General features: G+C 39.0%; 6 protein-coding genes and 2 non-coding genes across 8 annotated transcripts; 5 read left to right on the top strand and 3 right to left on the bottom strand.

The window, feature by feature from the left end:
* Positions 1 to 16,233: 16,233 nt before the first annotated feature.
* LOC134649339 (uncharacterized) lies at positions 16,234 to 31,148 on the top strand. The gene is made up of 7 exons (XM_063504050.1): positions 16,234 to 16,751; positions 25,005 to 25,302; positions 26,827 to 26,923; positions 27,709 to 27,816; positions 28,949 to 29,056; positions 30,624 to 30,683; positions 31,107 to 31,148. The coding sequence occupies exons 1-7, from the start codon at positions 16,241 to 16,243 to the stop codon at positions 31,146 to 31,148; spliced, it is 1,224 nt and encodes a 407-aa protein (XP_063360120.1). The 5' UTR covers positions 16,234 to 16,240.
* A 5,110-nt stretch (positions 31,149 to 36,258) lies between these two features.
* On the top strand, positions 36,259 to 49,483 carry LOC134649333 (uncharacterized). The gene is made up of 7 exons (XM_063504039.1): positions 36,259 to 36,774; positions 46,493 to 46,790; positions 47,219 to 47,315; positions 47,621 to 47,728; positions 48,198 to 48,305; positions 48,702 to 48,761; positions 49,415 to 49,483. Exons 1-7 carry the CDS (start codon positions 36,288 to 36,290, stop codon positions 49,454 to 49,456), a joined length of 1,200 nt encoding a protein of 399 aa, XP_063360109.1. The 5' UTR covers positions 36,259 to 36,287; the 3' UTR covers positions 49,457 to 49,483.
* A 1,840-nt stretch (positions 49,484 to 51,323) lies between these two features.
* Positions 51,324 to 58,167, bottom strand: LOC134649332 (3-hydroxyisobutyryl-CoA hydrolase, mitochondrial). The gene is made up of 5 exons (XM_063504038.1): positions 58,114 to 58,167; positions 56,729 to 57,263; positions 55,942 to 56,216; positions 55,088 to 55,229; positions 51,324 to 51,475 (listed from the first exon to the last, which is right to left on the bottom strand). The coding sequence occupies exons 2-5, from the start codon at positions 57,261 to 57,263 to the stop codon at positions 51,324 to 51,326; spliced, it is 1,104 nt and encodes a 367-aa protein (XP_063360108.1). The 5' UTR covers positions 58,114 to 58,167.
* A 4,797-nt stretch (positions 58,168 to 62,964) lies between these two features.
* LOC134649910 (U6 spliceosomal RNA) lies at positions 62,965 to 63,068 on the bottom strand. Its single transcript, XR_010097005.1, has one exon. It is a non-coding gene; the product is annotated as a U6 spliceosomal RNA (small nuclear RNA).
* Positions 63,069 to 69,739: 6,671 nt separating this feature from the next.
* On the bottom strand, positions 69,740 to 69,843 carry LOC134649909 (U6 spliceosomal RNA). Its single transcript, XR_010097004.1, has one exon. It is a non-coding gene; the product is annotated as a U6 spliceosomal RNA (small nuclear RNA).
* A 916-nt stretch (positions 69,844 to 70,759) lies between these two features.
* On the top strand, positions 70,760 to 71,825 carry LOC134649804 (peptide deformylase, mitochondrial-like). The gene is made up of 3 exons (XM_063504634.1): positions 70,760 to 71,137; positions 71,218 to 71,338; positions 71,616 to 71,825. Exons 1-3 carry the CDS (start codon positions 70,802 to 70,804, stop codon positions 71,807 to 71,809), a joined length of 651 nt encoding a protein of 216 aa, XP_063360704.1. The 5' UTR covers positions 70,760 to 70,801; the 3' UTR covers positions 71,810 to 71,825.
* A 703-nt stretch (positions 71,826 to 72,528) lies between these two features.
* LOC134649344 (neurexin-4) lies at positions 72,529 to 141,007 on the top strand. Its single transcript, XM_063504056.1, has 27 exons — positions 72,529 to 72,671; positions 73,039 to 73,152; positions 74,690 to 74,886; positions 77,715 to 77,856; positions 78,273 to 78,476; positions 79,179 to 79,345; positions 80,431 to 80,607; positions 86,048 to 86,209; positions 87,031 to 87,250; positions 88,437 to 88,581; positions 89,031 to 89,137; positions 89,969 to 90,094; positions 106,101 to 106,195; positions 111,130 to 111,244; positions 112,736 to 112,915; positions 123,509 to 123,646; positions 124,235 to 124,371; positions 124,973 to 125,124; positions 126,607 to 126,707; positions 128,221 to 128,316; positions 130,116 to 130,256; positions 130,750 to 130,929; positions 133,380 to 133,513; positions 135,354 to 135,561; positions 137,423 to 137,557; positions 138,939 to 139,030; positions 140,885 to 141,007. Exons 1-27 carry the CDS (start codon positions 72,605 to 72,607, stop codon positions 140,981 to 140,983), a joined length of 3,831 nt encoding a protein of 1,276 aa, XP_063360126.1. The 5' UTR covers positions 72,529 to 72,604; the 3' UTR covers positions 140,984 to 141,007.
* Positions 73,039 to 74,473, top strand: LOC134649340 (L-aminoadipate-semialdehyde dehydrogenase-phosphopantetheinyl transferase). Its single transcript, XM_063504051.1, has 2 exons — positions 73,039 to 73,152; positions 73,544 to 74,473. Exons 1-2 carry the CDS (start codon positions 73,138 to 73,140, stop codon positions 74,456 to 74,458), a joined length of 930 nt encoding a protein of 309 aa, XP_063360121.1. The 5' UTR covers positions 73,039 to 73,137; the 3' UTR covers positions 74,459 to 74,473.
* Positions 141,008 to 144,179: the final 3,172 nt, after the last annotated feature.

Below are 144,179 nucleotides of genomic sequence, written 5' to 3'. Positions count from 1 at the left end.
CTAAAATATTATAAAATGCATTTTATACGAGCCAAGATTGTAATAAGTGAGGCAATAAATGAATTGCCATTTAAGTAATGTACAGGAGAAGATATGGTTTCTGCGTTTTTCAACAGATTGTTTTAATGTGAATGGAAACTCTCTTAATATATATTTTAAAAACGTATGTAATAAGATCAAGAACAATTAAGTTATTGACTAATTTAATTATATTTATTCATTAACTTATGAATGCTTTACGTCATAAACAAAAACGTATCTTACACTCCAAGGTCACGAGCGCAAGCGAGCTAATGTCAACCTTACTTAAAAATGTGAAGAATACTTTTATAGCGTACGCCACAAAACGTATAACTAAACGACAGAAACGAACAACTGTTCGTGGCGATGTTGGCAGTGTTGGCACGACTAGCTACGAATGCTACGATGCCTGTAAGTTTTCTTGCCGGTCAAAAGGCTATAAAGCAGGTTCATAACCACAAAAGGAGGAGAGAGAAGGGCATTAAAGTGACTTATTGTGAAAGTAAAATAATAACTGCATATAGATTAAAAGTTCAGTAGTGATGAGGAAAATATGTATTGTTGTAATAATTGTGAAATTCGGTGCGGTTCTTCTCGGGGCTGAGGTTAACGTTTCTTTCCGAACCGGTGGTAGCATGTCATGTACAAACATATTTTCAAATAAAATTAAATAAATAAATATCAAAATGAAATTAAAGGAATTAACCTATCAATTACCTATCAATTAAAGAAACAACTAAAATTGAGTTATTGTACAGCAGTAGCTGACATAAAATAATTAAAATAAAATAAAACAAAATTATTTATAAAGGAGAGATGTAGTATATGCGCAATAAAGGTGTTTATGCGATCTACCCTCTCCGACACTTCATTGACAGATGCCGCGGTGGACGGTGGGTCGCACGGCACATAAGTACTAAGTAACTTGTTTTATTAAGCCACCCTGTGTCACAATCGGAGAGCATACGCTACAGGTACCTATCTGATAGAATGTCGTAGGGCGGCGTATATGAAACGCCTCGCCTTCTTGTACATCCAGGTAGTTACATACACCAAATCTTTGTTTTCGATCGAACACTTGTAATATAAAAGGAAAAGCTGCACATGAGCATTCGAAAATTTGAATAAACGGTAAAATACACAAGATAACCTCAAATATATTAAGTGATGGCTTATTATTAACCGGGCAGCTAAAATATTGAACACGAACTTTCATTGGGCATATAATAATATAATTGTGCTGTGCATTAATATTTTAGCGCGAAAATAGTAATAGTTATTTGTACAACAAGAGATCAAAGTTTGATATTTCTTCGAGTGCTTATTTTGAGTCCCGTGCAAGCGAAAGATTCTATAATTCTATAGAATCTTGGGCGTAGTAAGGGACTCAAAAGCGCACGAGATGTAAATAACTTTGATCTCGTGTAGTTCACAAAACTTTTCACCTCAGCAGTGAGAACATATTAGACAACCTGAAAAATGTAATCCTCCTTCATCACTTACCTATTCACGCATGCTTTCTTAAGATATGCTAACAATTAAGTTGAATTACCACAATCAAACACAAAAACAAAACGTAGTAAATTTCAGTTAAATAGGTAATATATGGAAACAACGACATGATGACAACAACGACACACAATTGATTGACACTTCAATCGACAACTTTTTTTTGTAAAAAAAAACATTGTAGGTAAGATACGGTCCGAATTGTGGATACTTACTATTTGTAAACTATAGTAGAGATTCTTAAAATTATAATTATTTATTTTACGTGATATTCTGTGTATTTTTTGAGTTCATTATTTTAATCGTACAATAAATAACGTAAAATATAGTGTTCTTATCAGTTTTTATGAAATCTTAAATTTTATTTTCATTAATTAATTATTAAGAATCCATACTCGTATGTATTTTGGAACGATGCGTTCTGACGTTTTTCGGGGGTCTATTATAAACCGTCAATGTACTGTTGAATGTAGTTTGAACTTTTTTTGTCTTTCTTTTTGCTAAAGACGTGAAAGGGACAGAGTAATAGAATCCAAGTATTTCGAACTTGTATTAGACCCCGCATGTTGAAATGATATTTGAATATTAAGGTCACTTGAATGTCATTTTGTCTTACTCAGTGAGCAAAATGCGATTTTGCTCACTGTTTTTAAGTAGCAAAGTACCCTTGTTCGAGCTGCTGAGGTGAAAAATATATTTTAGCCTCAAATATAAGCATCATATTATTAAAAAAACTGGCAGCAAAATCAAGCCACCCAAAAATATTATAGGGAACTTAAAGTGATAGGTTGGCGTCTAAAATAATAAATTGGCAACTAATATTGTAAAGCGAACATAAAATTTAGTTGTCATCTAGTTGTTCACACCTAAGTAATCAACTAATCATAACTGAGCATATCGTTTCAGCTAGGTAGTATTTTAACACGAAAGCAGTTAAATTTAATGAATATTGGTCACTTTTTACACAAAACACCTCAAATTAATTTATCAATACGCAATGGTCAGTAGGTATATTTATAGTCGAAATTTCTAATCATGAAACGCCTAATGACCATTATACATTATACCATTAGATCTTTCAATTTTTAATTACTAATTTCAATAGTTACCACTTAGAGTTAGAGTCAACAGATAGGTGCGATGACGAGCGAAGCGAGGAGGAGCGTGTTAGGTTGACCGTGTAACGTAAAGGACCCTATAATGGACGTGGAACCGGTAATGGGACATAAAACCACAAATCCTCTAAAATAAGTATGTAAAAGTAGTTTATAAACACTGGCAACATTTTACCATAAATAAGAGTCATAGAGCTGTTTAAGTTTGACTTTTTATTAATTTCGGTTAATTTTTAAGAAATTGGCGCCAACCCAAAAGTTGTCGTGTCACTGGAAAAAATAACCAGTAAGAATTCTTAACAACTTCGCTAAGAGAGGTGAGTTCATATATTAAATTGTAATTAATGATTACTTGGTGTAAACTAGAATGTGTTTTGTTAATTGCATTTACCATGAGATAAGGTATACAACACATTATGTTGTGACTCTAGAGATGTATAAAAAATAGTGGTATTTTGCCCAATCCCATTATAGGAGCTGTAAAACTGCATACCTCCTATGATGGGATAATTTACATAATTATGCTTGCCATGGCGTAATTTCATGTTTAAACAATACAGAAGTATAATGTAGTTACTCGTACGAACTATGTCAGGAGGTCTTCTCGGACTTCGGATAAATTAATATCGTTTTTACAAAATTTTATTTAACTTGCCCTGTTAGTTTGTATACAGGGTGGATTTTCTTTTTGGGTCAGTGAGGGCAGCTACCAGATCCCGTGCTGCGACGAGAAAACGGTCTTAGAAAACCTTCCCTCGATTTCAAATTAATGAAGATTGGCTTTTACAGATTTCGGAAAAAACATACAGGGTGCGAGAAAAAGGTAATTTTTGACAATCTTTTTTTTTGATGCCAATCGATCCCATTCCTATTGAGGATCAAAAGCTTGTATGGAACTAAAAAAAAATTTCCGGCTAGAAAAGCCACAAATCGAGGAAAACTTTTCCCATACAATTTGTATGAAAATTAAAACTTTTATTTTTCACATGCTATTTTTCTATGCCAATTGATTCCATTTTTATCTAGTATCAATAGTTTCTTTGGGGTTCAATATCTTGTTCCCAAATTAACTCAATGCATTAATTTCTGTCTAGAAAATGGCATTTTCCCCGATACTTTAAAAGTAGCTAGAGTGACGCCTATTTTCAAGTCTGGAAATAAAATGGATCCTGGAAACTACCGACCTGTCTCCGTGCTTCCTATTATCTCAAAAATTTTTGAAAAGATTATTTATAGCCGTCTAAACTCTCATTTAACACAAATAAATTTTTTATTCAAAAGACAGTATGGTTTCCGGACGAAGTCCAGCACGCTATCTGCAACAATTGATCTCGTAACGAAATTAAAAGAAAATATTGATACAAAAAAGATATCACTAGGCATATTTATCGACCTAAAGAAAGCGTTCGATACAGTTAGCCATTCAATACTTTTGGAGAAACTTACAAATGTAGGTGTTACTAATACTGCATACAAAATGTTTGAGTCATATTTAAACAACAGGACCCAAGTTGTCAAAATTAACAACCATATTAGTTCTCCTCAACAAATCAAATGTGGCGTCCCACAAGGATCGATTGTCGGGCCACTTCTTTTTTTAATATATATTAATAGTATCTGTGAGTTGAAATTACATGGAGAAATCAGTTTGTATGCGGACGATACTTGTATATTTTATTTCGGATCATCGGTCGACGATATTGAAAAAAGGGCACAAGAAGATCTTAATACCCTCCATGCCTGGTTTCAAGATAATCTACTTACGATAAACATACAAAAAACAAGCTACATACTTTTTAAAGCAAAAAATAAAAAAATTAATGAGGACTTACAGCTCGTTATCGATAATACACCAATAAAAAAATCAACGGAAGAGAAATACTTAGGACTGTTGCAGAATGGAGTTTTAGTCTGTATAGCAACATTTAAAAAGTTGTCCTGTCAACTGTCTTCTTGGAAAATTATATCTTTCGTTTAATACGCACATATTGTATTTTAATTCATTTATTTACTTATTTGGACCCCATGGCCCACGACTTGACCTTTAACATGGTCCTTCGAGCCGGATAACTTTGACCAATGACAGGTAAGTTTTTGACTAAATCAAAAGAGATGCATTTAATTCTAATCGTGGCACAGTAAATTTCTTGTCTTTAGATGCAATGCGACTCTTAGAACAAAGAAGCGACATAGTTACTTTGCCATGCTTGTCAGTGACTCTTAAATAAATTGCGGCTCCATATGCAGAAATTGAGGCATCACCAAATGCTACTAGCTGAGCAGACTGAATGTCATCAACAGTAACATTTCGTTTTATTTTAATTTCTTTCATTGTCTGCAAATCATTGTAAAATTCAAGCCATTCTTTTAGTAAAATAGGCGTGGGCACCGAGTCCCAGTCGGTACAAGATTGAGCCAATTTTTGCATGAAATGTTTACTAATGAAATGTTGCCACAAACTGAAATTGATATTTCAAAAATTGAGATCCCTGACAACATAACGTTAGCCGATGACTCCTTCCATATTCCAAGTGAGATAGATATTTTATTGGCTGCAAATATCTTTTTTCAGTGCCTGTTGTCGCAGCCTGAGGAGCTGCGCGATCCTGATGCCGCACCCAGCTTGGTTCACACACAGTTTGGTTACATAGTAGGAGGGGATGTCCCATCTTCTATTCTTAAACGACCTGCTGTTTCTCTTTTCTGTCACGAATGTCAAACTGATGTACGCAATACTATGTCTAATTTTTGGCAAACAGAAAAGGTACCTGAAATATATGCGGAACATACATCTGAGCAACAACAGTGCGAAAAATTGTTCACTGAAACTGTTAAACTTGAGGACAATCAATTTACAGTTTCATTGCCATTAAAAATACCTATCTATGATGTGAACAATACATTGGGGGATTCATTTGGGCTAGCTCTCAAGAGATTTTATAATCTCGAGAAGAGATTTCAGAAGGATCAGAATTTGTATGAAGGTTACAAGGATTTCATACATGAATATCTCGACTTAGGTCATGGATCATATGTTGACATTTCCTCATATGAACTTACTAAAGATCCTGTGTACTTTATGGGACATTCAGCTGTTTTAAGGCCGGATGCAGTAAGTACCAAGCTACGGGTAGTCTTTGATGGATCTATGTTAACGAGTAATAAGATTTCATTGAATAATATTTTAATGAATGGGCCAACTGTTCAACAGGAGCTGTTTGACATACTGTTGTCATTTAGAGTGCACAAATATTTCATTGCTTGTGATATCAGGCGTATGTTCCGAAATATTTTAGTACAGAAAGATCAGCGATCTTTGCAAAATATTCTCTGGCGAGACACTCCTAATGAGTCAATAAAATGTATTCAGCTAAACACAGTTTGCTATGGAATGAAGTCGTCAAGTTATCTTTCGACAAGATGCTTGAACGAGCTGGCTACGAAATTCGAGAGGCAATATCCTCTAGCCAGTTCGGCAATTTTAAACTCTACATATGTAGATGACATCATTCACACAGAGAATAGTTTGGCAAAGATTGTTGACACGCAAACTCAATTGATAGAATTACTTGCTAAAGGTAGTTTTAAACTACATAAATGGGCAGCTAATGACCCTTCAATATTGGCAAATATTCCAGTAGAGCAGCAGGTTGTTGGAGAACTGGAACTGAATAAGGACATCAAAACTTTGGGTTTAAAGTTAGATATTGACTCGGATTCTTTTAAACTTTCATGTCCAGTGTCAAAAAATGTCCCTAAGACAAAAAGACAGATTTTAAGTTACATAAGCCAGTTCTACGACCCTTTAGGTCTAGCTGGACCCGTCTTTGTCCAAGCCAAAATCATCATGCAAAAATTGGCTCAATCTTGTACCGACTGGGACTCGGTGCCCACGCCTATTTTACTAAAAGAATGGCTTGAATTTTACAATGATTTGCAGACAATGAAAGAAATTAAAATAAAACGAAATGTTACTGTTGATGACATTCAGTCTGCTCAGCTAGTAGCATTTGGTGATGCCTCAATTTCTGCATATGGAGCCGCAATTTATTTAAGAGTCACTGACAAGCATGGCAAAGTAACTATGTCGCTTCTTTGTTCTAAGAGTCGCATTGCATCTAAAGACAAGAAATTTACTGTGCCACGATTAGAATTAAATGCATCTCTTTTGATGGCAAAATTATGCTTGAGAGCATACAATACATTAAGTAAAAAGATGTCTATTAAAAGCGTGCATCTTTTCAGTGATTCTCAGGTTGTTTTGGCATGGCAAAAAACGGATCCAACAAAACTGAATGCTTATGTTGCTAATAGAGTCAAATTAATTAACGAATATACAAAGGGTTTTCAATGGTTGTATATAAAAACAGACCTCAATCCTTCGGACTGTTTGAGTCGAGGTGTAAAACCTAGCGAACTACAAGGTAACCAACTGTGGTGGTGCGGACCGACAAGCATGTCTGATCCAGAGTATAAGTTTACCGATGTTAGTAATGATAATGTACCTGAAAACTTACCGGAGATCAAGCATGCTGATAGTTCCAAGCCGGTGTGTATGGCATCATATCAATCGGTTTCTCTTGCAAATGATTTGTTAGATAAGTTTTCTAACATTAATAAGGCAGTTAACGTGCTTGCCTACATACAAAGATTCTGTAAAAATGTACACCCGGGTTCACAAAAGATAAAGCTTAATTTTATTACTTTTAGCGAGGCAACCCAGGCATTGCATATGTTTATAAAGAATGAACAGGAAAGGTTCTTTGACAAAGAGCTGGCCTCTTTGCGAGCAGGTAGGCAGGTTTCGTCGTATTTACTATCTGTCAACCCCTTCATTGATGCTAACGGTATTCTCAGAGTAGGTGGACGTTTGCAACACTCCTCCTTGCCTTATAGCCATAAGCATCAGATAATCTTACCAAAAGAATCTAAGGTAACTTACCTTATTATTGAAAATGAACATTTGAAACTTTTACATGCCGGTCAGAAAGAAGTACTTAGCAATTTAAGTCAACGCTATTATATAGTTAACGGTTTGAGATTGGTAAAAAAGTTTGTGAACAAATGTCTCACATGTTTTAGACTAAAAGGTGTAACAGCAAAACAGCTGATGGGTTCATTGCCCGCTGGTAGAGTCAGCATAGATCGAGTGTTTGCTAAGGTTGGTATAGACTTTGCGGGACCAATCCTGATAAAGCAGTCAAGAGTGAGAAGTGTTGTCACTACTAAAGGTTATATAGCTGTGTATGTGTGCTTTGTTACCAAAGCCATACATTTAGAGTTGGTGTCAGATCTGACCACTGATACATTCTTGGCTAGCTTCAAACGATTTATTGCTAGACGTAATGTTCCAACAGAGGTTTATTGTGACAATGCCGCTACTTTTAAGTCGGCTAGTACTCAGTTGTCTGAGCTATATAAATTAAATAATAATAAATGTCATCAAATTAATGTTCAAAATGTAACTGCAAAATTGGGAACAACATTCCATTTCATACCGAGTTACTCTCCGGTGTTTGGTGGTCTATGGGAGGCCGCAGTAAAAAGTGTTAAATATCATTTGAAAAGAATGTTGGGCTCACATGTTTTAACATATGAATTGTTGTACACGGCACTTGTTCAAATTGAGAGCATTTTGAACTCGAGGCCTTTAACGCCAATGTCATCAGACGTTGAGGACCTCTCCTATTTAACACCTGGGCACTTCTTAACCGGTGCGCCCTTAACTTGCTATCCTGAACAGGATATCACGAACTTACCTGATAATAGATTGAAATTTTGGCGAAAATTTACTGCTCTGCAGCAGCATTTTTGGCGATACTGGTCTAAACAATACCTAAATGTCTTACAAAACCGTCCTAAATGGAAGACGGCATTGCCTAATATTAAAATAGGTGCTCTAGTTATCTTGCGTGAAATAGATACTCCACCTATGACTTGGCCTATGGCTAGGGTTACCAAGGTTTTTCCAGGTCAGGATGGGAAGATAAGAGCCTTAGAAGTAAAAAAGGCTAATGGTAAAGTTCATACAACTTCTATTACTAAAGTGTGTATACTGCCTTTAGATGAATAGGTTGTGTTAAAAAATGTCATAACATTGTATTTTAATATTTTATTTAAGTATTATGGCTAATTGTCCTACTAAATTGAACTGATACTTAATTTATAACTGTAAGTAGGTAGTCATGTACTATGTGTTGATGCTGTTCGCATAGAATTTATAAGATGTTCATTTAGTTCCATAAAATGTGTCTTATATTATGTTTTTACATACTGTTTCATAACTACTTTCATAGCAATCTTGTGAACTTGCTTACATAGCAACTTATTAGTTTTAATAAGAGTTATATTAATTTCAATTTCACAAACCTTAAAAGATTACAGTCCACTCTAGATATTGATCTATGTAATACAAGTATACAAGAAGCTAATGTAAAATGTGATTTAATATTGAATAAGGTATTGATTTGTGCCTAGTTATGTTATTTTCTGTTGGCGGAATATGTTGCAGAATGGAGTTTTAGTCTGTATAGCAACATTTAAAAAGTTGTCCTGTCAACTGTCTTCTTGGAAAATTATATCTTTCGTTTAATACGCACATATTGTATTTTAATTCATTTATTTACTTATTTGGACCCCATGGCCCACGACTTGACCTTTAACAAGGACTTGTTTTAGATAGTGGTCTTACATGGACACCACACATAAATAAGATAAAATCAAAACTTTCATCACTGCGCGGTTGCCTATATAATATAATGAAATGCCTCCCTAAGCAAATTCGCCCTAACATATATAACTCGCTGGTTAAATCTCATTTGAACTACCTGATAGAAATATGGGGAAGTGCAAGCAAAACGGCTCTTAAACAATTGCAAATAACACAAAATAAACTAATAAAAACACTCTTTAACTATGATCGTTTGACTTCTAGTTCCATAATCTATTCGGAAACTAAGATAATGAATATAAACCAGCTTTACTATAATAATACGTGCATACTAATAAGGAAAATAATAGATAAAAATATTCACTCTGAAATAACATTTAAAACTAAATCTGAACAAGGAAACAGGCCGTTACGTAATGCTAACGATCTCTGTATTAAATCAGCACGAACTAAAAGCGGTAAAAAGAATATAAGTTTCGAAGGGGCACAACTCTATAACAAACTGCCAAAATGTATTAAAGAATGCAAAAGCTTTAGTTTATACAAACGGAAATTGCATCAACACGTAATTTCTAATATCTAAGTCCGGCCCTGGGAGTTTGCGACTTGACAACAAGGAATGGGCGATAAGCTCATGCAGTCAACTGCATTTTTTTTAGGATTGTAAATTTTAACGCTTAGTTTATAAGGTTGAAATTAACACACCATAACATTTACACCAACGTGATTAGCAACAGTGGTCATCTAAATATTTTAAGTTAACTTTTACGTTTTGCAAAATACCCACTTAAACATCATTATAGGAATGATTACCTTAGTTACTATTAGTTAATAGTTAATACATAGTTATAATATGTATTTAATATTAGTTTTTATTTTATAGATAAAATAGTGAGTACCTACTAATGTAAACTGCTCTTTTGATGCTCTTGTAATTTAAGATAAATACTTGTATTTTATGTAATTTTTCTCATTAAGCGAAATGTAAATTTCTTTGAGAAATAAAGTTCTTTAAACCTAAAAAAACATACTTTTAATTTATTAATTACTAGCTGTGCCCGCGGCTCCGCCCGCGTGGAATTCGGTCTGTGTCAGTAAGCTAATTCATCCCTAATTTCTCTTTCTCTCCCCTGGAGGCGGAACTTGAAGTAAAGTTGACAGATGGATACGATTAGCGGACTGAAGTCCAGATAAAATATTTTACAATTAGGTAGGTACTTACCACTAAACAAAACTACACTCCAAAACCAATAGTTTTTTTCGCCCTTATTCCAATATTAGACGTGATTTAAACGACACAGAGTTATAGTAGGTGTATAACGGACCCCTGCGTGGGCGGGCGCGATGTGTAGCCAACGCGCCCAATGAGGTGAAGGGGTGATTTCCCCAAGAGTCGGGTCCGAGTCCGGACGGCCGCTGGTGAGGTTGCGGAAGAGTACTTCGGCGTTCCTGGGACCTCGCCTTATAGCAGCGAGGCGGCAACAGAGGGGTTTTAGTGGGTAAACCTGGGGTCTCATTAGCTCACAACAGGGAGTCCCACATAACCATCCCGGCCCGTCCCCGCGCCGGGTGGTATGCTTAAAGCATTTCCCCTCTTAAAAAAAAAAAAAAGGTGTATAACGGACAATACAGTACTACTTTTGTATTTTTACGTTCTTGAGTGTACCTATCCAAAACATGTCCATAGCAAATATCATCCAATTCTGTCCTCCAGTCAAATCATTCTGAGCATGAAAAATTAAGATTTATACACATAGAAATCCATACTTCCTAACAAACTTTCGAATTTAGGTCTAATATTATATTAGTTAGAAGTAAGATTACAGGAAAGGAGAATATTATAAATATCAAAAACTTGAGGCCGAGTATTTACACTTTATTTACAGTTATGTTTATGTATGCACAACTAAATATCTACATATATGTATGTACCGGGGATTACTTTTAACAGTGTAAAAAAATGTTTAATTATAAATTGGCCTAAGTCGTAGTCGCTTGGTAGGGTGCCCAGAATGCCATCTTTATTAAAGTAGGGCTTAACCCTTAAAATCGTATTAAAAACGCGAGCGCAGCGAGCGCGAATTTTTTTTGATAGAAAAAAAATTGAGAGATGGGAGTAATGTTGTCAGGGACACAGCCGCAATGGTTTACGTGAAACGTTGGTGTGGATATCTAATGCGAAAGCCGAAGGCCGAGCTCCATGTAGGGCCGAAGGCCCGAAGCGTCCAGGCTGTCAGTACTTAAGCACAGAACAATAGTATCAGTGTCTAAATGCGAAGGCCGAAGGCCGAGCTCCGCGTAGGGCCAAAGGCCCGAAGCGTCCAGGATGTAAGTGTTTAAGTCGTAGTAGTAGTCGCTCGATAGGGTGCCCAGAATGCCACCTTTATCAAATTAGGCTTAACCTTTAAAATCGTATTAAAAACGCGAGCGTAGCGAGCGCGAATTTTTTTTGATAGAAAAAAAATTAGAGAGGCTATGTCAGGGACATAGCCGCAGTGGTTTACGTGAAATTTTGGTGTGGATATCTAATGCGAAAGCCGAAGGCCGAGCTCCGCGTAGGGCCAAAGGCCCGAAGCGTCCAGGATGTCAGTGCTTAAGTCGTAGTAGTAGTCGCTCGGTAAGGTGCCCAGAATGCCATCTTTATCAGATTAGGCTTAACCTTTAAAATTGTATTAAAAACGCGAGCGTAGCGAGCGCGAATTTTTTTTGATAGAAAAAAAATTAGAGAGGCTATGTCAGGGACATAGTCGCAGTGGTTTACGTGAAATTTTGGTGTGGATATCTAATGCGAAAGCCGAAGGCCGAGCTCCATGTAGGGCCGAAGGCCCGAAGCGTCCAGGATGTCAGTGCTTAATCACAGAACAATGGTATCAGTGTCTAAATGCGAAAGCCGAAGGCCGAGCTCCGCTTAGAGCCGAAGGCCCGAAGTGTCCGTCGTAGTAGTAGTCGCTCGGTAGGGTGCCCAGAATGCCACCTTTATCAAAGTAGGCTTAACCTTAAAAGTTAAAAACGCGAGCGTAGCGAGCGCGAATTTTTTGAGAGAGGCTATGTCAGGGACACCGCCGCAATGGTTGAATTTTGGTGTGGATATCTAATGCGAAAGCCGAAGGCCAAGCTCCGCGTAGGGCCGAAGGCCCGAAGCGTCCTGGATGTCAGTGCTTAATCACAGAACAATAGTATAACTGTCTAAGTGCGAAGGCCGAAGGCCGAGCTCCGCGTAGGGAGGAAGGCCCGAAGCGTCCCGGCTGTCAGTGCTTAAACACAGAACAATAGTATTAATGTAGGTTAATGTTTGTGCTGGGCTCTCCAGTACCCGCTGATGCACCGCAGTACTTACCGTCGAGCGCGTCTGTCGTGCGAATCCGCTGAGCGGTCAACCGTTCTTCGCACTGCGTGAACGTCTCCGATTCTTCCTCAGATTCCTGAGACCGTGCTACCTTGTAACCTCAATACGTTGCGAGAATTTCGCGAAAAATTCGTTTTTTTCGGATAGGTATGGTGACGCGTTTAAAATGCAAGTCCCAAATTGTTCGACATTTACAATTACTTAATACCTATTTAAAAACTTTCGCGTTTCGAACACATATTAACTCACATTTATAGACGGGCCTATCTCGAAATTTATTTTATTACCTTTATTTACCGACGTTTCGACACAGGTTTCACTGGTCATGGTCGCGGCTAACTGATGTCCCAACAAAATGTCAAAACAGAGATTTGTGCAACTACCCGACGAAAAGTGTATGAAAAAGTTTGGGGTAGACATCATATTTTCAAACCACCCACTTCACATAATGTTAATTATTGTCAATAAACCCGCGATAGACCCGTCTATAAATGTGATTTAATATGTATTTGCAAAGACGTTTGACATTGACTAAGAAAAATGTTGTTTTTTTTACAAAGTACATTCACAAAAAAAAAGTGTGCACCACTTTCTTAAGTTAGCGCCATAAGATTCAGGTGCAAACATAACTTAATTGAGTGTAGTGGCCACCCCCCCTTAGTTAGTTAGTTAGTGTTTCTGGGCATTTTCCGCAAATCGACAACCATTGTGCCTATTTTGCGTGAAACGAGGTAGCGCTACTCTAACCACCCCAGCTCCTCCATGAAACCTAGCAGTGTTTTCAGGTTGCTGACTGCCTCTTTTAGTGTGCTCGGAGTTCCTAGGTATTTGTTCCTGTATGTTTCTACCTGTTTACAGTCTAGGAGTATGTGTTTTGTTGTTTCCTCTTCTTCCATGCATGCTCTGCACAAGGGGCTGTCCGTTTTACCCATATTGTGTAGGTGTTTGTTTAGTGTGTTATGTCCTGTGATAAGTCCTATTATTTTACGTAGTTGTTGCCTAGGTGTTTTCAGTAGTATTTTGGTGAGCTTGTAGTTCAGTTCCGGTAAAATATCTTTAGTCTGCCTGCATGTGTCCATTTCATTCCAGTACTTATTATGCAGTTGTCTGTGATGTAGGTCTAGTTGGTTGTGTATGTAGGATATTGGAAGGGGTATAATGGGCTCGGGTCCGTATGCCGGTGTCTCTGAGCCTTTCCTGGCCAGTTCATCCGCTGCATCGTTTCCTCTTGATCCACTATGCCCCTTTATCCATTGGATTGTTACTTTGTTGCCTTCCTTGCTCACCTCAGTAAGTCTTCGATGACATTCCAGTATAAGTTCCGAAGTTAGTTTGTCACTGCCTAGCGCTTGTAGTACTGACTTACTGTCTGACAGTATTAGTATATTCTCGTGTTTCACTTTTCGTCTTGTTATAGCATTGCAAGCTTCTATTATACCTACGCATTCAGCTTGGAATACTGTGTTGTATTCGCCCAGGGGTTTTGAGATGTGTATGTTCAGGTCCTCTGAGAAGACACCACATCCTGTTCCTGTGTTTGTTTTTGAGCCATCTGTGAATATTCTTAGTTTTGTTTGGTCTAGTCCTTCTTTAGGATCTTCTGTTAACGATATGGCGTAGTCTTTCCAGAAGATCATAGTTTTTGGTATTTGGTCAATTGGCGCTTCCAGCATGGGCAGTTTTGAGATCATATTGTCATAGATCCTCTTGTGCGGTGAGCTGAAAGATGTCCATAGGTTTAGATTTTTCAACCGAAGAGCTGTGGCAGCCGCTTCTTTTTGTATGTATATGTGTAATGGCAGGAGTCCTAGCATTGTTTCTAGGGCCGCAGTCGGAGTAGTTCTCATACAGCTCGTCGCAGCTACACATGCTAGTCTTTGTGTTTTGTGCAGTTTATCTATTGCCGTGGTTAGCTGGGTGCGGGGCCACCATACAACCGCTCCGTAGCTGATCATTGGCATTATTACCATTTTGTACAGCCACAGTATAATGTTAGGGGCAAGTCCCCATCTCTTGCCCACCATCCTCCGGCATTGCCAAAAGGCTACTGTTGCTTTGTTCAGTTTATTTTCTAGGTGTTTGTTCCAGTTCAGTTTATCGTCCAGTATTATGCCTAGGTATTTTACATCCTTTTAGGGGTTGAATTTTTCTAGCCTAAAATAGGGCCAGAGAGTTTCTTGACAGATTAGTAAAGTTTGCATCAAAATCCGTTCAGCCGTTTTCACGTGATGCGCGGTCAAATAAACAGACAAACAGATAAACAGATAAACAGACAAACAGACAAAAATTCTAAAAACTGTTGGAACGTGTTCTGTTATCGATTCTAAGTATCCCCAACCAACTTTTTTTCGAATATCTTCCATGTACAGACTTTCGACCCTCTTCAGCTTTATTATATGTATAGATAGATGTGGAAACTAACTGCAGTATCTTTGATACAACACGCCTGAAACATGAGAGAAGGATAGGATATTCATCTTTTAAGAAGCTAAGCGGTAGAACTTTTACATGTATCAGGGAAATATCACAAATACTCCAAATTTCCTCTTAAATGTCCCATGACTGGTGCCGTTACTATAATGACCAAACAAAATACTTTAAAACAACTTAAATTTTTAATGAATAGATAGCCGTTTTCTTTTTAAAATGTACTTCATAAATGGTCTCCAATATATTAATTCAGTTGCCAAATAAATACTTGGTACCTGCCTAAAAATAATCAGAAGCTGTAACGGCATTAAAATACAACTCATATTGATATATTTTAAGGCTCCGTTTTTGTTGCCAAACTATTAATTTTAGTAACCATTTCTAAACAACCCAAATTCGATTAATTAGTTGACCGGTTAAATACGTGCCTTAAGTGATTATCTTTGTATCAAATCAGCCTTTTTTCCACCAACTGCACAGAATAAATAATAGTAGGTACCTACTAAGTACAGAAGATTCATTCTCTAACAAAACGCGTCTGTTACGATCAGCACAGATATGGCCGCTAGGTGGCGACAGCGCCACGCGCGGCTTATGACTTTCCCCAAAATTGGGGCCGAACGGATGTACTTTTAGCTACCTGTAGCAAAGCGACGAAATCGCGGAGTGAGACACGCCTGCCAACTGTAGCATTTCTCCTTCGAAGCTCGGTTTGCAGTTCCCGTACAGTCATAAATGAACACATTTTACTTTAATAATCACACGTATTACTATCAAATTCGCACTTGATACTTGACAACAAAACGTAAACAATGTCGGATTGCAGTGGTGACATCTTTCCTAACCTTTCAGTGTGCCTCCTCATTGTTAAATTTTAATAAAGCTCCTAGGATGTGAAGATTGTTATCCTAAGAGGAAAATATTTATCCACCCTGTAATAGATACTAGAACTAGTAGATAGATACGTCATAAACTGAATATGCAACTCAATTACCAAGGGAGGCAAGGTGTAAAATTTTCCACCTATTAAATAAGTCTTTGCTTCATTGATTTGAATTATTAAACACGGTCGGCACTTAATTACCTTCTTTTATACTCCATGATTTGCAAAATTATTTTATTGGCACTAAGAATTTCATAGCCGCTAAGATGCCACGTATCAAAAAGGCATCACGCAACATGACGACCATGAAGAATAATCGCACGTATGGTCTTCTTCATACCATCTGTAAGATCGCATTTTTGAGCTGCGGTACCAACTTTTGGTTTGAGGACATGGATTGTCCTGCAAAATTGATGAAAATCTACAACGCAATAGCTCCAGTCCTCGAAGTCTTAGTAGCTTTGTTTATTATGTCCCATTTCGGTGCTTTTTGGACGCAGCCGAATTTAACTGAAAAGCAGAGCACCGATCGAATGTTATTGACGTGTGTTAATGGCCTTACGTATTTAGTTTATGTCAACATTTTATATCATAAGCGAGAGATCAGAGAGTTGGTGATGACACTTGCTGTGAGGTTGAACGAGGTTTGTAACGATGGAACCATCGAGAAAATGATGCTTAGAAGAACGTTCCGGTATATAACGGCGCTTGTTTTTATATGCAGCTCTGCGATGTTTTCTTATGGGCTTGGGAGTGGGATTCAGGCGCTTACAACAAGTGAGTACTTATGCTTAGGATTTAGGATTCAACGTGAAATAGGAAATGATACCTAAACACGACTTTGAGGCATTAAAAAATAAATATATTACAGTCGAAGAAATAGCTAACATGGCACCGTAAATCAAATTAAATTCTAGTTTACTGTTAATTTTGTTTTTAGGGTTCCGTACTCAAAGGGTAAAAACGAGACCCTATTACTAAGACTCCGCTGTCCGTCTGTCTGTCACCAGGCTGTATCTCATGAACCGTGATAGCTAGGCAGTTAAAAATTTTCACAGATGATGAATTTCTGTTGCCGCTAAAACAACAAAAATTCTAATTATTACTTTTTAAAAAAAAGGGAACCGCCTTCAAAAAATCAACCCACTGAAAAGCACAAAATAATTTTTATATACCCCACCCCTGTCCTTGTCCAGTCCCTATCCCGTCGTTAAGCATTCTGCCAAAAAGTAGTTAATACCTAATAATAAGAAAATTTATAACCAGCCGGGTAATTACTTAGTTTTTGAAGTCGGTGCCAACCCAAAATTTAAATTTTAGAGTCTCACTAACTTAGTTCTTGCACTACTAACTACTCGTTTTTTATTCTGTTTGGCAGCAAAGAATATTTTTGTTGGTTTGGCACCGCCTTCAAAAACTAAGTAATTACCCGGATGGTTATAAATTTTCTTATTATTATGTATTAACTACTTTTTGGCAGAATGCTCAACGAAGGGATAGGGACTGGACAAGGACAGGGGTGGGGTATATAAAAATTATTTTGTGCTTTTCAGTGGGTTGATTTTGTGAAGGCGGTTCCCTTTTTTAAAAAAGTAATAAAATGCAGTTATTTTGGATTTGTTTTTTTCTTTAATTCTTTTTTTGTTATTTTTTATTTTATTTTTTTATTTTATTTTATTTTTTACTTTTTAGTGATAGGTGAATCATTTATTTTAGGTTTTGGGCTAAAATACTAGTTTGTTAAGCTCTCCATTTAGTTTTAGTGTAATTTAGTATTAAGTTATTTTGTTTTGGTTTTCTTTTTGTTTATTTTTATTTTTTTATTCTTTTTATATTTATTTAATTTTGTTTTTTATTTTTTAGTGATTTTATTTTTTAGTACTTCATTTATGTTTTGGGTTTTGGGCTAAAATACTAATTTGGTAGGATCTCCATTTAGTTTTGGGCTAGTAAGTAACTATACCTACACCTATTAATGTTGCTGAACTGATGGCCTAACTCGATGATAATCGCGACAAAACATAATATGACGTTTCGGTGCTAAACGATTTGTATTAATATTGCTCCCACTCCCACTGCCACTCCCACTGCCACTCCCACTTCCAGTCCCAGTCCCACTCCCATTCCCAGTCCGAGCCCGAATCCGACTCCCACTCCCACTATTTTATATCTAAATTGGTTTCAGCAACTTAAATTTGATGGTAGGTATACCGAATATACCGATAGCATCGCCACCTACCGGGTCCAATTGGTTTTTCAAACCATCCATGTAAAGTACACTAAAACTTTCTCCAGAATGTAACAAAAACTTTTCTGAAAACCGCATCAAAATCGGTTCAGTCAAACACGAGATAATCACGAACAAACATACATACAAACATACGGGTCAAACTGAGAACCTTTTTTTGAAGGCGGTTAGAAAAAAGTTGATCGACCCACCTAGTGGAACTCTGCAATATCACGACGACTAGTCGGCTAACCAAAACAAAGTGTTCACACACACAGCCAGGGTTCAGCATCAGCTCTATCTTGGGTACTGCTCTCCCAAGTGCTCTTCAAGATGTGACGGATGACTAAAATAGCGTGGGCCTATGTTGAACCCAACCCGAGTTCCACTAGGTACAGCCAGGGTTCAGCATCAGCTCTATCTTGGGTACTGCTCTCCCAAGTGCTCATCAAGATGTGACAGATGAGCAAAATAGCGTGGGCCTATGTTGCACCAAACCTGAGTTCCACTAGGTACAGCCAGGGTTCAGCATCAGCTCTATCGTGGGTACTGCTCTCCCAAGTGCTCATCAATATGTGACAGATGACCAAAATAGCGTGGGCCTATGTTGCACCAAACCTGAGTTCCACTCGGTACAGCCAGGGTTCAGCATCAGCTCTATGTTGGATACTGCTCTCCCAAGTGCTCATCAAGATGTGACAGATGACCAAAATAGCGTGGGCCTATGTTGCACCAAACCTGAGTTCCACTAGGTACAGCCAGGGTTCAGCATCAGCTCTGTCTTGGATACTGCTCTCCCAAGTGCTCGTCAAGACGAGTGGGATGACCAAAACAGAGTGCGCCTATGTTGCACCAAACCTGAGTTCCATTAGGTACAGCCAGGGTTCAGCATCAGCTCTATCTTGGGTACTGCTCTCCCAAGTGCTCATCAAGATGTGACAGATGACCAAAATAGCGTGGGCCTATGTTGCACCAAACCTGAGTTCCACTAGGTACATCCTGAGTTCCACTAGGTACATCCTGAGTTCCACTAGGTACATCCTGAGTTCCACTAGGTACATCCAAGGTTCAGCATCAGCTCTATCTTGGGTACTGCTCTCCCAAGTGCTCATCAAGGCGTGTCGGATGACCAAAACAACGTGTGCCTATGATGCACCAAACCTGAGTTCCACTAGGTACACCCAGGGTTCAGCATCAGCTCAGATCTATGTATACTAAAACCTACTCCAGAATGTAACAAACACTTTTCTGAAAACCGCATCAAAATCGGTTCTGCCAAACGCGAGATAATCGCGAACAAATATACATACATACATACATACATACATACGGGTCAAACTGAGAACCTCCTTTTTTTTTGAAGGCGGTTAAAAACAGAATATACCTAATAAATATTTAAGTGGGGCTTCCAACAACAAACGTGATTTTTTTGCCGTTCTTTGCGTAATGGTACGGAACCCTTCGTGCGCGAGTCCGACTCGCACTTGGCCGGTTTTTTTAATTTTGCATGTTTTGTGTAATGGAGTGTTTTTTTTCTCATGCAATTTTTTGTAGTTGTGGCAATATTTTTTTTGTAAGAAATATATATTATGTACCAAGAGCATAATCTAGAGGCTAGTGTGCTTCGTACTTTCCGTCTGACTGGACATTGGACAATGTGTGCTTAAGTGCTTCAGTAATCATCAGTGATCAGTAATCATTTATTGCTTCCATAGGTGAGTACATTAGGTGTTACATTTGGATATTGGACAGCTATGAAACCCTGTAAGGGCACTGCAAAATACTATTGTTCATTTAATAACTAATAATACTTAGTATTTAACATATTCTTAATATAAATATAAGTAGTAACTTTACATATAGGGCTCCTATTTCAGCGGGGATTTTTGGAACTAAATAGGCACTACCTTGCGCATACAAAGTGGCGCCCCCTACCGAAAAAGTTTTGGTCCAAAACCGGCACAAACACACTACTAATGTCATAAGGTATTTTACATATTGCCGGACCGTTTACAATTTGCCTTCGGCATTTTACAAATGGCGTCGTCATTTTACAAACGTGAAGCCGTTTGTAAATTGACGACGCCATTTGTAAACGGCGGATTCTTACAAAATGCCTACGACATATACAAGAATTGCTCGTTTAAAGGTTTAAGATAATTAGCAAGAGATCTAAGGTCCACCACCTTGCATTTTGGAGACAAAGCAAACCGCTTGGAACAGGTGTTCCTGGGGGTGATCTGAGCTGATTTACCCCGGTTGCCGAGAGGTCCCCCCCAGCAGGTGGGCAGGGGAGGGGGGGCAAAAGTGCCTCCGGCGCGCATCACTCTAAATTTTATATCTGCATACATCTAGCAACTATATCAAGTTTGGTGTCTTTTTCGTATAATTCGAGGATGGAGAATTCATTTCTGTGACTAAACTTTCACTCACCCATACAAAAAAATCGAGAAATTCAAAATTCAAAAAAAATCTTTACACTTTTTTTTTTGAAAATCCTCTACAAAATTAAAACTACGAGGATTTGCTCTACAAAAAAAATACCTGTCAATAGCCTAGTTATCCTTATATATAGAATAGTAAACTTCTCAATCATTTTTCTTTTATAACTCTGTAAAAAAAAATATTTATGTCGCGCGGCGTACCTGCATTGTAAGAGCAGTATGCAGCTTTTAGGATTTTTAAGTATGTTTTGATGGTTTCTTATAAGTTATTATGCTTCTTTTTGTAGATTACATTAATATATTACTTCTGGACGTGATATATATGCAAATATAAATGAAATATATAAATAATAATAATAAGTGGCAGCACAATTCCAACAAGCCCTCGAGCTTGGTTCTCTCCCACCTTCCTTAACAACTGGTGTCACCTTCCTGCTCTTCAAGTCCGGTAGTACCACGGAAGCAAAAAACTACAGACCCATCACATGCTTGCCTACACTCTACAAGCTCCTTACATCCATTTTGAGAGCAAAAATCAATGCGCACATTGTCGCAAACAATATTTTGGCTTCCGCTCAAAATGGATGTAGGGTTGGGTCCCGTGGTACTAAAGAGCTCCTTCTCATAGACATGACCATATGCCAACAAATCAAGAACAAGGGGGCCCTCTCAGCCGCTTGGATTGACTATAAGAAGGCCTATGATTCGGTGCCTCATTCATGGCTGGGGAGGGACTTAGAGCTGTATAAAGTTGATGCAGCTTTGAGAGCCTTCCTAAGCGCGTGTATGAGGCAGTGGACCACAGTCCTTCGTCAACCAGGAGGCGGGGATGACCGCTCTGGCCCGCAGGATTTTATAAGGATTGAGCGAGGAATCTTTCAGGGTGATAGTCTGAGTCCCCTGTGGTTCTGCCTAGCTCTGAATCTCCTCATGAACCTCACCCTGCTGAAAGATTTGGGACTAGGTTGCCGGCTTCGGAGAGAGGGTGAAGTCATTTCTCACCTTTTGTACATGGATGACCTCAAATTATTTGCACAAAATAGCCAAGACTTGTTGAACCTACTGAAAACTACCGAAGTCTTCAGTAGTGCCATCAACATGGAGTTTGGTGTCGAGAGCGGGGGAGGGTTGTAAATTCAACAAATTTACAACTCTCTGAGACAATGGCTTTCAGATCTATCTCTGAATCAGAAACCTATAAATACCTTGGTATGTCACAGTCGTTGGGTATTGAGGACGAGGGTATTAGACGGTCGGTGAAGGAGCGCTTTTTCAGTCGGCTCACAAAAGTCCTTAACAGTTTTTTGTCAGGAGGCAACAAAGTGCGCGCCTTCAACGCCTGGGTAATGCCCCTACTCACATACTCCTTTGGCATACTAAGGTGGACTCAGACCGAACTGGACGCCCTAGATCGGAGGGTCCGATCACTGCTCACCATGCATCGCATGCTACACCCACGCTCGTCAGTTATGAGATTGTACATCCCACGGAAGTGTGGAGGCCGAGGCTTCCTAAACGCCAAGGATCTCCACAACCGCCAGGTGTACAATCTCAGGAATTATTTCCTTAACAACGAGTGTGGGATGCATCGTGTTGTGGTGGCAGTAGACAGGAACCTCACCCCGCTCTCCTTGGCAAACGAGAACTGGCGCAAACCTGTGGTACTAAGTACTGCGGATCGCAAGGCGGCATGGGAGAGTAAGGTGCTACACGGGCGGTTCTACAAGGCCCTCACGGGACCCGATGTGGACCTGCTCGGGTCGGTGAACTGGTTACGATTCGGGGACCTCTTCGGAGAAACCGAGGGTTTTGCCTGTGCAATTGCGGACGAAGTAATGATGACGAACAACTATCGGAAATATATCCTGAAGGACGGTACGGTCGACAATTGTGGGGCATGCCGCCGTCCCGGAGAGTCACTCAGGCATATCATTTCCGGTTGTTCTCATCTTGCTAACGGCGAGTACTTGCACAGACATAATCTGTGCAAGCTCGTAGCCAGGATTATTCACCAGCAACTTGCTTTTCTATATGGTCTTGTGGACCGCGAAGTACCGTACTACAAGTATTTACCTGCGCCTGTTGTCGAGAATGGTCGTGCCACGCTCTATTGGGATCGATCTATCATCACTGACAGGACTATTGTAGCCAATAAGCCTGACATTGTGATAATAGATCGATCGCAATGTCGGGCCGTGCTCGTTGACATCACCATCCCCCATGATGAGAAGATTCTCGACGAGACGGGGGATTTGACGAGATCGTGAAGGCCGAGAAGGACAAGTCCAGTAAGTAGGTTGGCTCACGAGATAACCGCCATGTGGGATGTTGATTCGACGATCATTGTCCCGATAGTCGTTTCAGTGAACGGTCTAATAGCGAAGAGTCTCGACCAACATCTTGAGAGACTCTCGCTAGGTGGTTGGATCAAGGGCCAGAAGGCGCCAGATGCAGAAGGCGGTGATCTTGGAAACGGCGCGGATAGTCCGCCAGTTCCTCTCTCTGCGGCCCTGACCACCGGCAGCTTGGGCCTTGCCCCGCTGCTGGCGGCACCCTAGGTTAGGTTTTTTATAATGTGTTTATATGTATTTTTTATTGTTTTGTAAGTGTTTTTATATTTTACTTTTATATTCATATTATAAAAAACCTAACTTAAGATGAAAGATAAATAAAGTGAATAATAATAAAATGCTTTATTGCACACTACAAAAGAAATGTTACAAAAGTATGAACAGGTACAAAAATGTAGGTAACAACAGGCGGACTTATCGCTAAATAGCGATCTCTTCCAGACAACCTTCAGATAGTGAGACGGCGGAAAAGATTCAAGTTAACGGAAGTTAAATAAAGATGTTGGGAACTAATACCAACGGTCCCTGAGCGCGAGCGCCGCTGCACTGCACCGCATTCACCTCCGTTTAGATACCTACACTACACGCAAATTTAGTATAATTTTTATGTATACATAGATAAGTATCTCAAAAGACGTAGAAGATAAAAGGTCACAATAACTAAATAAAAAATTGATCTGTCGTGAAACTATCCAGTAGGTAGACAACTCATTCTGCATAGGATAATCCAATATTCAGTTATATCGTACTTATTGTAAATTCCTTTATTGTTTTAAATATTTACTTTCTGTACCTACTTGCGTTATGCTGAATAATGTTTTGAAGTAAATGCGTGTCTAAACTAAATGCGTGTAGGTATACCTACTTCAGCACGGTCCGCCGTGCGACACAAAACATTTTTTTAAATACAATTATTAGTTAAAAATGGTTGATAAGTTTATTATTCTATATAGTAGAATAACTGGGCTATTCACATGTATTTTTTTTTTAGAGCAGATCCTCATAGTTTTAATTATGTAGAGGATTTTCAAAAAAAAAGTGTAAAGATTTTTTTTGAATTTTGAATTTCTTGATTTTTTTGTATGGGTGAGTGAAAGTTTAGTCACAGAAATGAATTCTCCATCCTCAAATTATACGAAAAAGACACCAAACTTGATATAGTTGCTAGATGTATGCAGATATAAAATTTAGAGTGAGGCGCGCCGGAGGCACTTTCCCCCCCCCTCCCCTGCCCACCTGCTGGGGGGGACCTCTCGGCAACCGGGCGAAATTAGCTCAGATCACCCCCAGGAACACCTGTTCCAAGCGGTTTGCTTTGTCTCCAAAATGCAAGGTCCCCTTAGAAAACGGGATCTTAGATCTAGTACTAAATGCATTTGTTTCATGGTTGCGTTTTCCAATTTATCTTAGGTCTAGTAATTTTACCTTGTTCAAATAAACATCAAACATCAACATTTATTCAGCAAATAGGCCACAAAAGCTTATGAAAAGACCGGGATTTATAGGCCCGTGAAATCCAAAATGGAGGAACAATATATAAAAAAAAACTAAAAACATACAAACACAAAAATCTATAATTATTTAGAGGTGTTAATGTGTATCTAAGTATCAGAACTTATATTACGGTTAGTCAAATTATCCTTAGCGATGTATAGGGTCTCCATCACTCTCCAAGAGTAAAAATCCTGTATAATTAAAACATTCATTAAGAGATAAAAAATAACATACGGGAACTGCATGAATGAGCCTGAATGAGGTGTCTCAATGTAGTTATACTCAAAAATAAAGTTACTAACTATAGCTCGTGTTAGCTTAAATAGACCAGTCTCCATAAACATCACCCCGTTCACGAGTATGACGCAGCCATCGCCTCCCTCAACCTTCATTAAAAAATAACTGATTTGCAAGACCGAAATGATCCCATAAGTGTTCCGTGAACAAAGTTTGTACGGAACACTAAAAAATTGTTCTATATGCAAATGGATCCTTTGACCATTAACGTTTTCAGACGCGACTTTCACCAACATGATCCCTGTATGGCCAGACGTTGAAGACCGAAGAATTATCGCCGCAGCCGCTCGCATAGTCCACTACATCGTCTGGTTGTTTTTCTTGGCCCGGGTCATCGCCATCTACACGTTAATTCTCACCAACACAATTAGTATCGCGCACCAGTTCAAGCATCTGTGCAAATATTTTGAAGACCTGAACGATATCTTTGAAGGAAATGGCAGTCAGGAGGAAAAGGAGAGGAAATATGAAAATGCTTTTAAAGTTGGGATTAAAATGCATGCTATCACGCAATGGTGAGTAAAGAATGTCTACTTCCACAAATCCACACATTCGTGTATGTATGGAGAGTGACGAATCTCCTCTCATCTCCGCATCGGTGGAAAATCAGCCATTTGTATGATTTGCTAGTAAGACGATAACAACTAGTCCTGACTAATTTAATTCAACCGCTTCAGAGCATTGTCGTATATCTAGGACGGGCCTTATGGGTACTAAAAATGGTACTAGTTCAGCGGTGTCACTCACGAATTCGAGCCAATCTTGCAGTCAAACGCAACTTATAGTTGCGAGTGTTGCGACCGATCGTGCGCGTGATGCGAACTCATCAACCAATCGCGTTGTAGTGGTGTGACACCGCTGTACTAGCCCCGTCCTTATTGCCCGTAAGGCCAGTCCTTCTTATTGTCAATATTTGCTTTATTATCAATTATTGTCATCTAGTGGTAAATATCAAATGATATTTCGTACATAAGTTCCGAAAAACTCATTGGTACGAGCCAGGATTTGAACCCGCGACCTCCGGATTGAAAGTCGGACGTCATATCCACTCGGCCACCACCGCTCACCACCACTCCTAGCTAGGTTAGCTTTTCGGTGAAGGAAAACATCGTGAAGAAACCTGCATACATCTGCGAAGAAATTCAAAGGTGTATGTGAAGTCCCCAATCCGCATTGGGCTAGCGTGGGGACTATAGCCCAAGCCCTCTTGCGCATGAGAGGAGGCCTGTGCCCAGCAGTGGGACGTATATAGGCTCACATTATTTTATTATTGTCATCTATGCGACGGTCGGTGATATGCTAAGTGCTGACGAGACTTAAACGTAACAACTTGGGGTGCCTCTTCATTCCAGGGGCCCTTGGCATTCAGCCCACTTGGCAAAGTGGGCTGAATGCCAAGGGCCCCTGGAATGAAGAGGTGGCAACCCTACAGTCAAACCACTGAAATGCTGTGATATGTGTGTGTGCTGCTCATGGCATTAAGTTCGCCTTTTGTACATTAAGTTGTTCTTTTGTGCAATAAAGTTTAAATAAATAAATATGTACTGACTGCTGAAGGGCGTTTCGTACTCTTAATCTTGTTACGTTACGGTATGACCTATCAGATTATCCATAACCGTTTTCATAACAAGATTATAACCGCATTCACCAGGGCGAGCCATGAATTACGTTCATAGCCGATAACACCGGAAAACCCAATATGTAGCGAAAAGCGTCTACGAACAGAGACGTGACGACGTTCGGATGCAAACTGGGCCCCTATTCGACGTGTACAACTGTCGGATTTCGCGTCAACTCCAATTCAACAGTTGAAGTTCATCAAGTGCGGATAGTTCACCTTGCGGTCATATCTGTTGTAAATGTTGTAATAGACGCGTCCTGTTAGAGAGTGAACCCTATGTACCTAGTACTATTATTTATTCTGTGCCTATGCTGATAACTAGGATGCAGTAACGCTGGTGCAGTTTGAATCCGATCGTCACCTTAAATGTGTTAATTAAGTCCGAACCGCCCTCCAGATATATGGAAATGTCCTGTAGGTGCACGAAGCAGATACAGCTAACGGCCGGCATGGCGTTCAACGGTCAGGTCATAATCAACGTCTGCTCACTCGGCCTGCTCATGATTCAGATGATGGTTGGTAAAGGGGCCCACGGATTACCGGTTCGCCGGACGATATCAGCCTGTCAGTTAAACGCAAAATTTGACAGCTCCGAACAACTGACAGGCTGATATCGTCCGACGAACTGGTAATCTGTGGGCTTCTTAAGGGTGAATATTCCATCTGTCCTATATCTTGGTCCAGTGACATCTCACTCTCTCATTAAGCAAAATGTGAGACAAAATACACATTGGATAGGTGGAATACCACCCTAACACAGTAAAGTGTATTGTGGTCGAACTCTCAGCTCAGGAATCTAATTTTTGAGTGACAGTTCAATCAATCTTTCTTAGCCACTTGTCCAGTTTTTAAGGACTTGCGCCAAACAACAAATGTATAGCCATACAAAATAAGGTCAGTGTGGCTAGGAAATGGCGTTTTTCTCGAACAACGAACAACATTGATAATTTCGTCCACAAAAGAGTGATTGCTTTTAGTTTCAGCAATCAAAAGCAAATGGTTTTTTCCTATGATTGAAAATCAAAGAAATATACGCCCGTGGACGGAATAGCGCCTATGACGGAATTAGCCAGATTTACCTTACCTACTTAAAAAACTGTCAAAAGTCAAAATCAATGGCATTTATTGCAAAGTTATTAGCATATTACATAATACTAGGTAGGTATGTACCTACATAATATGGACCCTGCAAGGGCGCAGCAATCTTATCTTTTAACTTTTGGGTATGACTACAGGAAAGACGTTAACATGGTTTTATATTTGACCCCACGTACTCATACTATTTATTTCTGTTTTCTAGTCCACAGAGCGTACTCTGGTCGCAATGATGCAGATCTTTTTAATGGTGTTGTTAATCCTGATCGGCACTGGACTATTCTTATGGAACGCTGGAGACATCACCATCGAGGTGAAATTCGACAAGATACCTAGAGGTAGACCTAGATTGACTGAAATAGCAAGACACGTTCGTACGTTTCCGTCAAAATACGGAGGAAAATAACTAGTACCTAGTTCGCCCCGAACTGAGAACGCGCGGTTTATCAAAAGCTAAGTATATACCTATTAGAGCGATTGAATTTTGTTGCACCTACTAATTAGTCGGCAATGGATCGAAAATCGCGTGCGATTGCAAGGTCTATGGAGCCCTTAACTGATAGATTTAAGTCACACATTTAAATTAGAACACATTTAGGTACTTAAGTTATTGTCCATCAAACTACTTATCCTCTGATAGTTCAGCTTAAAAACATCGAAATGCCGAGACGTGCTCCTAGCCAGCCGCTTGTTCCAAGTTGAATGTAAGAACTTCGCTTCGCTCGCTCGTTTGATGAGAAGTAGATAACATACTAAATTAATTGGTATTCGGAAGCTTAGTAACTTTGTCCCAAGAGCAAATTTTACAGATTGATAGTTTGACTATGCTGAAATTTTGCATACCAACATAGGTCAATTCTATAGTAATGCAATGTTAATGTTATGGTACACTCAATACTCAAGTTCACAAACATCTTTACAAGCAAACGATCCAAAATAGTTATTTGTTTCACTCGGGGCCAAAGTGTTGTTAACCGCTCGTGCTAATATTGATACCCGAGCAAGCGAAAGATTCCAACGCTACGCTCGTGGTTAAATTTTGGTATACTTAGTGGTCATTTTCTATACAAACGTTCTCGACATTTTCCTCTCTGGATTTTGGCCCTAGACGAGTATTTTTTTTAATACTGGTAAGAGTATCTGTGTCTGTATGTTTTTCTTTTTATGATATTCTTGTTTTTATAAGAACTAGGTTACTTCAAATAGCGCTAAAAACGGCCAAATTAAACCGGCCGTAAACAGACGCCTAGCATACAAAATCCGAAACAATAACACAATTTCGTTACGAGGAGGAAAATGTCGAGAACGAAACCTCGATTTCTAAGATTTTTACGCAGGATTTTCGTCTAAGCTGCAGTTGTCCTTATCGCACTAATTCTAGGAGCCGTCCCCGTCAGCGCAACACCCAGTGACTAACAAAAAGTCTTGTTTTACATTATTAACAGGCGTCTTTCCTGCCAGCGGCCATGTTCCACTCGGGCTGGCACAACTGCACGAGGCAGTCCTCGGTGCGTGTGCGCAAGCTGGTCACCATCTCCATCGCGCAAGCGCAGGTTCTTAATAAACATTTATTTATAGAGTCTGGCTACGTGGCTACTGAAATATTACACAATTTTTTGGCGGGAAATTCAAAAAATCTTGGGCTGGTCACACTTTGTTTAGTAGGAGTAGGAATTAAAGTTTTGATACGAGAAAATATTTTTGATATTCTGTGCACACGTAAGGTACCTAGGAAGATAAGTTAAATATACATTGACGTGCACTCAAAGTCAGCTCACATATTTTTTACCACAATGTAAAGTACAGTCAACGACAAACACCAATGTCATGATTTATCTGGGGGCACGGCATTATACGTATTACAAATTAAAGATATCTTATTGGTACGGTTTTAACACCCCCTGGCACTGATTAAAATAACCGACTTGGTTTCACATTAAGTACATCTCAAAACTTTTTTTAGTAAAAGCGTTGCGAGACTTACACCTTTTTACATGTAATGTTTTTGATGGGATTGATATTTTCCAGAACTTCTGGTTTATCCGTTTCTTAACACACTTGTCCTGTTTATGAGATTCAGTACGGATATGATGGTCGTTCTTGTCTACGTGACAGCGTGATAAAACGGTGTCCGTCACTTTCTTTCCCACGGTGTTAAACAGTGACAGTTATTTTATCACGTGGATAAAGATGGATAAAGCTATCCATAATAGGCTGGCAGGTATTAATAAATTCACGAACTTAATCAAAGTTGTAGGCAAATATGTTATAACTAGTCTTTAAAGTATCAAAATATCAATAGAACACCAACCTACTAAATTGTTTACGGCTTACACTTGAGTGTGCAGTTTTTCGTTACCTAAGTATACAACGCTTCACGTCAACTTCGCACATTGTCGTAATTATTTACGAGCTTAAATAATAGTTTGCGGACCTCACTCGGTATAGTCATTATTAATATTATTTAAAATAAATCCCTTATAAACCGCGAACAATTTGAATGAATGACATAAATTGACAACTGACTTTTAGCTTATTATATATTTGGCTAGCTATTAGCTATCCATAATAGGCCGGCTATGACTCTATTTTTTCATATATGTAAAGTATATATTATATATGATACTCTATACCACTTTTTTAACAGTGTACGATAGTACGATTTTTTATTAATTTATGTTTGACAATTTTCTTAAAATTATAATCTAGCAATTTTTTTATACGATTAGGAATTTTGTCGACCAATAAATGATTTTCGAGCCCAATGCTTTTTATTGCCAAATTAAATGTTAATATATATTTTTCCTTTTTTTATTGTGGGACGTACCACATTATTAGAATCTATAAATTATAAATACAGTTGTCAATCACAGTGAAAAAACCTTACGTTGTAAATCTTAGAATGCAGATGTCGCTAGTGATGTTGTCGCAGTGCGTTGATATTGGCGGAATTGGTAACGCATTGGACCGGCAATCCAAGGATGTGGGTCTTGAATCCATCGAGTCGTCCTGATCATCTTTGATTTTTTTCATTGTGATTGACATCTGTAAGTAACACAATTGATTGCCAATTGGCAAGTTAAATTAAATTTGTTTACTTACCTTACCTATTTTTTTTAGAAACCTGTCGTCATCAAGAGTTTCGGATTCATAGAACTCTCTTATCAATCGTATGTATCGGTAAGGCTCATTCATTTGTAGTACTTAATAAGTAATTAATGCCTCATTGTTAGGTACAGCCAGCAGCAAAAGTTGATAAGCGGGCGACGTGTTCAAAATTACCTTGTCAAGTTGTCACGCTCTTATTTTCTTAGCGCCACTTGCACCATCGCACTAACCCGGGTTAACCGGTTAAATCTGGAGTTACCATGGTTACCAGTACAATTTGACACTGGGTTAACCGCTTAACCCCGGGTTAGTGGGATGGTGCAAGTGGCTCTTAACAATAAAGTCGCGCCAAGATAATTTTGGGCCAATTTTGGACACGTCGTTCGCTTAGCAACTTCTGCTGCTGACTGTATCTAGTTATAAATAAGGGCGACTCTTCTATGTCAAAAACTAACGAATGCGCAAATAGTCTTAATTTTTTTAAATCATTTTCAGATCGTGAAGGCATCGTACTCCATATTCTCAGTTATTTATTAAGAAAAGGAAGATTAACGTTTTGACCGTAACGACTATTTTATATAACACGCAATAGTAAACTTTATCATAATGTATGAAGGCGCATTTTATTCTGTAACCTGCAAATTAAATGATTGCGCATAGGTATACCTAATTTTAGTAGTAATAGTACCTAGTTATTGAAAATGCACAAAACTTTAAAAGTTTATACGTTAATAAGCAGGTAAGATAAAAACGAAATAAACATAATATAGGTAGGTATTTGACAAGAAAGATTACGGCTTACCACATCCACAGATAGGGGAAACTTGCCTAGTTCGTACCCCTTAAGAGAAAATGCAAATTTCTTGGAAATACAATTAATAAAAAAAATACAAATTGTGTTTAAAGAATCTTTATTTAATAACGAATCAACAAAAGTAACAAGTTAAACTTAAATCTCAACAACTTCTGAGAAAAAAAAGTAAAAAAAAAGTGGAAAAGGTACGATTTAGGCCTAATTGTCCCTAAAACGTACCCGTATATTCCTATATCATACCCGTATATATCCATGTCAAACTATGAGATCTTATAATTTGTATCAGTCTCATAATCACCGCAATTGACGTAACCTACATAAGTAATATTAATTATAATTGAGTCCCTAATCTAAATAATTTGTCCACTTCTATCCAATCACCTCAAATATAGAACGAACATTTTATTATTAATATTATTTTATTATCTATAGCAGATCTAACTGTATTTTCTAACTCTTTGCAGTCATCACAAATAAAGAGTCCTAGAGACAAACCAAAGAAAGTCTGCAGCGCTAGATTAAAAGTAGTTTTTAAAAATCAGTATGCGACAACACCACAGAAAATGGATTAAATAGTCTTGATACTTGTGAAATTTCTACCATGTTTACCGTCTATGAAAAAATTAAGCTGTATGCACAGCTTAATTTTTATGGTAAAATAAATTTCATTCCAACAATAGATGTCACTATTAATATGTAGACATATACTAATATTGATAAATAATATTGGGAGAATGTGACATTTGGCTTCATCAAAATTAATAAGCTTTTGTAATATCCGCGACGGCGGTAAATAGGTACAGAGGGCCTACCGCGAACACCGAAGTTCTCAATATGCGAGCATTTTTCTCTTTTACTCCCATTAAGGCGTAATTAGATTGACAGAGAAATTGCCCGCAATTTGCGAACTAAAGTTTTCGGAAAAACGAAATAAACCATTAAAACAATAAACATATATTAAAAATTAATTTTAGCTTTAACTAGTAGGTACCCATGCCGTGAGCATAAGCATGGAGGTTGTGGGTTCGAGCTCAAAACCCGGCTAGTACCAATGAGTTTCTCGAAATGTTAGAGGAAGTTCATAAGTATGCCTATACCTATTAGGTGTGTTCAATTTGCTGTGAAACCTTAGTCTAAACCAATATTATATTATCTAAGTAGGTACATATGGTGAAGTATTAAGATGTTTCATTCCACTTACCCGTCATATGCCCGTCATCAACTCCAAATTTTGTAAACATTGTCGTTTTTCAGCTTGAATCGCCTCGTGCTGACTTTTTACAAGTGTAAAATTATTCGTCATGCGGAAAAGTAACTCCCGCACGCCGGTTTTGTAAGGTTTCACCATGTTTATTCCGTTCAGGGATCGGAACCGGTTTTTTGCAAAAACTTAGAAATAACCATATTTTTCGAATTATTTTATACTCGAAATGTAGGACTCAGTTGTGTTTTTAGGTTACAACTTCGTATTATTAGATTGCCCAATTAGAAATGAAGTAATTAGCAAAGAACGAAAAAATACCGTTTCCGTTCCCATACAAAAAATACCGGTATCCGATCCCTGATTCCGTTCATCACAAAACACAATGAATATTTAAACGATTTTGACAAACACATACCATAGTGCATGACGTTTACTGACTGCTTAAAAAACATTGCCATATGTAGTTTTTTAATTCGATGTCAAATTATTGCGCTGCAGACTTTCTTTGGTTTGTCTATATTTTTATCAACCCCAGCACAAAGTTCGTGAATCCAGGTTTTACGATATGTGCATTGTATCATGTTTTCTAAAGTACGAAATAAAACAAAGTGGTCAGTACGAATAAGGCACGATGATAACTAACGATTTTAAATTTGCCGCGTAAAAAAATGGCCGCCGGGCTGAGGTCTGTCGTTCATTATTTCAAACCGTAAAAGAGTATATAATTAAGCATAAAACTTTTAATTTACATATCTCGACATGTACGGAATTGAAAATCATATACCTACGTATCAACCAAAAAAAAATCTCGAAAACAGCAAAATTACTTATTTTTTGAATATTTTCATAAGGAATATTTTCGCGCTGAAGACTTCCCCCCGAGCTGAGTGTCACATTCACCGCTAAACAAGTGTCATCAGCAGTGATCAATAATATGGTCCGAGGCAAATCGCCGGGGCATGATGGACTCAGCGTTGAGCACCTGAAGTACGCTGGAAAACATCTGCCCAGAGTACTTGCCATATTTTTTACACTCTGTCTGAACCATTGTTATTTGCCCGATGAACTAATGCAGACTGTAGTAGTCCCAATCGTCAAAAATAAGACAGGTGATGCCTCTGATCTGTCTAACTATAGGCCGATATCCTTGGTGCTTGGTGGTTGCCAAGGTGCTGGACTGTCTACAACTTGATGCCCAGTTAGATCAGCATATCAAGTTAAATGACGCCCAATTTGGCTTTCGGCGTGGGCTGTCCACAGAGAGTGCTATCCTGGCCCTCAAGAATACCGTCCAGTAGGTACTACACTAGTAGGAATACACCGGTTTATGGTGTGTTCCTGGATTTATCAAAGGCATTCGACCTTGTATCATATGTTATATTATGGGCCAAGTTACGAAAGGAGACAAGTGTACCTAGGGAAGTGATAGCTCTGTTTAAATATTGGTATTTACATAAAATAATTTTTAGTAATTCAATAACTCCTGTATATGACATCTGATCTGATGTACCTACTGTAAACTAATTTATAGCGTACAGAATCATCGGCAGTGCATTAGACCGGGCCATAACGTGTCCGGGCCGGAGCTACCGGTGCTTACTTTTCTATGACAGATGACAGGTAATCACGTAATGCTTTCCATAGAAAACGAAGCTCCGGAAGCTCCGGCCTGGTCTAACGTTAGTCATCCTTCCCGCAATGTACCTAATGAAACTCGCATATGCGAGTTCTCGCATCGTATAATGAGCCCCGAAAATACTCACCTGCGATAACTACCTACAATTTAATAATAAAATGTGACGTCCCACGGATAAAGGTACCTTATGGCCGTTGGCGCTTACGCTATTATTAACGCCGCTCCGCCGCCGCGCGCTATTATTATTGCGGCGCTATGCGACGTAAGCGCCAAGTGCCATAAGGTACCTTTTGCCGTGGAACGTCACAAATGTTAACTAAAGGATGAAAGACACTCGGTAATTTGGCGCTCGAACGCAGTTTGATTTCAGTTTCAGTACTTTCATTCATTGGCAAAATAGGTATTAACAATGGTCTGTTTCTTGGGGGAAAACCTAGGTACAAGTACTTATAAATATACATTAGGTATGTATATGTCATACATGGTGTCTCTGACTATGGGGCTTTAAAGCCAGGGCTTGATTTTACTCGCTAAACTGAGCTACTTTTACTATGGGACCAACCCTAAAATAGGGGAATTTTTTTTGGCTTTTCCATAGAAAACGTCGACATCTGATCAGCCAAAATGTATGAAAAAGTAAAAAAAGAATCGGGGTTGGTGCAAGGTTGGTGCCATAATAAAAGTAGCTCAGTTTAGCGAGTAGAATCGAGCCCTGGATTTAAAGCCCCATAGTCAGAGACACCCTTTATATACCTACATTTTTTCTAAAATACTTATTTCTGTAAAATGCCCAGTAATATCGCAAACTCGATTGCAATTATAAACAACTAGCGACCCGCGGCGGCTTCGCACGGGTTAACAAATTATAGATAAACCTTCCTCTTGAATCACTCTAATTATCTATTTAAAAAAACCGCATCAAAATCCGTTGCGTAGTTTTGAAGATCTAAGCATACATAGGGACAGATAGACAGCGGGAAGCGACTGTTTTAAACTAAGTACCTAGTGATTTAACGTTACTACCCCTATTAAGTAACTTTTACTTTACCAACGTCAATTAGTCCCCTAAATAATGAACAGTCACCGATGACAGTCATCATCATCAGACGATTAGGTACGTTGATCGTGGAGCCCACCACCTGATAGCAATTATTCGTTATTATATCATCATAACCCTTGCCACTGAAATCTGAGAAATACTACAATTTAGTCAATTAAGCAATTAACCCTGTGAATGCCAACTTGCCAAGCGCTCCATTGTGAATACCGTAAAATGGTCCTACTCATACTGGAGTACTTTTTGCTCTCCCGTGGGTTATTCTCCAATTGTGTAAGACGACTTAACGTCTAATACCTATATTTCTATTATTTATACATTCAGATAAACGACATTTTGCTACGTTGGTTATTAACTAATCTCTCATTTTGGCGTGCGCCTATTAAATCTGGCGCAAATGGGGTATCTTTGCAGCGCTGAGTAAACTATAGGTAGGGTATATAGGAGCAAAGATAACCCGAACAATGGGGTATCTTTTGCTTATTAAGATTATATAAAACAATATTATAAAAATATGTTATCAATTAATTCAAGGAAATGGGTTTAAAGATTTTTATTACTCATAAAGAACAAAAGTTCACTTACAATGAGCTTAAACTATAAAGAATTTCATGCATGGTTTACAATTACAGACATCCAGATATCGATGATAATAATTAATATACATTATCACTGATATATTTTTTCAGCTTGGTTTTAAACATTTTTAATGATTTACAATCTTTCACTTCACTGGGTAAGTTATTGTACATCTGTGCTCCCTCGTACATGACGTTGAACATCATTTCCTTTATTTGAAACAAAGTAGGACAATATTGCGTACAAAATTTAACGGGTTTTTGGCAGTGAATGTGTTAAGACTGCTATATAAGCTGACCCTAAAATTTAACGAACCTACATATAATTGTGACGCTAGTCCCAACCAAACCTTCAATTTACAACTTACCTTCACACCTAACGCTAAAATGGAGACCCGAAAATATCGAAAAAACAAAACCACAGAACTTTTCCACAAAATGGACAAAGCTATCTTCATTTGCAGCGGCATGAACTTCTGGGTAGATGATAACGGTATACCGGAGCTGGTCTTGAATGCGTACAAGAGAATTTACAAAGTTATAAACGTAGCGGTTGTTCTGTTCATGGTGGCAGAGATAGGGTCGTTCTTCACTCAAAACAATCTGACGGAGAAGCAGAGATCTAACCGCTTTCTGATGACGTTTTCACACATTGTTCTGTACGCTTTCACACTCTCTCTGAGCCACCATAAGGAAACTGTGACGGAGATATTGTTTACGTTGGCTGTATGTTTGAAGAAGGATTTCAACGATGAGGAGACGGAGAGGCTGATGCTGAAACGCACCAGATTCTACGCGTGTGCGCTTGTGGGTCTTTGCTATACCGCGCTGGTATTTTACGGCGTTGAAGGATTAACTCAGGTATTGTTTTCAGGTAAGGGAGTACACTTCATAACTAGGTACTTATATACTCGTAGGTACCTACATAAATATGTACTTAAATTTTGTCTTTTCAGAAAATTGTTTACCGTATTTAGGTCGGTGTGTTCCGAACAAACGCGAAATTCGTGCCTCAAGTGAGCATAGTAGCATACCTACTTATGCCCATAAGCTCATGCCATAATAGTGGAGTCAATATAAAGTTAAAGTTACATTAATTGCACAGTCAAATGTTTCTACACGGGTGAATTATATATCATATTGAATACCCGGCTGCGAATTAACAACTTGATATCTGTTCCCATTTTTGAGAAATAACATTTTTTTTATTTTATATTTTATACTACCTAAACAGTAATTTCACACTAGAGATTTTTTGAAGAATGGGCTATGAAGCTTACACGACTACACGGTCAAAATTTCTCCCGACAATAATATTAATTATAGATTTAATGAAAAAAACAATAACTTTGTAAGTTTTTCATGACCGAGAATATCCCACACTGAGAGAAAAGTTTACTATTGTGGTTAATAGTATTTGTTTCGATCATGTTTAATTTATCTGCCTGAGGAACTGCTATATTCGCAGAATAGCAGCATGATATTGGAAACAAACAGCAAATAATGTTCTACACAATTAATGGACACTTCTAGTTTTTTGACAGTAAGTGTACAAGTTATTGAAGAATAACATACTTATTTTTCTCGCAATTATTAAATCAATTTCCAGCATAAAAAGTCAATGAAGTATGCTGTATTTCCAGGCTTCCACAGAGGCCAAGTCAAACTTTGTTTAAGATGTCAAAAAGATATCATTTTGTTATCATTCGCCCAACCGTCTCGCTCGCACCAATACATATTTCATCTAGTACGAGTGAAATGCACGCGCGAATGATATAAAATGACATCTTTTATAACAAAGTTCGAATTAGCATCAAGGTATATTAGGAAAATATACCTTATGACTTATGGCATTGCGTTAAGGTTTAATAATTCAATGCATAAAGTGTCTGTGTTTATGTGAAAAATGATAGGTGTCAATTTTTATATCTATTCACAAAACGTTTAGAATACAGGATGCACAGTCAGATATAAATAGACCCTTGAAGTCTTACAACTATCTATGATACTGGATCTCAAGCTTATTTGGTTAGTAAGTACCGTCCACCAAGTTATACTTCGAATAGCCACCCGGACAAATTCCAAAGCTAATTTCGAATTTTAAAATTTGACAATTCACGAGAAGAGTAACGTAACGTCAAAGGATATGTTTGTCCCTTTTCAACGATCCTGTCATCCGATGCTTGAGTAGAGTGAAACTAAAAGAAGCAAATGTCAGCAATTCGTAACGCTTAGTTTTTGTTAGCGTTAGCGCATCGCGACATGAGAACTAGTATGAGCCTGGCCCTCGATTACGTATAATTGCAAGGAAACTTGGGATCAAGTTATCTTAGTCAATTTAGAGCAGTTGGAATTCAACTCATTGTGAAATTTTTGAACGTTTTCAAATAATTTGTTGGATTAAGTAGTAAAAGTGTTACAGTGTGTTATATATTTGTGATCTACTTACAAGGCCCTTTCATTTGGTACCCCACATGGTATGTTTAAAAGAAAAATGGTAAAAACTTTGCGTCATAGCAACTACCCTCACCACTTTCGCGCTTGTCATCTCATATATTTGTGTTCAGGATATTATACTGAATGCACTGATACCAAATATACTCATATCCGAGACGACATGAGCGTAAATTTTTCTAGAAGACTTTTCGAGAAAAGGCCAGGCTACAATATCTTTACAGGTTGATTGATACTGAGTGTATTAACACCATGTTCACCCATATCCAAGACGATATGAACGAAAAGTAACCTAAAGCCACCCTACCAACATTTTCGTAACAATGAGAGATTATTTCTTGGAAATAATGTTGTAATATAAACTCCTTGTAGAGCACCTACCTGCGAAGAGATCGTGCTGTCAAAGTTGTTAATGATTTAATATAATATTGTTAATTAACTAAAGTTTTATTAATGCATCATTTCATTTTATACACCGCGGGATTTAATAACCCGAAAGATTTAAATCACGTATTTTTGACGACAGTACGAGTAAATAATGTTATATCAACATGGGTCCAATTATATATTTTAATTAAACTACTATATCAGTACAAATTAAATCATATTAATTTACCGCTTCTTTGTGAACAAACCTTTATTCAGAGAGTGAGCGAGTTTAATTAATCTCAAGTAGAGAAACAGAGAGCGAGCATGACATTTCATGAATCACTCCGATATCATACGATGCACGGCGAATGCAGTGACATGTGTTCCATGACAAGAAGTGTCAAGTTATGTCTAGGATCATGTTTACGTTGAAATTATTTCAATTGATTGGCACCTCAAAATACCACAAATTGTATCAAAACTTTATTAATTACTACAACAGTAGGTATAGTGCAGTTATTATTGTTGAAACTTTGCGATAAAATCTTTTCCTTTGAGGTAACCAAAGCCATTAACCATGATTATATCCGAAAGAAATCATGCCTCTTATTGTTTTAACTCATACTACAGCTGGAAAGGGATGATTACTTGAATGACCTTTTGTTAAAATATCGATCATGCTTATCAGTACGTATTTTAAATTCTCGATGTGTTGATTTATACTGAGTAAAGTAAAATAAACAACTACGAGGGGCGTTCAAAATATTCTCGGTATTGATATCTTACAACCTCTTCTAAAATTTCTTTCGTTACTGGCCGCTAAGGTTTATTCATTGACATTAAAAAAAAGTATAATTCGAACCGAGATGTTCTTTTGTTTTTCTGCAATTGCTGAACAAACATGAACATCATGTGGGAATTGACAATGTTAACTAAATTAGAACATCGATGCGTGATAAAATTCTTGACAAAACAGGGTAAAAATCAAAAAACCATAAAAGAGGAAATGGATTGTGTTTACCGTGAGTCTGCTCCTTCTTTATCTACCATTCAAAAGTGGTCAAGCGAGTTTAAACGTGGAAGGGAGAGTGTTGAAGACGACCCTAGACCTGGCCGGCCTGTAGTAGCTACTTCACAAGAAAATATTGATAAAGTGGAAAAACTTATATTGGAAGATGGTCGAGTGAAGGTAAAATCTATAGCACAAGTAACCAATCTCTCTATTGGTACCGTACATGATATTATACATGACCATCTTAATATGTCAAAAGTAAGTGCAAGATGGGTTCCGCGAATGCTGACTCGGCTTCAAAAAGACATGCGTGTAGCTTGTTGTTCCGATTTTATTGACCTGTGCGGTGAAAATCCTGATGAGGTGCTGCAAAGAATAGTTACTGGAGATGAAACCTGGGTTCATCATTATGACCCAGAGAGTAAACAAGAGTCCATGCAGTGGCACATTAAGGGTTCAGCTCATCCCAAGAAGTTCAAGGTCATCCCTTCAGCTGGCAAGGTCATGGCCACGATATTTTGGGATTGTGAAGGAGTATTACTGATCGATTATAAAGAAAAAGGTGTAAATATCACAGGACAGTACTACGCTAACATTCTACGTCAATTAAAGGATGCAATCAAAGAAAAGAGGCGAGGAAAGTTAACCAAAGGTGTTATGCTTCTGCATGACAACGCCCCCGTCCATACTGCTCATATTGCCAAGGCAGCTATTGTTGAATGTGGGTTTGAAACTGTTACTAACCCACCGTATAGTCCGGACTTAGCCCCCAGCGACTTCTTTTTGTTCCCCAATCTTAAAAAGGATCTGCGTGGAAATAAATTTTCCGATGATGAAGCATTGAAGGCGGCAGTGGAGGAGCATTTTTACACCAAAGATAAAAAATATTTTTATGCAGGATTAAAAAAAATAATTGATCGATCTTTTAAGTGTATGAACATAGGGGGGGAGTATATTGAAAAATAAAAATATCAAACTTTTCGTACTTGTTTGTTTTCATTCTCATACCGAGAATATTTTGAACACCCCTCGTATGTTAAACAATTACGCTTTTTTATTAATTTAATGAATTAGGTTTTCGAAGTGTGTACCACCGTTTTCAGCACAAAGATTTAATTTTAAACGGATTTCATTATTTAGGTTTACAAAAGTGTTCTTTATTTCTTCGGAAGCCGTTCGAATTTTTATTAATAATTCTTCTCCAGAGTTCACTGGTGTTGAGTATTCCTTCCTTATCTTTCAGAGTTCCCCATAGAAAAAAACCAATGGCGTTAAGTCGGGTGACCGGGCGGGCCAGATTAGGACGTTGCTTCCACGGCCAATCCACCTCTCAGGGTATTGTTCGTCTAGCCAATTTACGAACTTCTAGGCTGAAGTGGGTCCGTCGTGCCGGAAGCACATAGTTCTTCGGGTTTCCAAATCCGTACACAAAGTGAATATCCGCTAAATGAATTTTATTTATTACAGTCAATCAAATTTAAAGATGTTATCTTGCGCATATCTTGTGTGACATATGAAATATGTCATTTTATTGACATCAATTTCGTCATTTTCGTCAAACTATCAGCCAGTTATCATAAAGGTAAATAGTTTGTACTCTCGTGATTGAGAACAGAACAAAATTTCGGTAGTGAAACCTTTTTGTAGGATATCAAACTTAATTAAGTGAAACTGGCTAATAACCATGTAGTTAGTGCGTCTGCGTGTAAAATTAGTTGGTGGCTACGTCACGCATAAGGGTGTGTTAGAATTGAGATTTTTTTACTTGTGATTTGTTTTAAATAATTAATATGTTATATAACTTTATATACTCTAAGTAGGCTCTAAAATCGTTGGTTTAAATCTTTCGGGCTATTATATCCCGCGGTGTATATAACCCTATTACCCTTTGAATGACCTTTTTCACGTTTTCTACAGCAATGCAGTCGACTGCAGCAATTTTGAAGCGCGACATTGCTACCGACTGCATTACTGTGGTAAATGTCAAAATCCAAGTTCCTATCTGGATTTTGGCGTCCATTAAAAATAAATAATCAAAGGAGATCATCGATCAAATGGGCCGGAGGACAAGCCATCGTTAACTGGTAGAGAATGCCTTATGGCATTAAGTCCGCCTCTTGTACTATAAGGTTTTTCTTTTGTGCAATAAAGTGTAGGGATGGGCGTTGAGACAAACAACTAGCTTCGAGTATAGACGTATAATGAATTAAATAACACTTACAAGGCCTTAAATACTATAGTACCTATGCGCATGTATGTGTGTGGGTATGGTGTAATATACACACTACACCTCCCCCCTTGGAGAAAAAAAAAAATTAAAATCTAAAAGTTAATCTATTTTTTTTTTTAGTATACAGTGGGCCACTCAGATAAGCTAAAAAAAAATTAACTGTATTATAAAATAAGAGATTACATATATGAAAACACATTTATTACGCTATTACGAGTATAGCAGAAGAAGTTGGACTTAAATGTAGCAACAATGTGCTAAGTTTAATGTTTGTTTACACAAAAAAATACAATTTACATTAACCTTAAAGATTATGTAAAAAAAATTATAATAAAATATTTTTGCATACGAAACATTTTAGTTAGTATTTTACATAAGTAACTAACCTAATAAAAATACACTTAAAATGTAACATTAAAATAATTTTATTTATATAAGAAACAATGCAAGTAGCTATATAATTATCAAAGTGATAGTAAAAAAAAATATGTTTTAAGATACACATGTAAAGAAAACTACAAATAATATATGTTAACATTAATCAATAAAAAAAATCGTTTCTTTATAGGTACCTAGTTTTTTTTTCTTTGCAAAAAAAAATGTCTTTATCCGTGATAAAAATTGTTACTTACCTACTTTATGCATATTCATTTTATTTTTCTGACGTCAGTTAATCATTATAATTATAGAAGATTCATTTCAATAGTGCCTCTTAAGCGGGCATTACATACTTGTGACATGGGTACACAACGCATATTTCGTGGTCGGCCGACCTTGTAATAAAATTTATTTATTTATTGCTCAAGACACAAGGTATTTTTTTTTTATCGCGCAAACATACTTTATATTTATTCATTCAGGCAGTTCTTTTAACACATCCTTACATTATATCCTTCCATGTGTCCAAGGAGTCTCCACGATTGATGCTCGATCGAATCATGGTCAGACCTCCAAGGATTCCCTACCTGCCTTGTGTCTTGGTGTACCCATGCTAACCTAATCGCTCAAGGCCGCCTCTCGGGCCACCGAAGATGCGATTGGCATTTTTTTTTCAATTATTATCATTCATAATTTCCCAATCTTTACAACAAAAAAAAACCATTCAAAATCGCACACAAAATACTCATTCATTGAAAACTTTAACATATATAAGAATTTCAACAACTCTTAGTTGATCAGGCTAATCGTCCTTTGAAAAGCTTACATATATATCAGTTTTCCCAACAACAAATGCTTAATCGCCATCCAAAAATCTAACATATTCCATCATACCATTTATAACTCTAAAACCAACCAACAAAACTACATCTTTTCATAAATTCCTATATTATCTCGATACAGTACCATCCCCATATATTTTACTCATTATTATAACGAAGCCACTTCGTAACTCTGTATTAATATGTCACATCCGTATTAAAATGTCAAGTCCGATACACATTATGATTCATAATAATAAATGTCTTAAAACCCAACTAAAATTATCCTAAATTTTATACAATGTTAGTCTAGTATAATATGTACCTATGGTTAATAGTAGGCACATATTGTGTCGCATTCTTAAATTTTTATAATATAAGTGTACTAAGTGTTAAGTACTCTTTCTACTCTTTAACTTTAATATTACAACAAAAAAAATATTTGATTCAAAACAGTGCACGACGACTATGAAATTTGAGATGTAATCACAGAAGCTACATACCAATTCCTTATATGTGAACACGCGCCGCGAATGGCGCGCCTCATTTGTAGGCTATGACAAATATTGTATCTAAGTGTAGAAAAGTTCTATTGTTAAGTTAAACAGATGAAATAAAAACACGAAATATTAAAATGAGATTAAATTACCTATACATTCAATTTACTTGGAGCTAGGAAACGTTATGAATATGTGCCATTCCTTTAACCATATTACTATTTCGTCATCAGGCAGCATACTTAATTATAAAATACTTAATTAAAAATATTACCACACTTCTTCCGATTATGGCATCACCAAAAAATTAAGAAAAACTTATTGAAACTAAATTTCATTTAGGTATAAAAATACAAGATAGCAATTGATAATATTACAATCAACCAAATCTAAAATAAGTAGTGGATATAATACCATGCTTCACAAAAAAAAAATGTCAATCAACTGCTTATAACCTAAAAGTAGTTACACACACAAATATCACAATTTCATTTCCGTTGTGGCGGGACCGGGACAACTCATATCACACGCCATTCTCCTCGACTCCATCTCCAGCAAGGTCACGTCTGGTCCCGGGACGCGAACTAGCTCCCGGCTGCAACTTCCAGCTTCACAGGCTTTTATTTAAAAAAATATAATTTGTTTTATTTTAGTCCATTTTCACTTCTGATTTTTCGCCACTTGTCCGATTTTAAATATTAATATATGTATTTTAACACTTATACTATTTAGTTACGTCCACATTACACATAATTTTCATTTGTCGTTAAAACACCAACCCATAAGTTCTATCAGTCTTTCAACCTTACACTTCCACTTTTTGTTGTATTGGTCCTTTTGTTGTATTACATTGTTTACTTATTATTTTCCCGTTTTCACTCAAATGTTCCAATATTTTCCACCAAGGACATCGGTAATTATTTCTGACTGGCGCAGCGCACCGCCAGCGCAGCACGAGGCCGCACTGGCAGGGTCGCCATGTAGGGATGGGCGTTGAGACAAACAACTAGCTTCGAGTATAGACGTATAATGAATTAAATAACACTTACAAGGCCTTAAATACTATAGTACCTATGCGCATGTATGTGTGTGGGTATGGTGTAATATACACACTACAAAAGATTAACCACTTTATTCATAAACTTTACGGGCCTGATTTAGTTCAATTATGTTTATCCCTTACTTACAAATACATAAGTTAAAGTGACAGATAAGGACAAACGATTATTACTATTATTAGCTAATTGAGGTTTGTAGCGCGTTTATGAATAACGGGGGTTAAAGAAATAAAATAAATACAGATGATGACAGTAATTATATACGCATTTTATTACGGAAAAAGATTTAATATTGGGTGTAAATGAAACGGGAATTGGAAATATAAAATAAAATGATATTATATTATTCATTTCCGTAAGTCAAACCATCATCTTTATTAGCATTGACATAACGCTCAACTTCGCACAAACCGTATGGTTTTTCACTAAGGAGTGATATATTCTCTTTACGCTAAACTTTATGGTGGGTAGACAAGTCTGTATACTTATTTGGAACTAACTGCCATAGTCTGTCATAGCCATGTCATAGCCTCATAGCTGACATATGTGACGTATAGGAGATACCGCAATGCATGCATGCATTGCGCGTTTTATAGGAGCTTGGCCTGAGGTGTGTTAAGTAAGCGCGCAACGCATACCGATGAAACTGGGTAAGATAGTCATGGGAGAATTAACGGTCGACCGGATCGCGAACTCTCGGCTGTTGAAGCGGAACAATCGTCTGCCGCGAACATTGAAGTGAGACGGAGATATGGAAGTCGATAAAACGTTCTCTACAGTGAATCAGTACCCGCCATTTAGGGTAATTTAAATAGCTTGGATGATTTAATAATGGTTTTATTCCATACAATATTACATATACGTGGGAGATTTTTTGTTGTTACACTAACATGAGAAAGAGATTTGAGAAAGTGAAAAACAAACCCACTGTCCATTTTCTCGAAGCAACGAAAACATTTTCAAAACAAAAATGGTTAATAGTAATTAAATGGATTAATTTACGTGAGAGATTTTTTTGTAGGATATAGTAAATATACAGAGCTTAATTAACATGTAATTGTTATGTACACATAGTTGTTATTTTTATATAAAAAAATATTTTTAATAAAGAAAATTATTGGGAGCTGGTTTTGGTGTCAAGCTGGGAGAAAATATAAATACATAATGAGTATATGTTTGAGAACTGCATATTAAAAAATCTCGAGTGTCGGATTCATGTTTTGATATATTTTTTCTATTTTAATAATAGTTTGGATTTATTAAAACCATGTGACATATTTTGTGGAGATTTTTTTTTAAATATAGTATTTGCAACATAGGTTATAACATCTCAAAAAATCTCTAGTGTGAGAATTCATGTAGAGCTCTCATACATTATGAACTGTGCTGACCCGCCTATAAGGCATTCACTACCAGTCAACCTTAAAGCTAATAAGCAGATTGAGGGCGGTGCTACATTCATTTATTCATATAGGTATCTAAGGTAAACGTACAGTCAGCAGCAGAAGTTGCTAAAAGGCGAGGTGTTCAAGAAAAGTGATCTTGACGCGACTTTGACCAATAGGTCAGGAGAATAAGAGCGTGTCGAAGTAATTCTGCTTTTTTTGTGAAAAGATTGGTGTCGTGGCCGAAAGATGACATGTACTAGGACCGCATAGAGCACCAGTACGTTTACCTTTCATAAAAAAAAGACGAAACATATATGTAGGTACCTAAAGCAAATAATACACCAAGAATCATTCACCACTGTTCAGAAAAACTGCAAATTTCCAGATGGAACGTTCGTCACAGTTATAACCATCTGGCCCGAGGTCCACGACCAATCACACCTCGCCGGAGTCGCCCGCGTCGGCATCTACTTTCTCTGGTGGCTATGGATGATCCGAGCCACCACCGCCTATCTCCTAGTCCTTACTGTCACCGTCTCCCTCAGCCATCAGTACACGAACCTGCAGATGTACTTTAAGAGTATCGCGGGAGTGTTTGATGAGAGGATCAGTCAGAGTGAGAAGGAAGAGAAGTTTGAGAGAGCTCTTAAGCTTGGTATAAGATTGCATGCTACCACCATTTGGTAAGTGTAGGTGCCAAACCCATATTCATCAACCATACCTATATCTCTCTGTCCCTTTAGCAAAACGTTCCTTTTATCGCAAAACGCCCCGTCTTCAAAACGCCCCATTAGCAAAATGCCCCGTTATACAATTTTATTTCTTTTGCTATTGCAAAAACAGACATATTTGTCCCATCCGCAAAAAATACAGAGTATAAATACAGAGTCGCACCATAAATTCCTTTTGTACCTTTTTGGTACGGAACCCTAAAAAAAGATGAAAATATGAGAAAGATTTGATCTTGTTACGAGTAGGTATGATTGATACGTCAATTGCTAAGTGCGCGCGAAATCCACTTGGAATCATGTCAAGATCGTATCGTAACAAGATCAAAACTTTAACAAATAGTTTGATCAGAATCGGTATTCTCTTTCGGTTGAATTTGCAGGTGCACGCAACAAGTGCAGAGAACTTGCGGAAACGTGTTCAGCGGACACATCATCGTGAACATCGGCGTGCTTGTGCTACTCATGTCGCAGTTTAAGGTGGGTAGTACCTAACAGTACCGTCAATTATATACTTACTTATACTCTTTGGGTACCGTCTATTAGCATATAAAATAAAGCGAAGCTATTCCACTGGAAAAATATAGGAACGGAAAAATTGCCACCGAGAAAATATGATTTTCGGAAATTATGACTATTATGAGCCACACGTTCACTTGTAAACACGCTCTATATTTAAGTACAAATAATATCGTGTCAGATATTTTTGCGGCCTTCGTTGTGTAGGTAACATAATATTGCAGGACTGTACCTAAATCAGAAAAAATCTAGGAAACTTGTTGCAGAATTCCGATCGTGCCCTGATTCACGTTTTGCCTGCAGCAGCTACCTTCGCGAGCATGATGTTCAGCACTGGAGTCATTATGTTGAGCGCAGGAGACATCACAGTTGAGGTACCTTAACTACCTACCTGTTGCCGGTCCCATATTGGGATACCCTCCTCCAATTGAGGGGGGATTTAAATCTCGGGGCAGAGGTGTAGGGTTGGAGCCGGTGTAACTTTATTTGACGTTCATAAGCGCATTGTAATTATGGCCTACTTGAATAAACTATCTTTTATCTTTACCTGTCATGCAGTATCATGCACACAGTGAGCTAGTGCGAATATCAAATTTCGAAGCTAGTCTATTCTGCGTCTTTATCGGTCCAGTATTTAAGAACAATAGAAATGGCGATCGTTGGTATAGGTACCTACTCCGACCACGCCAAAGAACCACTTACATTTGGCACTTTTGGCAGTGATAATGTTGCGCGTTGATTTAGCGTATTACATTTAATGACGTTGTTAAAGTTTAAAGTACATATCGACATCGTTGACATGGCTCCTGTCGACAAATGACAAGACAACTTTTATGTTTTCAGGCAGGGAATTTACCGACGGCCATCTTTCTGTCAGGGTGGCAGAATAACACGAACATGTATTCTTACCGAATTCGGCGAATGATGCTGATTGCACTGGCCCAAAGTCAGGTACATTTTAGTCATACATAATTTAACCCTTCGACAAAGGTATCAAATAATAGTAATAGTATCAAATGAACCTTAATAATACTAAGTTATTATTATGTACCTACCTACCTACGTATGAAGGCAATAAATGACTGAATACATTGAGTTTACAATGGGGTTGGCCGTTCGAAGTATTTAGCATATGGCGCCATCATAGCTTTGCCCTGTTCAATCCCTAGAATTGTGTCAATTTTTATAACCCTTTAAGCCAAATCTCAGAAAAGGGGCAAGCTATGATGGCGCCATCTATGCAAACCTTTGACAGTTGCCAACCCCATTGCGTGACATAGTCGTGGGGGTCAAAAGGTTAATTATTTCTTTAAATTTAATTTGTTCTTAATTTATATATTTTTTTAGAAACCTGTCATCATCAAGAGTTGCGGATTCATAGGACTCTCTTATCAATCGTATTTATCGGTAAGAATTCATTTGTAGTACGTACTTATAAGTAGTAGTAGTAAACACTTTATTGTACCGGCATAGACGGACTGCAACTTGTATCTTAGGAACTGCACGCCGACGTTGCAGTAGGTGCTGTTCCCATATTAATTGCAGTCCGTGTGTAAGGCCCTTAACCTTTTGGACGCCAATGACCGATATATACGCACCGTAGGTTCAACGCCAAAGACCGATTAATCGGTCACAGACCACAGAGCAACATAAACCTACGTGCATAGGCTTAAAGTACAATTTCAGTTTTGACATTTCGGTGACGTGACGTCAGCGTGACAGCTTTTGTGTTTGACACAGGGATCGGATACCGGTATTTTTTGTATGGGAACGCAAACGGTATTTTTTCGTTCTTTGCTAATTACTTAATTTCTAATCGGGCAATCTAATAATACGAAGTCGTAACCTAAATACACAACTGAGTCCTACATTTCGAGTATAAAATAATTCGAAAAATATGGTTATTTCTAAGTTTTTGCAAAAAACCGGTTCCGATCCCTGGTTTGACACGGCGTCGAAAAGGTTAAGTAGTTAAAAATAAAGGCGACTTTTGAAAATTTCTCGTCTATAGAAAAACTAAAGCATGCTCAAAATGTCTTAAATTTTTTAATTATTTTCAGATCGTGAAGACATCGTACTCCATATTCTCAGTTTTGTATTAATAAAAGGAAGATTAACCTTTTAACCGCTATTTTATATAACACGCAATAATAAACCATGATGACCGGGCCGGGCCCGGGCCGTGGCGTCCGACATGTCATTTTCTATGACGGCTGATCGGTGATCACGTGGTGCTTTCCATAGAAAACGAAGCGCCGGAAGCTCCGGCCCGGTCCCGGCCCGGTCTAATGTGAGTCATCCTTAATGCGGTAATAAAAGAGTATAACTTTTTTAGTGATATATTTCACAGTAATAGCACATATTTGTAATACAAAATTTTACAAGAAAACTATAAAACGACAGTTCTAAAATAAATGCTTCTGCAATGACAGTTTGGAATATATACTGGAATTCTGTAAACACAAATACACAAAAAACTATATTTATGTAATTATGTATAAATAGTTTAATCTTAAAACTAAATAGTGGCACTTGATTTCTACATAATTGCTTTATGTCTAGTTTTATATTTAGATTAGGTATGTGCATAAATTCTTTAAACCCTGTTTTGTAGTTTAGATTCAAATTAAGTAGGCGTTAATGACTAGTCTGTCAAACAATGTATTTTATAGTCTGTCAAGCTGGATATGTCAGTAGCAATGTAGAGCAAACTAAAGTATCCCTTGAAAACTAACCAAAAGCAGCAATGTACATCGAACAACGATGAAATATAAATGACACGCGATTTTCGAACAATTCAAACGCAGTGTTGCTAACCCGCGATTTTTCAAATTTGCCGCCTTTTTCTACTGACAAGATTTGCTTGACCAACTATAGTTATCTTATTTTATTTTATATGGAATTATTTTCTGGAATAAATTATTTGAATTTGAATTATTCACTTGTTATATAGGGCAATTCGCCAGTAACTGGCCACCGGCCAATAACTGGCCACCCTAAACTATACTTGGTCAACCAGATCCTGACAGTAGAAAAAGAAAATTTGAAAAATGTAGGCGTGAAGGGATATCGTCCCATAGAAAATTTGAATTTTCTATGGGTCTTTTTTTACTGACAAGATTTGGTTGACCAGCTATAAATATGATTTCTATTCACCTATAAACAGAATTAATTTCAGTATAAGGTGGCTAGTTATTGAAGGCTGGCCAGTTATTGAAACCTTATACTAAAATGAATTCTGTTTTTAGGTGAATAGAATTCATTAACAAGCTTTTATTAGGTCGACCTGTATGTAACTATGTAATGGAATCTAAGGTAACTAATTTAACCATCTTCCAAGGATCGTAGCGTCATGAAAATTGGCAGCTGTATGTAGTTCTGATGATAATACAATAATATGGTACTGTCGAACTCATCTGATGATGGAGACAGGAGGTGGCCGTAGGAACTCTGTGATGAAACAACGCAACCTAATTGTGTTAGGGGTTTTTAGAATTGTCTCGATGAGTATTAGTTGTCTGTCGTAAGAAAAGTACAGTCAGCGATAAAAGCTTGTACCAAAAATTAAATTTTAGCTTTTTTTAGTTTAGTGTGGCCAGTTATTGCATGGCCGGTGGCCATTTACTGGCGAATTACCCTACATATGTTAGCTTTCATTATTAAATCCAAGCACGAGCAGTTTCGTCTTTAAACATGAAAAAGGCACATTAAAAAGAAAAACCCGCCAAGTGCGAGTCGGACTTCCAAGGGCTCCGTACATTAAGTCCGACTTTGTTGAAAACGTCACAAATTATTAAATTATACAACGGGACTTAATCGCGTATCTAAGTTTTAAGATTTACCTCCGACGTTTCGAAATCTTAAATCTTAAAACTTAGATACGCGATTAAGTCCCGTTGTATAATTTAATAATGTGTAAAAATCGTGAAAGTTTAAATCAGTGTAACGTCACAAGTACCGTACGGTAAGTTACAGTTTAGATTCGAAGTCGAAGAACTTGAGTTCCCTGTCTTCCGGCAGTTTCTTGAAGAACTCTTCTACGTAGTCGTCGGTAACTTCCGCCAGGGTCGCGGGCTGCCACTTGGGGCTGTTGTCCTTGTCGATCAGGAGGGCGCGGACACCTGCGGACAATAGGAATGATGACACATGTTGAATATTTAGTCCCTAAGATCTATAATGAGTTACCGTCGGATTTAAAGACCACAAGGATGACAAAACAAACATTTAAAAAGAAACTAAGCAATTTTTTATTAAACAAAATACAAAGTCAATAATACGTTACATTTTTATTTTATTTTGATTTTCTTTTACTGTACGCTAAGAATATAGAGTTAACCCCTTACTTCATGTCATAAATAAAAAGTATTTGTTTAAAAATGAACTTTAATAGTTGCTATATAGGGCTGCGCATGCGGTAAAGGGGGGTTAAGTAGATACCTAAGTTTAAGTTACCTATCAACTACCTAGCTTGCATATACATAAAGGAGCCTCGTCTGCCAACAAACCACTCCGTGGTTTGGCAGAAGAATATATGTAATTAGTTGTAAGCAAGATCTCTGAATAAACGTTTTTTTTTTATATAACAAAATCTAGTAAAATAGATAGCAAACGCGCAGTTTATCACAATAATGTGGATATTAAAATAAAATATTGAAAAATTACAAAAATACAGGACCTGAAAGATTCAAAATTTAAGTTTTTTTTTAACTTCCAAAAACGATAAAAGTAAGGGTACCATTCGATTCCTTACATTTCATGCAATAAAATATTGTATAGCAACTATATACATAAACGCAATATTTCACCGACAAAAACGCAATTTTCTTGTTTTGTCCATACTACAAGATGGGCGATGACATCACGGCCCTTGGCCGTTTTGTATAGGGCGTTTCGCGAGTGAAGTGCGACTGTCGGCCTTTGACTACTATTTCTGACTTTTGTGTTACTTTAATGCAATGGGTCCCATATAGACATTTGATCCTAAAAACAAACCCGATCGATTGATACCATAAAAAAAAATTAGTCATGTAGCCTATTATATATTATCCTCCTTATTCATAAAAGTCTGCTAAGTTAATCAGCTTATGATCGTCGTTTCTCCCTCTCTATGACATAACGACAGATAGGGACAAACGACGATCATCAACTGATTAAGTTAGCAGCCGTTTATGAATAACGCCACATGTTTTTATTATGCCAAGCTCTAAACTAACTAGTCTAACTACTTAATCAATCATCTGAGAGTAGTCGTTATTACTCATTATACTTCACTACATAGTATAAAACAAAGTCACTTCCCGCTGTCTGTCTGTCTGTCCCTATGTATGCTTAGATCTTTAAAACTACGCAACGGATTTTGATGCGATTTTTTTAATAGATAGAGTGATTCTAGAGGAAGGTTTATGTATAATTTGTTAACCGGTGCGAAGCCGGGGCGGGTCGCTAGTCATTCATAAATCAATCAATCACTTTCCACTACCACTGTAGCGCTTAGGCCCGACATACATTTGTAAGTTTTAGTTACGTACATACGTAGGGACAAAGCTATTTGTTAGAATGAGATAACGATATTGACATTAAAATATATCAGATAGTGCCAATATGTTCAATAAGAAACTAAAAAAATGGCTTAATGATAAGACCTTTTATACTGTTACGGAGTTCTTTGAACATGACAAAAATAATAACTAATCAATTTATTACCATTGTAATTTTAATTTAATGATTTAACAATATAAATGTATTTTCTGATGTTGACATGTAATAATTTAAGAATATTATCAATAAATGAGTATGAGTATGAGTATTCATCTCTCATTCTGTAGTATAGCTGTGTCCCTACTTACGTAAGTAAAACTTACAAGTGTATCTTGGGCCTTAGACTGCTACTAGTACTACTGTAATGTAAGAGTCGTACTGTAACACAACACTTATTGTTAGGTAGCCCTTATCCCGTATTGCAGTAAGGTTCAAGATCAAATGGATATCTTCGGGGAAGTCGTGGTTCTCAGTGCTGCGGCAGGCCACTCGGTACTCCATCTTGAGGCCCTAGTACAGTGGGCGCCACAGTAACGCTACACCAACTCGATTGTAGCTCTTATTCCGTTGCAGTAAGGTTCAGTTCTGTTACATCAAGTTAGTCGTGGCTCTCGTTGCTACAGCTCTAACTCCATCTTGAGGCCCTAGTAAAGTGCAATGGGCGCCACTGTAACGCTACGCCAACTCAATTGTAGCTCTATTCCGTTGCAGTAAGGTTGAAAATAAAACTGTTACCTTCGGGGATGTCGTGGTTCTCAGTGCTGCGGCAGGCCACTCGGTACTCCATCTTGAGGCCCCACTACAGTGGGCGCCACAGTAACGCTACGCTAACTCAATTGTAGCTCTTATCCCGTTGCAGTAAGGTTCAGTTCTGTTACCTTCAAGGAAGTGGCTCTCGTAGCTACGGCAGACGCGGCGGCATCAGTGCTACGAGTGTTACGGCTCCAACTACATCTTGAGGCCTCAGTACAGTGGGCGTTACAATGACGCTACACCATGTCAGTTGTAGTCCTTATTCCGTTGCAATAAGGTTCAGTTCTGTTACCTTCAAGGAAGTGGCTCTCGTTGCTACGGCAGACGCGGCGGCGTCAGTGCTACGAGTGCTACGGCTTCATCTAACTACATCTTGAGGCTCCATTACAGTAGCCCTTATCCCGTTGCAGTAAGGTTCAGTTCTGTTACGTTCAAGTTAGTCGTGGCTCTCGTTGCTACAGCTCTAACTCCATCTTGAGGCCCTAGTAAAGTGCAATGGGCGCCACTGTAACGCTACGCCAACTCAATTGTAGCTCTATTCCGTTGCAGTAAGGTTGAAAATAAAACTGTTACCTTCGGGAAAGTCGTGGTTCTCAGTACTCCATCTTGAGGCCCCACTACAGTGGGCGCCACAGTAACGCTACGCTAACTCAATTGTAGCTCTTATCCCGTTGCAGTAAGGTTCAGTTCTGTTACATTCAAGTTAGTCGTGGCTCTCGTTGCTACAGCTCTAACTCCATCTTGAGGCCCTAGTAAAGTGCAATGGGCGCCACTGTAACGCTACGCCAACTCAATTGTAGCTCTATTCATTCTAGTTGCAGTAAGGTTGAAAATAAAACTGTTACCTTCGGGAAAGTCGTGGTTCTCAGTGCTGCGGCAGGCCACTCGGTACTCCATCTTGAGGCCCCACTACAGTGGGCGCCACAGTAACGCTACGCTAACTCAATTGTAGCTCTTATCCCGTTGCAGTAAGGTTCAGTTCTGTTACCTTCAAGGAAGTGGCTCTCGTAGCTACGGCAGACGCGGCGGCATCAGTGCTACGAGTGCTACGGCTCCAACTACATCTTGAGGCCTCAGTACAGTGGGCGCTACTATGACGCTACACCACGTCAGTTGTAGCCCTTATTCCGTTGCAATAAGGTTCAGTTCTGTTACCTTCAAGGAAGTGGCTCTCGTTGCTACGGCAGACGCGGCGGCGTCAGTGCTACGAGTGCTACGGCTTCATCTAACTACATCTTGAGGCTCCATTACAGTAACCCTTATCCCGTTGCAGTAAGGTTCAGTTCTGTTACATTCAAGTTAGTCGTGGCTCTCGTTGCTACAGCTCTAACTCCATCTTGAGGCCCTAGTAAAGTGCAATGGGCGCCACTGTAACGCTACGCCAACTCAATTGTAGTCTCAACTCTATTCCGTTGCAGTAAGGTTGAAAATAAAACTGTTACCTTCGGGAAAGTCGTGGTTCTCAGTGCTACGACAGGCCACTCGGTACTCCATCTTGAGGCATTGCGCCAGCTCGAGCTGGGCGCCGCGCTGCAGCGCACGCAGTGTGATTTTCAGGGAGCCGGGGCATACGGAGTGAAGCGTCTGGGTAAAAAAAACAAAAAAAAAACCGGTCAAGTGCGAGTCGGACTCGCGCACGGAGGGTTCCGCACCATCAACAAAAAATAGAGCAAAACAAGCAAAAAAACGGTCACCCATCCAAGTACTGACCCCGCCCGACGTTGCTTAACTTCGGTCAAAAATCACGTTTGCTGTATGGGAGCCCCACTTAAATCTTTATTTTATTCTGTTTTTAGTATTTGTTGTTATAGCGGCAACAGAAATACATCATCTGTGAAAATTTCAACTGTCTAGCTATCACGGTTCGTGAGATACAGGCTGGTGACAGACGGACGGACGGCCGGACGGACGGACGGACAGCGGAGTCTTAGTAATAGGGTCCCGTTTTTACCCTTTGGGTACGGAACCCTAAAAATTGGGGTCAGGTGTACAAAATCAAAGATCATATTACAATAGGTAGGAACCTAGATGTCAAGAAATAATAAAAACCGGCCAAGTGCGAGTCGGACTCGCGCACGAAGGGTTCCGTATCATTCCACAAAGAGCGCAAAAAAAATCACATTTGTTGTATAGTTAAATATTTATTTTACTTTGTTTTTAAAAAGTATTTTAGTGCAGTTATAGCCGCAATAAAAATCACTCACTCGCAATAGAAATCACTCACTCGTGATTCTCGTGAACACATGCCATGTCTATTTTCGAGCTAAGTTTGGTTAAAAATAGTTTTGATTCTTACCTTCAACGTTTTATTAGACCAGTCATTATTAACTTTCTGCAGCCTCTCAATAATTTCCTCCACACTCCCAGCAGCGAAGCAATAATTTATATGTTTAATATTGTCGGCTAGAGAAAATTGTTCAGCCGGCTCATGGAACTTGGTTAGTAAAGCTTGTATCTCGTTCTCGCTGGTGCAGCGGGAAAGGAGTGTTTCTAGCTCGTAGAGACGGGAGGACGGGACAAAGTGGGTGGCTATGCCGGCTTTCACTACATCTTTGCCTTTCAGTCTGTCGCCTGAAAACAAAATGGTATTGCATAATCACTAAATAGTATAAAACAAAGTCGCTTCCCGCTATCTGTCTGTATAGTGTCATTCAATAGAACTTGCTAACTATGTAATCAAACCGCCATACTAAAATTGACACTGAATGTCAATTTACTAGTAACTTTTGTTTACATAGTTAGCAAGATCTATTGAATGACACTTTATGTATGCTTAGATCTTTAAAACTACGCAACGGATGCGGTTTTCTTTAATAGATAGTGATTGAAGAGGAAGGTTTATGTATAATTAGTTAACCCATGCGAAGCCGGGGCGGGTCGCTAGTTAACAATACTCTATGGTTAATAATTCATTAAATTTGGAAATTTAAAAGGTCCCCAATGTCAGAGTACTAATACTAATAGGATTTGGAGATGTAGTCTCTCCAAGCATTAAGCCTCAGTGCCTCCCTAAAATACTTTGGAGCTTTGTTTACGTAAGCATATATTATTGTTCATTCATTAAATCAAGACACGGTCCTCACCTGTTAATCCCAAATACAATCCTAAATTAACCTGCAACCTCGGCAGGAAATACGATCCTCCAACGTCCGGGAACAGCCCAATCTTCGTCTCCGGCATAGCTATGAGTGTCTTCTCCGTTGCCACCCTGTACCGTCCATGCACCGATAACCCTAGACCCCCTCCCATGGTGATACCGTTAATAATCGCTATGTATGGAATCTTATATTTCCCGATTAAGTAGTTTACGTTATATTCTGTATGGAAGAAGATCGGTCCTTCCACTTTGTCTATAGCTACTTTAACATCACCGCCTGCGCAGAAAGCTTTATCCCCCGCTCCTTTGACTATGACACAGGTTTTCGTGTTCTCCCATTCTTGAAGTTGCGGTAATAGTTTCGTCACCATGGAAGTGTTTAAGGAGTTTAGAGCTTTGGGTCGGTTTAGTGTTATGACGCCTGCATTGTTCAGTGTTTCGAATAGTACATCTGATTCTTGTGTTGACATCATGCGCTTGAGAGCTAGGGCGTTTGATAGTTTGATTCTTAATTTAAACATCTGAAACAGAATAAAAATATTTGTAGTGTTATGTATTTTCATTTGTTTTTTTGTCTGAGCTATATATATTAGACCACCACCCTCACACCTCCCAAAAGCCCAAGACAGGGATGAGAGGAGGAAAAGTCAGCCCCAAAACAAAATTAAAAAAAACAAGAATAATAACAACCTGACTGTAGAACAAATGAAGCTTTAATAATAATAATAATATGTATATAGTCTGTTCGGAACTGTTCAGACTATATATTTGTACTAACACGTTTCCATTCTGCACTAATTTTCACAGGAAGTAAGAATTAGCTCTTGTAGATCAAAACAACGTGCGTCACACAATTAATTACTCCATTCCCATTTAATGAATTAACAGGCAGTCTCAGGTATCAAAAGAATAATAAAGTATTTACTTCACATGCAAGGATTTTGTGTTACATTGATTGAATAATTAGTCTGGAGAAAAAATCTTCTCTAATACTCGCTAAACTATACTAATTTATAGGTTGGGATCAAAATACGACCAAAAATAACAAAGATATAGCTAAACATCTCATAGCTAACATCAGGTGCAATTATTTTTGTCATAGAATATTATGTATAAGACAAGCAGCTGTTATCCAACAATACGTAAGTAATTACATAAGAACTTGCCTTGAACCCTGCCAAAGATGTTATCATTAAGTTAACACAAATTCAAAACTTGTCGGTAAGGCGATGCTGCCTAGTTTTAAAGTTCAAACAAATAAAATTCACCACACAAATGTATGTTTATAAACGTAAACTGAATCTTCCTACAGTGGCGATAGTGAATATACGAATTAATTATGAATACTTAACAAAATGCTATAATATTGACCTTTGAATATTATATTGCTGCACAGTAGATTCGGCAAATCGGCATGGAAATGACAATGACGTTTAAGTACTTTACGTTCCGACTTTCATGCCAAAATCTAAAGTAGGTGTTACATTACGGGCTATGATGATGTGTGAAACGGAACGTTAACGTCAGAATTAATGACACTTCTTGTAATTTGAGGTTATATTGTTAGAAATAAAATGACAGCGTTTTACACAAAAATAAAACGCTAATTAAATAACTTACCATATTCGGAACCTAAAGTAATATATTGAGAGTGGCAACACTGTAGTTAGTCGTATTGTCCTTTTCTAGCATATACGTCCATCTCTCTCCCACACCCCCACCACTTCAGGCAGTTGCGTTTGACAATTTTGACAGTTAGAAATAAACGCAAATTACCTCATTGTCTCAAAATTATACATATTTACACCAGGCAGGATTAAAACTTTAGGTTCCGAATATGGTAAGTTATTTAATTAGCGTTTTATTTTTGTGTAAAACGCTGTCATTAAACAACTGTACCGATATTCGGAACCTAAAGTAATATATTGAGACGTGTTTGTTATCGCCTGGTGGTGGGAAGACGCCAAGCCAATGTGATTATACATGTACTTACATATTATGTATATGTAATATTATTATATTAGGAGTGTTTAATTAATTAATTAATTATGTAGTACACCCTTTATTTTAATACATGTGAGGAGAGAGGTATTTAGTAAAGCATTCAATTTTATATACCATTATATTATGATACTAACTTTCCATTTTATATACGTATTTAATGTAGGTACTTATAAATTTTCAACGAAAATAAGTGAGTCACCACAAGGGTGCTATAGTACTTAATTATATGTATGTGAGACTATGTAAAAGATAAGTCAGTCTACTCTTCAGGGAGCATACAACATCTGTGATATGGAGTGATGTAATTAAAATATGAAAAGATAAAAATCATAAAGTACTCGAGTAGTTTTTATTTATAACTCCCAATTATTGACAAATTTGATAATAATTATCTAGTAAGGTAAGCAGTTGCAGGATATAACAAGGACAAGACCTTTCTTATTTCCAGAATCCCTCAGGATTAAGTAGACGAATATTTTAAATATTCGTTATATCACTATCACTACCCACAAAGTTAATATTGGGTAGGTACTTAATAAAATGTCATAGGGAATACTTTTAATGATTTTACTGAATTCTTTTAATGACTGTGAGCCAGTGTGAGCTGTTTATTTGGTTATAGCTATAAAATGCATTTAATCGTTTGTACGCTTTACTAACGCGAACGCGAGCTAATGGACCTAAACAAACCTTACTTAAAATTGTGAAGGTTACTTTGAGAGCTTAAGCCATATCATAATACTCATGTGGGCACTAGTTACGACGCTTTTTGGTGCTCTTGGCGTTCAAATGGTAAATGTACAATTGCCACAGAGCTTTATTAATGATATTTGTATAGGTGCAGCTCATTCTGCTTATATTCATGTTTAGCTATCATCAAGTGACCTTAATTGTACTCATTATTAGACAATAATGACATATATGCAGTATGAGTAGTTTACCTTATCTGGTGCCTACTAGTAGACATAAACTTGATTGTTTCTGAACGCTAAAGTGGCTTAATTTATGTAAACCATTCATAGACATAGCTTAATTCTGAATATTCAGTCTTCTCTTTCCAGATTAAGAATAAGGTACTTAATTCGAAACCTTAGCTCATCGCATATGTGTTTTTAACCAAAATGAAAATTTGTGTTTATTTTGTGATTTTACATTATTTGCAATAACTGTGCGGAACCATGGGGTCCCCGACCTTTTGCCGGGCACCCGTGGGCCCAAAGCCAACAGCGCAGATGCCGTTTAAGAGGAACCTATTTTATCCAATGCTAGGGTCAACACTTTGTCGAATATATTTGATATTTATGTATATTTATCCTCCTTATGACCTAAGGGTAGGTAATTGTAACTTTTTGATATCAAATATACGCAGAATAGTCAATTATTTTGTATTCTGAAGTGCATATAATATTACTGGATTTGGGCCAGTGTGCTTTTGTATACTATATCTCTGGCCTACTATATAGGCTAGTCTAATAACATCCCGCCTCCTGGAAGGCAGTATACAGACTTCTTAGATATATTCACGGTAGTGCTAAGAGTGTGGACCTGGTTTTCCGACACTTGACTGCATGAGATTATTTTTTCAGGTCTCGAGCAAGAAGGGTGCCTAGATAGGTTGAGGTCCTCAACTTGTGGATTTGGTAGGAGCAAGACACAGACGGGGTGTAAATTAGTTAATCCACCATGTTTCAAGAGATTCATGTGCATTCATGCCTTCAGGTTACACTGTAGAGACAGACTAACACTTTGGCAGAGTTTTGCTAACATATAATAAATGATTGCATTTGTTTGGGTGTACAATTACATGTTCCACACCAAAAACATAATTATTTATATATTTCAATCTATTTTTGAAAGGTTTGCGTTTCAAAATAGCTTCGCCTTTTCGCAAGGCGTGCTCCTGTTCCCCTATTTTATTGTGCAAAGCGAACAGTATCACAATGCTATAGCATAAAATTATAATTTTGTATAAATTGAGAACTAGAGGGTCATGCCCTAGACGTGACCGCCCAGAAACTGTGCTAGAACCGTTCGTGCAAACCATTCAGTCACTATTTTTAAAAACCTTTTTTAGTGGGTACATTCCACGGTCTTAAATTTATTAAACGTGTAGTATCAAACTATGACAAGTCATGATAAGTGAAATAAGTGATAACAGTATCTGGTCCGTGCATAGAAGCACTTGCCCTTGAGGTTAGGGCATGGGTAGTTTATTATAAACTTAATCCGTGCATAGGAGCACTTACGATACAGGTGGTTTAAAACTTCCAGGGTCACAATACAGACACAAGGGTGTAAAATACATAATTCATAAACGCCCGTTAGGCCAGTTTTGTATATTTTATTTCAAACATGCTTGTGCAGCACCGCCAGCACATGATAATTTTCCTAATATACCATGGCAGTCAGGGATATAATAATTATGTAAAAAGATAGGTAACCTTGGTCATGTCGTGTACATAGGTAGGTACTCGTAAACATGTTAACTGAAAGACAAGTGCTCTCCAGCCAAATGTAATTTATGCAACTGTGAGCTGCTCTTACATTGGGATCATATGTATTTATTTCTAGTCTGTCATATTGTAGCAGGCCTAGACTTCAAAGGTTTGTAGATGTTTATAGGGCCGTTAAACGGACCCTTTGTACACCTTGAGCAGGCTGTTTGTTTCACACCATGGGTAATATATATTGTAAACATAGCTTATTTCAGAATGGAATCGTAAGCTCTGTCGTGTCGTGAGCTTACCGAGCCTGATTTAATTAGAGTCCACAGATTGTATGGACCTTGGAGGATTGACCACTCCTTATTCTAATTATCAATATTCTGCCTGGGCTTATAGTCGAAATTAGGTGACTAAATCTCTTAGTATTATCTATGCCACCCAAGTTATGAGGCTTAGCGTCTCCAGACCACAATTTTATATTAGGGTGCAAAGATTTTTTCATCTTTAAAATAAAAATGAGTCGAGATAGGCCTGGAATCTTAGGTTTTTATTTTACCTATTATAATTTTAGAAATGTTATGTAAATGGAAAGCAGTTTTCACTTTTACCACAGTTAATTAGCCCAATTTCGGGTTTAGCCAATAGGGTGTTCGGGACCCTTGAAATAGATTGGTAAACAAAAATGAAAACTCTAATAACGAAGCCTTGCCTATTTCGACTGATTTTTACCCAAAACATTATTTTAAACCATTTTTACTTTCTCTAAAAAGAGATATTTACAACTTAATCTTTGTAATATTTTTGTGATTGTGGTCTACTCGCACGCCTGTGTTATGACCATATCATTTATATTTCTGTGAATATGTCTGACGTGCCTTGCGCAGGCTTACATAGGTTATAATATCATCATCAATAACTTGACGTCAGTTTGTGAACGAATCAAAGATTCTTTTGGCACACCTTACGCAGGTGTAAACATGGCAGCCTTGCGCAGGTTTAGATAGGTACATAATATATTGGTTTCATCACAAATAACTTGACGTTAGTTTGTGAACGAATCAAAGATTCTTTTGGCACACCTTACGCAGGTGTAAACATGGCAGCCTTGCGCAGGTTTAGATAGGTGCATAATATATTGGTTTCATCACAAATAACTTGACGTTAGTTTGTGAACGAATAAAAGATTCTCTTAGGCGCACCTTAGCAGGTGGAACCATAACAAACGTAAGTTTAAGAATAAGTATCATTCAAATCAAATACCCTGAGTTTATGGGTAATATTCCCTAAGTTGCGGGTTCCTTGCTCGACAAGGTGAAAGGCTTTACGCAGGCTTTAACAGGCACTTTTAGAAAGTGTCATTCACGGTGACGTGCAGATTTGCCAAAACTAAACTTTAACTCTACAGTTAACTAATATAATTTGACAATATGAACCAAACCATGCGTCTTCGTCAATGAATCAATCTAAAGATTCCCGTATCGTTAATGCCCTTCCATGTCACAGGCTTCCGATTTTATTTGAAACGTTTAATTTAAGTGTACTATTTATGTAGGTAGGTAAGTAGGCTTAAGAATTGACCCTCTTGTATGTAGTTACGTATAGAATTAATAATCAAGTTATTCAAATTCAAAATAACACAAGCACATATAGCACCTACATGCAAGAGTTCTTTTCCTTAACCTTTAAAGCTGTAAGTACCTGCTAAGTTATATATTTAAGTAGGTACCTACCTACATAAATCAAAGATCTAGTTGGAGAGATATAAGTTGATAGATACAGAGTGAAATACTTCACGAATTCGCATGTCATTCTTGCGCAGAGCCATGCTAATCTCTCTCTATGTCTAGTCAGATTTAAGTTTATGTACTGCCGAAGTACTCACTTTCCACAAAAATAAATGCAATGTTTGCGATGTAGGTTTGTTCGTTACCTTGTGTCCCTTAGAGCGGAAATATCGTCGACTCCTATTCGGGTACACGTTATTTATCAGCAAGTTTATTACCAAAAAATTAATTTTGCAATATTATATTAACCCGGAACGGGATAAAAAGATAAATTGCTGATAGATACTTGGACAGATAAAAACCCTACACGTCTATAAGCTTCTACCTTAATACGTAGGTTCTACGTAACACGTATTAACTATCCGATCCATTCGTATTCGAAAACACAAATCACTTGAAAGGGTATACCTCCACACATCACCATTTAAGTATTATATAATTTCAACCGTTATTATACACACACAAAGATTTAAACTAACAAGACTCGGAAGAGACTTAATAAAATTAAATTATAATGGTGACACGTGCACGCTTTACCAGCTCGATGTGTTTTCTACCATGTGATTTTAGTATTTTCATTGGCATAGCCACGGTGCGCGCAGGCAGCCTTTGAAAACACTTGCACATCACTATTCCGGATCATTTTTATTTGCTAGATAGTTTAACGGACAACTAAATTTAAATATTTATTTCGAACGGCAAAAGCCGTTAGAAACTGTTTTTCAATATAGTCAGCTAAACTGGGGTACAAATTCAAAAACTCACCAGCAGTTTAGCTTCACGACCTTCCAGATGGAAAAACAGCAAGCCAATGAGGTAATTTGCGTTTATTTCTAACTGTCAAAATTGTCAAACGCAACTGCCTGAAGTGGTGGGGGTGTGGGAGAGAGATGGACGTATATGCTAGAAAAGGACAATACGACTAACTACAGTGTTGCCACTCTCAATATATTACTTTAGGTTCCGAATATCGGTACAGTTGTTTAATGACAGCGTTTTACACAAAAATAAAACGCTAATTAAATAACTTACCATATTCGGAACCTAAAGTAATATATTGAGAGTGGCAACACTGTAGTTAGTCGTATTGTCCTTTTCTAGCATATACGTCCATCTCTCTCCCACACCCCCACCACTTCAGGCAGTTGCGTTTGACAATTTTGACAGTTAGAAACAAACGCAAATTACCTCATTGTCTCAAAATTATACATATTTACACCAGGCAGGATTAAAACTTTAGGTTCCGAATATGGTAAGTTATTTAATTAGCGTTTTATTTTTGTGTAAAACGCTGTCATTAAACAACTGTACCGATATTCGGAACCTAAAGTAATATATTGAGACGTGTTTGTTATCGCCTGGTGGTGGGAAGACGCCAAGCCAATGTGATTATACATGTACTTACATATTATGTATATGTAATATTATTATATTAGGAGTGTTTAATTAATTAATTAATTATGTAGTACACCCTTTATTTTAATACATGTGAGGAGAGAGGTATTTAGTAAAGCATACAATTTTATATACCATTATATTATGATACTAACTTTCCATTTTATATACGTATTTAATGTAGGTACTTATAAATTTTCAACGAAAATAAGTGAGTCACCACAAGGGTGCTATAGTACTTAATAATATGTATGTGAGACTATGTAAAAGAAGATAAGTCAGTCTACTCTTCAGGGAGCATACAACATCTGTGATATGGAGTGATGTAATTAAAATATGAAAAGATAAAAATCATAAAGTACTCGAGTAGTTTTTATTTATAACTCCCAATTATTGACAAATTTGATAATAATTATCTAGTAAGGTAAGCAGTTGCAGGATATAACAAGGACAAGACCTTTCTTATTTCCAGAATCCCTCAGGATTAAGTAGACGAATATTTTAAATATTCGTTATATCACTACCACTACCCACAAAGTTAATATTGGGTAGGTACTTAATAAAATATCATAGGGAATACTTTTAATGATTTTACTGAATTCTTTTAATGACTGTGAGCCAGTGTGAGCTATTTATTTGGTTATAGCTATAAAATGCATTTAATCGTTTGTACGCTTTACTAACGCGAACGCGAGCTAATGGACCTAAACAAACCTTACTTAAAATTGTGAAGGTTACTTTGAGAGCTTAAGCCATATCATAATACTCATGTGGGCACTAGTTACGACGCTTTTTGGTGCTCTTGGCGTTTAAATGGTAAATGTAGAATTGCCACAGAGCTTTATCAATGATATTTGTATAGGTGCAGCTCATTCTGCTTATGTTCATGTTTAGCTATCATCAAGTGACCTTAATTGTACTCATTATTGTCTATATATGCAGTATGAGTAGTTTACCTTATCTGGTGCCTACTAGTAGACATAAACTTGATTGTTTCTGAACGCTAAAGTGGCTTAATTTATGTAAACCATTCATAGACATAGCTTAATTCTGAATATTCAGTCTTCTCTTTCCAGATTAAGAATAAGGTACTTAATTCGAAACCTTAGCTCATCGCATATGTGTTTTTAACCAAAATGAAAATTTGTGTTTATTTTGTGATTTTACATTATTTGCAATAACTGTGCGGAACCATGGGGTCCCCGACCTTTTGCCGGGCACCCGTGGGCCCAAAGCCAACAGCGCAGATGCCGCTTAAGAGGAACCTCTATTTTATCCAATGCTAGGGTCAACACTTTGTCGAATTGTATTTGATATTTATGTATATTTATCCTCCTTATGACCTAAGGGTAGGTAATTGTAACTTTTTGATATCAAATATACGCAGAATAGTCAATTATTTTGTATTCTGAAGTGCATATAATATTACTGGATTTGGGCCAGTGTGCTTTTGTATACTATATCTCTGGCCTACTATATAGGCTAGTCTATTAACATCCCGCCTCCTGGAAGGCAGTATACAGACTTCTTAGATATATTCACGGTAGTGCTAAGAGTGTGGACCTGGTTTTCCGACACTTGACTGCATGAGATTATTTTTTCAGGTCTCGAGCAAGAAGGGTGCCTAGATAGGTTGAGGTCCTCAACTTGTGGATTTGGTAGGAGCAAGACACAGACGGGGTGTAAATTAGTTAATCCACCATGTTTCAAGAGATTCATGTGCATTCATGCCTTCAGGTTACACTGTAGAGACAGACTAACACTTTGGCAGAGTTTTGCTAACATATAATAAATGATTGCATTTGTTTGGGTGTACAATTACATGTTCCACACCAAAAACATAATTATTTATATATTTCAATCTATTTTTGAAAGGTTTGCGTTTCAAAATAGCTTCGCCTTTTCGCAAGGCGTGCTCCTGTTCCCCTATTTTATTGTGCAAAGCGAACAGTATCACAATGCTATAATTTTGTATAAATTGAGAACTAGAGGGTCATGCCCTAGACGTGACTACAGACAGAAACTGTGCTAGAACCGTTCGTACAAACCATTCAGTCACTATTTTTAAAAACCTTTTATAGTGGGTACATTCCACGGTCTTAAATTTATTAAACGTGTAGTATCAAACTATGACAAGTCATGATAAGTGAAATAAGTGACAACAGTATCTGGTCCGTGCATAGAAGCACTTGCCCTTGAGGTTAGGGCATGGGTAGTTTATTATAAACTTAATCCGTGCATAGGAGCACTTACGATACAGGTGGTTTAAAACTTCCAGGGTCACAATACAGACACAAGGGTGTAAAATACATAATTCATAAACGCCCGTTAGGCCAGTTTTGTATATTTTATTTCAAACATGCTTGTGCAGCACCGCCAGCACATGATAATTTTCCTAATATACCATGGCAGTCAGGGATATAATAATTATGTAAAAAGGTAGGTAACCTTGGTCATGTCGTGTACATAGGTAGGTACTCGTAAACATGTTAACTGAAAGACAAGTGCTCTCCAGCCAAATATAATTTATGCAACTGTGAGCTGCTCTTACATTGGGATCATATGTATTTATTTCTAGTCTGTCATATTGTAGCAGGCCTAGACTTCAAAGGTTTGTAGATGTTTATAGGGCCGTTAAACGGACCCTTTGTACACCTTGAGCAGGCTGTTTGTTTCACACCATGGGTAATATATATTGTAAACATAGCTTATTTCAGAATGGAATCGTAAGCTCTGTCGTGTCGTGAGCTTACCGAGCCTGATTTAATTAGAGTCCACAGATTGTATGGACCTTGGAGGATTGACCACTCCTTATTCTAATTATCAATATTCTGCCTGGGCTTATAGTCGAAATTAGGTGACTAAATCTCTTAGTATTATCTATGCCACCCAAGTTATGAGGCTTAGCGTCTCCAGACCACAATTTTATATTAGGGTGCAAAGATTTTTTCCATCTTTAAAATAAAAATGAGTCGAGATAAGCCTGGAATCTTAGGTTTTTATTTTACCTATTATAATTTTAGAAATGTAAATGGAAAGCAGTTTTCACTTTTACCACAGTTAATTAGCCCAATTTCGGGTTTAGCCAATAGGGTGTTCGGGACCCTTGAAATAGATTGGTAAACAAAAATGAAAACTCTAATAACGAAGCCTTGCCTATTTCGACTGATTTTTACCCAAAACATTATTTTAAACCATTTTTACATTCTCTAAAAAGAGATATTTACAACTTAATCTTTGTAATATTTTTGTGATTGTGGTCTACTCGCACGCCTGTGTTATGACCATATCATTTATATTTCTGTGAATATGTCTGACGTGCCTTGCGCAGGCTTACATAGGTTATAATATCATCATCAATAACTTGACGTCAGTTTGTGAACGAATCAAAGATTCTTTTGGCACACCTTACGCAGGTGTAAACATGGCAGCCTTGCGCAGGTTTAGATAGGTACATAATATATTAGTTTCATCACAAATAACTTGACGTTAGTTTGTGAACGAATCAAAGATTCTTTTGGCACACCTTACGCAGGTGTAAACATGGCAGCCTTGCGCAGGTTTAGATAGGTACATAATATATTGGTTTCATCACAAATAACTTGACGTTAGTTTGTGAACGAATAAAAGATTCTCTTAGGCGCACCTTAGCAGGTGGAACCATAACAAACGTAAGTTTAAGAATAAGTATCATTCAAATCAAATACCCTGAGTTTATGGGTAATATTCCCTAAGTTGCGGGTTCCTTGCTCGACAAGGTGAAAGGCTTTACGCCGGCTTTAACAGGCACTTTTAGAAAGTGTCATTCACGGTGACGCGCAGATTTGCCAAAACTAAACTTTAACTCTACAGTTAACTAATATAATTTGACAATATGAACCAAACCATGCGTCTTCGTCAATGAATCAATCTAAAGATTCCCGTATCGTTAATGCCCTTCCATGTCACAGGCTTCCGATTTTATTTGAGACGTTTAATTTAAGTGTACTATTTATGTAGGTAGGTAAGTAGGCTTAAGAATTGACCCTCTTGTATGTAGTTACGTATAGAATTAATAATCAAGTTATTCAAATTCTAAATAACACAAGCACATATAGCACCTACATGCAAGAGTTCTTTTCCTTAACCTTTAAAGCTGTAAGTACCTGCTAAGTTATATATTTAAGTAGGTACAGTCACCAGCAAAAATATATGACTGTGGGCAGCCGTGCAAAAATATCTGATGCTCCATTGGAGGCATAAGTATATGACGACATTACCTCGGTAAAAATATGTGATGCTTTGTGGCCGACAAAAACATCGTTACTCTGTATCCGCATAAATATCGGATCGGATCGCTTAAAAATATTTGATTACTCATAAAAATCAAAATTATGTGATTATTCTCATCTGGCATAAATATCTCTCCAATGTGAATGCAAATACATCGGATGGCAGACGGACCGCCTATATATCTGACACGAAATTATGAAATATGTCATCAATCGGCAAAAACGAACCATACCTGGATAGCATAGAGCCTTACATTGTTTAAAGTGATTTGACAATTCACGAAAAGAGTGCAGACTTGTCATTGCATATGTCTGTCTCACATATTTCATTTGCAATTTTAAATTGTGACATAATTCAGGTAGACTTTTAATAGACAATGTGTAATAAACCTGCTTCTTACATAAAAAAGAATGATGGAGAGGTCAACCTGTGAGACTGACAAGGACAAACAATAGTAGCGCTTTCGCTGCTACTCCTACTGAAAGATACATAAGACTATCCCGTTTTGCCATTTCCCCCACCCCTCATGCCAGATCCAGTTATATACTAGATTCATGATTGCAATACGTTACAATTCAAAATTATATCCAGTTTATTCCGTCAAATCGATGATAGAATATAATGTGAGACAGACATATACAATGACAAGTCGGCACTCTTTTCGTGAATTGTCAAATCACTTTATACAATTTACGGCTCTATACCAAACATGTATGGTTCGTTTTTAAAGGTCGATAACATATTTGTGATTTTCCAACGTGTCAGATAAATAGGCGGTCTGTCGTCCATCCGATGTATTTGCTTTTACAGTGAAGAGATATTTATTCCAGATGAGAGTAATCACATAATTTTGAATTTTAGGAGTAATCAAATATTTTTAAGCGACCCGATCCGATATTTATGCGGATACGGACTAACGATATTTTTGCTGGTCACAAAGGATCACATATTTTTACCGAGGTAGTGTCGTCATATACTTATGCCTCCAATGGAGCATCAGATATTTTTGCACGGCTGCCCATAGTCATTTATTTATGCTGGTGACTGTACCTACCTACATAAATCAAAGATCTAGTTGGAGAGATATAAGTTGATAGATACAGAGTGAAATACTTCACGAATTCGCATGTCATTCTTGCGCAGAGCCATGCTAATCTCTCTCTATGTCTAGTCAGATTTAAGTTTATGTACTGCCGAAGTACTCACTTTCCACAAAAATAAATGCAATGTTTGCGATGTAGGTTTGTTCGTTACCTTGTGTCCCTTAGAGCGGAAATATCGTCGACTCCTATTCGGGTACACGTTATTTATCAGCAAGTTTATTACCAAAAAATTAATTTTGCAATATTATATTAACCCGGAACGGGATAAAAAGATAAATTGCTGATAGATACTTGGACAGATAAAAAACCTACACGTCTATAAGCTTCTACCTTAATACGTAGGTTCTACGTAACACGTATTAACTATCCGATCCATTCGTATTCGAAAACACAAATCACTTGAAAGGGTATACCTCCACACATCAGCATTTAAGTATTATATAATTTCAACCGTTATTATACACACACAAAGATTTAAACTAACAAGACTCGGAAGAGACTTAATAAAATTAAATTATAATGGTGACACGTGCACGCTTTACCAGCTCGATGTGTTTTCTACCATGTGTTTTAGTATTTTCATTGGCATAGCCACGGTGCGCGCAGGCAGCCTTTGAAAACACTTGCACATCACTATTCCGGATGATTTTTATTTGCTAGATAGTTTAACGGACAACTAAATTTAAATATTTATTTCGAACGGCAAAAGCCGTTAGAAACTGTTTTTCAATATAGTCAGCTAAACTGGGGTACAAATTCAAAAACTCACCAGCAGTTTAGCTTCACGACCTTCCAGATGGAAAAACAGCAAGCCAATGAGGTAATTTGCGTTTGTTTCTAACTGTCAAAATTGTCAAACGCAACTGCCTGAAGTGGTGGGGGTGTGGGAGAGAGATGGACGTATATGCTAGAAAAGGACAATACGACTAACTACAGTGTTGCCACTCTCAATATATTACTTTAGGTTCCGAATATCGGTACAGTTGTTTAATCCATGTATTTATTTTGTTTTATTTAGACAAAACTTTAACAATATTTACTGTGACTGAGCTAAACAATGACTGTAACTAGAAAGGTGCTCAACTGGTACGCCAGGCTATCTCCAAGCCGTGGCCGTGTCACTCCTCCATACAGTCATGTCGTACAGATTGGGGATCCTAGATTACGTAAAGTTTCTGAGCCGGTACCGCCTGAATCAATCAAAACTGAGCAGATTCAGACAATAATTAAGAAGCTAGAAGTAGTAGTAAACAGATACGGCAGCCTGGGGATGTCAGCGCCTCAAATCGGCGTGAATATGAGGATATTTGCTATGCAGTTAACTGCGCTAGAAATTAAGACTACGAGTCCAGTTATTGTCAAATCCCATGGTATGACTGTAGTACCATACACTGTGAGTAAGTAAACAATACTAATGAGCTAGAGTTCATCAATAAATCATTTAAAAGAAGTATAACGTTATATTGGTTTCAGGTGTTTATAAATCCATCATTGAAAATAGTTGACTATCGCAAAGTTTCTCATGCTGAGGGTTGTGAGAGTGTTAGAGGATTCTCTGCAGAAGTTCCTAGATACAAAGAAGTTGAAATTTCAGGTAAACAATAAAGATAAAAATAGTTTATTAATCAAGTAGGCAGTAGGCATATTACAATGCCCATTAGAATGTCAAATAAAGCTACAATTTGTGAATTTGTAGTTGCCTTTCTCAGTCAGTTCTTTTTGTATATGTTATTAGCCTATTAATATTACAATACCTATTAAAGTATTTTAACATGTAAGCCAGTTATAATTAAACACTAAGGCCCACACCAAATAATAAAAAAAAGGGCTATCTTTTATTTCAGAATTATGTTAAATATTCAACATTTCAGGTCTTGGTCCTGAAGGTGAGCCAAAATCAGAAAAGTTTAAAGACTGGGCGGCCAGAATAGCACAGCATGAGCTAGACCACCTAGATGGCAAACTGTACACGGACATCATGGACAGGAAGACACTCTGCTGCAATTGTTGGGAGGAGGTTAACCTGTCGCAGGGCAAACTGGCAATACCGTTTACACCAGAATAAAATAATTTATGGAAAAGATTATTGTTTTTGTAAATCTCCCTTGCATTGCATTACTTCCTAACTCATTTACATTATAGTATCCGGGTTGGTTTTATAAACAATATGATTTTGAAAAATTTACTTTGTAGATTGAAAAACAAGAGCCAAGAGCCATTTGGTATACATTTGATCATAGATGGCAGCACTGAAGTTACCCGGTGCTGTCAAAAACGTGTCGTTCCAAAATCTGTTTTATTCTTGCTGTTTTATTTCTGCATTAAGGCAAAGCGTCAATAATTTAAAAAGACAAAATCTTTAAATTGTATGTACGCTCAAAGAGCATATAATCACTACGTTACGCTTTACATAATTATACTTCATAATTCACAAAACATGAAACTTCTGAAGATTCTGTCACGATTTCTTGGATTTTATAATTATTATCTTTTTGAATTATGGCTGTAACAAAATTAACATTATTAAGTATTTGAACGGTCCTGAATGACTATGCTTTCAATGGCCGATAGCATTGTTTCGCATTATAATATCTGTATAGCTATTGGTCTAAATTATCTATGTGCCTCAAAGTGACCAGTTAGAGACGTAAATTGATTTAAAATATTAACCGACGCTTGCTTGTCCACAAATAAAACAAACTTAAATCAAGGGTGTTGTCCATCCACCATCCATCCGGCTTGATGATCTTGACAACGCTAGCGTAATGATCAAACAACATTATCCACTTTTCTGACTAATAGTTAACACGAACATAGCCGATATTTGTTACAATTACGAATTTGAATCCAGTATGAAATTATGATGAGTAATTTTGTATATTATTTCGTTGTGTTGCTTTGCTATAGCGTTACGAAGTCGGAAGCAGGTATGTTTACACGCCCAACGGATTTTTACTAAATTATGTTACGATTCCTGTAATTATTCTCGCCCTATCATCTTAAGCAAAGCTCATTTCAACAGTATTTACAACTATTCCTATTTCAAATCACACATACCAGTTAGAATCGCATTCTTATTTGCGGTATTTTTACCTAATACTTTGCAAGTAATTGATTTTTTTTGGAGCCACTATTCATTTAGCAAAGTCTTATTTGTTAATTTACGTTATAGATAGATCACTAATATGAGTCCCATAGTAAAAACTATACTTACTTGCACACTATTAAAAAATCTTATTTGAATGAAAATGCTTGATTGACAAAAAGGAATTATTGAAATATTCGGTGTTTCAGAGTACGCTAGGTATTACTTTGACTATGAATGCAATGAGCCATTGCTAGCTAATGCCAAACTCACCGCCACATCAAGTTTGAGAGAGAGGGGACCTGACAATGCTAAATTATATGGTAAGTCTATGCAAAATAAAGCAAAGAACTTAATTTGAATACAATAGTATTTTAGATTACGTTAATTTCGTTCCCTCATTTAAGTTATCCACATTTTTCTTTAGCTTTTTTTTGTAAATTAGTGTTTTTAAGTATAAACCCAGAACCCAATATATTTTTCTTAAAAATAGACTTTGAATGAAGCTTTAAGTGTGTTTATTAGTCACTTCTTTATTTATTTTGGCTCAGATTTGTGTAGCATGTGTTGCAACTTTATTTTTGTGTGACTGAAAATAGTTGTTGTTTATATTGGCTGAACAAAAGTGTTAATAAAAAAAAAGTAAAAAAACCAAGAGACTGAAAAGTGAAATTGGGAGGCAAAATTTGAAGTAATAGGATTCTTCATCTGCAGGTCCACAAATTAACTAAAAACAATTTAAGGACCACATTGATTTTTGCACAAAGACATCGGCCTTATTTCAAGCCAAAGATGGCAGACTTTAATTTAAGATGGGCATTTAATATAAAAACATGGACTCCTACTTACGATGAAATATTATCAGCTACCAGCTACATACAACCAGAAGAGAAAGAGAGATTGGACCGATTTGTTTATCAAGATGATGTGAAATCATCACTTATTGGAAGGCTGATGATGCGAAAATTCGTCCACATATCTACTGGCATTCCTTATAAGGAAGTTGCATTTGCCAGGGATGAGCGTGGAAAGCCATACTTAATTGGCACAGGCGATATTCCCGTTAACTTCAATGTTTCACATCAGGGAGATTATTCCGTTCTTGCCGGACATAAGGACCGAAATATTGGGATAGACGTAATGAAGATAGAGCCTCCTGTGAACAAGAATGTTCCGGAATTCTTCAGACTCATGACAAGACAGTTCTCCACTCATGAATGGAGGACTATAAAAGACTATCCCACGGAAAAGGAACAGTTGAAGTGCTTTTATCGTCACTGGTGCTTAAAAGAAGCTTATGTCAAGAACATAGGAGTTGGATTGACGATTGCTCTTGACAAAATCACATTTGTGATTAATACTTTTGATATGTCCATTGGAAATATTGTGACTGACACACAGCTGTATGTTAATGATGTTTTGAAACGTGATTGGAAGATTGAAGAGACGCTTTTAGATGACAAACACGGTGTAGCTGTAGCTATACAGGTTCCTAGAGACACTACTATAGAACCAGTGTCATTTTCCTATTTGAATTTTGAAGAATTGGTTAAAGAAGCGCAAGCATTACATCCTCCAGACACAAATTTTGCAAATAGATTTCTAAAGAAACAAATGAAACCTTTTTAGAATTAAGTACATCTTGATTGAGTTGTTTGGTGCTTAGTGTGCTTTTTGTATTTTGTAGTGTTTTAGATATATCAGGTGTTAGGTGCTTTAGAAATAAAATCAACACATATTCATTGACATTTAATTTCACATAACATCCCAAAGACACTAACAATCATAAAAATAATCATCATTCAAATATCGAATGCTACAAGTTGCCAGCACAAAAAACGCTTGCATATCATTGTAAAGGTCTCAACGCATGGACGGCTTCTGAGAACGATTTCGACCAGCAACTCGTCATCGATCTGGGGACTGTGAAGAATATAACTCGAGTCGCGACGCAGGGAAGACAGCACTCCAGGCAATACGTACAAGAGTATCACATCAGTTATGGCACGAACGGATTGGACTATGTGCGGTATAAGGCCGCGGGGGGCGAAGTTAAGGTAACTATGGGGTTTGGAAACTATCACGCAATTGGCAGCAAACTTTAGGTATGGTGTCAATATACAATGTATATTCCCATCTGGCGGCATCTATAATGGCTCCTCTACAATCGTGTCCCATCGGGGCCAGCGCCGGCCACTCCAAGGGACGCAGCCATGCGGTAGAATGAGATAGCAATATCACTTGCTCCCTCTAACGCATAAATGCGTCCCTTGGAGTGGCCGGCGCTGGCCCACGTTTAGATGAGCCATAAGCTTATAGCGCTACGTCAATCAATAGATGGCGCTAGTGTTCAGCTAAGATTAAAAAAAAAAGCTACTATAAAGCTCTACATCGCGCTATCGAAGTTTCAACTTTTAACCAATGTTTGGGTTCCAGTTTCAAGGCGAGTGTTTATAATTAAATACCTTTTTCAATTTTGTGATATTACCTACAGTTTATTTACGAATTGTATAAAGCTATCATTTGCACAACATGTTTTCAACATCATCCCCTTAACGGTTAGGTTGTGCGTTGTATCTTCTTCTTTGTAACTCAACTGTATGATACATTTAGAAAATTGACACCGGACCTAAAGTTTGCAGCTAATCGCATTATAGTTGGGGCTACTAACGGCTACATAAACACTAACAAAATAATTCACACAACAACTAACTACATCTACATCTAACTTTTAGGTTTTTGTCATGGCTCATAATAAAAGTCCCTTTTTAACTTTGTTACCTAAAGGTGACTAAATCTTTCTCAATTGAGTGTGACAGATTATTTTCATTAAATCTGTCACACTCAATTGAGAAAGACATACTTAATTACTTTACGGGTTACGACCATACATATAAAATCTATATGGCAAATATCCTTATTTAGTAAAAAGAGAAACTAGCTTCCGCCTGCGACTTCATTTGGGCTGAAGTTGTAAAAACATTTAACCCAATTTTCAACTCTCTATTTTTATTCCGAACAATTGAGATTGACGGGTAATTCCAAATTGGAATTTTTCGAAACTATCCGAATACACGACTTATTTAATAACGATTAGGAAACGGAGAAATAAGTACCTAGTTTACTAGCGCCATTTTTCGTAGTTTGGTTTGCATGAAGGTATTTTGGCTTGCATGGTTGTGTACTGTACGGCAGTCTGCACATTATTTTAATCCTTAGTTTTATTTATTCCCTTTGGTATCGGTTTTGGGTTGTAAATAAGTTTAAGTTTGTTATTATGGTATTTGGTGAATTGGAAATTGTTCTAACTTCGGTTAGAGGTAAAGGGAACGAAACCACTTTTATAAAGTTTGCCAAAGGACTGTCTCATTTCAAACATAGACAGAAAGAATCATACTATCTTTGTTTTACACTAGTACTAGCACCCAAAAGAAAAGGATGAGTATAGTTTTTCTGGTTCTTACTGACTGACAAATTAGTTTGACCAACTATAGATTTTAAACGAGTTTTCAAAACGTTGGTATATCAGATGTAATTCGAAGGAACACCTTCCATTTGAAATTCCAATCAATCAAGTAACTATGACTGGAAAAACAGGAAACCAGGAAAACCTATTAGAAATGTGCAGTCAAGCGTGAGTCGGACTTAATGTACGGAACCCTTAAAACGCGAGTCCGACTCGCACTTGGCAGGTTTAAAAAAAAAACTAATTAAGGCACTCGTACGTAAGTGGTTTCGGTGCCCATTATTTATTAAGCTCAAGCTCAGTTAACAGCAGAAGTAGCAAAACGACGTGTTTAATTTTTGTTCGGGTCATAATAACTAAAACAAGCTCATAATTATAAACTCTCGCTCGCTTAAAATTCTCGATACTTTGTTCTGCGCGCAAATTTAATGCGTATAGAAGTTTCTTGTTTACGAGCCTGTGTACTGTCACGCTCCGTGATTGTTAAGCCAGTTAGCTAAATTGGACATTCCATAGCATAGGTATGGAGCAACCAATTTACCTAGACACCCTAAATGGCGTAACAATCGCGGAGCGTGATGGTACACATAAGCATTTCGTTAAACTTCTGCTGTTAACTATAAACCCTTAATATCCCACTGACTTGTCTAACACCAACTAACACAAAGGCACCAGCGCTTGGACACCCACGGAAAACTCCTACTACCAGCGGTTGACCATCAACCTGCGATCGAGGAAGGAACTTCGCGCCATCGCCACTAGAGGGCGTTATGCCACTGATGAATATGTCTCGGAGTACACTCTCCAGTATTCTGATGATGGAGAGGGTTGGAGAACGGTCGCTTCTGTTGATGCGCTTTCACAGGTAACGAAAATTTTATGAAACATGGCAGGAAACTTCGCGAGATTGACACTAGAGGGCGTTTTGCCACTACTATTATCTCTTAGATGTACTCTGATGATGGGAAAGGTTGGAGAACAGTTGCTGCTGTACGTATTTTCCTATTTCTTTTGATTGCAAACTGTATAATACACAAATGGTGATGGTGCATCTATTACTGTACATTGTAGATCTGAATTCTTAATACTAACAACCAATATTTTCTATTATCTTCTCCCACTCTTTGCAATGGTCTAACAATTTTTGATACACCTAAGTCTATTAGGATTTAAGTAAGAAAATATATTCTTTACTGTGCACCACAGAAAAAAAAACAGATAATAATTATGTGACAACAGGGGCCCATTTCTCAAAAGCTTGTAACAAGTGGAAGTCCCTTTATAACAAAAGCTTTTGTGAAACGGGCCCCAGGTGGTTATAATATTGTAATTTAAATAATGAAAATGAAAAACACATTGTAAAACATGTATGACTATGCTCATAAATCTTATAATGTCTAATTGTATGACTATTTATAGACTTTCGACGGCAACCAAGACGGTAACACGGTTAAGAAGAATGAATTCGAAGTGCCTATCATAGCTCAGTTCATTCGAATCAACCCTATGCGGTGGAGGGACAAGATCTCTATGAGAGTCGAGCTGTATGGATGCGATTATGGTACGTAATACTTAGACGATAAGATTTTCTTTATTTATCAAAACCTGACCGTTAAGATCATCCTTTACTAATATAATCAATTAATCATTTCTATCTGTCAAGTTATGTAAACTGTTTAGTATTCCGCCTTAATACTGCTATAATGACCAAATATCCTGTTGAGTGCTCTTGTCAGACATGAATTTCTGAACATCACAAAACTTATATCACTTTCTTTTGCCATATGACAAATAATATTTAAAACTAACAGTTGTCAAAATTGTACACTTCCACGAGCCAGCAGAAATGTGTGTGGGACGGATGTACTTGTAGGTACTTGTTGCGACGCGACGTAATCGCAGAGTGACCCACGCATGCCTTAAGTAGGATTGAAAAATTTACTTGAATTCCTCAAAAAAAAAACACTTTTTTTACAGAGGCCAACACAATGTCCTTTAACGGCTCATCTCTCATCAACATGGACCTGCTCCGCGACCCTATATCCGCCTCCCGGGAGACCATCCGCTTCCGGTTCAAGACCAGCACGGCTTCCGGTGCTCTGCTGTACTCAAGAGGCACTCAGGGAGACTACATAGCATTGCAACTGAGGGATAATCGACTGGTGTACAATATTGACCTAGGTAACACTCCCTAACTCGCTTAGGTCCAATTGCACCATCCCACTAACCCGGGTTAACCGGTTAAACTTGGAGTTACCATAGTTACCAGTAAAATTTGACACTGGGTTAACGGTTTAACCACTGAACCCCGGGTTAGTGTAATGGTGCAAGTGGGCCATGTATGCACTTTCCCGCTTATAATATTTAAAAATTTCCCTTTTTGAACACATATAGGTACTAAAGTTTTTTTGCGTTGAAACGTCGGAAATAAAGACACAATTTGCGATAGACCCTTTGAAAATTATGCTTTGGTACTTTGCACTTGTATTCTAAAGAAGCCCGCAGTCCTTATTTGCAAGGTTATATCAAAAATTGCCGCTGACACTGGTTGTTACAAGCAAATGTTACAGAAATCAATGTATTTGTCACTTGAGTTCCGAAACGCTCATTGACCTCGAGGAATAAAGCAATTTTTATTTTACTAAAACAATCTGGATATAGCTCAGAGCATTGCTGGACACAGATTTCATGAATAAGGACTCATTTAGACGGCGCGCGAATTCGTATACGATTTAGTTACATTGCGGACCATTGAGGTTACATCAATTTAGCCGACCGATCAAATGACGCAATGTAATGAAACTCGTATGCGAGTTCTCACCCCTTCCAAATGAGCCCTAAGATGGGTAATAAAACGAATAAATTAATAATCTCTTTCCCCAGGTTCCGGCACAGCGACTTCCCTATCCGTCGGCAGTCTCCTAGACGACAACATGTGGCACGACGTCCTTATCTCGCGCACGAGACGAGACGTCATCTTCTCTGTCGACCGAGTAGTAGTTGCCGGACGAGTCAAGGGCGAGTTCTCAAGGCTCAACCTTAACAGACAGGTAAGACTGTTCTAAATGGTTACATAGGTTACAAGCCTCCGCTCGAACGGGCTAGGACTAGCAGAAAGGGTTAATTATTTTTATCCTCTAGGAGTTTCAGTTTGGTGCCGTGATCCAGGATATTTTTTAAGGCTTTGTAATCTTTTCTTTGTTCTAATGTATGAACATTAAAACTCAACTTCCCATGTTCTAATGTCCAAAAAAAGTCTCACGCCCTCCTTTATAAACGCGCTACAAGCCTCAATTAGCTAATAATTACTAATTGTAGACTTTATGTCTTTGTAATAACGTTTACGAATGAGTCACACTGAAATTCTTATTGAGAGACTACATTTCAACTTCAACTCATAGCTACCTGTGAGTTCCTGTATCTACTTTGATGATGCGGTTTTTAGGGTTCCGTAGCCAAATGGCAAAAAACGGAACCCTTATAGATTCGTCATGTCTGTCTGTCCGTCTGTCTGTCCGTCCGTATGTCACAGCCACTTTTCTCCGAAACTATAAGAACTATACTGTTGAAACTTGGTAAGTAGATGTATTCTGTGAACCGCATTAAGATTTTCACACAAAAATAGAAAAAAAACAATAAATTTTTGGGGTTCCCCATACTTCGAACTGAAACTCAAAAATTTTTTTTTCATCAAACCCATACGTGTGGGGTATCTATGGATAGGTCTTCAAAAATGATATTGAGGTTTCTAATATCATTTTTTTCTAAACTGAATAGTTTGCGCGAGAGACACTTCCAAAGTGGTAAAATGTGTGTCCCCCCCCCCGTAACTTCTAAAATAAGAGAATGATAAAACTAAAAAAAATATATGATGTACATTACCATGTAAACTTCCACCGAAAATTGGTTTGAACGAGATCTAGTAAGTAGTTTTTTTTTATACGTCTTAAATCGCCTAAATACGGAACCCTTCATGGGCGAGTCCGACTCGCACTTGGCCGCTTTTTTTAAATAGATAGATTCAAGAGGAACCCGGGGCGGGTTGCTAGTAAATAAATAAAATAAAGAGATGTCTACTAAATATAAATTGCACTTACGAAACATCGTTCAACTAACAGATTATTTTTCCTTACAGCTATACATCGGCGGTGTACCCAATTTCCAAGAAGGCCTAGTAGTAAACCAGAATTTCACCGGCTGTATCGAGAACCTGTATTTGAACGCCACCAACGTCATATACGAGCTCAAGCAAGGATATGAGACCGGCGAGTCGTTCAAGTACCAGAAAGTGAACACTCTCTACGATTGTCCAGTAAGTGAACAGTTACTTTTACGCGGTAATCATGTCACTTAGCGGTTTCAGCCTGTAATCAACAACTAGTCCTTAGGGTGGTATTCCACCTATCCAATTTCTTTGTCCAATGTGCATTGCGTCGTTCTCTTATTAGGCAAAATGTGAGACGCAAATACAAATGTAATTACACATACACCCTAAGTTGGGTGAATAATCGGATCCTAGGTAAATGTGGCGAAGACTGGTATACAACATTTTTAGTCGGGAAGACTCATAGGGCAAAAACTCTAGTATTTGTAGTATCGTCTTGGGTTGACCCTAGGGTTGCCAACTATTTTTTGGTAGAATATAGTATTTTCCAGAATAGGGCATCAAAAATATAGTACATTTCAAAAAAATATGGTACTTTTAGATAAAATACTAAACATAAGTGTAACATACGTTTAATCAGAAATATAGTATTATAGCGTACTATATATTTTTCCAAAAGTATATAGTACAGAGAGCCAAAATATAGTACAATACTATATAATATAGTACGGTTGGCAACCCTAGTTGACCCATTCGTTTTTCGTTAAGTTCTTAAATTAGTCCTATTCTGCTTTCGTCACCCATTCTACATTCGTCACAATCGTCGGTGGCTTTCAATGTAGAATGCATGACGAAAGCAGAATAGGACAAATTTAAGAACTTGACGAAAAACGAATGGGACGACCCAAGACGATACCGTATTTGTATACCTACGTACTTCGCTCAGATACAGTCAAAAAGGAAGAACTGGTTCTGCCTTATTAACCTTCTGTGCAAACAGCAACACTTAACTGTCCATCGGTGGACCTTATGCCTTTTGTAATAACGTTTACGAACTGTCAGTTAACAGCGTGGATGACTTTTCATTGTAATGTTTAGTAATAAAACATTTGTTTTGTGTTATACTGAGTCTGTATTAATTTTAAAATATATTTTACACAAATGCGATAAAACAACCTCTAGCCAAATCTAGCTCCAAGTGATCTCAGCTAAGGCGAACCTATAAGTTACACAGTTCATTCTAATTTTACAGCGTCTGTACTCAACAAATGCCGCTCGCTGTCACTGTCACTTCCATATGCATTGGGTCATTATAAACGGTCTGTAGTTGCGTTCTGTTACAAGCATACATTACATCATCCCCCTTTTACAAAAAAAAAAACAAAACATTTTTTTTTTATAACTTAAGAAGACTAATCAAACAGTCTAACAAACTTAAAACAACCTTAAGTTACAATAATAAAAATATAATGCTCCCGCACTACACATTCTTAACTAACACACACAGGAACACCGAATTATTGAGGTCGAACATGAAATGAAGTTCTAGTATATCTACAACCGTTGCTATCTTCAATATTATATGATCTAAAATTATTTTTGTTAACAATTTTACCCAACAACCATTTCTTCGAACTTGGGTCTATCTTAAACCAAACATTTTGGCCTATTTCAAAATGAGGCTTCTCTTTAGTATTTTTATTATAATTAATTATGTTTCTATTCCTAACCTTATCAAATTCCATATTAGTATTATGATTCAACTGAGGCTTCAAATATTTATAAGTACATGGTAATTTTGTTTTTAAATTCCGATTCATCATTAATTGAGAAGGCGTAAAATGTGTGCCAGAAACAGGAGAAGATCTATATTTTAACAAAGCAATTCTATAATCTGTTTTATCTTCATTACATTTTGTTAACATTTTTTTAGCAATTTGCACCCCACGTTCTGCCATACCGTTGGACTGTGCATATCTTGGACTTGAATAAATGAATTTAAAGCCCCATTCACTTGCAAACTGTTTGCATTGAAGTGAATCAAATGGAACATGATCTGCCACTACTGCCAATGGTATGCCAAAACAACTGAACACATCTGTTAAAACGTTAATTATGCACTGAGAGGACTTATTCGAAATGGGTTTAATATCTAACCATTTTGACATGTAATCATAAATAACTAAGTAACTTTTCCTCTTATAATCCATTATGTCAATTCCAATTTTTACAAATGGTAAAGAAGGTACATCATGACATAACAATGGCTCTTTTATATTATTATTTTGATATGTTTGACAGATGAAGCATTGTTTAACAAATGATTCAATATGAGCATCCATTTGTGGCCAATAATATAAACCCCTAACAGTTTGTTTCATCTTTGTTATTCCTAAATGACCTTCATGTAATTTTTTTAAAATTGTTAATCTTAATGATTTAGGAACAATCAATCTATCATTCATAAAAAGCAATTTCTGATCTATAGTAACTTCATGTCTCAATTTAAAAAAATGCTTAACATTATCTGGTACCATATTAATAGACTCAGGCCAACCTTCCTGTGTGTACAACAACAATGTGGCTAAAGTCTCATCTTTGGAAGTTTCGTCAATTAATTCTTGTTTCTGTTCATCTGTACATTGTAAATAATTTCCTAAACCAATACAATGTATAACTTCAAACATATATGATTGATCTTCATCTACTTCATTTAAATAACTACGTGACAACAAATCTGCAATATGCATCAAGCGGCCTTTTAAATATTTAAAATCAATATCATATTTTAATAATTTTAGTTTAAGTCTTTGTAATCTAGCAGAAGGGATTTCATGGATACCATTCTTTAATAGAGTTTCTAATGGTTTATGATCATTAAGTACAGTACATTTTTTTCCATAGATGTAATAATGAAACTTTTTAGTTGCCCAAACTACACTCAACAATTCTTTCTCAATCTGTGAAAATTTTTTTTCTGCACTGGTAAGACTTCTTGATGCATAACATACAGGCTTGCCCTGCTGCATTAGGCAGCAACCCAAACCATCCTTACTAGCGTCACATTGTATAGTCACAGGTAGAGAAACATTAAAATTTTTCAATACAGGTGTTGCACTTATGCATTTTTTTATATTACAAAAAGCATTTTCATGTATTTCAGTCCAAAGCCAACCAACATGTTTCTTCATTAATGCTTGTAAAGGTGCTACTAAATCTGCCAGATTACTGATAAAATTTCTTAAATAATTTACCATACCCAGAAAAGATTGCAGTTCCGTTTTATTAGAAGGGCTTTTAATATTTAATAATGCTCTTACTCGTTCTGGATCAATTTTCATTCCCTCTCTTGAAAACACATGACCAAAATATTTAACCTCCTTTAATTTATATTGAAACTTTCTTTTATTAAATTTTACATTGCTTACTCTAGCTCTTTCAAAAACGCGTTCTAATATTTTGTCATGTTCGTCTTCATTATCAGCACAAATCAACAGATCATCGCAGTATATGACCACACCAGGAATGTCACCAAAAGTTTGTTCGCTATATTTTTGAAAAATTTCAGGAGCTACTGACAAACCGAAAGGTAATCTTAAAAATTTATAACAACCAAAAGGACTACTAAAAGTACACAGGTCTGTTGAGTTATCTGTTAATCTAATATTATAAAAACCATCTGACAGGTCAAGTACCGAAAATACAGATTTATTACTTAACTTTGTAAGCATTTCTTCTAATTTTGGTATGAGATGATATTCCCTTATTAATACCTTATTTAATTCCTGTGGGTCAAGGCAGATTCTTAAATTACCATCACTTTTCTCTATTATTACAAGATTACTTACAAAGGATTTCGGATGTTCGACTTTCTCAATAATTCGCTGCTCTTGAAGACTCTGCAATTTACAAGCCAAACGCTCCCTTATTGCATAAGGAACTCGCCGAGGTGGCTTTACTACCGCCTGTGCGCCCGGTTGAATGTGTAGTTCAAGAGGTACCTTAAATTCTCCGACACCCTGGAAAAGTGACAAATTTTTGTTAACAATAGCCTCCTTGTTATTAATATTAATACTGTTCATGCTACTATTTTGTAGTAGTTTTAATTCAATTAATGAGTTTAAACCCAAAATTGGATTTACATTATTTTTAATATCAGTGTCAACCTTTTCATATTTATTCACCCCAATGTTCAATATTATTTTCCCTAAGGGCTTAAGCTTATTACCCCCAAATACTTCTAATATTATATTTGTCTCAGACCACTTAGGATTTTCATCATTGACAATCATTTTTAAATCTTTTAATGAAATGACATTTACCTGAGCCCCTGTGTCACATTTAAAAGTTACTTTTTTATTTTCAATGAACAAATCTGACAACCATTCATTATTATTAATCTTACTAGTATTTCCTATAGAGTGAACTAACTTTACTAGTCACAAATCATGTACGAGGTTATTATCCTCAGTATTTTCCACTTCAATTGATGCTACATTTTTATTTTTACAACCCTTAGCAAAGTGGTTTAATTTTTTACATTTATAACATGTTTGGCCAAACGCTGGACATTCAGCTGGTCCATGTTCAAGATTACATTTCAGACACCTATAAAATTTACTACTATACTTCGTGTTTTTCTTAGTATTATTAAAATACTTAGCTTCATGCTTAGGCTGACTTGACACAAGATCAACCGACACAGGTTCTTTCTTCTGCATCACCTGTGCATGTTCCTTTGACAGCTCCGCTACTCTGCACTTGTTCACGGCTTCATCTAAAGTAAGGTCCTTATTTTCCAATAGTTTCTGTTGCAGCTTTTTGTCCCTGATGCCCATGACAATTCGGTCCCTCAGCATTCTATCTTCCAGTTCTTTGAAATTACAATTTTTTACTAATTTTCTAATTGCGATGTAAAAGTTGTCAAAAGTCTCTCCATCTTCTTGTTTTCTGTTATTAAAATTAAAAGTGTTGATGAGTTCATTTTGCTTGGGTTCAAAGTATTCGTCAAACAATTTGAGAAGCTCATCAAATTTTGTCGTATCTTCCGAGCCCTTTATTAAGTTATAATACAGTTCCAGTCCTTCTTGTCCAATACAATTCAACAAAATTGCCGACTTTCTAGCATCAGTCACGTTTGTTAATCCAGCGGCCGTAATAAAAATCTTAAGCTGTTGCTTGAAATTCGTCCACTTTAATAACATATCACCAACTGAATCTAATTGCAGCGGTGCAGGCATTTTAAATTCTATACCCGACATTATTGCTTCTGTGCCTCTCTTGTCCTCCGTATCCTTGTATTAATTTATTATTCAGAATAAATCTTCATATGTTCGATAGACGACTGCGCCATGTAATGTTTAGTAATAAAACATTTGTTTTGTGTTATACTGAGTCTGTATTAATTTTAAAATATATTTTACACAAATGCGATAAAACAACCTCTAGCCAAATCTAGCTCCAAGTGATCTCAGCTAAGGCGAACCTATAAGTTACACAGTTCATTCTAATTTTACAGCGTCTGTACTCAACAAATGCCGCTCGCTGTCACTGTCACTTCCATATGCATTGGGTCATTATAAACGGTCTGTAGTTGCGTTCTGTTACAAGCATACATTACATTCATAACAGCATTTTTTTCTTTCAGGAACCGGAAATAGTCCCCGTAACTTTCCTGAAGGAAGGTTCGTACGCGAAACTGCGCGGCTACTCTGGGGGCAACCAACTCAACATATCTTTCGATTTCCGAACTTACGAGAACCACGGGCTGCTTATATACCACAAGTTCAAGTCTGAGGGATATGTTAAGGTAAAGTTTATTACTAAAAGGCATATTTGAAAAAAAAAAAACTCAGCTACACACAAAAATCTAAATAGGGTAATTCGCCAGTAACTGACCACTTTTAGTAACTGGCCACCCCAAACCTAAAAATAATTCTATTCACCTATAAGTAGAATTCATTTTAGTATAAGGTGGCCAGTTATTGAAACCGTATACTAAAATGAATTCTGTTTATAGGTGAATAGAATTCATTTTGAGTTGCGAATTTTTGCGAATTACCCTAATACTTTTTGCTTTTCAATTCAGTTCTGCTAAAATATAATGTCAATATGTACTAAAGTTTACAAGAAAGTTAATTTTTGTAATTCGCAAATAAGAAACAAGGGTAGGGCGATGTTAGTATAGCATTTATTGTAATCCAGCGTAGCGGAGAAGATCTGTGGATTACGACTAATGATATTGGTTAATTTGCAAAATGGAAAAGCAGCCTAAAATTGTTTGAAGTCTACTGTTTTACTTCTAATTTTTAGGGTTCCTTACCCAAAGATTAAAAAGGGGACCCTATTACTAAGACTCCTCTGTCCGTCTGTCTATTTGTCACCAGGCTGTATCTCCTGAACCATGATAGCTAGACAGTTAAACTATTCACACATGATGTATTTCTGTTGCCGCTATAACAACAAATACTAAAAAGTACGGAAGCCTCGGTGGGCGAGTCCGACTCGCACTAGTCCGGTTTTTTCTAAAGTAACACGTGCATTTGTTTTGGTTTCAATAAACTGTTAATTTCGTAGTGTTTTTGTAGCATGAACTTGAATAACATTCAACCTAATAATTTTGCAATTCAGGTATACCTCGATGAAGGCAAAGTGAAAGTGGAACTGTTCACCGAAGGCTCTCCGAAGGTGAGGCTGGACAACTATCCAGACGAGATGTCCAACGATGGCAGATGGCATGCTCTCATGCTGACCATGGCTACGGATAGCCTGACACTGGCCGTGGACCACAGGCCGGTGGAGACTACGAAGAAATTGAGGTTTATTACTGGGAGCTCGTATTATATTGCTGGTAAGTTCTATAGTCTATACACTAAATTATATGAAAAAGCGGCCAAGTGCGAGTCGGACTCGCCCATGAAGGGTTCCGTATTTAGGCGATTTATGACGTATAAAAAAAACTACTTACTAGATCTCGTTCAAACCAATTTTCGGTGGAAGTTTACATGGTAATGTACATCATATATTTTTTTTAGTTTTATCATTCTCTTATTTTAGAAGTTACAGGGGGGGGGACACACACATTTTACCACTTTGGAAGTGTCTCTCGCGCAAACTATTCAGTTTAGAAAAAAATGATATTAGAAACCTCAATATCATTTTTGAAGACCTATCCATAGATACCCCACACGTATGGGTTTGATAAAAAAAATTTTTGAGTTTCAGTTCGAAGTATGGGGAACCCCAAAAATGTATTGTTTTTTTTCTATTTTTGTGTGAAAATCTTAATGCGGTTCACAGAATATATCTACTTACCAAGTTTCAACAGTATAGTTCTTATAGTTTCGGAGAAAAGTGGCTGTGACATACGGACGGACAGACAGACGGACAGACAGACAGACATGACGAATCTATAAGGGTTCCGTTTTTTGCCATTTGGCTACGGAACCCTAAAAATGAGTTTTTTTATCCCAGATACTAAAAAGACTAAACTACTATTAACTAAAGAGTTTGAATGCCCCAATTTATTGAACGAATCTGTCGTTTTATTATAAGAATTACCTTTAAGCATGACATGCGTTGTCGTGATACATACTTAAAGTCGAGCTTGACATAAAGCGCGCGCCAACGCAAGCCATGCTAAGAGGTTTGGTTTTAGTAATAGAGCATGAAGATAGGGCATTATACCGACCAAACTATTATCTTAGTATTTCGGATATAAAAGCTTAATTAGCTGGATTTCTAAGAAGCTTGTGATACTTTTTTCCTAAATCTGTCAAAACCAATTGTCATAAATTAATGTGACGTTCCACGGCAAAAGGTACCTTATGGCACTTGGCGCTTACATCGCATAGCGCTGCAACAATAATAGCGCGCGGCGGCGGAGCGGCGTTAATAATAGCGTAAGCGCCAACGGCCATAAGGTACCTTTACCCGTGGGACTTCACATATGTTTGAGGAGGTCTCTTGGCCATTTTTAAGCTCTATGATCCTTAATAACGATATACAAAAGCTCTGATTTATAATATGTTCTCCAGGTGGTAAAGGTCCTCCGCGGGGCTTCGTTGGCTGCATGCGCCGCATAGCTGTAGACGGCAACTACCAGCGACCCACGGACTGGAAGAAAGAGGACTATTGCTGCCCTAATGACGTTGTGTTCGACGCCTGTCAGATGATTGACAGGTCGGTAAATTCAATATTGTTCAAGTCTAGTTATATACCACACCACGTGCTGAAGAAGGAGTATTGCTGCAACGATGTGGTGTTCGACGCCTGTCAGATGACTCAGATGATTGACTGGATACCTGGACTGTTTCACCACGATCACAACTGTCATGTGACAGTGACAATTCGCCGCACATTCGGTCCAATAAACAAATGTTGATGTAACTATCGTCGTAACTTATCGACCCAAAAATGGTCAGGAAATGGTCAGCTGTTATGTTAACGTGAACTCCCATAATTTCATTTTCTTTAATTTTTGCAAAAAGTTACAAAAACTCGTTTGAGAAAAAATTAAGAAATGTTCTGAATAATGTTTTGGGATCTATCTTTTTTATGGTATGATTTTCGGGAGACTGGGAACCGTAAAACCTGAAAATGCTTAGTTATAGAATGTATTTTTTTTTAAGATGTAACCCGAACCCTTGTGAGCACAACGGCGAGTGCACTCAGACTGCCGACGAGTTCAACTGCAACTGCCAGGGCACTGGCTACGCGGGGGCCGTTTGCCATTCGTGTAAGTTAGACTTTATATAATTGACCCGGTTGAAATTACTTATCAATTATGTAGTTTTTAATATTTAAATAGTACATTATTGTCGAGGTTCGGAAGTAGCTACTTGCAGGCTGAGGATTCGTTTTAAACGGACGACCTTGGGAGTCCGTTTAATTGAATCCGAAGCCAGCAAATAGCCTTCCAGCCGAGTCATATATAGTGCTTTTCTCAAAAATGGTGCAAGAAATAGAAATATTTTACAGAACTTACAGAAGCAACGTTCTAATTTTCACAGAAAAAAATACAACCATTAAAAAAATTTGCTTGCCGCCTTTAAAAAAAAAAGAAGTGTATTTTTCTGCTGAAAATACGCCAACCTATTTGAGACACCTAAATAGTCGCGGTACCAACATTAAGCCTGTAACAGACTATCGCACCGCACCGCGACCTTGGAGCGTCGCACCCATAAGTGAGAGCGAGAAAGAGATATCTGTTTCGGTGCGACGTTTCAAGCTCGCGGTGCGGTGCGATAGTCTGTTATAGGCTTTATAATAATAAGTGCTGATCATCTGTTTGGCTGTTTAAGGGACCTATGCCTTCATTGGATATGGCCATTTAAAGATTTAAAAAGTTTGGAACTCGTTAAATAATGGAATTTGTATGCGACATTGCGGTCCCGAAATCGAGACTGCAATGTTTTTAACTTTTTAATTTTTTGAATGACCATAAACTACTCACTTCGCGACCTATTATTTAACCGGCAACGTCGACTTTGCCGGCCATTTTTGAGAAAAGAATATTTATTTGAAGCAAAAACGAGGCTAAATGCTTGTGACATTGCGTTTGTTGCAGCGGTTCACCCACTCTCCTGCCAAGCTTACAAGAACGTGCAAGCCGTGGCTCGCTCCGCTGACATCAGTATCGACGTGGACGGTTCCGGGCCCCTGTCCGCTTTCCCCGTCACCTGCCAGTTCTACAGTAAGTACCCAATGACACGGAGTAAATAGGGATGTTGACATGAATCGCGAATATATAACATGTTATGTTTTTACCATAGCAGGGAATATTAGAACGCGGAAAACCATATTTTGCAAGTGTAAATATGCGTAATAAATTAATTAAAAATAATCAAAAGTATTTAAAATAATGCCCAGTATTACGTGACTGCAAACGCCAATCGGAGCGCGTGACGTAATCACAGTGGAATCACCAAAGACAAGTTATAAAACCTGCCTAAGTGTCTACAGATTATCGTACCGAAACGCGATCTTGGTGCGGTGCGGCGCACGAATCGATAGTGTGTAAGGTGGTGCGTTAAGGACGCAGCTATAAGTTAGAGCGAGAAAGAAGGTCGCTGTCCGATGCGGTAGTGTGTTAAGGCTTTAAAAAAAATGTCAGTTGCCATATAAAGAATTTAAAAAAATGACTGACAGCAGTTTGTTTAAAACGCCGTTACGTCATCAAGGTCACGTGACAGTTTGGAGCGTTTAGGCGCGAAATTTAAACACGAAACTTATTATACATGTTTTTTTATTCAAAATTAATGAATATATTTTTTTAATCTTTTTTTCTGTAATTATTACGTGTCTATCTACAAAATGAAACCAGTTCCAAAAAATTGTCAACATCCCTATTGGCGCACATCTGCGAGATCCTACTTTGTGAAGCTGGAAGTAATGACGATCATATCATTGTTTATGTACAACTCTGTACTAGAAATTCACAAGAAAGCAAGCACTCTACCAGGGGGGTGTCACTCCGCAGTTTAGGTACATTTGGCCGGCGCACCCATCGGACAGGCGTATGGCAGTGGGCTGCCGCTCGGCGCGCACGATACTCGTGTCACGTGGCGCTCGCGCAAAATTGAAAATACACAATGGCTTCGAAACTTACTTCCGTGAGAATCAGACATACTATCTCCGGATAAAAAATGTATGTTTACATAATCAACGTTTGTAATTCCTACATATTTATCTTAAAAATAATAAATCAGTGGGTATAGATATAAAAACTTGTCAAGTGATAACCCCGTGCCGACACTCACAGCTCGGTCATAAAACTGCGGCGCGCAAAGGAGATTCACGGTTCGTGCGCGGTTATAAGTTTCAATTTTGCTTGCAGGCGGCGATATAGGTGTAATTTTATACCTATATCTGACTTTTGTGAAGGAGTGAATTTTCTGTACGGTAGTACTATTAGTTATTCTGTGACTCTACTTAAGGGGACGGTATATGACGTTTTCGATTTAGAGCTCACTTTGTGCAATCAATTTGTTCAAGAAATGTTTAATAACTGCATTAAATTATACGTAAATTTGTTCACGAAGAAGCCGTGTACCGGCTCTTCACGGCATAATATTTTTTATTTGCTGTAATTCTCTACAAATCGACACTAAAAGTATCCAAAAATCAAAATATGGAGTTCCGTTTGAGCAACACGCATTACAGTTTTGCCTTTAACAGTAATTGAGTTGTTGTGTGATTTTGAAAGCTAGATAACTAAACTAGCAAATTATTATCTACTTATATTTTTACTCACAAAAACAACACAGAAATTCAATCCCAAATGTAAACTTTCGTACAATTTCCATACATTGACGACATCACTCAAAATTCTTCTTCGAGTCAGATGGCCGCTGGCCTTGGATCGAAGCAGACGTGTACATCGTCGTAGCTCGTTTTTGACATTATTTAGACATTTCATCATATACGCTTACGAAAATGTATACCAGTAGATAAATTGTATTTCAAAAAATAGGGTAAATAAATTTATTTAAAATTTGATTTGTTGTTATTTACAGGTCGTAACGATCGAAAACAGCAGTAAACTATCCTAAAACAATACGATTACAATTGAATTTAAGTAACTTGTTCCTTCAAAACCCGCTTAAAATGAAAAAAGTTTAAAGACTCGTTTTACTGATTGGGATTGATTTTCATTATGCTGGTATCAATTTTGCGTAAAAAAAGTATATGACTTGTACGTCAATGACATTTGATGTCAATTGTAATCTTGTATTTACGTTAGAGAATATTATATATTCATTTAAATATTACTTACCTATTAATACGAAGCGTAATTCGTTTAATACCTGAAAGTCTTAGTGTCTACACCTACTTTGTTGCCGTTCGTTCCGTCTATATGTGTGCGATTACGTGCTGTTCTCAATAATCAAGAAACAAGCCATAATGTTCAAGAATAAAATAACAGCAAGACCAGCATTCAGTACTAACTAGTTTTTGCGGATTTGGAGACAAGAGATGAAGCTTACAGGCTAATACCGCTGCGGTCTGGTTATTGTTATGTATATATATCGAGTATTATTTAAATTTACTATAAAATAACAATGTTTTATTTCAATGACATTATGTGCGTAGGTATGTATGTTTCGGTGATTATAAGAATTTTGTCCACACAATAATTGTGCAAAGCAGAGACTGCATCATGCTTTCTTTACGGTATAAGCGGTATGGTACCGTTATTATTTATCAATACCGGTTCGTTTTGAAGGTAAAACTATACCGGTTGAAATACAAAGTACGGTACCGGTATAAAATTACAGCAGGGACAACCATTTTTATAGATGTACAGTCAGCTGCAGAGAAAAGGTACGACCAGATAGATAATTGTATGCAGGGGTGGTACCTTTTCTCTGCAGCTAGCTCTACCTAAACCATCATTGACCGAGCGTTGGCGAAGGTCTCCGTTTCAACTTGGGCAAAAATGCTTTCGTATGTCCGAATTCTTCTCCTTTGCATATCACATTTCTCAACTGATTCTCGTGAAAATTCGGTAGTCCGATATAATTATTTGGTTTCTTTTTTTTTGAACAATTTAAAATAGGCAGAAATTGTCATAAAGGACTTAAGCGCCAGTAGGGTCTGTGACACTTAAGACCACTGCGATTATTAGGTACTTACTGGCCCCTATTTCACCACGACCACGGTGACAGGTGCGACAGTTGTCGACATCACTGTTGCTGACGTCACAGGCCTCCATAGGCTACGGTAACCGCTTACCATCGGACGGGCGATGTGCTTGTTTGCCACCAACATTTTAATAAATAAATAAACTCCATTATATTGCCACTAAAAAATTCTTATTTTGCGAAGCTAATGACAATTGTCACAAGAAACACGGCAACTGTATCGAAATTGCGACACAGAACTCATTTCCTGTCAAGACTTACCGAAAATTCTTTGAAAAATCTTGTGACAATTGTCACAAGATTTTTTTGCGAGAGAAATGTCTGTTTTATCCGATATAATAAAGTTTTTTTTTAATAATAGGTACAATGACGGTGGCAAACACGAATACGGCCCGCCCGATGGTAAGCGGTAACTGTATTATTAAATTGTACAACGGGACTTAATCGCGTATCTAAGTTTTAAGATTTACCTCCGACGTTTCGAGGACGGCGTTGTCCCCGTGGTCTCGGCGAAGACTGGCTTAAGTTGACATCAGCATCTTCTAACCGCGCGAGTTTTTCGAACTACTCGCACTTGGTCTTGTTTATCCGCTTGAACGTTTTGCGGTTCCGTTGTACAATTTAATAATGTGTAAAAATCGTGAAAGTTTAAATCAGTGTTAGCGGTAACTGTAGTCCATGGATGCCTATGGCGTCAATAACAGCGATGTTTTTGTCGTACCTGTCACCGTGGTGAAATAGGGGCCAGATTACGCCGCGCCGCGTGGAACGTAAGGTGCATTGGGGTAAATGCATACCATTCACTCAAGGAAAATAATCTCCCTTATAAGATCACTCGTGTGTCTGCCATTTTGTTAAAGCCAATTTTCACCGTAACTACTGGACTAGTTCAATTGAAATTTAGTACACATATGTCAAGTAAGGAAGTAGTAAGTCGGTGATCCGAAGATGAGTAACGTAAATAAATGAACTTTTAACTTTGCGGCGATTTTTGGTATCATGTGACATATCAGATATAATACATAATTATAAGTAGGTGAGCAAAAATGTACCATAACCTAACTCAGAATTGTATTACATAAATACATATACAAAAAATAGTTCAACGCCAAAAGATTAATGGAAGACCTATGTCCTATAATAGGTGAGTTGGTCTTAAACAAAAAATATGCAATAAAAATGTGTAACTGTGGAACCCATAGTGAATCCTACTCGTACATGATCGGTTTTTATATTATGTACCTATAAGATATTTTCTACTTTATACTTTATAAGTGTACCTACATAATATTTACTTATAAGCAGTTGTCACGTAAAATATTTGTAGATTTTTTTGGAAGTATGTGTCACATCATCATCATCTTCCTCGCGTTGTCCCGGCATTTTGACACGGCTCATGGGAGCCTGGGGTCCGCTTGGCAATTAATCCCATAAATTGGCGTGGGCACTAATTTTTATGAAAGCGACTGCCATCTGACCTTCCAACCCATAGGGGGTAAACTAGGCTCTTATTGGGATTAGTCCGGTTTTCTCACGATGTTTTCCTTCACCGAAAAGCGACTGGTAAATATCAAATGATATTTCGTACATAAGTTCCGAAAAACTCATTGGTACGAGCCGGAATTGCAATTCGCGCGCTCTTACCGCTAGGCCTCCAGCGATTTTTTTGAAGTATGTATAGCACAAAAAAAATATTTAGAAATGTAACATTTAAGGTAGGTAATTAAAATACGGTATAAACATTATTGGAGAAGACTTGGAGGAAGTGTCATAGGGATCTACATTCGATGCGTGGAAAACAAGTTCTTTTGTCTAATTATAATCCATCGGCAATCACGCGAGCGCATAAAACGAAAATCATTTTTTTTTCACTCCCTAAAACTCCCTTAACCTAATAACAGTAAAACAAAAAATAAAATATAGAGGGTTACCAACCAGCCAAAGAATTATACATAGATATATGCACTTATCCCAACGCACCTCACGTTCTACTCTGCACGGGGTTCATTGCCGCTCCTACCGCCGTAAGTAACTATCAACACCTACATTATCAAGGCTACGATCGAAGATAATCGCTTCAGCACTGAAATAATACCGGTGGAATACCGGTATAATATTTTTTATTTTAATTGTATTAATTTAATAGTGAAACAAAAGGCGAATATACCACATAAAAGTAAATCGGTAAAGATATTAGGGGTACATTAGCCAACACTGTTTCCATATATTTTCAAATTTTATTTTGTCCGCCTTAATTAAATTTTGCACCCTGCCGGAACTTTATTTATTTAAATTCTCATTTAATTGATTTTGAGCCTTATGAAAAGTCGTATAGAGTAGAAAATAAAATTTTACATCTGATTTAATGACATCGGTTTTATTCGGTTTAACTTTAGAAAACGCGTATCTCGACAAAGCCATAATGTAGAAAATTGTCAACAACCAAATGAATTATTAGAATTTAAATACGTCACGTGTGACATGAACAGACAAGGAAAGCAAGATTAAATGTATTGTTTCTCTTTCTTCTTTCAATGGAACGTTTTTCCTAAAAGGAGGCCACTAAACTCAAAACGCTATCTTAAAAAAAAACTTGATGGGTCAGTGACCTGTCCCAGTAAAGTGAGGTAGTGTGCGTGAAGTGCGCTTGTGTGTGAAATGGGGTAAATTGACAGAATCTGAAAATTTACCCACCTCTACCGTCACCTTAAGCGTTCGGATTGCCACAATTATAATACGAGGAACAATACCAAACTAATACTTCCATCGCTAAGATTAAAAAAGTGTCAGAAACAGGGAATTTTTATAAAAATAAAGCTATTTAATAAACTGCCCACAAATGTCACGGATTTACCTTTTAATTTATTCAAAAAGACAGTCAAGACTTTTTTCCAAAACCATGCCTTCTATTCGATTACTGAATATCTGTCTTTACAAAATATTTTAATTGACGCAAATTGTAAGTAGGTTATATTATTATTAAACTTATTTACTTTATAGTAAATTCATACTCTATAAGTATAATATTGTGAAATGCTGACTTACCATGTAATGATCATGTTACATTATGGTTAATAAATAAACTAAACTAAACTAAACACGGCAGATGGCGCTGTACAGTAAGCACCAGTTGCACCAACCACACTGAACGGACTGTTCAGAGCAAGGACCGGAAAACCCCTCTTTACGCTTAATCCTATCCATTCGGTAACCCAATCAATTCGGTTACCGTATCATTCGGTAACCCTATCATACTGTTACCTGATTGTAACGGTAAGCTTATTGAAACGGTAACCTTAACCTTTAACCGAGTTAATCTCAAAACCCCATCGCGTTAGGGTTTTTGTTAGGGGTTTTTAACCGGTTTTTATTCAGTTATGGTAACCTTTATTATCGGTTGCTTATTGGTTTGCTACATTCGTATTTAGTGATGTGCCGTCAGTCAAATACCTACTAAAAGAAAAAGTTAATTTATTAATAGAACTAATAGTTTATTTTGTTATTTTTGTATTTTTTTTTTAATTTTGCATATTTTAATGTTTTTGTTTATTTTAATGTTTTTGTTTATTTTACTTATTTTGTCTAAATTTTTATTTTGTTTATTTTACTTATTTCATTTATTTTATTTGTCATTAATTTTGTTAATTTTATTTATATAATTTATTTTGATTATTTTGATTATTTTATTTATGGAAAAATCATTTATTTACAAACAAGATATATACAGTGTATTACTAAAAGAAATTAAAAACTAGCTTAAATCTAAAATAGGCCCTTGAGGCATTGTACCAAGGATGCTGGCGACATTTCCTCGCTGTATCGCAATGCTGATACGTTGTGCGAGGTAGCCGCCAGCTCTTCGGTCACCAGTTACGTCAACCAGACGCTTCGCGATTTCTGCGAACAACTTATGCGCGCTGGGACCCCATGGACCTAGAGTTTCAACTCCAAATGGTACAAAATGGTACTCTCTACCGAGGCTCTTATATTTGTTACGTTTTAAAATTTCGGCGCTTTCCGCCGCCCCGCCCGCTTTTACATTAGTCCGTTGGAGGTGGGACGGTGCCAGTGTGTCTACGCAGGTAGCATCCCACACTAACATCCGTCCCAAGCTCCAAGGAACTAAGGACACCCCATCGGGCCTCTTGCCATCGTCTCTGAAAATGCCAGTCGGCTCAAGAAGAGCAGGCACATTGATGGTGGCAAGAGACCGACGGATTATGTCATTAAGCGACGCATGTCTCGAAAAGCGTCCTGCACTTTTTTGACAGGATAATCCATGGTGTCCCAGTCGGTCCACGTCCGTGCCACAAGAGCATATGTGTGGCGTACACACCGAAACCCCAAGTCGCAAACCAGTCGCCAGTCTAAGGGAGGCCGGATCCAAGAAAGTACCAGTATTGGGCGAAGGATGGGCATGTAGCCAGTAACCGGCTTCCCGGGCTCCGACCGCCAAAAGCCTCGCGCGATCTGGACCTGTACAGTTGTTTAGCAGAGTATTGTAAGCTAAATCACAGTAAACATTATCCCAGCTCCTTTGTGAATTTGGGTTGTCTGGAAATTGTTTGCCTGGGCAAGCAATTTTAAAAGCATTTTTGGCGTCCTCAAAGCCCGCAATCTCACAGTTTGTGGGCAAAGCCCTTAAGATATTTCCTGTGAGACCAGACGTGCTATGAGTGGACGCCAAAAAGGCTGGGGAAGCCACACTGAAAATTTTGCGAATTCCTAAACCTCCAAACCGAATAGGGAGGGACGCTTGAGACCAGGAAGGCTCACTTAGCTGAATGTTTAGAATCGTCTCTAAACTAATTTTGATCAAATCATCTATAGGCGACAATAAATTTTGATGTTTCCAAAAAGGACAACTGCGGAGCACATATGTAAATTTAGGGACAAAAAGGCAGAATTTGAGAATCACAAGAGCATAATGAGGGCTAATTTCGAGTAAGCGATTCGTGTGACTTTTGAATTTAGTTATAGCGTTAGAAATAAAACGGGGAAATGATTCCTCGAATATAGGAGAACCCAGGAGGCAAAGAGAATACTTGTCTACTGATTTGATATTGGGAGTCAGATCGTCAAATTTGGTTTGTAAGTCAGTCAAAGTACAAGAAGATTTTTGAATAAAGAGTTCGCATTTGCTGAAATTCAGTTCTAAACCAATATTTTCGAAACTACTCTTAATAAAAGACAGACTTTTATTTATTTTGTTTATTTTTTTTTATTTTTTATTTTATGTATTTGATTTACTTTATTTACTTTATTTACTTTATTTACCTTATTTACTTTATTTACTTTATTTACTTTATTTACCTTATATACCTTATATACCTTATATACCTTATTTACCTTATTTACCTTATTTACCTTATTTACCTTATTTACCTTATTTACCTTATTTACCTTATTTACCTTATTTACCTTATTTACCTTATTTACCTTATTTACCTTATTTACCTTATTTACCTTATTTACCTTATTTACCTTATTTACCTTATTTACCTTATTTACTTTATTTACTTTATTTACTTTATTTACTTTATTTACTTTATTTACTTTATTTATTTTATTTATTTTATTTATTTTATTTATTTTATTTATTTTATTTATTTTATTTATTTTATTTATTTTATTTATTTTATTTATTTTATTTATTTTATTTATTTTATTTATTTTATTTATTTTATTTATTTTATTTATTTTATTTATTTTATTTATTTTATTTATTTTATTTATTTTATTTATTTTATTTATTTTATTTATTTTATTTATTTTATTTATTTTATTTATTTTATTTATTTTATTTATTTTATTTATTTTATTTATTTTATTTATTTTATTTATTTTATTTATTTTATTTATTTTATTTATTTTATTTATTTTATTTATTTTATTTATTTTATTTATTTTATTTATTTTATTTATTTTATTTATTTTATTTATTTTATTTATTTTATTTATTTTATTTATTTTATTTATTTTATTTATTTTATTTATTTTATTTATTTTATTTATTTTATTTATTTTATTTATTTTATTTATTTTATTTATTTTATTTATTTTATTTATTTTATTTATTTTATTTATTTATTTTATTTTATTTATTTTATTTATTTTATTTATTTTATTTATTTTATTTGTTTATTTGTTTATTTATTTTATTTATTTTATTTATTTTATTTATTTTATTTATTTTATTTATTTTATTTATTTTATTTATTTTATTTATTTTATTTATTTTATTTATTTTATTTATTTTATTTATTTTATTTATTTTATTTATTTTATTGAATTTAATTTCAAGTAGCGAATTGGATAGTAGGTCAGCTTCCGCTTACGTTTTTATTCCCTAAAGTTAAATATTTTTATTAAAAATAAACTAAGTACTAAAACAAACAATAAAAAGCCTTAAAATAAAAATTACAAACTAAAATTAAAAACTAGAATTAAAAACTAAGCTTAAAAACTAAGCATAAAAATAAACTATAGATAAAAATTTATTTTATTTATTTTATTTATTTTATTTATTTTATTTATTTTATTTATTTTATTTATTTTATTTATTTTATTTATTTTATTTATTTTATTTATTTTATTTATTTTATTTATTTTATTTATTTTATTTATTTTGTTTATTTTATTTATTTTGTTTATTTTATTTATCTTATTTATTTTATTAGGATAAAGTTCATTTATTTAACTTAAAAGGTAATAATAAAAAAACATTACAACTAACTATGAAATCTATAAATTAAAAATTTAAAACCTAAACTAAAATTAAAATAAACCTACTTAAAAATTAAACTAATACTTATAATATTATATAAAAACTAAAATGCAATACTAATAAAATAGATGTCAATAATATAATTTATTTGTTTTTTTTTTATTTATTTCATTTATTTTATCTATTTTATTTGTTTTATTTATTTTAGAAACTTACAAAATTAAAAGTAGTAGTATGTAACTACAAAAGTTAAATTAATTCAGAATAACATTCTAATTGAATAAAACGTTATTTAGTATAATCCTACATCTGGAATAAATATTCCGTTTTGTCTTTTTCATTTAAAATAAAAGTGTCATGATTTATTCACTTTCTATTTATTCTAAAATAACGAGTGCAAGAATTATTCTTATTCAAATCGATTGGAATAAGAATGAAATTTCTGTTTTTATTCTTATTCTTATTCAAGTTATTTTTTGCCCAACTCTGCTCTAGATTACTCGGTTTATGCGTCGTTGGACTAAAAGTAAATATGGCGATGTATAAAAATGTCTAGATATAAAATAAAAATTGGTCCGAGTATTAGAAAGCCAATACTTCAAAATGTTTAAGTCTTATCAAGTCGGAATATAAAAATGACTACTTTCAAAGTATACAAATGTCTAAGTCTTATCAAGTCGGAATATAAAAATGACTACTTTCAAAGTATACAAATGTCTAAGTCTTACCAAGTCGGAATATTAAAATGACTACTTTCTTTACATAGGTCCAGGATTATAATAATACATATACGGAACAAATTCATCCCCTCGTAACATCTAGTTCTTAAATTAAAACGAATAATATTCAATAAATATGAACAAGCTAATAGATAAGCGATCAACAAACAAGCTGAATTCTAAACAGACAAACTTTTATCTATATATTTGGTCTAATATACAGATGCACATTTTTATACCTCGTCGAAATTATATACGCACGAACTTATGCAAGTAGACATTTTTATACATCGCCATATTTACTTTTAGTCTAGTGCCGCAACATATTTGTATTTGGTCTAATATACAGATGCACATTTTTATACTTCGTCGAAATTATATACGCACGAACTTATGCAAGTAGACATTTTTATACATCGCCATATTTACTTTTAGTCCAACGACGCATAAACCGATTACTCTCGTGTTGTTGAAGGTGACTATTGAACAAAATCTGCAAAATATCTTTCATGTATGAAGTCAATTATTTGCACTTCCTAGTACCTAATAACATGAAGATAATAAATATACCTACACGGGCGAAGCAACATGCGTATTTAAATCGAAACGCTGCGCTCCGCTGGCACGCGCTACAACGCAAGTGCACCGAATGTTTAAAGGTCGTGGTATTTTCTATTGTATTAGGATATTTAGGATTAAGCAGAATGCGGTGAGAGTCATAGTGACAACAATAAAGCCTTATTATTGTACTACACTACAGTATTGTTATCAGTACTCTGCCGTGTCATGACTTATTGATGTAATTGTAGATACATGAGTTAGTGGTAACAAGGTTAAATGGCATTTATTTGGTCATATTATACGTCATATTATATGTAGTACAATGTATATAGATAGTAAAATGAATTTCACCCCTCTTTTCAATGGTCGGATTGATTTGAATTTTTTGAAGCCTTCGAAACGGTGATGATAATTTTATAATGAAGCTACATAGAAAGTAAACTGCGAAATTATAATTATGATGGTTCAATGTATATTTCTTTGCGTATTAAGTATGTATTTTGTTTATTATTCCTACCAGCCTTGAGGTCTTACGTATGCTATCTCTTTCACACCTACGGAAAGTGAATGAGATAGTAAATTACTGCAGGTAAGAAAAGAGTCCTACGCTTATCACTATAATTAAATAGATTTGCAGAAAGTTGCAGGCGTGTTTGCACTTGAGACCGTCATTCATTACTCATTGGCAATAACAATAGGATTAAGTCGTGGCGTGGTGAATTCTTTGTCAGCATTTGCTAAACACGTGCGGCAAGCGTTGTGTCAAATATACCTGTTAATTTCCGTCTAAATAATAAATGCAAATTTTAAATATCAGAAGAGCTTTTAAAAACACCATAAGTCTTGGTAGTAACTCGGATACTGAAACCACATACTATAGTTCGTTTTTTTTTAGCATTAGAAATAAGGTAATAGTACATTATTGCAGAGGCCGGGAAAGGGCAATTCGTGGATGAGTTTCGATTCGTTCGAAGAAGACGAATCCACGAATTGCTATTCCTGCCGAGGCATATATAGTGCTTTTCTCCAAACATGCGAGGAAATAAGGTAAAATAATAATTATTTAAGCAGCAAGCATCACTCAAATCGAACCTTCACATCAAAAATGTCAAAAACAATTTCCCTCTAAAATATTTTTTTTTTAAGTTAAGGGCACAAACTTATTCTGCCATTCAGTACCATTCAATATAATTGTGCAATATAGTTGGTCAAACCAATTTGTCAGTCAGTAAGAACCAGGAAAACTATACCCATCCTTTTCTTTTGGGTGCTAGTACTAGTGTAAGACAAAGATAGTATGATTCTCTCTGTCTCTGTTTATGTACACGGATGAGATCCTTAAAAAAATATAAAAATAATCTTTGATTTTATTAAGCAGTATTTGCACGATCATACACGAGCACAACGGTCTTGTAAGAACGAGACAAGTAAGGTCGTTTATCTTACTATCTCACTCTATCCTATAGTTTGAAATGATAGCTGATCGGGTCGTGTAGACGCGGCTCGCGGCTACAATAATTGGCTGTTTGCGTTTTTTATTTTTAAAAAGTAAAAAACACTACAGTAATAAGTCATTACTGTAGTGTTTTTTTCATTCCCGTCCGCTAGAACAGGACAGCGATAGTTTGATTTTTTTAAATTAGAGTTTGACAATAACGTAGAACTTCCCGTACTATTTTTGCTACAATAAGGTGAACATTTCCGAGCATATTGGAGAAAACAATCTTGATGTCTCTTTTAATTGAAAAGCACATTTTAAAAATAAGTTACGGTAAATATGTAACAATTATGAATCTAATACGATCTTTTATAGTCTTCTGCTTTCATAAGTAATAGTTATGGTTTTTAAAAAGTGTTTTTCAATTAAAAGACATGTCAAAATCGCTTACCTTCTTTCAAGTTCTTTCTAATGCTAAAAAAAACGAATTATAAACATAATTCGAAAACAGAAAAACATCATGAGTATTTTCCCCATTTGTTCCTGCCCAACGTGATCGCCGCGATACATGAGGCGGGGACATATGGGAATGATTTAACTGAAGCGCCTATTCCCATCTGTGCCCGGCGGGGAGAAATATACACCATATCAAGCCATTCCTTATCCTACCTTTAAAAACATCTTTTTTAGGGTTCCGTACCCAAAGGGTATAAACGGGACCCTATTACTAAGACTCCTCTATCCGTCTGTCTGTCACCAGGCTGTATCTCATGAACCGTGATAGCTAAGCAGTTGAAATTTTCACAAATAATTAATTTCTGTTGCTGCTATTACAACAAATACTAAAAACAGCATATAATAAATATCTAAGTGGGGCTCCCATACAACAAACGTGATTTATTTGCTGGTTTTTGCGTAATGGTGCGGAACCCTTCCTGCGCGAGTCAGACTCGCACTTGGCCGGTTTTTTATTTTTTACATTAATTTAGGCACAGTGAGCCATTGAAGAGTTTCGCTATCCACCATCCGTTCAGAGCAGCTGAATTGTACCTGATGATTTAGTTATCACATTAAAATAAATACGGGTATCGTCCAATACCAAGACTATGCGGCAGTAAATTAAATTTGTAAGATTTTATTGCATAAAATCAGGTATAAATTAGTCAAGAAACATAATAGTTTCTTGTCTAATTTACTTCTATCTATACGTAACGCCTATACGGCACCCATACTACATGTTTAATCCAGGAATATTATTTAGAATATAAAATCATGATTATATTTATTTGATTAAGAATGAGATGATTCTTATTCAATTTTTTCACATACGAATTATTTCCGATCAAAATTATTTGAATAATTTTGACGGGAATAAAATCAACATGATTTTATTCTTAGGAATTCTTATTTAAATAATGATTTTATTCTTGAATGCCCAACAGTGCTTACTAAGTATGTATGTAATGTATGTATCTATTTAATTTAATCAAAACTATTTCACCTACCAATGTTATAGATACCCAATGAATATGTATAATGAATTCTGCCCTAGTAGCACGGTCGCATTTTTATCGTTTATCACCATGCCTGTCACGTTCTAACAAGTATGTAAGTGCGAAAGTGACGGGCATAGTGATAGTCGATAAAAATGGAACCGTGCTGAGCCCCCTGGTATTAATGAAAGATTTGTAGTATTAAAATAAGTTTATAACTGCTATAGATATATATTTTCTGATCGCTGCATTAAGCGGTACAAGGTAAATTACGACTTAGCTCATACAACTCACCGCATCTGAAAACATTTTAAACTAAAGTCTATTTTTTATTCGGTAGACTAAAATGACATTTCGTAGTATGAACATCATGTGTCATTTCATTTCATACTATGAAATGTCATTTTAGTCTACCGAATAAAAAAATAGACTTTAATTGCTTATTATAAAATAAGCTCATAATAACTAGTACATATGTCATTTGTTAACAATGGTAAAATATCTACCACAATCCGCTAGCGCATGTATCTTTATCACAAAGTGTTTTTTTTTTAAATCACTTAAGATAAATTATACCTAACTAGGTACCAGTAAAATTACTAGTTAGGTGAAAATTTTTCTTTAAATCAGTCTTTAATCTGTAGGTACATATCAAGTGTGAACCCGAAAATAAAAATAATAATCTAAGTAGCATAAAATATACCTAAATAATAGCAGATATTACTAGGATAGGATCTTGTTTACTTGCAACCCCTTTTCTAAAAATTTCTAAACTAGAATTGACAAAAACAATAGGAACACACAGGTATAAAGATAAACAAAGGAATGGCCGCGCTGCGCCGCGGCTGTCGCTCTAAAAATAATACTGTAATCGCTCACTTGTTTTCAATTTTAGCTTAAGGACTCAAAGTGCAATATTGTTTGAATTGACAATAAGCGAAGTTACCGGCAAAAAAACTTGTTTGTGCTGGAGGCTTCATAGACCGCCCATGCCAACCACGGTTATTCAATAATAAGTTGAATTTAAGTCTGCGTAAAGTTTACAATCGTTTGAACTGGTTCAAAACCTTATTATGAGGTAACAGCATAGACGGGGTTTTTATTTCGGTTACCGGTAACAGGGGTTAACTCGATCTGATACGGTTACCGAATCAAAGTGTTACCTTATCAGACGGTTACCGTTATGGTAGGGGTTTTTATAACCACTTCTAAAATAACCCTATGAAAAACCCCGGTTAAGGTAACCGGTTCCGGTCCCTGGTTCAGAGAATGGGGTTGGCCGGTCGAAGTATTTAGCAGATGGCGCCATCGTAGCTTGCCCTGTCAATCCTTAGAATTGTGTCAAATATTTGTTTTTTAATGTCAGCCTTTTAAGCCAAATCTCATAGAAAAAGGGGCAAGCCATCTATGCAAACCTTTGACATTTGCCAACCTCATTATGAAAATTCCCCTAAAATAAAATTTATTGAAGTATATGTTTTTGCGATAAGAGAAGCTATAATTTCGTACCATTTATACTATAATTACTTTGAATTACTTTGTACTTCGCTAGCTAAAAATGTTAAATTAATTTTGTATCAAGCAGAAACGTCTGTGAACGAAGCTATTAAGCTTAGTTTAATAAGTATAACACTCTTACGGTAGATGTCGCTAGGGTCTCCCTAAGGCCAGCATATATGGTGGAAAAATTCGCTGTATTAGGTAAGGTCTTGGTAGCTCAGATGGAAGAGCACGGGGTCAGCGATTCGGCAGTTGTGGGTTCTAGTCCCACCCAGGACGCTGAATTATTCCACTTTTAATTTGTTTCTAAGCTGAAACCAAAGAGACTTAAGTGTATAGAGACTTACTGTCATGGTAAATTATATAGACCCAGTACATTTACTGCCATCTTTTGACAAAAATTAAAACTGTAAGAACACCATTTGACTTTGACCTTTCAATATTTAACAAATTAACACATACCAGTGAAAGAATAAGGGTCAAAGTCAAATGGCGGTCTAACAGTTTTAATCTTTTGTCAAAAGATGGCAGTGAATTTACTGTGGCTACATTATTTACTTTGACAATCCGCCTCTATTTAAAATTCTCTTTGCTGAAACTGTTATTTTCTCATCGTAGCGGACGGCCGCGTGCTGACCACTGTGCAGCACTCGTCGTCTGTGTCGCAGAGCACCGTCGTCGACGGATACCAGGAGCCCGGCAGCTTCAAACAGGTATGAATGAATGAATGAATGAATGAATTTATTCCAGAAATATTCCATATGTGATTAAAATATCTAAAATATTTAAAACTAATTACATAATAAATTATAATAATTATGATTAAATTAAATTAAGACGTACACAAACACAACAATTAATTACTAAGGACCTGAGTTTCGGGTCACCCCGACCCCGATATATCAGGTGTCACCTGTCCAATTTCCTGGACAGTTTGTTGCCGGTCCCATATTGGGATACCCTCCTCCAATTGAGGGGGGATTTAAAACATCTCCCTTGCCGGGATTCGAACCCAGGACTGCGAGCAGACAGACAGACAGACGTACGAGTGATCCTATTAGGGTTCCGTTTTTATTTTGATGTACGGAACCCTAAAAATCGGAATTTCGGTGGTGTAATTAATTGATGACCCATTACTTTAGTTCTATAGTTCTTTTTAGGGTTCCGTAACTAAAGGGTAAAAACGGGACCCTATTTCATTTCATTTCATTTATTTTTATTCATAACAATAAAATTATTGTGTTGAACATAAACTTAAAATTAAAAATTAACACTACATTAAATTAAATTACATGCAATTAAAGCTCAATGAAGTGATCCCAAGCTGATGGTATTAATGAAAGTATAAGTACCTATATTCAAATTGTAATTGTTATAATTAAAATTATATCATGTCAAGGAATGAAATGTAAATAAAAATAAATAAGTATATTAAAAAATTAAAATTTACTAACTAAGATATAAGCAAAAATTTAATAATATCATCACTTTGGTATCGTCATAGAAAAATACAGTCACATTAAAACATTAAAACATAAAACTCATTAAAAAATATAATAATAATATAATATATATCTAACAAACTACTATTAACAGCTATCGGCTATAAAGTCAGTTATACAATAGTACGACTTTTTTAATAAATAATTCTTGAGTCTTGCATTGAAAATTTTACTGTTTGTAATTGTTTTAAATTCAGTTGGTAATTTATTGTAGAGAAAAACGGCCTGGTAACTTGTGGCGTGCTTCATAACGTTAAGCCTCGGGACTACAGAATTTTTAATGTCTTTTCGCCTAGTAGACATCCTGCTTTCTCTCTCGGTCGTGCTCTCATACTTGTGTAGGTGTTTTACTAAGTCCGTTAAAAGTACAAGTATGTAAAGACACGGTGCGGTAAGGATTCCGAGTTTGATGAAATGGTCTCTGCAAGAAGCCATTTGTGGTATGCGTACAATCGTTCTGATTGCCCTTTTTTGTAATATAAAGGCAGCATTTACATTATAGTTATAGCTGTTGCCCCATAATTTGATGCTATAACGAAGCTTTGCTTCTATAAGAGCGTGATATACCATTTTTAGTTGTGCGGTATTTATAGAATCTCGCAGGCAGCGTAAGGCATAACAAGAGGAACTAATAGTATTGCTCAGTGCCTGCATTTCGTGCTTCCAGTTAAGTTGTGCGTCAATATAGACCCCCAACAATTTAACAACATCAGCTTGCATAATTTTGTTGCCGTTTAAACTTATATCCAAACTATCCGATTTTTTTGCTGTCGCTGAAAATAGTATGACACTGGTTTTGTTGCTGTTTAGTCTTAGATTATTTATTGCGAACCACTCATTAAAAGCTAATACAGCATTCCCCCTTTCATTTAACTGCGTCATATTTTCAGCAGTTATAATAGCATTAGTGTCATCTGCGAAAACAGCTAACTTGGTATGAGGTTGTGAATTTATTATATATGGTATCAGGTCGTTCAGAAACAGTACAAAAAATAATGGGCCGAGTATTGAGCCTTGTGGAACTCCGCGTCTTATAGTAGCAGTCTTTGATTTGACCACTTTCTCAGTGTCTCCATCTATTGTTTTTAATTCAATGTACTGCTTCCTATTATTTAAATACGAATCTAATATCTCAAGGACTTTTCCTCTAATACCATAATGCTCAAGTTTTTTTAGCATTATTTCATGGTCTACAGTATCGAAGGCGGAACTGAGGTCGAGAAAGATGCCAGCCACTTTCATCTTGTCATTCAGACCTGTTACCACGTCCTGAACCAAGGTGCCTATGGCCTCTCCAGTACCTACTCCTTTCTGGTATCCAAACTGTCTATCGCTTAGGACATTATGAACAATCAGATGTCTTTGCAACCTTACCTTTAATAACTTTTCAAATATTTTAGACAGCGTAGGTAATAAGGATATCGGTCTATAGTTTTTGGGGTCGCTACTGATGCCTTTCTTGTATATCGGCAGTACTTTCGCAACTTTTAATTGATCAGGGAAGACACCTAATTGGAAGCAGTTATTATAAAAGAGCGCCAGTGGTGCCGACAACAAATCAATGTTATCTTTAAGTACGCTTATGGGTATCTCGTCGTGTCCCGTTGAAAATGTATGTTCCATCTTTTTTACGATCCCGAATACCTCTTGTGGGGTTACACTCTCACAACTCATGGACTGCTTCACCCTTATTGAATTCTGCCTCAGGATATGCATAGCAGATGTAATATCAGCGGTTGTATTACTAAGACTCCGCTGTCCGTCCGTCCGTCCGTCTGTCACCAGGCTGTATCTCACGAACCGTGATAGCTAGACAGTTGAAATTTTCACAGATGATGTATTTCTGTTGCCGCTATAACAACAAATACTAAAAACAGAATAAAATAAAGATTTAAGTGGGGCTCCCATACAACAAACATGATTTTTGACCGAAGTTAAGCAACGTCGGGCGGGGTCAGTACTTGGATGGGTGACCGTTTTTTTGCTTGTTTTGTTCTATTTTTTGTTGATGGTGCGGAACCCTTCGTGCGCGAGTCCGACTCGCACTTGGCCGGTTTTCTTAGTATATGACATTTATTTAAAGTTTATTACTATAGTTGTCAAAGGCTCAAAGAACTGTCTCATTTCAAACATGACAGAAAGAATCATACTATTTTTGTCTTACACTAGTACTAGCACCAAAAGAAAAGGTATACGAGGGGCGTTCAATATATAATGAGAATGAGATGCAAACTCTTTAAATATTAGGAAAGTAAATACTGGCCGGTAAAGCTAATCTACCTAGCTGATTGCCATGAAAAAAAAAACTAACTGTTTTTTGTTTAAAAAAAAAATACGGCGATTTCTTTGCGATGCTGTTGAGTACGTTAGCGAAAATGGAGAAAATTGAACTGCGCGCCGTTATTAAATACTTGTGTTTGAAAAATTTTTCTATGGACCAAGTCAATTTAGATTTACGGGACACTTTAAGGTCTAATGCTCCTCCGTATTCGACAGTTGCACGTTGGTGCGCCGAATTTAGACGTGGAAGAACATCGACCATGGATGACCCCCGCTCCGGACGCCCTACTACAGCAGTAACTGAAGAAATTGTGAAAAAAGTCGAAAACTTAGTTTTGGCGGATCGTCGTGTCACGGTTCGTTTTATTGCTGAAAATGTAAAGATTTCAACGGGGAGCGTGCATAATATTTTACATGAACGCTTGGGTATGAAAAAGGTATCAGCGCGTTGGGTACCCAGAATGCTTACTGACACACAAAAACAAACTAGAGTCGAGATTTGTCAAGAAGCTTTGGACCTGATACAGCAAGACCGGGAACTTCTTTGGCGCGATTTATAACAATGGACGAAACATGGCTCCATCATTACGACCCTGAAACGAAACTGCAGTCTATGACATGGAAAAGGCCATCATCTCCAACTCCGAAGAAATTCAAGGTGGGCCCATCTGCCGATAAGGTCATGGGCTCTGTTTTTTGGGATGGTAAAGGGGTCGTAGTGATTGAGTATCTCGAGCATGGAGCCACTATTACGGGCTCTTTATATGCCAAACAAATAGCAACATTGCGCAATGAGATCCGTGAAAAACGGCGAGGTAAACTCTCGAAAATTGTGTTGTTCCATCAGGACAATGCACCTGCACACAAGTCCGCCGTTGCAATGGCTGCAATACGTGATGCTGGGTTCGATATCCTTAAGCATCCTCCGTATTCACCAGACCTCGCCCCTAGTGATTTCTACCTATTTCCGAGATTGAAGGAATACCTAAGAGGCAAGAAATTTGAAGACGACGACGCGCTAGTCGCTGCAGTACAAGATTTTTTAAGTACTCAAGATGAAACCTTTTTTAGAAATGGAATATTAAGTTTAGAAAAAAGATATACTAAGTGTATTATGCTAAAAGGTGACTTTGTCGAAAAATAAAATAACATTTAATAAAAGTTGTATATAACATACTCATTCTCACTTTTTATTGAACGCCCCTCGTAGTTTTTAGGGTTCCGTAGCCAAATGGCAAAAAACGGAACCCTTATAGATTCGTCATGTCTGTCTGTCTGTCTGTCTGTCCGTCTGTCCGTCTGTCCGTCTGTCCGTCTGTCTGTCCGTCCGTATGTCACAGCCACATTTCTCCGAAACTATAAGAACTATACTGTTGAAACTTGGTAAGTAGATGTATTCTGTGAACCGCATTAAGATTTTCACACAAAAATAGAAAAAAAACAATAAATTTTTGGGGTTCCCCATACTTCGAACTGAAACTCAAATTTTTTTTTTCATCAAACCCATACGTGTGGGGTATCTATGGATAGGTCTTCAAAAATGATATTGAGGTTTCTAATATCATTTTTTTCTAAACTGAATAGTTTGCGCGAGAGACACTTCCAAAGTGGTAAAATGTGTGTCCCTGTAACTTCTAAAATAAGAGAATGATAAAACTAAAAAAAATATATCATGTACATTACCATGTAAACTTCCACCGAAAATTGGTTTGAACGAGATCTAGGAAGTAGTTTTTTTTTATACGTCATAAATCGCCTAAATACGGAACCCTTCATGGGCGAGTCGGACTCGCACTTGGCCGCTTTTTTGTTCTTATTTACTGACAAATTTGATTTCACCAACTATAGTGTTATTTTTCTCACAGGACATAACGTACGACGCGTCCCGCGCGCAGCTCGAGGCGTTGCTGAACCGCTCGAGCTCATGTTCACAGCGGCTCGAGTACATGTGCCGACACTCACGCCTCCTCAACTCGCCTAGTGAGTCCTCAATTTGTATTAGACTATAGGGTGACCCAAAAATACGTTTACTTATTTATTTATTTATTTATTTATAAGGAGATCCAACAGCTAACTAAATGACAATGGAATCTTAAATAGATATATAGAGCCAATTACAGGAACTCACAAATAGATATGTAATAAAAACATATACTTAAGTAACACGCATCACATACACACACACACACACATTGCAAACATGAAAGAGATAAGACTCAATCCAAAACTAAACAGAACTAACAACATTCACTTACATAAACCAAACCTACTACCGGTGACAGGACACCAATATTGTAAAAACTACGAACAAAATAAGGATTGGATACTACATATACAAAGCACTCGCTTACAAGATAAATACAAAATGCCTAATTGAAACACATTTCCGTCAATTTGCGCCTCACGGAGGGAATGTCGCAATTAAATATATCAATATCAAGCTCTTTCGTTAGATTATTGTTATATGTTGTTATATATTTACAAACATGTTTTATGAATATTTATCTAACTTCATAAAAATTCGCCAGTAACTGGCCACCTGCCAATAACTGGCCATTCTAAACTAAATATGAATTATATTCGCTTATAAACAGAATTCATTTTAGTATAAGGTTTAAATAGTTGGCCAGCCTTCAATAACTAGCCACCTTATACTAAAATGAATTCTGTTTATAGATGAATAGAATTCATAGAATAGAATCCATACAAACGAAACATCCAAAATTGTTATTGAAAGTTGAACCTAAACTGTAGGAATTAGAGTTGAGTTTGCGTTTGAAAATTGAACGAAACGAAGCAAAAGCGACTGTTCCAATTGAACATGGTTTAAATTACATCGAACTGAATAGGTACTATAGGTAGCACCTTGGGCCTTAAGCTTTGGATTCTTCCGAAAACGGTGCCGTAATATGACGGCCGCTATAAAGCGTTGAATGACGTCACTAGAACGTTGTCTATGTAAACAAGATGGCGCGGTTTCCTAGACAGCGTTACGTTACGTTGACTGTCAACGTAACGTAAGATGACGGCCGTCATGACGGTGTCGATAGTTTCGTGAACGTTTTATTAGATAGCGGTGACGCCATTTTGAATAAATGACACGAGATTTGAATAAATGATTCCGTACTACGATTATTTTCCTCTTCTGATGATATTTCATCCTCCAAGTAAATTATAGATGATCAAGCAAATCTTGTCAGTAGGAAAAGGCGCGAAATTCAAATTTTCTATGGGACGTTATCCCATCGCGACTACATTTTTCAAATTTGCCGCTTTGACCTTGATGGATGACGGTGTGTTATGACGCCGTGGTACTTTCCACATGTCGCCACCGTAAAGACGGCCGTCTTTTGCTGCCGCTATATGACGGCCGTCATATGACGGCACCGTTTTCGGAGGAATCCAAAGCTTTAGGAGGCTATTTCATGGAAAAAAAATGTCTTCAACTTACGCTGGTGTTTATGTATATAGGCGAGGAATCCAACTTCCACCCGTTCGCGTGGTGGGTGTCGCGCTCGGGGCAGCGCATGGACTACTGGGCCGGCGCGCAGCCCGGGTCCCGCATGTGCGCGTGCGGCGTGCTCGGGGCCTGCCAGGACCCCACCAAGTGGTGCAACTGCGACGCGGAGTACACGCAGCTCAAGGCTCAAGGTGTGTGGTGCTAATATATATAGTTAGAGTGAGACAGACTAGTGCTGTATGCTACAAGCGCACGTGTTGGAGAGAGACAGATTCACTACTGGGCCGGCGCGCAGCCCGGGTCCCGCATGTGCGCGTGCGGCGTGCTCGGGGCCTGCCAGGACCCCACCAAGTGGTGCAACTGCGACGCGGAGTACACGCAGCTCAAGGCTCAAGGTGTGTGGTGCTAATATATATAGTTAGAGTGAGACAGACTAGTGCTGTATGCTACAAGCGCACGTGTTGGAGAGAGACAGATTCACTACTGGGCCGGCGCGCAGCCCGGGTCCCGCATGTGCGCGTGCGGCGTGCTCGGGGCCTGCCAGGACCCCACCAAGTGGTGCAACTGCGACGCGGAGTACACGCAGCTCAAGGCTCAAGGTGTGTGGTGCTAATATATATAGTTAGAGTGAGACAGACTAGTGCTGTATGCTACAAGCGCACGTGTTGGAGAGAGACAGATTCACTACTGGGCCGGCGCGCAGCCCGGGTCCCGCATGTGCGCGTGCGGCGTGCTCGGGGCCTGCCAGGACCCCACCAAGTGGTGCAACTGCGACGCGGAGTACACGCAGCTCAAGGCTCAAGGTGTGTGGTGCTAATATATATAGTTAGAGTGAGACAGACTAGTGCTGTATGCTACAAGCGCACGTGTTGGAGAGAGACAGATTCACTACTGGGCCGGCGCGCAGCCCGGGTCCCGCATGTGCGCGTGCGGCGTGCTCGGGGCCTGCCAGGACCCCACCAAGTGGTGCAACTGCGACGCGGAGTACACGCAGCTCAAGGCTCAAGGTGTGTGGTGCTAATATATATAGTTAGAGTGAGACAGACTAGTGCTGTATGCTACAAGCGCACGTGTTGGAGAGAGACAGATTCACTACTGGGCCGGCGCGCAGCCCGGGTCCCGCATGTGCGCGTGCGGCGTGCTCGGGGCCTGCCAGGACCCCACCAAGTGGTGCAACTGCGACGCGGAGTACACGCAGCTCAAGGCTCAAGGTGTGTGGTGCTAATATATATAGTTAGAGTGAGACAGACTAGTGCTGTATGCTACAAGCGCACGTGTTGGAGAGAGACAGATTCACTACTGGGCCGGCGCGCAGCCCGGGTCCCGCATGTGCGCGTGCGGCGTGCTCGGGGCCTGCCAGGACCCCACCAAGTGGTGCAACTGCGACGCGGAGTACACGCAGCTCAAGGCTCAAGGTGTGTGGTGCTAATATATATAGTTAGAGTGAGACAGACTAGTGCTGTATGCTACAAGCGCACGTGTTGGAGAGAGACAGATTCACTACTGGGCCGGCGCGCAGCCCGGGTCCCGCATGTGCGCGTGCGGAGTGCTCGGAGCCTGCCAGGACCCCACCAAGTGGTGCAACTGCGACGCGGAGTACACGCAGCTCAAGGCTCAAGGTGTGTGGTGCTAATATATATAGTTAGAGTGAGACAGACTAGTGCTGTATGCTACAAGCGCACGTGTTGGAGAGAGACAGATTCACTACTGGGCCGGCGCGCAGCCCGGGTCCCGCATGTGCGCGTGCGGCGTGCTCGGCGCCTGCCAGGACCCCACCAAGTGGTGCAACTGCGACGCGGAGTACACGCAGCTCAAGGCTCAAGGTGTGTGGTGCTAATATATATAGTTAGAGTGAGACAGACTAGTGCTGTATGCTACAAGCGCACGTGTTGGAGAGAGACAGATTCACTACTGGGCCGGCGCGCAGCACGGGTCCCGCATGTGCGCGTGCGGCGTGCTCGGGGCCTGCCAGGACCCCACCAAGTGGTGCAACTGCGACGCGGAGTACACGCAGCTCAAGGCTCAAGGTGTGTGGTGCTAATATATATAGTTAGAGTGAGACAGACTAGTGCTGTATGCTACAAGCGCACGTGTTGGAGAGAGACAGATTCACTACTGGGCCGGCGCGCAGCCCGGGTCCCGCATGTGCGCGTGCGGCGTGCTCGGGGCCTGCCAGGACCCCACCAAGTGGTGCAACTGCGACGCGGAGTACACGCAGCTCAAGGCTCAAGGTGTGTGGTGCTAATATATATAGTTAGAGTGAGACAGACTAGTGCTGTATGCTACAAGCGCACGTGTTGGAGAGAGACAGATTCACTACTGGGCCGGCGCGCAGCCCGGGTCCCGCATGTGCGCGTGCGGCGTGCTCGGGGCCTGCCAGGACCCCACCAAGTGGTGCAACTGCGACGCGGAGTACACGCAGCTCAAGGCTCAAGGTGTGTGGTGCTAATATATATAGTTAGAGTGAGACAGACTAGTGCTGTATGCTACAAGCGCACGTGTTGGAGAGAGACAGATTCACTACTGGGCCGGCGCGCAGCCCGGGTCCCGCATGTGCGCGTGCGGCGTGCTCGGGGCCTGCCAGGACCCCACCAAGTGGTGCAACTGCGACGCGGAGTACACGCAGCTCAAGGCTCAAGGTGTGTGGTGCTAATATATATAGTTAGAGTGAGACAGACTAGTGCTGTATGCTACAAGCGCACGTGTTGGAGAGAGACAGATTCACTACTGGGCCGGCGCGCAGCCCGGGTCCCGCATGTGCGCGTGCGGCGTGCTCGGGGCCTGCCAGGACCCCACCAAGTGGTGCAACTGCGACGCGGAGTACACGCAGCTCAAGGCTCAAGGTGTGTGGTGCTAATATATATAGTTAGAGTGAGACAGACTAGTGCTGTATGCTACAAGCGCACGTGTTGGAGAGAGACAGATTCACTACTGGGCCGGCGCGCAGCCCGGGTCCCGCATGTGCGCGTGCGGCGTGCTCGGGGCCTGCCAGGACCCCACCAAGTGGTGCAACTGCGACGCGGAGTACACGCAGCTCAAGGCTCAAGGTGTGTGGTGCTAATATATATAGTTAGAGTGAGACAGACTAGTGCTGTATGCTACAAGCGCACGTGTTGGAGAGAGACAGATTCACTACTGGGCCGGCGCGCAGCCCGCGTCCCGCATGTGCGCGTGCGGCGTGCTCGGAGCCTGCCAGGACCCCACTAAGTGGTGCAACTGCGACGCGGAGTACACGCAGCTCAAGGCTCAAGGTGTGTGGTGCTAATATATATAGTTAGAGTGAGACAGACTAGTGCTGTATGCTACAAGCGCACGTGTTGGAGAGAGACAGATTCACTACTGGGCCGGCGCGCAGCCCGGGTCCCGCATGTGCGCGTGCGGCGTGCTCGGGGCCTGCCAGGACCCCACCAAGTGGTGCAACTGCGACGCGGAGTACACGCAGCTCAAGGCTCAAGGTGTGTGGTGCTAATATATATAGTTAGAGTGAGACAGACTAGTGCTGTATGCTACAAGCGCACGTGTTGGAGAGAGACAGATTCACTACTGGGCCGGCGCGCAGCCCGGGTCCCGCATGTGCGCGTGCGGCGTGCTCGGGGCCTGCCAGGACCCCACCAAGTGGTGCAACTGCGACGCGGAGTACACGCAGCTCAAGGCTCAAGGTGTGTGGTGCTAATATATATAGTTAGAGTGAGACAGACTAGTGCTGTATGCTACAAGCGCACGTGTTGGAGAGAGACAGATTCACTACTGGGCCGGCGCGCAGCCCGGGTCCCGCATGTGCGCGTGCGGCGTGCTCGGGGCCTGCCAGGACCCCACCAAGTGGTGCAACTGCGACGCGGAGTACACGCAGCTCAAGGCTCAAGGTGTGTGGTGCTAATATATATAGTTAGAGTGAGACAGACTAGTGCTGTATGCTACAAGCGCACGTGTTGGAGAGAGACAGATTCACTACTGGGCCGGCGCGCAGCCCGGGTCCCGCATGTGCGCGTGCGGCGTGCTCGGGGCCTGCCAGGACCCCACCAAGTGGTGCAACTGCGACGCGGAGTACACGCAGCTCAAGGCTCAAGGTGTGTGGTGCTAATATATATAGTTAGAGTGAGACAGACTAGTGCTGTATGCTACAAGCGCACGTGTTGGAGAGAGACAGATTCACTACTGGGCCGGCGCGCAGCCCGGGTCCCGCATGTGCGCGTGCGGCGTGCTCGGGGCCTGCCAGGACCCCACCAAGTGGTGCAACTGCGACGCGGAGTACTCGCAGCTCAAGGCTCAAGGTGTGTGGTGCTAATATATATAGTTAGAGTGAGACAGACTAGTGCTGTATGCTACAAGCGCACGTGTTGGAGAGAGACAGATTCACTACTGGGCCGGCGCGCAGCCCGGGTCCCGCATGTGCGCGTGCGGAGTGCTCGGAGCCTGCCAGGACCCCACCAAGTGGTGCAACTGCGACGCGGAGTACACGCAGCTCAAGGCTCAAGGTGTGTGGTGCTAATATATATAGTTAGAGTGAGACAGACTAGTGCTGTATGCTACAAGCGCACGTGTTGGAGAGAGACAGATTCACTACTGGGCCGGCGCGCAGCCCGGGTCCCGCATGTGCGCGTGCGGCGTGCTCGGAGCCTGCCAGGACCCCACCAAGTGGTGCAACTGCGACGCGGAGTACACGCAGCTCAAGGCTCAAGGTGTGTGGTGCTAATATATATAGTTAGAGTGAGACAGACTAGTGCTGTATGCTACAAGCGCACGTGTTGGAGAGAGACAGATTCACTACTGGGCCGGCGCGCAGCCCGGGTCCCGCATGTGCGCGTGCGGCGTGCTCGGAGCCTGCCAGGACCCCACCAAGTGGTGCAACTGCGACGCGGAGTACACGCAGCTCAAGGCTCAAGGTGTGTGGTGCTAATATATATAGTTAGAGTGAGACAGACTAGTGCTGTATGCTACAAGCGCACGTGTTGGAGAGAGACAGATTCACTACTGGGCCGGCGCGCAGCCCGGGTCCCGCATGTGCGCGTGCGGCGTGCTCGGGGCCTGCCAGGACCCCACCAAGTGGTGCAACTGCGACGCGGAGTACACGCAGCTCAAGGCTCAAGGTGTGTGGTGCTAATATATATAGTTAGAGTGAGACAGACTAGTGCTGTATGCTACAAGCGCACGTGTTGGAGAGAGACAGATTCACTACTGGGCCGGCGCGCAGCCCGGGTCCCGCATGTGCGCGTGCGGCGTGCTCGGGGCCTGCCAGGACCCCACCAAGTGGTGCAACTGCGACGCGGAGTACACGCAGCTCAAGGCTCAAGGTGTGTGGTGCTAATATATATAGTTAGAGTGAGACAGACTAGTGCTGTATGCTACAAGCGCACGTGTTGGAGAGAGACAGATTCACTACTGGGCCGGCGCGCAGCCCGGGTCCCGCATGTGCGCGTGCGGCGTGCTCGGGGCCTGCCAGGACCCCACCAAGTGGTGCAACTGCGACGCGGAGTACACGCAGCTCAAGGCTCAAGGTGTGTGGTGCTAATATATATAGTTAGAGTGAGACAGACTAGTGCTGTATGCTACAAGCGCACGTGTTGGAGAGAGACAGATTCACTACTGGGCCGGCGCGCAGCCCGGGTCCCGCATGTGCGCGTGCGGCGTGCTCGGGGCCTGCCAGGACCCCACCAAGTGGTGCAACTGCGACGCGGAGTACACGCAGCTCAAGGCTCAAGGGGTGTGGTGCTAATATATATAGTTAGAGTGAGACAGACTAGTGCTGTATGCTACAAGCGCACGTGTTGGAGAGAGACAGATTCACTACTGGGCCGGCGCGCAGCCCGGGTCCCGCATGTGCGCGTGCGGCGTGCTCGGAGCCTGCCAGGACCCCACCAAGTGGTGCAACTGCGACGCGGAGTACACGCAGCTCAAGGCTCAAGGTGTGTGGTGCTAATATATATAGTTAGAGTGAGACAGACTAGTGCTGTATGCTACAAGCGCACGTGTTGGAGAGAGACAGATTCACTACTGGGCCGGCGCGCAGCCCGGGTCCCGCATGTGCGCGTGCGGCGTGCTCGGGGCCTGCCAGGACCCCACCAAGTGGTGCAACTGCGACGCGGAGTACACGCAGCTCAAGGCTCAAGGTGTGTGGTGCTAATATATATAGTTAGAGTGAGACAGACTAGTGCTGTATGCTACAAGCGCACGTGTTGGAGAGAGACAGATTCACTACTGGGCCGGCGCGCAGCCCGGGTCCCGCATGTGCGCGTGCGGCGTGCTCGGGGCCTGCCAGGACCCCACCAAGTGGTGCAACTGCGACGCGGAGTACACGCAGCTCAAGGCTCAAGGTGTGTGGTGCTAATATATATAGTTAGAGTGAGACAGACTAGTGCTGTATGCTACAAGCGCACGTGTTGGAGAGAGACAGATTCACTACTGGGCCGGCGCGCAGCCCGGGTCCCGCATGTGCGCGTGCGGCGTGCTCGGGGCCTGCCAGGACCCCACCAAGTGGTGCAACTGCGACGCGGAGTACACGCAGCTCAAGGCTCAAGGTGTGTGGTGCTAATATATATAGTTAGAGTGAGACAGACTAGTGCTGTATGCTACAAGCGCACGTGTTGGAGAGAGACAGATTCACTACTGGGCCGGCGCGCAGCCCGGGTCCCGCATGTGCGCGTGCGGCGTGCTCGGGGCCTGCCAGGACCCCACCAAGTGGTGCAACTGCGACGCGGAGTACACGCAGCTCAAGGCTCAAGGTGTGTGGTGCTAATATATATAGTTAGAGTGAGACAGACTAGTGCTGTATGCTACAAGCGCACGTGTTGGAGAGAGACAGATTCACTACTGGGCCGGCGCGCAGCCCGGGTCCCGCATGTGCGCGTGCGGCGTGCTCGGGGCCTGCCAGGACCCCACCAAGTGGTGCAACTGCGACGCGGAGTACACGCAGCTCAAGGCTCAAGGTGTGTGGTGCTAATATATATAGTTAGAGTGAGACAGACTAGTGCTGTATGCTACAAGCGCACGTGTTGGAGAGAGACAGATTCACTACTGGGCCGGCGCGCAGCCCGGGTCCCGCATGTGCGCGTGCGGCGTGCTCGGGGCCTGCCAGGACCCCACCAAGTGGTGCAACTGCGACGCGGAGTACACGCAGCTCAAGGCTCAAGGTGTGTGGTGCTAATATATATAGTTAGAGTGAGACAGACTAGTGCTGTATGCTACAAGCGCACGTGTTGGAGAGAGACAGATTCACTACTGGGCCGGCGCGCAGCCCGGGTCCCGCATGTGCGCGTGCGGCGTGCTCGGGGCCTGCCAGGACCCCACCAAGTGGTGCAACTGCGACGCGGAGTACACGCAGCTCAAGGCTCAAGGTGTGTGGTGCTAATATATATAGTTAGAGTGAGACAGACTAGTGCTGTATGCTACAAGCGCACGTGTTGGAGAGAGACAGATTCACTACTGGGCCGGCGCGCAGCCCGGGTCCCGCATGTGCGCGTGCGGCGTGCTCGGAGCCTGCCAGGACCCCACCAAGTGGTGCAACTGCGACGCGGAGTACACGCAGCTCAAGGCTCAAGGTGTGTGGTGCTAATATATATAGTTAGAGTGAGACAGACTAGTGCTGTATGCTACAAGCGCACGTGTTGGAGAGAGACAGATTCACTACTGGGCCGGCGCGCAGCCCGGGTCCCGCATGTGCGCGTGCGGAGTGCTCGGAGCCTGCCAGGACCCCACCAAGTGGTGCAACTGCGACGCGGAGTACACGCAGCTCAAGGCTCAAGGTGTGTGGTGCTAATATATATAGTTAGAGTGAGACAGACTAGTGCTGTATGCTACAAGCGCACGTGTTGGAGAGAGACAGATTCACTACTGGGCCGGCGCGCAGCCCGGGTCCCGCATGTGCGCGTGCGGCGTGCTCGGGGCCTGCCAGGACCCCACCAAGTGGTGCAACTGCGACGCGGAGTACACGCAGCTCAAGGCTCAAGGTGTGTGGTGCTAATATATATAGTTAGAGTGAGACAGACTAGTGCTGTATGCTACAAGCGCACGTGTTGGAGAGAGACAGATTCACTACTGGGCCGGCGCGCAGCCCGGGTCCCGCATGTGCGCGTGCGGAGTGCTCGGAGCCTGCCAGGACCCCACCAAGTGGTGCAACTGCGACGCGGAGTACACGCAGCTCAAGGCTCAAGGTGTGTGGTGCTAATATATATAGTTAGAGTGAGACAGACTAGTGCTGTATGCTACAAGCGCACGTGTTGGAGAGAGACAGATTCATTACTGGGCCGGCGCGCAGTCCGGCTCGGCGCCTGCCAAGACCCCACTAAGTGGTGCAACTGCGACGCGGAGTACACGCAGCTCAAGGCTCAAGGTGTGTGGTGCTAATATATATAGTTAGAGTGAGACAGACTAGTGCTGTATGCTACAAGCGCACGTGTTGGAGAGAGACAGATTCACTACTGGGCCGGCGCGCAGCCCGGGTCCCGCATGTGCGCGTGCGGCGTGCTCGGCGCCTGCCAGGACCCCACCAAGTGGTGCAACTGCGACGCGGAGTACACGCAGCTCAAGGCTCAAGGTGTGTGGTGCTAATATATATAGTTAGAGTGAGACAGACTAGTGCTGTATGCTACAAGCGCACGTGTTGGAGAGAGACAGATTCACTACTGGGCCGGCGCGCAGCCCGGGTCCCGCATGTGCGCGTGCGGCGTGCTCGGGGCCTGCCAGGACCCCACCAAGTGGTGCAACTGCGACGCGGAGTACACGCAGCTCAAGGCTCAAGGTGTGTGGTGCTAATATATATAGTTAGAGTGAGACAGACTAGTGCTGTATGCTACAAGCGCACGTGTTGGAGAGAGACAGATTCACTACTGGGCCGGCGCGCAGCCCGGGTCCCGCATGTGCGCGTGCGGCGTGCTCGGGGCCTGCCAGGACCCCACCAAGTGGTGCAACTGCGACGCGGAGTACACGCAGCTCAAGGCTCAAGGTGTGTGGTGCTAATATATATAGTTAGAGTGAGACAGACTAGTGCTGTATGCTACAAGCGCACGTGTTGGAGAGAGACAGATTCACTACTGGGCCGGCGCGCAGCCCGGGTCCCGCATGTGCGCGTGCGGCGTGCTCGGGGCCTGCCAGGACCCCACCAAGTGGTGCAACTGCGACGCGGAGTACACGCAGCTCAAGGCTCAAGGTGTGTGGTGCTAATATATATAGTTAGAGTGAGACAGACTAGTGCTGTATGCTACAAGCGCACGTGTTGGAGAGAGACAGATTCACTACTGGGCCGGCGTGCAGCCCGGGTCCCGCATGTGCGCGTGCGGCGTGCTCGGGGCCTGCCAGGACCCCACCAAGTGGTGCAACTGCGACGCGGAATACACGCAGCTCAAGACTCAAGGTATAGTCTGTAGATTTGAAGCTGGCCCGAACGGCTAATCCTTTGTCTATTGTCAAGTGAAACCACTCGTGCCACCACCTTAACCTTCCACTTTAACCTGTTATTGAATTACAACTCCTATGGACATTGCAATAAGATTCAAAATGAACTAATGGAAAGCTTTTCTGCCTCTCTAAAATTATCTCGGACAAAGTGAGTGAGCAATTTAAGAGGCAGGTATCGATTTTAGTCGCAAAAATGTAAAATTGATAGACGCGCGCAAAGCACTGATTTAGTCGATCTTATTTGGAAATTTCGTAAAGTTTGGACTGCTAAAAATGGTAATTTTGTATTACAAATATCCTGTACTCCAACTTTCATAGACTACATTTTTAGGGTTCCGTAGCCAAATGGCAAAAAACGGAACCCTTATAGATTCGTCATGTCTGTCTGTCTGTCCGTCTGTCCGTCTGTCCGTCCGTATGTCACAGCCACTTTTCTCCGAAACTATAAGAACTATACTGTTGAAACTTAGTAAGTAGATGTATTCTGTGAACCGCATTAAGATTTTCACACAAAAATAGAAAAAAAACAATAAATTTTTGGGGTTCCCCATACTTCGAACTGAAACTCAAAAATTTTTTTTTCATCAAACCCATACGTGTGGGGTATCTATGGATAGGTCTTCAAAAATGATATTGAGGTTCCTAATATCATTTTTTTCTAAACTGAATAGTTTGCGCGAGAGACACTTCCAAAGTGGTAAAATGTGTGTCCCCCCCCCTGTAACTTCTAAAATAAGAGAATGATAAAACTAAAAAAAATATATGATGTACATTACCATGTAAACTTCCACCGAAAATTGGTTTGAACGAGATCTAGTAAGTAGTTTTTTTTTTATACATCATAAATCGCCTAAATACGGAACCCTTCATGGGCGAGTTCGACTCGCACTTGGCCGCTTTTTTTTGTTATATGATATTGAACAAGAGTAAATGAAAGTTAGACGAAATCAATTTTCACCAGAAATTACTTCAAAACAAGTGATTTTTTTTTCGTGAAAATCGACTTAATTTCAACGTAATTTTGATACTTAAACAATCTACAACATTTCCTGAAACTGTTCTTATACATCCTTTTGTATAATTTACCACTATAATTTTTTGATGATTTTTTTAAAAACTGCCCCTTCTCGTCATATATTGCCGGTGACGCACGCTCGAGACCTCATTATTAAAAGGCAAGATGAGAAGACGTGCTAATAGAAACCAATACTTGTTATTTAGATATTACGTAACAAAATGTGTACAATTTCAACAACGAATTCTATCAATTTTACATTTTGGCTCTAAAATCGTTAACGGAGTCTAAAGTAGGTAACATTACAAATAACAACAAATAAAAATTAGACGTGACGTAGCTTAAACATATCTTCAATCGATATTATATTTCGTCCTAGAATTTCAAACTGACGGCGGAGACATCACCGAAAAGGAGTACTTACCGGTGAAAGCGCTACATTTCGGAGACACGGGCAGCCATCTTGATGAAAAGGAAGGTCGTTACACGCTCGGCCCGCTGCTGTGCGAGGGAGACGGTAATAATTTATTCGTTAACGCATACCACACTTTTGTCTATTACCTTTTTAGGGTTCCGTATCTCAATAGGAAAAAAACGGAACCCTTATAGGACCACTCGTGCGTCTGTCTGTCCGACCATCCCGCCCCCCACCCCTTTATCTCCGACACTACTGGGTCTAAAATTTTGAAAAAAATTGTTCCTTACTTAAAGATGACAGGAAAACCTATGAGAAATGTACATTCAAGCGTGAATCGGACTTAATGTACGGAAGCCTGAACGCGAGTCCGACTCGCACTTGGCCGGTTTCTTTTAAACGGTATCCTATCCTATAAAAAAAATCACTTTTTAAGTATACTTTTGTATTAGTACGTACATTATCACATTGCAATAAGGTTTAGAAAGTTTATTAACCTTTTTGACGCCGGCTGTCACGCTGACGCCACGTCACCGAAGTGTCAAAACTGAAATTGAACTTTATGCATATGCACGTAGGTCTATATTGCTCTGTGGCCTGTGACCGATTAATCGGTCTTTGGCGTTGAACCTACGGTGCGGATATATCGGTCATTGGCGTCCAAAAGGTTAAACATAATATTATTTTCAGACCTATTCGGCAACGCGGTGACGTTCCGCATAGCGGACGCGTACATCGCCCTACCCACATTCGATCTCGGGCACAGTGGCGACATCTACTTCGAGTTTAGGACGACTAAGGAGAACGCCGTACTGTTGCACTCTAAGGTAATTTAGTTTTTAGGGTTCCGTACCCAAAGGGTAAAAACGGGACCCTATTAACCTTTTAACCGCCGTAGATTGCTATATAAGACATACAAAATCGGGCTCATTTCGCCGCTGTCTGATAAATAAGACAAAACTTCGTGTAACTTCGTACCCCCCGGCGACACGAGCACGCTCGATGACGTATTCTATGGCGGTTAAAAGGTTAATTACTAAGACTCCTCTGTCTGTCACCAGGCTGTATGCTGTATCTCATGAACCGTGATAGCTAGACAGTTGCAATTTTCACAGATGATGTATTTGTATTTCTGTTGCCGTTATAACAACAAATACTATTTAAATCATCACATCCGATCCTGATCTGACGACAATAAGATCTGACGTGTAGACCCTGTCCAACAATAGTATTTCCTAAAATCAGTCTAGCAGTCTTCAAAAATCGGAGACCGTACATAAGAATCCTTCGAAATTTTGAATTTGTTTTAAAAAATGTCGACAAAGAGAATTGACCCCATCTTCACATTTACCCGAGAAAATATTCCTTCCATACTTATCTTCTAGTGACTGCCTTACGGGCTAAATCTAATGATGAAACATCTTACAGGGCCCTCAAGACTACATCAAGCTGTCAATCATAGGCGGGGACCAGCTACAGTTCCAGTTCCAAGTCGGAGACACACCACTCGGAGTGATGGTGGAGACTAGCAACCGACTCGCTGATAACAAGTGGCATTCTGTCGCTATTGAGAGGAACAGGTAATGTGGTACAGGGTTATCATTGAAAACTAGCTACAGTTCAAGTTCCAAGTTGGGGAAACGCTACTCCGAGTTATGGTGGAGACTAGCAACCGACTCGCTGATAATAAGTGGCATTCTGTCGCTATTGAGAGGAACAGGTAATGTGGTACAGGATTATCATTGAAAACTAGCTACAGTTCAAGTTCCAAGTCGGAGACACACCACTCGGAGTGATGGTGGAGACTAGTAACCGACTCGCTGATAACAAGTGGCATTCTGTCGCTATTGAGAGGAACAGGTATTTTTTTTTTCAGTGTACTGGGGACTATACCATAAACATTTGTAGGATGAAAAGGTGGTCTGAGCTCAGCAGTGGGATGTATGTAGTGCAGCACAAGACCACACTGACAGCGTCGCCAAGTCGCCATGTGACAAACAACTGCTTGCAATGATATTGGTATGATGCTACATGTATGTCCTTCTATACTCTATGTGTGTAAGGTGTAACACATGCCTTGCCATGTACTAAAAAGCTACATATAGCTGTCAATCATTAGCGGGGACCAGCTACAGTTCAAGTTCCAAGTCTGACATATGATATACCTCTCGGAGTAATGATTGGTGGAAACCAGCAATTGGCTTGCTGATAGTAAGTGGCACTCTGTTGCTATGAAATAGGTACAGTGTTTATAAAGGGGCCCACTGATTAGCAGTCCGCCGGACCGTATCGGCCTGTCAGTTGTTCGGAACTGTCAAGTTTTTGTTCTAACTGACAGGCCGATACCGTCCGGCGGACTGTTAATCAGTGGGCCCCTTTAAACATAGAACACAGCCTAGGTCAGATCATCGTAACTGCAAGATGTAGCATAAAAGATTACTACAACGTGTCGCCCCCGTACTAATTTAGTATTATTTTAGTTGCGTACACTTTTACGATCTATTAATATGTAGTCGGGCAAACACTTGACAGTCAGTAAGGACCAGGAAACTTATACTCATCCCTTTCTTTTGGGTACTAATACTAGCGTCAGATAAAGACAGTTTGATCATCTTTGTCTTTGTTTGAAATGAAACAATCCTGGGCCAAACTATAAATTAATACATCTATTAAAGAAATCTCTCACGTAGGTACGTGAGGACCTACGGACACCTCTCCGTTGTGTCATAGAGAAAAAAGACATAGAGTGCTCACTCCATACATCAGTTCAGACTATTAATTTCAGTGTCTACATCTAGCATCGAGTAGCGGAACTATCAGTACTGCTACTTGACAATAGATGTAGCACCGACCGGAAAGTCTTATCTCAACAGCATAAGACTTTCCGGTCGATGCTACATCTATTGTCAAGTAGCAGTACTGATAGTTCCGCTACTCGATGCTAGATGCTAATAGTCTTTTTGGTACTAAAACTGATGTATGGAGTGAGCACTCTATGTATTTTTTTCTCTATGGTTGTGTTCAATTGTACTCTTGAATCTACAACGATTTTTTTTTAACAGGAAAGAAGCCAGAGTGGTTGTAGACGGTGCCCTGAAGAACGAAATCCGCACGGCCAAGGAACCTGTGCGCGCCCTTCAACTATCGTCTCCTCTTATAATAGGTAACATACTGTCGGTAAACCTTACTACCACAGTTTTGAATGATTCGAGGTTAGTTTCACTAAACTTATATCGAACCGCTATCTTCAGTTACCCGTGAACAAGATGCATATAGTGCGTCAAGCAAATCTTGTCAGTAGCAATGTGCTGCAAATTAATGTAGGGTAACACCATGTAACACTCAAAGAGCAGAATTGCGCTAAGAAAAGCAGCAATGTACATCGAACCAAAACGTGTTTATTTTTCCGCCCTTCATACGTCAGTTCGAGTGAATTATCATAACCTCAAATTTTAGTAATGTTTACCGTCAACGAGCATGATTGTACATTGTAGGCACCTTAGCTTTGCTTGAGGTCATGCATAATCTTGGTATTTAATGGTGACAGCAGAAATTTCTCTTGAAATAGAAACGATTCAGAATGTAAACAATAAGATGATGGCTGTCATTCACGATCCACATTCCACAGATAACACACAGATGACACGCGATTTTGGAATGAATATCTGGGTGACCGAGCTTCGCTCGGAAAACATATAATAACTCGGAAATGCGCGTTTTCCCAGAGATAAGACCTAGCTAGATCGATTTTTCGCCCCCGAAAACCCATATATACCAAATTTCATCGAAATCGTTAGAGCCGTTTCCGAGATCCCCGAAATATATATATAAATAAATAAATAAATAAACAAGAATTGCTCATTTAAAGGTATTAGATATTCGAACACAGTGTTGCTAACCCGCGATTTTTCAAATTTGCCGCCTTTTACTACTGACAAGATTTGGTTGATCCAGTATAGTAACTGCGTTGAAATATCGGGCGCTCAAAAACAATACAAAAGGTAATCATAAGTCATTTATTTTTTCGTGATAAACTTAGTTTGCATACAAAAGTAACATTATAAGGTATAAAACATACAAATCACGGTCCATATCCCGGTCGAAATAAGTCTTACTACCACCATCCACACTATTCATTAATATAACGTAAACCTTGTTGCAAAGATATAAGGTTTAGTATGGACCAGATCGTCACCACTGATACAATTTGCTTGGAAAACTGAGGACTCTTTTTAGGGTTCCGTACCCAAAGGGTAAAAGCGGGACCGTGTTACTAAAGGACTGTCCGTGTTTCTGTGACCAGGCCGTATCTCGTGAACCGTGATAGCTAGACACTTGAAATCTTTCACAGATGATGTACTTCTGTTGCCGCTATAACAACAAATACTAAAAACAAAATAAAATAAATATTCAAGTGGGGCTTCCGTACAACAAACGTGTTTTTTTTTTGCCGTTTTTTGCGTAATGGTATGGAACTCTTTGTGCGCGAGTCCGACTCGCACTTGGCCGGTTTTTTATAATCAATAACCTCGTGAGAACAGAAACTGAAGTGCCCCTTCATCTTGTAACCATAATTAACCCCTCATTTCCCAGGACCTTTCAAATCCATACAATTCCGACTCCTATTGGAGCCACTGGGAACTGAGAGGTTAATTTATCATTTTCTTTTTCAATAGGAGCCGCAATGGACCGCAAAGATGGATTCGTCGGATGCATCAGGGCATTACTTCTGAACGGAAGGCCGGTTGACTTATTGTCTTACGCTAGACGAGGTAAATACTGCTTTATATTTAAGTTGTTAAGATTTCTTTCAGCGTAGCAAGTTATACATTCAATAAACGCTAAAGGATACTATCTTACTTCTGCCCATCGCTCACACTGTTAACTAACTGTTCGTAAACCTTATTATAGTTTGTAGCTTTCTAATAGACCCCGAAGGCTAATCCTATTGTCTATTGTTAAGAAAAACCGCTCGTGCCACGTGCCACAACCACCTGCATAAAAAATCGGTACTTCGGTTACTGAGTGCCGGCGAGTCGAACGCTACAGAACCAGTCTAAAATGTGTCATCGAGATGCGTAACAAAGGCGCGTTATCGGAGAGCGCACCTACACTGGTTTTTTGAGCGTTGGACTCATGGAGGATACAACTAAACGGAGTAGCCATTAACAGGCTTTCCCCTCTGTCGAAAATAGGCGGCCAACGGTCATACACAATGTATGGACTGACGTTTATCTGACATGACTATTTTTACGTTACGCATACATTTGACGTTCCCCTCCCCCGCAAAAATCGGCAGACTGTTTTGTACAGAAAATTACAGACATGGCGTCTCCGTTTGATTATATCCTCCAAGGTTGGACTAGCCCGCGCTCAGGTGCCAAATAGAATAATTAGGACCCTTTTTTGCAGGTAAGTAGCACGTGCGGTTTTACTGAACAATAGACAATAGGATAAGCCTTCGGGGTCTACTAGAAAGCTACAAACTATACAAAAGGCATAAGGTCCACCTATTATGGACAGTTGAAGAGTGTTGTACGCTGTTTGTACGCTCATTGCCTTGGCCACAGAATAAATAATAGTACAGAAGAGAAGGTACAGAAGACTCACTCTCTAACAAAACGCGTCTGTTACGATCAGCACAGATATGGCCGCTAGGTGGCGACAGCGCCACGCACGGCTTATGGCTAGCCACCAAAATTGGTGTGGAACGGATGTACTTGTAGCTACCTGTTGCAAAGCGACGAAATCGCGGAGTGAGCCACGCCTACTTTGGTTCACTATTAACACCTCGTATTCCATTGATGCGATATTGTGTCAGGAGAGATAACTTGCAATGTACCTAACTATGTATGTTTGTATGGGTCAAATCTTGCAAGTTGTATTTGATCCTTTTCCCGACTTTCAATGAAAGTAAGTAGTAAGTCGGGTGACAATGCATTGTTATGGTACCATCGAGCTGATCTGACGGTGGAGACAGGAGGTGGCCATAGGAACTCTGTGATATAACAACGCAACCTAGTTAGGTTGTGTTTGGAGTTTTTAGAATAGTCTCGATGACTATTAGTTGGCTGTGGAAAGAAAAGTACAGTCAGCGATAAAAGCTTGTACGAAAAATTATTTTTTTGCAACAACTTATTTTTACTGGTAAATTTAAACCCTTGAGATTGATTTTTGAAGTGAAAACTTTTTTAGCGGCGCTGTGCACTTTTTGAGGTGGGGAAAAAATGTTAAACTCGCGATAGATCACGTGACCGTAAGACGGACACGTGACCTAATCGAAAAACTGTTACAATGTCATTGAGTTTTTCTTTATTGATTTAAATGCCATCTAGTGACTTTCTCTCTAACTGGTATTAATATAACTCGAGTACTAACAGTGATGTGCTTAGAGGTTTTCACCTCTGCCGGCACTCCCGGAGTGTAACCCGTTGTTTTTTTTAACCGACCTCCAAATCTAAAAGGAGGAGGTTATCAATTCGGTTGTATGTTTTTTTTTATTTTTTTTTATGTTTGTTACTCCATATCTCCGTCATTACTGGACCGATTTTGAAAATTATTATTGTGACAGGTGTGTACGGCGTGGCAGCGGGCTGCGTGGGCAAGTGCGAGTCGTCGCCCTGCCTCAACAACGGCACCTGCCTCGAGGGCTTCGACTCCTACTCGTGCGACTGCCGCTGGACCGCCTTTAAGGGACCGATATGTGCTGATGGTAAGAAGTGTAAGAATCCATTAGAAAAAAGGCTGGCTTTATTTGCTGGCTGGCTGAATTAATATTAACTAGCGACCCGCCCTGGCTTCGCACGGGTTAACACATTATACACAAGTCTTCCTCTTGAATCACTCTATCTATTAAAAAAAACTGCATCAAAATCCGTTGCGTAGTTTTAAAGATCTAAGCATATATAGGGACACAGATAGCGGGAAGCGACTTTGTTTTATACTATGTAGTGATATCTGGGAGACCGAGCTTTGCTCGGAAAACTCATAAATGCGCGTTTTCCCAGAGATAAGACCTAGCTAGATCGATTTTTCGCCCCCGAATAGCCCCATATAGCAAATTTCATAATCGTTAGAGCCGTTTCCGAGATCCTCAATGTATATATATATATAAATAATTAAATATAATATATACATACAAGAATTGCTCGTTTAAAAGTATAAGATTGATGATAATGACTAAATTATTATGTGTGTTTTGTTAGAAATCGGCGTGAACCTCCGCGCCAACTCGATGGTGAAGTACGACTTCTTCGGCTCGTGGCGCTCCACCATCGCCGAGAGCATCCGCGTGGGTTTCACCACCACCAACCCCAAGGGGTTCCTGCTCGGGTTCAGCTCGAACATCTCCTCGGAATATCTCACCATTATGCTCACTAATTCTGGTAAGGGCTATTTATTTTTTAATTTACCTATCAACTACCTAGCTTGCATATACATAAAGGAGCCTCGTCTGCCAACAAACCACTCTGTGGTTTGGCAGAAGAATATATTAGTTATAAGCAAGATCTCTGAATAAACGTTTTATTTATTTAAAAAAAAAATTGACCGAAGCGTAGCGAAGGTCTACGTTTTGACTCGGGCATTTTGCTTTTGTATGTCCGGATGTTCTCTACAGGTCACAATTCTCAACCGATTCTTGTGTAATTTTGTGACCAGATTCTATGAGTAAATAAAATTTTTGTGTCGATCCCGCTTTTGGAAATTTTCAAAAATGGACGAGTTGTGATACCTCGCGCTTAAACAAATAGTCGTATCGATATCATAAGAGTATTTTCTTTTTGAGACATATTTACATAGTAAATGGCAAAAAATGCAGAAAAATTGTATTGCTGGTTTAGGCGGTATTTAGATATTTAGTTTGTACTCGAGAATGATTAGCCGAATTTCGTCAGCTTAGCTAAGAACTATCATGGCGCGTTTTGTAAACGACCGCTTTTTTTGTTTGCACACAGAAAGTCTGGGTTCGATCCCCAGTAAGACATAACTTTTTGTATTTTTTTTTTAAATTAAACTTCGTATTTTTTTTTAATAAATTAAAATCTTTGTATTGTTGATTGATCAAACCGCTGTGTGGCGGTGTCATCGTGCACGGTCCCAGTAAGCTATGCTCGCGAGGTCTACAGCTCACAGAGCCACTAGTGTATACTTACTTACTTACTTGGCTGGCGCGATGACCCAAAATGAGTCTTGGCCTCTAACACAAGAGCACGCCACTTTACTCGATCCAGTGCGGTGTCACACCAATGATATTATAAGCATAGATAGGTTATACTCATACTTGAGGAGAACAAAAAATACTTCCATATTTATTTCTGCGCCTACGAAGAAATCTGTTATTTTTGATTAATTTTCTCAATCCATCCATCTTTGTCACACTTGTTGTTAAACATAAGGTTGTCTCTTTCTCTTTCGGTGTGCGGGAGCTCGTTAGCATGTGCACATTTCTCGCTTGACCAGCCGCGTCTAAAGGCAACTTGTCCAATTTGTCACAAGTTAAGTGCTTCAATTTTGGAACACCTATAACATATCTTTCACACCAGCTTTCGCCGACGCCGAGCTCACGGAGATATGCATCCACTCTGTCCGCCCAGCGATATTTAGGATGACCAACAGGACAGTCCTGTTGGTCGACCCAAGTAGGCCCTTTTGGCTGCCCGATCTTCACCCATCCCATAGAGAAATATAGTAAGACAAGAGTGCTCACTCCATACATCAGTTCAGACTATTAATTTCAGTGTCTACATCTAGCATCGAGTAGCGGAACTATCAGTACTGCTACTTGACAATAGATGTAGCACCGACCGGAAAGTCTTATCTCAACAGCATAAGACTTTCCGGTCGGTGCTACATCTATTGTCAAGTAGCAGTACTGATAGTTCCGCTACTCGATGCTAGATGCTAATAGTCTTTTTGGTACTAAAACTGATGTATGGAGTGAGCACTCTATGTATTTTTTTCTCTATGCCCATCCTTTCGAGATGGCCAAGCCACCGGAGACGATGCGCTTTAGTTTCACCTATTATGCTCGGCTCGGCTATTAGCTGTTCTATTTCGGAATTCTTTCGGATCCTCCAACTGTCATCGTCTCTTATGACGGGTCCCAGAATCTTCCTTAACTATATTTAATGTATACCTACGTATCGTTATAGGTAGACAACACCAGAGTTAGATTTACACAAAGAGAATTTGAAATAGAGGCGGATTGTCAAAGTAAATTATGTATCCACAGTAAATTTACTGCGATCTATCGACAGAAGATTAAAACTGTTAGAACGCCATTTGAGTTTGATCCTTATTCTTTCACTGATATGTGTCAATTTGTTAAATGTGAAAAATTAACGCCATCTACTCGAGACTAGGCCAAAGGTATGGTGCAATCTTCTCGAGCGATGGCGCCATACCTTTGGCCTACTATCTTCATAATTTACCATGACCCTCTATACACTCTATTCTCTTTGGCTTTACATGAAATCGAAGGGATTCCGAGTAAGCTTCTCTACTAGCCTGCCTGTTTGTTAATCTTCTGTATTTTGTAACCTGGGGCCCGTTTCTCAAAAGCTTGTGACTTGTATACAAGTGGAAGTCCCTTTCTAACAAAAACTGTCAAAAAGTGACATCGGCTTGTATTACAAGTTACAAGCTTTTGAGAAACGGGCCCCAGATCAGTGGTTTACTTTAATTTTAACTTGTCATCTTCATTTAATTTCCCCATTATATCAGGCCATAGTTAAAGACAGACTATACTTAACCACGGTGGTCTACAGCTCGGCACGGTGGTATATAGTACTGTTAATTCATTATTTAAATGTATATTTATATATTTTTTTCGCAGGTCATTTGCGTGTGGTATTCGACTTCGGATTTGAACGACAAGAGATCATCTTCCAGGGCAAGCATTTTGCTCTAGGCCAGTACCACGACGTACGGTTATCTAGAAAGAACAGCGGTGCCACCATGGTCCTACAAGTAAATATATCCTTTATATGAAGTTTCCAAGAAATAAAAAAGTTATTTTAGCTACCATGCACGCGAAATTGACGGGTTATTTGGTTGGTTTAATTATACTAATAGGGAGTATTACCACAGAATAACTAATAGTACTACCGTACAGAAAATTCACTCCTTCACAAAAGTCAGATTTAGGTATAAAATTACACCTATATCGCCGCCTGCAAGCAAAATTGAAACTTATAACCGCGCACGAACCGTGAATCTCCTTTGCGCGCCGCAGTTTTATGACCGAGCTGTGAGTGTCGGCACGGGGTTATCACTCGACAAGTTTTTATATCTATACCCACCGATTTATTATTTTTAAGATAAATATGTAGGAATTACAAACGTTGATTATGTAAACATAATTTTTTTATCCGGAGATAGTATGTCTGATTCTCACGAAAGTAAATTTCGAAGCCATTATGTATTTTCAATTTTGCGCGAGCGCCGCGTGACACGGCTATCGTGCGCGCCGAGCGGCAGCCCACTGCCATACGCCTGTCCGATGGGCGCGCCGGCCAAATGTACCTAAACTGCGGAGTGACACCCCCCTGGTATTACTGCAATGTTTTGCCGCCAGAGTGCAGCACTAGCGCCTTTAGTAAACCATAGAGTAACTTATACCTTGATACATCAAGGCGGTTTGTTTACAAAAGGCCTACCGGGAAACGCGAAATCGAAACTCAGCTATCTGCCTCTTTATCGCTCGAGTATGCAAGAGTGATAGAAAGGTTAGATAACAAAATTTCGACTGTACATTGTATACGTTCTTTTAATTGTATCTTAACCTGTTGAGTTTCGCGTAATATTCCCTATTAAAAAGCAGCCAAGTGCGAGTCGGACTCGCCCATGAAGGGTTCCGTAGCAGCAAGTAACATAATAAAATTGCGGTTTACGATTTATGACGTATTAAAAAGCGGCCAAGTGCGAGTCGGACTCGCCCATGAAGGGTTCCGTATTTAGGCGATTTATGACGTATAAAAAAAACCTACTTACTAGATCTCGTTCAAACCAATTTTCGGTGGAAGTTTACATGGTAATGTACATCATATATTTTTTTTAGTTTTATCATTCTCTTATTTTAGAAGTTACAGGGGGGGGGGGGGGGCACACATTTTACCACTTTGGAAGTGTCTCTCGCGCAAACTATTCAGTTTAGAAAAAAATTATATTAGAAACCTCAATATCATTTTTGAAGACCTATCCATAGATACCCCACACGTATGGGTTTGATGAAAAAAAAAATTTTTTGAGTTTCAGTTTGAAGTATGGGGAACCCCAAAAATTTATTGTTTTTTTTTTCTATTTTTGTGTGAAAATCTTAATGCGGTTCACAGAATACATCTACTTACCAAGTTTCAGCAGTATAGTTCTTATAGTTTCGGAGAAAAGTGGCTGTGACATACGGACGGACAGACAGACGGACAGACGGACAGACAGACAGACAGACAGACAGACATGACGAATCTATAAGGGTTCCGTTTTTTGCCATTTGGCTACGGAACCCTAAAAAGGGCCTAATCCAGAGCATGCAGTCGCTGTGGCCGAAATTGGTCAGAAGAATCATCATCATTGGTTGATCCGTAACACATATTTTACTAGACTTATATCGACCAGGATATAAACCGTGATTACCTGTTGTATTGTTTTCGACCTCCCGATATCCCGGTTGATATAAGTCAAGTGAAACTAACCGTGAATCATTCAAAACCTTTTTTTTATCAAATCAATTCCAAAATGTTTCGTGAAAAATGCCTAAAAATATAGTTTTTTTGAGTATTTATTTAAAACTTTAACCTCATTCTCTTATTAGGTGGATAACTATGAAGTACAAGAATACAACTTCAACATAAAGGCCTCCGCAGACGCTCAGTTCAACAACATCCAGTACATGTACATAGGAAGGAACGAGTCCATGCACGAAGGCTTCGTAGGCTGCGTTAGCCGCGTAGAATTTGACGATATATACCCGCTCAAGCTCATGTTTCAGCAGGATCCTCCGCCTAATGTGAGGAGTTTGGGTAAGTCTAGACTAACTTTTGTGTTATACATATTAAGGGCCAGTTGCCCCAACCACAGTTAACAGACTGATCAACGTCACGCAGCAGAGATCTATGCAACTTCCCATACAATACAATTTAGCGAACGCTTTAACGGTGACAGACGGTTTGATGCAACCGACCCTAAGTGGCTTTTATTTAACTTGCCGTGGTAGTATGTGTGGGTCGAGTTTTGGAAGCTAAATTAGAAACAATGGTCGCGCACTGTGCGGTTTAAGAGTAATTTCCGCCCGCGGACGCTCCGGCTATGGAATAAGCTCCTTGCCGAGGTTTTCTCGGGGGTCTAGCTAGAGTATGGTGTTCTTAAAAAAAAGGAGTGTATAGGTATTTAAGGGTGGCGACCGACCATGTAATTGCTCTGGAGTTGCAGGCGTCCATAGGCTACGGTCACTGCTTACCATCAGGCGGGCCGTAAGCTTGTTTGCCACGGACGTGGTATTATAAAAAAACAGTTCCTGTCAAAGGAAAGCACAAGTAAACACGTGAAATGTATCCTGGTCACGGCACCAAATTAAAACTACGAAGTATGAGAGTACAGCTTCTAAATATAGTTTGTCAAAACAAATTGTCAGTAAATAAGAACAAAAAAAACTATACTCATCCTTTTCTTTTGGGTGCTAATAGTATGATTCTCTCTGTCTATGTTTGAAATGAGACAGACCTTTGACAAACTATAAATACGATCGAAGACGCACAGTTCCACAACATCCATTACATTATGGCTTAGTACAACGTTATTGCTGTATTGCTGTAAGTTACTCTGTAAATTTAAAATAAAAACTTATCGTTTAATTCTTGTGTGTTTTGAGGAATAACTTTTTTTTTTTAATTTTGAGTTGCTTTCATAGTAGAAAGTCGTTTCGGTTGACCTATTAAAAGCATACGCTATTTAAGTACGATGTTCTAACACTTAAAAACTGTCAAAGCTCAACGATAGTGCGTACCGAATCGATATAGAATGTATTTCCTGTAAATAAGTAAGTCACCGGCCTAACGTAAAAAAATCTGAAAGCCACGTCAGCCAAGGGTAATAATATTTTCAGTACACTAGTGTTTTAAAATTAGAGCGCAAGTTTACGATTGTAAGCGGTTTAAAATAAACTTACGTGAGTGTTGTTTATTTCTTATTGTGACCATAAATCTGTTTTAAAATCATATATAATGTTATATATATGTAAATAGTGCGTAATATCTTTACTGACTCTTAGTGTTAAATTGTCCTATATTTGACGGTGCAGGGAAAGTTTGCGTAACTAGGTGAACTATTTTTGCGCGCCCCATTTTTGAGCACTGAAACAATTGAAGCGCTTTTGGTGTTGTTGTTTTATACTTGACGCAAGCGCAACAGGCGCAGGTATAAGCGCTATTTATTTTCTGATGAATGTAAAAAAATCAATTACCATTGAATTTAAGTCAATATTAATTAATTGATATTTATTCGCCGTGCATCGTATGATATCGGAGTGATTCGTGAAGTGTCATGCTCGCTCTCTGTTTCTCAACTTGAGATTAATTAAACTCGCTCACTCTCTGAAGTAAAGGTTTGTTCACAAAGAAGCGGTCAATTAATATGATTTAATTTATACTGAAATAGTAGTTTAGTTAAAACACATAATTGGACCCATGTTGATATAGCATTATTTACTCGGACTGTCGTCAAAAATACGTGGTTTAAATCTTTCGGGTTATTAACGCCCACGGTGTTTATAAATAAATCACTTTGAAAACCGAAACTTGAGTCGAACTGTAGAGGGGTTTCAGATCAAACTGTATTTTTGTCAATACCTTTTTTTAAATTTACACAATACGTTTTTTTATGTAGGTGGGGTTCTAAACGAAGACTTCTGCGGCGTGGAACCTGTCACACATCCACCAGAGCCTATTGAAACCCGCCCACCCCCGCCCAGGGACCCTGCTGACACAGACATGCATACTACCGACGAGGCTATCCTAGGCAGTATGTATCTTTATTATTCGTTATCAGTCTTCGCAAGGGTTAACAAATTATACATAAACTTTCCTCTTGAATCACTCTATCTATTAAAAAAAACCGGCCAAGTGCGAGTCGGACTCGCGCACGGAGGGTTCCGCACCATCAACAAAAAATAGAGCAAAACAAGCAAAAAACGGTCACCCATCCAAGTACTGACCCCGCCCGACGTTGCTTAACTTCGGTCAAAAATCACGTTTGTTGTATGGGAGCCCCACTTAAATCTTGATTTTTATTCTATTTTTAGTATTTGTTGTTATAGCGGCAACAGAAATACATCATCTGTGAAAATTTCAACTGTCTAGCTATCACGGTTCGTGAGATACAGCCTGGTGACAGACGGACGGACGGACGGACGGACGGACAGCGGAGTCTTAGTAATAGGTTCCCGTTTTTACCCTTTGGGTACGGAACCCTAAAAACCGCATCGAAATCCGTTGCGTAGTTTTATTATCACTACATAGGGACAGACAGACAGCGGGAAGCGATTTTGTTTTATACTATGTAGTGATAGTGAAGCTTTATCTGTCTCTAGGCATAGAGAAAAAAATACATAGAGTGCTCACTCCATACATCAGTTTTAGTACCGAAAAGACTATTAGCATCTAGCATCGAGTAGCGGAACTATCAGTACTGCTACTTGACAATAGATGTAGCACCGATCGGAAAGTCTTATGCTGTTGAGATAAGACTTTCCGGTCGGTGCTACATCTATTGTCAAGTAGCAGTACTGATAGTTCCGCTACTCGATGCTGGATGTAGACACTGAAATTAATAGTCTGAACTGATGACTATATTTCTCTATGGCACGGGTTAACAAATTATACATAAACCTTCCTCTTAATCACTCTTATCTATTAAAAAAAACCGCAACGAAATCCGTTGCGTAGTTTTAAAGATCTAAGCATATATAGGGACAGACAGACAGCGGGAAGCGACTTTGTTTTATACTATGTATTGATAGTGAAGCTTTAGGTCAGTTACACCAAAATACAATTGACTGACTGATCAACGTCATTCAGCAGAAAGTTATGAAAGTTATCATACAATAAAATTTAGCGAACGCTTTAACGGTGACATACGGTTTGGTATAACCGACCTGTTACTAAGACTCCGCTGTCCGTCTGTCCGTCTGTCTGTCTGTCACCAGCAACAAAATAAAATAAAATAAATATTTAAGTGGGGCGCTCATACAACCAACTTGATTTTTTTGCAGTATTTTGCGTAGGTAATGGTACGGAACCGTTCGTGCGCGAGTCCGACTCCCACTTGGCCGGTTTTTTTTATATTTTAATTAAAACTATTGTAGGCTAAGAGACGTATCTAATGTATTTGTATTTCATTGCAGCGGTGTTGGCGTTTATTTTCCTGTTGCTTATCATCGTGGCGGTCGTGTTGGTTCGAGCTCTTTCGCGGCATAAGGGAGAATACCTCACTCAGGTATGTTATTTGTTATCATTACATTCACATACATTTTATAACTGGTCTTTTTCTAAAATAAATATCGAAAACCCGATTCTTTCAACTCAGAATCGACAGCACTCTCCATCCTACCATTAAAAAAAGATGTCCCAAAATGTCCATTCCATTACGTCACGTTTTTAGTATGAGAAAAATGTTCACTTGTATGTAACGTGACGTAGTGGAATGTACAATTTTCATACAAAATTTTGGGACAATTTTTTTTATCATCAGGATTGAATATGCTAGTGATTCTGAGTTAAAAGAACCCAAAAACACCAGGATCTGAGAGTTTTCAATATTTATTTTAGAAAACGCCCAACTGCAAAAATCGAAGTTCGCAAATTGCGGTCATTTTTCTTTTTCACTCTAATTACGCCTTCATTGGAGTAAAAGAGAGAGATCCCCGCAATTTGCGAATTTCGGTTTTCTCGGTAGCCCCTCAGGGTCGTTACGGGTTACGACAATGTTTAGTTCTTATGAATTCATCCGTATTAGAAAATGCAAATATACCTTCGTTCCCTTTAAATACCCCATCACGCACTGGATAACCTATTACATTACGACATGAAACAATCATCATCATATTTTTATTATAGCTGGTCAACCAAATCTTGTCAGTAAAAAAGGCGCGAAATTCAAATTTTCTATGGAACGATATCCGCCTACATTTTTCAAATTTGCCGCCTTTTTCTACTGTCAAGATCTGGTTGACCAAGTATAGGTATTATTTCATTTCAAGTTTGAGAAAAGCACTATACATACCTCGGCGCGAAAAGGGGTTGTCGGCCTCATAACTATTCGGCCGGCAACCCTTACGTCCCAGCGTCTATAGTAATGACTATTATCATTCGATCTCGTTCTCTGGAGCAACGTATATTTAGAATAAGGGCTGATTTAGACGGCGCGTGAACTCTCATGCGATTTTAGTTACATTGATTTGACGACCGGTCTGGCCTAGTGGGTAGTGACCCTGCCTGCTAAGCCGATGGTCCTGGGTTCGAATCCCGGTAAGGGCATTTATTTGTGTGATGAACACTAATATTTGTTCCAGAGTCATGGGTGTTTTCTATGTATATAAGTATGTATTTATCTATATAAGTATGTATATCGTCGCCTAGCACCCATAGTACAAGCTTTGCTTAGTTTGGGGCTAGGTTGATCTGTGTAACATGTCCCTCAATATTTATTATTATGTATTATTTATTGCGGACTGGTGGTTACGTCCAATTCAACCGACCGATCAAAGCCCGCAATGTAATGAAACTCGCATCGTCTAAATGAGCCCTAAGAAGGTAATGTTGATATACTTGGTCAACCAGATCTTGACAGTAGAAAAAGGCGGCAAATTTGAAAAATGTAAGCGCGAAGGGATATCGTCCCATAGAACATTTGAATTTCGCGCCTTTTTTAGGGTTCCGTACCCAAAGGGTAAAAACGGGACCATATTACTAAGACTCCCCTGTCCGTCCGTCCGTCCGTCTGTCACCAGGCTGTATCTCACGAACCGTGATAGCTAGACAGTTAAAATTTTCACAGATGATGTATTTCTGTTGCCGCTATAACAACAAATACTAAAAACATAATAAAATAAAGATTTAAGTGGGGCTCCCATACAACAAACGTGATTTTTGACCGAAGTTAAGCAACGTCGGGCGGGGTCAGTACTTGGATGGGTGACCGTTTTTTTGCTTGTTTTGCTCTATTTTTTGTTGATGGTGCGGAACCCTCCGTGCGCGAGTCCGACTCGCACTTGGCCGGTTTTTTTACTGACAAGATTGGGTTGACCAGCTATACATTGATGTTTGCATTGATGACATAACGTGTGTGCAGGAGGAGCGCGGCGCGGACGGCGCGGCGGACCAGGACCAGGCCGCGCTGCACGCCGCCACCGGCCCGCGCGTCACCAAGCGCAGGGAGTTCTTCATATAGGCCACCCCACACACACCCCCCCCCCCACACACACACCACGCCACACAGGACTACATCACTAGCAACTGCCACAGCGAGGCCACACGCCACTAAACCACACACACACCACGCGACACAGGACTACATCACTAGCAACTGCCACAGCGAGGCCACACGCGACTACACCACACACACACCACGCGACACAGGACTACATCACTAGCAACTGCCACAGCGAGGCCACACGCGACTAAACCACACACACACCACGCGACACAGGACTACATCACTAGCAACTGCCACAGCGAGGCCACACGCGACTAAACCACACACACACCACGCGACAGAGGACTACATCACTAGCAACTGCCACAGCGAGGCCACACGCGACTAAACCACACACACACCACGCGACACAGGACTACATCACTAGCAACTGCCACAGCGAGGCCACACGCGACTAAACCACACACACACCACGCGACACAGGACTACATCACTAGCAACTGCCACAGCGAGGCCACACGCCACTAAACCACACACACACCACGCGACACAGGACTACATCACTAGCAACTGCCACAGCGAGGCCACACGCCACTAAACCACACACACACCACGCGACATGGGACTACATCACTAGCAACTGCTACAGCGAGGCCACACGCGACTAAACCACACACACCACGCGACACAGGACTACATCACTAGCAACTGCCACAGCGAGGCCACACGCGACTAAACCACACACACACCACGCGACACAGGACTACATCACTAGCAACTGCCACAGGGAGGCCACACGCGACTAAACCACACACACACCACGCGACACAGGACTACATCACTAGCAACTGCCACAGCGAGGCCACACGCGACTAAACCACACACACACCACGCGACACAGGACTACATCACTAGCAACTGCCACAGCGAGGCCACACGCGACTAAACCACACACACACCACGCGACACAGGACTACATCACTAGCAACTGCCACAGCGAGGCCACACGCGACTAAACCACACACACACCACGCGACAGAGGACTACATCACTAGCAACTGCTACAGCGAGGCCACACGCCACTAAACCACACACACACCACGCGACACAGGACTACATCACTAGCAACTGCCACAGCGAGGCCACACGCGACTAAACCACACACACACCACGCGACACAGGACTACATCACTAGCAACTGCCACAGCGAGGCCACACGCCACTAAACCACACACACACCACGCGACACAGGACTACATCACTAGCAACTGCCACAGCGAGGCCACACGCCACTAAACCACACACACACCACGCGACATGGGACTACATCACTAGCAACTGCTACAGCGAGGCCACACGCGACTAAACCACACACACCACGCGACACAGGACTACATCACTAGCAACTGCCACAGCGAGGCCACACGCGACTAAACCACACACACACCACGCGACACAGGACTACATCACTAGCAACTGCCACAGGGAGGCCACACGCGACTAAACCACACACACACCACGCGACACAGGACTACATCACTAGCAACTGCCACAGCGAGGCCACACGCGACTAAACCACACACACACCACGCGACACAGGACTACATCACTAGCAACTGCCACAGCGAGGCCACACGCGACTAAACCACACACACACCACGCGACACAGGACTACATCACTAGCAACTGCCACAGCGAGGCCACACGCGACTAAACCACACACACACCACGCGACAGAGGACTACATCACTAGCAACTGCCACAGCGAGGCCACACGCGACTAAACCACACACACACCACGCGACACAGGACTACATCACTAGCAACTGCCACAGCGAGGCCACACGCGACTAAACCACACACACATACCACACGCGACACAGGACTACATCACTAGCAACTGCCACAGCGAGGCCACACGCGACTAAACCACACACACACCACGCGACACAGGACTACATCACTAGCAACTGCCACAGCGAGGCCACACGCGACTAAACCACACACACACCACGCCACACAGGACTACATCACTAGCAACTGCCACAGCTAGCCACTAAACTATGCCTTCCATGCTTGCACCTCCTACGGGACGGCATGGCACCGACTGACATCTTCAAATAGACACAGAATATGTAATAGTACTACCGTACAGAAAGTACCGAAGTTTGACAGCGATTCAGGGTCGAATCATGATATCCCTTTCTAACTTATGGCATTATCCCGTTCGGCTATTTAGGGTTGTTAAAATTCAGATCTTATCTGTGGTCGGGCACGCAAAGGGACGTCAAGTTGTGTCAACCCTAATAATTGCTCGGAGCAATGCCGAGCCGAACGGAGCCGAGTTTGCCCGAAGTCGGGAGTGTCTCCCCACTTATATAGTCCGTTTCTACTTGAGTAGTTTTTTTGCTTATTTAATAAATAAGCAAAAAAAATAAAATAAGTTGGAGGTCCGAATACGGACCGCGGGCCGCCATTTGGTGACCCCTGGCTAGCAACTGCTACAGGATGGCTACATCCACACGCGACTCAAAGGAGCGGTAGGCAAAACTTGGATTTTACAGATTTATCACATTTCGAATGGGGCTGGCAACTGTCAAAGTTTTACATAGATGGCGCCATCATAGCTTGCCCCTTTTTCTATGAGATTTGGCTTAAAGGGCTGGCATCCAGGGCATTAAAAAAATAAAAATTTGACACCATTCTAGGGATTCAGGGCAAGCTATGATGGCGCCATCTGCTAAATACTTCGACCAGCCAACCCCATTAAACATTTTAAGTTGAAAGGTTGAAAATAAAGATTACATTCTCACAATTTTCTACTATCTTTCTCCTATCAAGTAGTTATTATTAATAAATCAAGCGTAACGATATCATCCATTTTCCATACACTAAAATAGTAGGGTTGCCATACCAACTTAAATTTCGACTAATAAAGTGCATAGCCATTTTCAGATTTATACATCCCATTATTCTCATTATACTCAAGTCTTCCTTTAGAAATCAATAGTATAGTAGTAAAAGTACATACTTTCGCTAACTAATGTTTACAATTATAACTTTTCTGATTGTAAGTTCGTTTACGCATTCTAGCGTAAAATATACCAGTGTTCTAATTATTCCAAAGGCCTACTATATGTAAGCCTCGCGTGTATTATATTAATAAGTACTCGTATGAATCTCAGTTGTTTTTTTTTAACTAAAATGTGCT

The sequence above is a fragment of the Cydia amplana genome, chromosome 7, assembly GCF_948474715.1.
Source record: "Cydia amplana chromosome 7, ilCydAmpl1.1, whole genome shotgun sequence".
Taxonomy (NCBI): domain Eukaryota; kingdom Metazoa; phylum Arthropoda; class Insecta; order Lepidoptera; family Tortricidae; genus Cydia; species Cydia amplana.
Note: the sequence above shows the minus strand (reverse complement) of the source record. Positions and strands in the feature narration are given on the sequence as shown.

Excerpts from the sequence above, each read along its gene's own strand:
- LOC134649339 (XM_063504050.1), top strand. The coding sequence starts at position 16,241 with ATGCCACGTATCAAAAAGGCATCACGCAACATGACGACCATGAAGAAT. Across the intron at positions 16,752-25,004 it reads GATTCAGGCGCTTACAACAA|ACGCGACTTTCACCAACATG; the intron begins GTGAGTACTTAT and ends TAACGTTTTCAG. Across the intron at positions 30,684-31,106 it reads CTTATCAATCGTATGTATCG|ATCGTGAAGGCATCGTACTC; the intron begins GTAAGGCTCATT and ends AATCATTTTCAG.
- LOC134649333 (XM_063504039.1), top strand. The coding sequence starts at position 36,288 with ATGGAGACCCGAAAATATCGAAAAAACAAAACCACAGAACTTTTCCAC. Across the intron at positions 36,775-46,492 it reads AACTCAGGTATTGTTTTCAG|ATGGAACGTTCGTCACAGTT; the intron begins GTAAGGGAGTAC and ends GCAAATTTCCAG. Across the intron at positions 48,306-48,701 it reads TTGCACTGGCCCAAAGTCAG|AAACCTGTCATCATCAAGAG; the intron begins GTACATTTTAGT and ends ATATTTTTTTAG.
- LOC134649332 (XM_063504038.1), bottom strand. The coding sequence starts at position 57,263 with ATGTTTAAATTAAGAATCAAACTATCAAACGCCCTAGCTCTCAAGCGC. Across the intron at positions 56,217-56,728 it reads ATTGTATTTGGGATTAACAG|GCGACAGACTGAAAGGCAAA; the intron begins GTGAGGACCGTG and ends TTTTGTTTTCAG. Across the intron at positions 51,476-55,087 it reads GAACCACGACTTTCCCGAAG|GTGTCCGCGCCCTCCTGATC; the intron begins GTAACAGTTTTA and ends TATTGTCCGCAG.
- LOC134649804 (XM_063504634.1), top strand. The coding sequence starts at position 70,802 with ATGACTGTAACTAGAAAGGTGCTCAACTGGTACGCCAGGCTATCTCCA. Across the intron at positions 71,138-71,217 it reads TGACTGTAGTACCATACACT|GTGTTTATAAATCCATCATT; the intron begins GTGAGTAAGTAA and ends TATTGGTTTCAG. Across the intron at positions 71,339-71,615 it reads CAAAGAAGTTGAAATTTCAG|GTCTTGGTCCTGAAGGTGAG; the intron begins GTAAACAATAAA and ends TCAACATTTCAG.
- LOC134649344 (XM_063504056.1), top strand. The coding sequence starts at position 72,605 with ATGATGAGTAATTTTGTATATTATTTCGTTGTGTTGCTTTGCTATAGC. Across the intron at positions 88,582-89,030 it reads GCCTGTCAGATGATTGACAG|ATGTAACCCGAACCCTTGTG; the intron begins GTCGGTAAATTC and ends TTTTTTTTTAAG. Across the intron at positions 133,514-135,353 it reads GTGCCACCATGGTCCTACAA|GTGGATAACTATGAAGTACA; the intron begins GTAAATATATCC and ends TTCTCTTATTAG.